The sequence below is a fragment of the Monodon monoceros genome, unplaced genomic scaffold, assembly GCF_005190385.1.
Source record: "Monodon monoceros isolate NGI ecotype Baffin Bay Population unplaced genomic scaffold, NGI_Narwhal_1 Super_Scaffold_10, whole genome shotgun sequence".
NCBI lineage: Eukaryota > Metazoa > Chordata > Mammalia > Artiodactyla > Monodontidae > Monodon > Monodon monoceros.
The window spans coordinates 40,702,539-40,846,717 of record NW_021703766.1 but is presented as its reverse complement, the minus strand read 5'-3'; the positions used below and the strand labels follow the sequence as shown (position 1 = coordinate 40,846,717).

The 144,179-nt window shown below is 45.2% G+C and overlaps 3 protein-coding genes, 1 non-coding gene and 1 pseudogene across 5 annotated transcripts in view; 2 read left to right on the top strand and 3 right to left on the bottom strand.

The window, feature by feature from the left end:
* Nucleotides 1–22,593: 22,593 nt before the first annotated feature.
* Nucleotides 22,594–22,667, bottom strand: TRNAT-AGU. Its single transcript has one exon. It is a non-coding gene; the product is annotated as a tRNA-Thr (tRNA).
* Nucleotides 22,668–24,518: 1,851 nt separating this feature from the next.
* Nucleotides 24,519–62,527, bottom strand: WDR88 (WD repeat domain 88). The gene is made up of 11 exons (XM_029237689.1): nucleotides 61,675–62,527; nucleotides 49,615–49,725; nucleotides 44,938–45,026; nucleotides 43,787–43,850; nucleotides 41,103–41,241; nucleotides 39,640–39,769; nucleotides 32,105–32,292; nucleotides 29,984–30,066; nucleotides 28,766–28,834; nucleotides 26,843–26,935; nucleotides 24,519–24,896 (listed from the first exon to the last, which is right to left on the bottom strand). The coding sequence occupies exons 1-11, from the start codon at nucleotides 61,987–61,989 to the stop codon at nucleotides 24,723–24,725; spliced, it is 1,455 nt and encodes a 484-aa protein (XP_029093522.1). The 5' UTR covers nucleotides 61,990–62,527; the 3' UTR covers nucleotides 24,519–24,722.
* Nucleotides 62,528–62,976: 449 nt separating this feature from the next.
* Nucleotides 62,977–107,440, bottom strand: GPATCH1 (G-patch domain containing 1). 2 transcript variants are annotated; one of them, XM_029213119.1, is made up of 20 exons: nucleotides 107,356–107,440; nucleotides 102,029–102,163; nucleotides 99,618–99,703; nucleotides 97,287–97,447; nucleotides 96,592–96,689; nucleotides 96,008–96,066; nucleotides 95,059–95,301; nucleotides 93,838–93,985; nucleotides 90,494–90,573; nucleotides 87,685–87,889; nucleotides 85,466–85,762; nucleotides 84,313–84,491; nucleotides 83,916–84,043; nucleotides 82,789–82,925; nucleotides 82,287–82,453; nucleotides 75,117–75,330; nucleotides 71,177–71,284; nucleotides 69,105–69,202; nucleotides 67,516–67,664; nucleotides 62,977–63,851 (listed from the first exon to the last, which is right to left on the bottom strand). In XM_029213119.1, the coding sequence occupies exons 1-20, from the start codon at nucleotides 107,426–107,428 to the stop codon at nucleotides 63,821–63,823; spliced, it is 2,796 nt and encodes a 931-aa protein (XP_029068952.1). In that variant the 5' UTR covers nucleotides 107,429–107,440; the 3' UTR covers nucleotides 62,977–63,820. The 2 variants fall into 2 exon arrangements, with proteins under 2 accessions (XP_029068952.1, XP_029068960.1); XM_029213127.1 differs by lacking the exons at nucleotides 62,977–63,851; nucleotides 67,516–67,664 and adding an exon at nucleotides 68,825–68,871.
* An 8,588-nt stretch (nucleotides 107,441–116,028) lies between these two features.
* The window catches only part of RHPN2 (rhophilin Rho GTPase binding protein 2), a 58,505-nt gene continuing 30,354 nt past the window's right edge, over nucleotides 116,029–144,179 (top strand). Inside the window, exons 1-3 of the mRNA XM_029209428.1 lie at nucleotides 116,029–116,141; nucleotides 129,628–129,743; nucleotides 143,973–144,101. Of these exons, the coding sequence (XP_029065261.1) occupies nucleotides 116,073–116,141; nucleotides 129,628–129,743; nucleotides 143,973–144,101 (314 nt within the window). The 5' untranslated portion in view covers nucleotides 116,029–116,072. The remainder of the gene's footprint in view (nucleotides 116,142–129,627; nucleotides 129,744–143,972; nucleotides 144,102–144,179) is intronic.
* On the top strand, nucleotides 125,703–126,687 carry LOC114887663 (annotated as a pseudogene).

The following is a 144,179-nucleotide window of genomic DNA, read 5'->3' as shown; positions in this document are numbered from 1 at the left end:
GGACACTATGTAGAGGATGCCAAGTTGGATGGTAATTATCTTTCTTTTTTTTTTTTCTATTTTGGCCACGCTGCACGGTTTGCAGGATGTCAGTTCCCTGACCAGGAATTGAACCTGGGCCACAGCAATGAAAGCGCCGAATCCTAACCACTAGACCACCATGGAATTCCTGGTAATTGTCTTTCTTGATCTCAAATAGTTAATTTCTTTGAGGATCAAAGGCCAAATATGGCTTTGGCAAGCCAAGCTGGAACAAGGGCTTATGACCACCTGGTCCAGGTTTACTGCAAGTGACTTCCAGGCGGGCAAACTCTTCATTGTCCAGACACCTCCCACTCTGCCATCTGCACCTTCCCTACTGTGCCCAGTTCAGTTCTGGCTGCATCATTTACTGAGTCAATAATTTCTACTCTAATTCCCCGAGGCCAATCCATCACTAAGTCCTGATAGCTCGTCCCCACAATGTATCTCGAATCTACCCACTTCTCTCTACCACCAGGCCACCTCCCTGGTCCCAGCCACCATCTCCTCTCTCTTGGGCCTCCTACGTGGTCCCCTGCCTCCCAATCAACAGCTCACTTTTTTTTTTTTTTTTTTGGCGGTACACGGGCCTCTCACTGTTGTGGCCTCTCCCGCTGCGGAGCACAGGCTCCGGACGCGCAGGCTCAGCGGCCATGACTCACGGGCCCAGCTGCTCCGCGGCACGTGGGATCTTCCCGGACCGGGGCACGAACCCACGTCCCCTGCATCGGCAGGCGGACTCTCAACCACTGCGCCACCAGGGAAGCCCAGCTCACATTTTTAACATGCAAAGTGGACCATGCTCCTTGCAGAAAATGCTCCAGGATGGACTTCAAAGTTTTTAACCTGAGCTTTGTGATCCTGTGGGACTAGCCCTGCCTACCACCTCTCCAAGCCCCCTCTCCACCCAACTCGTTCTGGCCTCAGAACGTTTCTCGAATCTACCCTTCCCAGAGCTAATTTCTACTCTTCTTTCTTGACCAGGAGAACAGTCAAGAAGCAGAGCCAGAGAGCATTTGGTGAGATGTTCTAAGCCTTGTGAGCAGCCCCTCCCGTGTGTGGACGTTCTGACTGACCCCACGTGTCCAGGGCCCCCTTGGAGAGAAGCACTCCAAGCACCTGAGGCCAGCCACTCACTCGAGCCAGTGGTGGAGGGATTGTTCTGTATTCATTTAAGATAAGTCTCTCCCTTCCCTGGTGGCGCAGTGGTTAAGAATCCTCCTGCCAATGCAGGGGACATGGGTTCATTCCCTGGTCCGGGAGGATCCCACACGCTGCGGAACAAGTAAGCCCGTGCACCACAACTACTGAGCCCGCGCTCTAGAGTCCATGCGCCACAACTACTGAGCCTGCGCTCTGGAGCCCGCAAGCCACAACTACTGAGTGCGCGTGCCACAACTACTGAAGCCCGTGTGCCTAGAGCCCGTGCTCCGCAACAAGAGAAGCCACCAAAATGAGAAGCCGGCGCACCACAACGAAGAGTAGCGCCCACTTGCCGCAACTAGAGAAAGCCTGCACGCAGCCATGAAGACCCAGTGCAACCAAAAATAAATAAATAAATACATTTCTTAAAGGTTTAAAAGATAAGTCTCTCCTTGGGCAGAAACCATCCTCGGACACTTTATAAGATCCCTCTGGGACCCAGCAGAGGAGCCTCACAGGACAAGGGCTATTTTGCTCTATGGCTATTTTGCTCTCATATACATTAAAATCTGTGTTTCTCAAATGATGTTTTAAAATGTGAGCCATTTAGGTAGAAACTAACATGAAAGCCTGCAACTGTGGGATTTCTGAACGGCCGTTAATATTGTACAACTTTGAAATAAGATGATGGAAGGACAGGAGAGGAAGCAAGAAAAGAATAGCTTTAGAGAAAGGGAGTTAAGGTTTATTTGCATGAAAAATACTAGAAATATCAAAACCACAATGAGATACCACTTTACATCTATTAAGAGAGCTATTACAAAAAGAAAGAAAGAAAATAACAAGTGTTGGCGAGAACGTGGAGAAGTTAGAACCCTAGTGCGTTGCTGAGGGGAATGTAAAATGGTGCAGCTGCTGTGGGAAACAGTTTAGCAGTTTCTCAAAAGGTTAAATATAGAGCTACCATATGATCTAGCTAGTCCCCTTCTGGGTATATACCCAAAAGAATTGAAAGCAGGAACTCCAGGAGGTGTTTGTACACTCGTGTTCATGGCAGCATTATTCACAGTAACCAACAGGTAGAAACAACATAAGTGCTCATTAATAAATGAATGGATAAACAAAATGTGATAGAGATAGATAGATACAGATATAGATATAATGGAATATTATTCAGCCTTAAACAGGAAGGATGTTCTGATACATGCTTCAACATGGATGAACCTTGAGAACATTATGCTAAGTGAAACAAGCCAGTCACAAAAGGACAAATACTGTGTGATTCCACTTGTATAAGGGACTTAGAGTCGTGAAATTTATAGAGACAGAAAGTAGGAAGGTGGTTGCTGGGGACTGGAGGGAGGAATGAATGGGGAGTCATTGATTAACAGGTACGGAGTTTCAGTTTGGGAAAATGAAAGAGCTCTGGAGATGGATGGTGGTGACGGTTACACACAATGTGAATGTACTTAATGTCACCGAACTACACACTTAAAAATGGTTAAAATGGTAAATTGTGTGTAATGTGTATTTTACCACAATTAAAAAATACTAAAAATAAACTAGCAAAGTTCAGGGTTGTGACACCATTTCCACTGGGCTCTGGGGGGTGAGTGGGCCAGCCTGAGTTGCTGCTTTGGATTTAGTGTGGCTCAATACTGGAACCTCCCAGAACCTTGGTCTGCCAGGGGTGATGGGGGAAGAGCAGGCCTCAGAGCTGAGCACCTCCTCCACCCGGTGCGATGCCCAGGCATCCCAGCCACAGCCCAGTGACGGGCCACATCTGCAGGCACATCTGGTGATGGGCTCAGCACGGCGAAGTGCATCTAGCCATAGACACTCTCCAAGCCATTGCCGGTTCTTCCAACTTTAAGAGAATAATAGAATAATAGCAGTAAAATCATTTCACCTTCAGTACTGAGCAGTAATTTTCAAATTACAGGCCTGGAACAGTGATAGTAAGTATGAAGTATGTCGTAACAGCACCATTCCAAAAAGAAAAAAAAGATTCTACTGCAATAAAAAGGTTAGTGCCAGGTCACCCCCTTACTTTACATAACCCTCTCCACTGTAATTTTGAACAAGGAGTGTGGTTCCAATTTTCAATCAGAAAGCTCCCCTCAGCCTTGCTGAACCCCTCAGAAGTGCCCTGAAACAATAATTGTCTGTATATTGATTTGGGGGAGAATCAATCCAGTTCAGTCCACCTCGCTAAATTGTTAATGGAGCAAAGTACATCGGAACCCCAAGGTGGGTTAACAGATACTGTTTGTTCTTTAACTGTGCTGCTGCCAGAGGATGAGAGCCTGAGTCCAGAGGCACATGTGCAGATCTGGGAAACCCAAGGCAGGAAGGATAGACTAGAAAAGCCATGCAGACAAGCCCTCACATCCCAAAGTGTCTCCTTCGCGGTCAAGGTCAAGAGAGTGGAGGCCAAGCTCACTTCCAGCACACGGGGGAGATGAAATCAGCCCACTGAGGGACTCTGGGTGGCTCCTAGGGAAGCCACACATCCCTGTTAGAGCTCCTAGGACTCCTGGGGGACACATGGGGAGCCTAGTGCAGTACTGCTCACTCGCCAGGGCTCAGAGGACCTGGACAGTGAGCCTTTATTATGGACTTAATGGTTGTATTTAAGTCAACTCATTTTACTTAAGTATTACTGCTTCATTTTCCTTAAGTATTTACTTGAGCTATCTCTATATAACTACAAGCATGACCCAAACAAAACATTGCACATCTTGTTGCCTGCATCCCTGTCTTCTCTGTCTCTGTCTTTCTGTCTATTAATCTCCACCAAGGAGAGTTAGGAAGAAGGCTAGCGCATTCATGACACACTAGCTTCAAAGCAAAGATTTTCTCCTCTATCAGATGAGAAACACTGGAGAAGAACTGAAGGGAGGGCAGCATCCTGGCTTTGTGGTTCAATAGTATTTATGGCAGGATGTGACAGTCGTGATCCAGATCATCCCAGTCCCCTAGAAGTCATCCCACACGTCCCGTATCCCACATCACGCAAGCAGGAAGATGGGCACGATTAAGCACAGAGGCTTTGGAGTCAACCTGCAGAGAATTCAACCTGGCTCCCCACGCGCTCCCCACGGGAGCAGGTTTAACTTCTATGAACCTTGGTTTCCTCGTCTGTAAATAGGACCACAACAGTACCTACTTCACTAGATCACGGTAATAACTCAAAGCACTAATACCCGCAAGGCACTTATAACAGTGCCTGGCACAGAGTAAGCGCTCAGTAAATACTAGCCATTATCCAACTGCACCCCCTTCAGAAAAACTCCTATTCAGTCTTCAGAACCCAGGCCAGCTATACTCTGTCTGCCCTCCCAGAGGAAGATAAAACTCCCTCCCACCTCACTGCTTCTTCTGTACTTCAAACAGCGTTCTGGGGCTGAACACATCATCCTCTTGTCTTATTTACAGTCTTATTTCCATGGCTGTCTGTGTCCTTAAGCTGTCAGCTCCTCCCTAGAGATGTTAAGCTACCTTTTACATCCTCATCATCCAGGGCGGCTCTGCTCACACCTACCTAGTAGGTAATTAGCAGGTGTTTACTGACTTGAGTTGAAGCAGGTGGCATCATGGCTCGGGCTGCCTACAGAAATACTGTTCTTTTATCATGTCTCCAATCTCTCATTCCGTAAGTCCCAACCTGTAGGAAAGGAGTCTATCCAGCATCCCTTGGAATCGGTCATCACCTCCAGAGAATCTTGTCCCAACCCATTATCCACCCCTAACCCAGCCTGAGTTTGGTACACATACCTTCTCTTCAATTTTATACTTTTACTACATAGTATATACCCATGACCAATGTATCATATTGTTTTACTTAAGTGGTTACATATTGCTGTATCCTCTGACAACTTGCTTTTCATCCAGTGTTATGTTTACAAGCTTTATCCACACTGATATGCTTAGACCTAGTTTATTCAACTGGGAGCCAAGGGCTGTCTGATCTTGAAGCCCTAGGAATTGACATCAAGTAGGAGCCATTCCTAGATATTCCTATAGTGTGTGCTACAACTTGCCATGGGCTTCTGAATTGAAAGGTTTTGGTGTGAACAGAAATTTTCAATTCACTTGGGCAAATACCTAGGAGTGGGATTGCTGATTGTATTGTAAATATATTTAACGTATGATTGATTAATGTATGGTTAATGTATGCATAAGAAACCACCAAAGCTCACTCAAAAAGAAATAAATAGTACTATATCTATTTTTTAAATTGAATTTGTAATGGAGACCTTCCAACAAAGAAAGCTTCATGCCCACATAGTTTCATTGGTGAATTCTATCAGACAATTAAGAAAAAAATCATATCAATTCTACACAACCTTTTCAAGAAAATAAAACAGGAGGGAAACTTCCCAAGTCACTGTATGAGGTCAGATTTATCCTGATACCAAAAACAGAAAAAGAATTTACAAGAAAAGAAAACCATGGAGCAATATGCAACACGAACATAGATGCAAAATTCCTCAACAAAATATTAGCAAATTTAATCCAGCAATATATTAAAAGGATACTAAATGGAGTTTATCCCAGGAATACAAGGCTGGTTCAACACTGGAAAATCAGCGTGTGTAATTTGTCAAAAATCCATAGATCTGTACACCACAAAGAGTAAATTTTACTGTATAAAATTATTTAGAGGGCTTCCCTGGTGGCGCAGTGGTTGGGAGTCCGCCTGCTGATGCAGGGGACGCGGGTTCGTGCCCCAGTCCGGGAAGAACCCACATGCCGCGGAGCGGCTGGGCCCATGAGCCATGGCCGCTGAGCCTGCGCGTCCGGAGCCTGTGCTTCGCAACGGGAGAGGCCACAGCGGTGAGAGGCCCGCATACCGCCAAAAAAAAAAAAAAAAAATTATTTAGAAATCACCCAGAATGTCAGGGGAATCCAAGATGAAATTCACACTGTGACAAATTTGTTTACAAATGGATGGTTTAACCACACTGAAACTGGTGAAGAAAAAAGGAGCTAAGACAGTGTATATTGACTAGATACTGTAAGACTAAAGAAAAAAAGAACTGTACATAAACTGTGCTCTGGTTGGCAGATTTGTTTCTCAAACAGATACAAGCTCTGAATTCTGAAACCATTTTACATGTCTAGTAGAGTTGAACAAATAAGTAAATGTATTGGAGATAATGACAGAGACAGGTTTTTCACCGACTGAGAATGAAGTTACCGAAAAAGCAAGGGGGGAATGCAAGAAAGAACACTGTGGGGCTGGGCTGCAGTTAGAAATATCAGTATGAACTCATGTGTTAAAGTATCAATATGTACCCAGACAGACAGAAAATAGATATGTATATATGCATGTTTAGAATTCCCTAGCTCTGTCTGCTGAGAGGGCCTAGAAGCAGTGACACCTCAGTAGCAAGGAGCTCACCCAGCACCCAGAACTTGGTTTCTAAATACTTTTCTCTAATACAAGGAACCAGGGGTCCCTGGGGAAGACTGTCCAGGGCTGGGGCTGAGAATACACAGATGAGCTGGCAGAGCCAGAAAATAACAAAGACAAAAAAAAAGAAAAATACTGCATGGTGTCCTCCCCAAAACCCACAATCTCAGTCCATTTATGAAAAAAATTTAGACAAATCTAAATTGAGGGACATTCCACAAAATACCTGGCCAGTACCTACTGGAAGAGACTAATGAGACAGGAAGACTACATGCCATGTGAGATCCAGGTTGGATCCTGGAACCAAAAATGGACCTTAGTGAAAAACTAGGGAAATCTGAAGTTTAGTTAACAGTGTTGCACCTATATTAATTTCTTTGTTTTGATAAACACACCAAATTATGTAATATGTTAATACTGGGGATCTGAGGAAGGACTCTGTACTATTTTTGCAACTCTTCTGTAAGTCTAAAATTATTTCAAAATAAAATGTCTTTTTTAAACCACAAATGGAAACCACCACACATATTGGAACAGCTAAAATAAGAACATTGGCAATACCAAGTGCTGGTAACGTGGTAGAACTTGAACTTGAGTTCTCATCCATTGCTGATGGGAATGCAAAATGGCATAAGCATTATGGGAAAGAGTGCAGTTTCTGATCTGGTCATAGGTAAGTGAAACATACACTTACCTTTGACCCAGCAATCCCACACATAGGTATTTACCCTAGAAAAGTGAAAACTTAGGTTCACACGAATCTTTATTTGAATATTTATAGCAACTTTATTCATAATGGCCCCAAACTGGAAATAACCCAAATCTCCTTCAACAAGGTAAACAAACTGGTACATCCAGACAATGGAATATCACTCAGCAGAAAACCAGGAACAAACTACTGATACATACAGCAACATGGACCAAAGAAACCAGACTCAAAAGGCTACATACAGTACGATTCCAGTTATATGACTCTCTAACAGGCAAAATTCTAGGAGTGGAGAGTAGATCAGTGGTTTCCAGACGCTGGGATTTGTGGAGGGGTTAACTACAGGGAATATTTTTGGGGTGGTGAGACTTCTTCATCATGATTGTGGTCGTAGTTACACGACTTTATGCATTTGTCAAAATTCAACACTATACACCAAAAATATGTAAATTAGGGCCTTCCCTGGTGGCGCAGTGGTTAAGAGTCCGCCTGCTGATGCAGGGGACACGGGTTCGTGCCCCGGTCCGGGAAGCTCCCACGTGCCGCGGAGCGGCTGGGCCCGTGAGCCATGGCCGCTGAGCCTGTGCGTCCGGAGCCTGTGCTCCGCAACGGGAGAGGCCACAGCAGTGAGAGGCCCGCGTAACGCAAAAAAAAAAAAAAAAGTAAATTATTGTTCAGTTATATGCAAATTATTTAATTAAATATTAAAGTTTAGTTTAGGCTAGTATATAGAAAGTCAGAGCCCTCTTGATGCCTCATTCCAGTCTCCCCCCCACCTTTTCAGAGGTAAACACTGAAATGAATTTCATATCTACCCTTCTGAACCCCCAAAAACAGGTTTTTTACATACCTATATGTGTGTGTACCATAGAAAATATACCACTTGAGTTTGGGTTTGTTTTTTAAGCATCATAAACACTATCACGTTGCGTGCATCTTCTTTCCTCTGGTTTGGTTTGGTTTGATTTGGTTTTGTCCCTTCAGAAGGTCTCTCGAGTCATTCAGGAGGCGATGCTGATGTGTCGCCAGGGTCACAAGGGGACACCGTGGGATTCGCCCACCCAGCCCTCCCTCTTTTCCTCCGGGTGACAGCATCTCCCCCAGGAAAGCCCTGAGGCCCAACTCTGGCTCACAAAGCTTGGCCCAAGATTTCGAAACTGGGGAAACTCTACCCTTGAGCTGGTGGGGCAGCGGGATGTCCGTCTAGAGCTGCTAGCAACAAACTCCCCTCCCATCTGGAATGGAGGCAACCCCAAGGGAATCAGAGCCAAAGGATGGAGAATGAGCAGGTCCTGAAGCATTTTGAAGAGCCTAGGCCACCCAACCAGAAGCCAGCGCCACCCAGGGACTTCCCTGGGTCAGGACCCAACCAAGTTCTCTTTTTCTTCAGTGGAAGGAGCCCTAAGGAGCACGCAGGGACCAGGTGCTGGGCTCCCACCCGACAGGTCGCCTCCCTTCCCGCCAGGGCTTCGGTCCTCTGAGCTGCCACACAGGCTGCCCTCATGCCCTCCGTCCCATGTGCCTTGACACTGTCTCCTTCGACTGGACCCGCCTCCAGAAGACACTGATGAAAATACCAGGAAACAACACCCAGCCAGCAGCACATGCTTGGTTTACACCCACTTTATCTGTCAGAATCCATTGGCCCCTTTGCTACCTACATTTGCATGTTCTGTTCCGTCATGTTGCTTGTTTAGCATTTGGGTGGTGGATGTAGTTTGAAAGAATTATACTATTATTTCTAAATTGTTACCAAAATTATAGACTATAAGATGCAACAATAAACATGGTTGGTTGTGAATATAAAATCCAGCATTCTCTCAAAATTACTGGGAGAAGTTGTACGTGTTTATGTAGATAATAAATTGTTACACACTAATTACAAATTTGTTCATTTTAGAACGTAAAGAAATAATACAGGTCTCATAATTACAGATCTCTTCACTTGTTTACCTCCAATCTCATTTTGAAGTGCTGTGATCTAGAATAAACTCTTAGCTCTATAATGATATTTTACAAACTTAGAAAACGTGGTCTAGAAATCCTTGCTTGATGAATACGTTTATATAATTATATTCTGTTCTATAAGTCATGGTGATTCAAAGAAAATTCTTTACTGTCATGCATTAAAAAGAGCTTTGGGACTCATTGAAAGAGGGAAATCAGAGGTGCACCTCCACCATGAAACTGCTCAGCCTGGCCTTCTCCAGGGCTTGATTCTCATAGGTATGGATTTACTGAGTCACTGGCCTGGCAGCCATCCCAGGATGGCCTCCACCTCTGAGGCCACCCTTAGCTATGTGCCCTTGGGGCTGACCCGAGGAAGCTCTGCTGAGGAATTCATCAGCAGAGTCACTCCCTGGAGCATCAACTGGCTTCCAGAACCCTCTTTAAAGCAAGGTTCCCACGCTCCTGGATGCAACTCAGTCCCAGGTACACACAGGTATGCCAGGTAATCTGATGCACATAGCAGAGGAAGCGCAGCTAGTGGCTGACTTGGTACCGTTTTACTGTTTAAAGTACAAGCAACAAGGTCCTACTGTATAGCACAGGGAACTATATTCAATGTCCTGTAATAAACCATAATGGAAAAGCATATAAAAACAAGAATGCATATACATGTATAATGGAATCGCTTTGCTATACAGCAGAAATTAATACAACATTGTAAATCAACTATACTTCAATTAAAAATAAAATAAAATAAATAAAACAAAATAAATAACTGATTGCAACAGCCTTCTAAGAAGCCACTCTCTGTTCAGAGGGAAGTGATGGAGGATCTCAGGGGCACAGACCGGTGAGGAACAAAAACATCAAGGCTGGAAACCAGTCCACACTAATTCTTATACCTGCCCTTTCCTCCCCAGCTTAATGCCCCTCCAGCCTGAATTAGCCCCCCACCCAGACCTTCCAACCTCATGTTACAGCTCCCAGAGCACAGAGTAAATAAATAATTCTACGCCTAGCAGATACTTCACGTTTGCTGAGTTTAAGTGAAATTTTGATGAGTTTTTGTATTAAAATATAATCTAATTAATTATAAGAAATATAATGCGGTGTGATATGTTTTTTTCTGTTTCTGTATTAGTTACCTATTAAGTTAAATAATAAAATCTTATAATTTGTACAAATACACTCAAGAGTACAGTTTGATTGATAAAAATAACCACATGATTGAGCAGAGCTGGAGTAAGAGAAATTCATGACTGATTTTGTCTCCCCCAGCTGAGAACCCAGCACAGTGGAGACCCAGCCCTGGGCCCTTCCCTGACAGTCAGGCTTCTTCCCCAGAGGCTGTCAGCGGGTTCATCCCCAAGCCTGAGGCCTCCAGATGATCGTTAAATGTGAAACCCTTCCCAGGAAGCAGCTAATGGGGTGTGCACATCTCTGTCCTCCTGGCCCAGATGAACCCCTATCTGGAGCCCCTTAAGCTGGAATTACACAGGAGGTAGAAATAGGGGGTGATAACACAGCCCCCAGATGGAGGCCTGGCCCGCCATGAGGACACAGGCAATAGGAAGGAAGAGTGAAATCTGCATGGAGCTGGTGGGGCAGACTGGGGTAAAGATCCAGATTGCTGCTAACACAACTTTGATTATTTTAATATTTTAATTGAGATTAACTCTCATGCAGTAAAATGCTTACATCTTAAGTGTACAATTAAATGAGTTTTGAGTCTTTCGGGATCAAGTACGAGGTGGGAGAGTTCATTCTTGGTGGTTCCGTACGCCACAGTCAAAGGAGGAATTGGGCCCACAGGGGGCTGGGGAGGTGGCCTGAACCCACCAGCCGACCTAGCCCCCGGGTCCAGATTTAGGGCCCTTGGTGCCCTGACTCAGATCCCTGGATTCAAGTTTGCTCAACACGGGAGCATCCCCTTCTAAGTCAGAAGAAACACCTCTGGGATTAGATTCACGGAAGATTTCAAGCTCTAACCCTGGCCCTTGATTTAACTTGGAGCGACATCCAAATTGTCTCTTCTACCTGTTGTACCCATGAAGAGAAGCAAAAGATTCTCTTTTTCTGAGGCAGCCCAGGAATTCTGGCAGGGACACGCTGACCAGCTCACCAGGGACCAATCCAACATTTATGGTGTGGGTGGGGACACAGTCCCAAATCAGGAGCCCACTTGAGATTATAATCCCCTAGGGGGAAAAGGGCCAAGAATCACAAGGTCCAGTGCCTATTAGAAGGAATGAGAAAGTGCATTTGGAAGCCAGTCAACTATGAAAAGGTCAAGGAAGTTACCCACGAGGAAGAAAAAACCCATTCTCTTTCAGGGACAGCTTGTGGAAGGTTGTTAGAAAATCTACTAACAGAGACCTCTCCACTCCCAAGGGTCAATCCCTGCTGGGACAACACTTTACCAGTCAGTCTGACCCTGATATTAGGCAAAAACTCCAAAAGTTACAATTAGGCCCTCAAACCCCTATGTCACAACTCCTAGAGGTAGCCTTTGGGATATCTAATTATCACAATAAACTGAGGAGGAGGAAAGAACTCAACATGAAAAAAGGCAGGCCAAGGTTCAAGCTAAACTGATAGCCATTGCTGTCAGCCATGCCTTGCAACCTCAGAGCAACCCAAAGGGTGAAAGAAGGTTCAACCATCAGTCTGGAGATGAGACCAACAAGGGGGAATGCTTCAAATGCAAGTCAACTGGCCATTGGGCCCATGAGTACCAGAAGGAGACCCCCGGGCCAAGCCCAGTCTGCAAACAGACCGGTCACTGGAGATGGGAATGCCCGTGGTCCCCAAGGGGAAGGGGGGCTCCTGCTCTTGAGATGGCCATGCTGGAAGACTGAGGCAGCCCAGGGATTCTGGCATCTCCTCCCATGAGATGTCTATCTCCATCGAGGAGCCCCAGTGGTCCTTGATGTAGCAAGTAGGAAGATCAATTTTTTAAATTGATACAGGAGCCATTTACTCTGTCCTGGTTTCTCATGCTGGGCCTCTTTCCTCTAAAAGCTGCACAGTGACGGGTGTCGATGGAAAGCCTCGCACCCGGTACTTTACTGGGCCTCTCACTTGCCAATTTGAGCAGCATTTGATATCACATGGCTTTTTAGTTGGGCCTGAGTGTCCTACCCCACTACTGGGGAGAGATCTTCTGGGCTCTCTCAAGGCCATATTATGGTTAGGAGGCCCCGAGCAGCCCCTTATCTTGACCCCGGCTAAGATAGATCAACAAGAAGAGGAAGGGCCTATTCCCAGCCATATTCTACAAGCAGTAGAATAACTACAGTTTGGGACAAAGGAGTCCCTGGGAGGGCCATAAATGCCCAACCTGCGGAAATTAGCCTTAAGCCAGAAGCCACTTACCCTAACAGGAGACAATATCCCATAAGGTTAGAGGGAAAAAGGGATTACAATCCCTCATAAATAATTAAGACATGGCCTCTTGGTGCCCTGTCAGTCTCAATGCAATACCCCTATTCTGCCAGTTAAGCCAAATGTGTGATACAGGATGGTGCAAGACCTGAGCAGTAAAAGATGTCGTGGTCCCTATTCACCCCCTTGTGGCCAATCCTTATAACGTACTAGCCCAAGTCCCTGAAAATGCTAAATGGTTTGCTGTGCTGGACCTCAGGGCTACCTTCTTTTACATCCCAGTTCATCCCCCCTCACGATATCTGTTTGCCTTCAAGTGGGCTAATTCCCACTCGGGCCAGATGAAAGAATACATACGGACAGTACTACCCCAGGGGTTTTGGGACAACCCACATTTGTTCAACCAGGCCCTAGGAAAGGAACTAAGGGAAATATGCCTAAAAGAAAGGGCTATTCTACAGTGTGTGGATGATACATTATTATGTAGCCCTACCATGGAAGCCTCAGAGGAGAACATCATTGAAGTTCTTAATTTCCTTGGGGCCCAGGGTTACAGGGTCTCCCAGAAAAAGGCACAAATCTCAAAGCAACAAGTTAAATACCTGGGTTACATTATAAACTCTGGAAGAAGACAGCTGTCTCAAGATAGAAAACAAACTATATTAGGTCTTGGTGCCCCAAAGACAAAGAAACATCTCCATACCTTTTTAGACATGGCAGGGTTTTGCAGAATCTAGATCCCAGGATTTGGGCTAGTGGCTAAGCCCCTATATGAAACCACTAAAAGCCCCGATACAGAACCATTACTTTGGACTGGGGAACAGGAAAAGGCTCTTAACAGTATCAAACAAGTCCTCGCTAATGCTCCTGCTCTGGGTCTCCCCGATTTTAAAAAGCCATTCATTTTGTACATGGCTGAAAAGCAGGGGACAGCTCTGGGAATCCTAATACAGAAGCTACGTTATTTTTCCAAACAACTAGATTCTGTGGCCCGAGGTTGGCCTGGCTGCCTTTGGGCAGTAGCTGCCACCACTTTATTAGTGGAAGAACCTAACAAGCTTACCTTTGGACAGTCACTGGAAGTCCGGACACCCTCCCCCCATCAAGTTCCAAGGTATTCTAGAGATCAAAGGCCACCACTGGCTAACTGGGGGCTGCTTTACTAAGCACCAGGCTTTACTTCTTGACTCCCTAGAGGTAACCCTCAAAACTTGCCACACCCAGGAAAGGGAACCCTCTTACACTCTTGGTGGGAATGTAAATTAGCGCAGCCACTATGGAGAACAGTATGGAAATTCCTCAAAAAACTCGAGTTGCCATAGGATCCAGCAATCCCACTCCTGCGTATACCCAGACAAAACTATAATTCAAAAAGATACACGCACTCCTGTGTTCATAGCAGCACTAATTACATTAGCCAAGACATGGAAGCTACCTAAATGTCCATCGACAGATGAATGGATAAAGAAGATGTGGTATATATATATATATATATATACACACACACACCATGGAATGTACTCAACCATTAAAAAGAATGAAATAATGCCATTTGCAGCAACATGGATAGACCTAGAGATACTAAGCAAAGCAAACCAGAAAGAAAAGACAAATACCATATGATATCACTTATATGTGGAATCTAAAATACAACACAAATGAACATATCTGTGAAACAAAACAGACTCTCAGACACAGAGAACAGACTTGCAGTTGCCTGGGGGAGGGAAGGATGGGGAGTTTAGGATTAGCAGATGCAAACTATTACATATAGAATGGATAAACAACAAGGTCCTACTGTACAGCACAGGGAACTATTCAATATCCTGTGATAAACCATAATGAAAAAGAATATATATATATGTGTATAACTGAGTCACTTTGCTGTATAACAGAAATTAAACACAACATTGTGAATCAACTATACTTCAATAAAATTTTTTCAAAGATTGCCACAATAAGTAAATAAATAAATGTTTTGATAAATACATACCCCTACCAAGATAAAGAGCACTGCCATCACCCCAAAAAGTTTTTTTTGGTGCCCCTTCTCAGTCAATCCCTCCACCATATAGGCAACTATTAATCTACTGTCCCTATGATTAATTGGCACTTTCTCAAGTTTTATGTAAATAGAATCATAAATTCTGTACTGTTTTACTCTGCCCAATGTGAGATTTCATACACATGGATGTAAGTATCAGAAGTCCATTCCTTTTGGTTACTCTGTAGAAGTCCATGGCCTGGATATGCCGCAGTTTATCTCCTGTGACAGACAGCTGGGCTGGTCCCAGTTTTTGTTACTGTGCTTAGAGCATCTGTGAACATTTGTGTGCAAGTCTTCTTGTGGATATTGTTTTAATTTCTCCTGCTAAATACTAATTTTTCTTGGATAAATACTTGGATTGTTGATAACCTGGCTTTTCAAATTCTGATAAGATGACATAATTTCTACTGTTCTGCTAACCCCACTGGGCCCTTCCTCTGCCAAAAATTATTTTGTTACTCATATGTATTACAGATATCTCTTTCTGGTTTGTAAGTTATCTTTTTTTTCCCCTTAAGATTAAATTTATCATTCAATATCCCTATTTGCACGACCCAGAATCTGCCCAAAAATCTAACAAAATGTTGAAGGGACTATAAGCAAACTGTAAGAGAGTCAGGCAACAGGGCTGCTTAAAAAAGACACATCCAGGGGTTTCCGTGGTGCTGCAGTGGTTAAGAATCCGCCTGCCAATGCAGGGGACACGGGTTCGAGCCCTGGTCCGGGAAGATCCCACATGTCGCGGAGCAAATAAGCCCGTGCGCCACAACTAGTGAACTTGCGCTCTAAAGCCTGAGAGCCACAACTACTGAAGCCCGCGTGCCACAACTACTGAAGCCCACTCGCCTAGAGCCTGTGCTCTGCAACAAAGAGAAGCCACTGCAATGAGAAGCCTGTGCACCGCAATGAAGAGTAGCCCCGGTTGCCGCAACTAGGGAAAGCCCACGTGCAGCAATGAAGACCCAACGCAGCCAAAAATAAATAAATAAATAAATCTATTTTTTTTTAAAAAAAAGACTGTGAAAAGCCACATCCAAATATCAAGGGCATTCCTACACAGCAGGAGTACAGGAATTTTAAAATAATAGGAAAATTATCCCACTCACCATACCTAGAAATAAACCCAGCAAGAAATAATACAAGACCTAGATTAGGAACAGTGTAAACTGACCAAAGGACTTGAAAGAGGACATAAATAAATGAAAAGTCAAAAGACTCTGTAACAAAGTTCAAAGGCAAATGACAGAATGAGAGATAAATATTGATTGCATCTACAAAAGGCAAGGGATTCTTATCTAATGTAAATTCTGCCTGCAAATCAAATAAGAAAAGCAAACAACACAACCGTAATACTGAGCAAAGGACATGAACAGGCAATTCACAGAAGGAATGCAAATGGCCAATAAACATAGAAGGATGTCCAACTCCACTTGGAAGCACGGGAAATATGGGTTAAAACAACGAGATGGCATTTTAAAAAGCTATTCCTGATATTGGCAGGCTCCAGGGCTGGCAGGTACGGAGGAGTAGGTTTTCTAGAACAGCTGGAAGAGGGGAAAAACGTATGGCCTATCCACACTACCATCAGCAATCCTTTCTCAACTTTGTCTTAGAAAAACTCATGTGCACAAAGAAACCTGTGTGTGAGGCGAGTAACATCCCAGATTTGTCCATGGTGGTGAGATTCAGAAAACCCCATACCACCGCAATGTCCACCAAAAAGGGAGGGGTCCTTTGATTCATGCAACAGCCACAGTCAAGCCAGGAACACAAGAGAATATAAAGAATTTAGGGGCACGCACCTGGAAAGACTTGCAAGATGAATTTGTTGATCATTTATGTTAAAAACACATGTACATGAGATTTATCCCAGGAATGCAAGGTTGGTTTAACATCTGAAAATGAATTAATGTAATATATCATATCAATAGAATAAAAAACAAAAACCACATAATTATCTCGACAGATGCAGAAAAAGCATTTGACAAAATGCAACACCATTTCATGATAAATACACTCAACAAACTAGGAACAGAAGGGAACTTCTTCAGCCTCATAAAAGGCAACTATGAAAAATCCACAGCTAACCTCATACTTAATGGTGAAAGACTGGATGCTTTGCCCCTAAGACAAAAAGACAAGGATGTGTGCTCTCACCACTTCTATTCAATATTGTACTGGAGAGACTTCCCTGGTGGTGCAGTGGTTAAGAATCCGCCTGCCAATGCAGGGGACATGGGTTCTGAGCCCTGGTCTGGGATGATCCCACATGCCACAGAGCAACTAAGCCCTTGCACCACGACTACTGAGCCTGTGCTCTGGAGCCCGCGAGCCACAACTACTGAACGCCATGTACCTAGAGCCCATGCTCCCCAACAAGAGAAGCCACCACAATAAGAAGCCCACGAACCACGACGAAGAGTAGCCCCCACTCGCCGCAACTAGAGAAAGCCCGCATGCAGCAACAAAGACCCCAAGTAGCCAAAAATAAATAAATAAAATAAATAAATTTTTAAAAATTGTACTGGAGGATCTAGCCAAAGCAATTAGGCACAAAAATGAAATAAAAGACATCCAGAATGGAAAAAAGAAGTAAAATTATTCACAGAATACATGATTTGTATATAAAAAGTCCAAAGGAACTCACTAAAAAAGTATTAGAACTAATAAACAAGTTCAGCAAGGTTTCAGGATATAAGATTAAAATACAAAACCAATTGTATTTCTATACATTTGCAATGAACAATATGAAAAAGCAATTAAGAAAACAATTCCATTTACAATAACATCAAAAAGAAGAAAATACTTGGGAATAAATTTAACAGAAGAAGTGCAAAATGTATACTCTGAAAACTAAAAAAAAAAAATTGTTGAAAGAAATTAAAGAAGACCTGAATAAAGGGAAAGACATGACATGTTCATGGATTGGAAGACTTACTATTGTTAAGGTGGCAATACTCCCTGAAATGATCTATGAATCCAAAGTAATCCCTATCAAAATCCCAGCTGGCTTCTTTGCAGAAATTGACAAACATTCTAAAATACATATGTAAATTCAAGGGACCCAGAGTAGCCAAAACTATCTCGAAGAAAAATTAAGTTGGAGGACTCAAACTTCCCAATTTCAAAACTTACTACGAAGCTGCAGTTATCAAAACAGTGTGATACTCACATAAGCACAGGCATATAGATCAATGGAATAGGAATGAGAATCCAGAAATAAGCACTCATATTTATGGTCAATTGATTTTCAATAAATGGTGCTGAGACAACAGAATATCCACGTGCAAAATAATGAAGTTAGACCCTTACTTCACATGATATACAAAATTAACTCAAAATGAATCAGAGACCCAAATGTAAAAGCAAAAAATTTAAAACCTTAGAAAAAAAACATAATTTAAAACTTTATGACCTTGGACTTAGCAATGCAATCTTAGACACCGAAAGCATAAGCAAAAAAGGAAAAAAAACAGATAAATTAGACTTGATCAAAATTACAAATTTTTGAACTTCAAATGACAGTATGAAGAAAGTGAAAACTCACAGAATGGGTCGAAATATTTGTAAATCATATATCTGATAACGGACTTGTATCTAGAGTATGTAAGGAATAATTACAGTGCAATAATAGAAAGACAAATAACCCATTAATCCTTTAATGGGCAAAGGATCTGAATAGACATTTCTCCAAAGAAGATATACAAATGGCCAACAAGCACATGAAAGAATGCTCAACATCATTAGTCATTAGAAAAATGCAAACCAAAATCACAGTGAGATACCACTTCAAACCTACTAGGATGGCTATAAAAAGGTAATAATAAGTGTTGTCAAGGCTGTGGAGAAATTAGAACCCTCATAATTAAGGGATATGGGTTTTTTAGGGGGGATAATTTTATGTGTCAACTTGACTGGGTCACCAGCATGGCTAGATGTTTGATCAAACATGATTCTGGGTGTGTCTGTGAGGGTGTTTCTGGCTGAAATTAACATTCGAATTGGTAGACTGAGTAAAGCCTATTACTGAGTAAGTTAATTACTGGGTAAATACTGAGTAAAGCTTATTACTCCCTAATATGGGTGGGCCTCATCCAATCAGTTGAAGACCTAACATTAAACCCTTATGAAGCAGTTTCTCTATGTGAACTAAGGTCATGAAAATAAGTTATGAAAATAACTCATTTAGTCCTTAGGACAACCAAATGAGGTAATTATTATTATACTTTCCATTTTACATGTGCAGAAACTGAGTCACAGAGAAGATAAGAAATGTGCCCAGAGTTTATCACTGGTAACAAATACACACAGCTAACAGCTAGTACATGGCAAAGCAGCCTGGTTCCAGAGTCTGTGTTAACTGTAACACTATATTGCTTCTCACCTATTTTGGTCTATACATTTCTTATTTGAACTTTCATCAGAAGGATGTATTGGTATGATTTCAAAACTTTATTTAAATCATAATTTTGTCATCTAATCAAGACAATTCACTCAACACTATCAAAGGAGTCATCAATCAGTGAAAACGGTGCTGTCACCACATTCCAATCCACAGTCACCATAATTCAAAGAAGTGGATTCAATGGGTTGAGGGGAATGCTTGCAACCCCTCACACACACCCCAGTACTCTCACTTATTCTGCCTGTCTTAAAACCTTGCAAGGCTCCAAAAGCTTTTGCATTAAAACAGTGGTTCTCAATTGTTTATCTTGAGATCTCTTTGTACTCTTAAAAATTATTTTAAAACAAACAAACAAACAAACAAAAATTATTGAGGATCCCGAATAAGTTTTTGTTTATTTGGAATATCTATCAATATTTGAGATATTAGAAATTAAAACTGAGAAGAATTTAAAATATGTATTAATTCATTTTAACATAACAATAATAAGCCCATTACATGTCAAATAACATTTTTTATGAAACTATTTACAAAATAAAACAAAATTGAGTGAGAAGGATGGCACTGTTTTACAGTTTGCAAATCTCTTCTATGTTGGGTTTAACAGAAAGCAGCTAAATTGTCATATCCACTCCTGCATTTAGTCTGTTGTGATATGTTATTTTGTTTGAAGTGGAAGAAATATGTCCTCATACGCCCTTTCCATAGATGGAAAAGGGAGGAGTATTTTAACAGCCTTTTCCAGAAAATTGTGGATATTCTTTTATACTACACCAAAACTGAGTAAATGGTAGTGTGGAATCTGAAACCGCACCAATGAACCTTTCGTACTGTTACATTAAAATACACTGGTAGACTGTCCTCTTTAAATGGATCATGCATCGGTCATTTGGAAAATATTGGCTCACTGAATTAATTACGCATATCTTCCAAACGTTGACATATCTCATTATACAATGTCAAAAGTATATATTCATTAATATAACCACAAATCTCATCAGAAAGATTTTAAATCTTGGAAAACTGTCAAACTCATGATGGTGTATAAAACCTTTCTAAAATTTTAGTTTTCACTTGGAAATTCAGATGTTATTGTTGGCAACAAATACTGTCAGTTGTTTTCTTTGAAGTGATAGGTTCACTTTATTCATTTTCAAGAAAATGTCTATTAAATACCCAAGTGTGAATAAGCATAGTTTGCCTGCCAGTTATCTTCTCAAGTAGAAATGGTGTTCCACGAAAAACATGGTCTTGTCAGCTGACAATCACACGAGTACTTTTTCTCAGAACAACCACTGTACCTCGGTACTCGGCAGAAGTGCTTTCTGCCTACTGCCCATTTCCTCACACAAAATATTAAAAGTACTTGTGTTAACATTTAATAAAATTAATAATGCTTACTGCTTCATAAGCACATTCTTAAGGGAAATTTTTTTTTTCTGTGAAAGTGTGGTAGTGAAGAATAAATATAATGACAACTAGGGCCCCCTGACGCCACTGCCTTGATTCCTGCTCAGGTGCCAGCGGACTGCTGTAGCACATCAGTGCAAATGTCAACACAGTGATAAAGCGATGTAACAGTATCATTATGAAAATAGATTTGACCGTCTGAAAGAGTCTTAGGGACCCCTAGGGGTCCATGAACCACATTTTGTGAATTGCTGCCTTACAGCATTTGAAAAGACAGGCTAGCTGTCCAAAAAAACCCTCAAAATGCATAATCCAATCAAGAGAATGTGGTCAATTTTTTAAAAGTCATGTGTCCACAAATGCCTATTATATTCCAAGAACCATTAGGTAAATAGACATATGTGGCTCCTCACCTCTCGGGGCTTAATTCTCTTTGAGAAAATGGACAATAGACAAGGTGATTTCAGACCGTGAAAAGGCTGTAAAGGAAATAAGCAGGATGAGGTATTGGACGCTGGCCTGGGGGCGTGGCAGAGACTCCTGGACAGAGCATGGTGAGGGGAGGCCTCCCAAAGAGGTGATACACTTGCTAAAGGCCAGGAGATGACAAAGACCCATTTCTGCAAAAGGTGCAGGAAACAGCATTCCAAGCACAGGGCACAGCAAGCAGGAACAGCATGGCATTTTTAAAGAAAAGAAGGAGGGGTGCACTCAACCCTGGGCCTATTTGTCTTTTCTGGCTTTGCTCACTGCCCAGGAGTGCTCACCCTTGCAACACCTTCAGAGTTAACTGCTGTACGCAAGACTGGTGACCCGCAAATCCTTTTCTCCAGCTGACCCTCCCTAAGACCCAGACTCACACCCACAACCAACATCTCCCCTTAGCCACCTAATAGGTAAATGCTCAAAACTGACCTGGAATACCTCAGGCTAGCAGTAAAGATGAGCCAGAAAAAAAAAAACAAAAAAAAAAACAGCGCCACAGTGACTCAAGCCTTATTACCAATAAACCCATCTCCAATTGGATTAGGAGGATGCTCCCAACAGAAATGCAAAGCTTCAAAGTATCCCTACAGGTTTTCCTGTGCAACGCCAATCAAAAACAACCAAGTTGCAAAGGGCGAGAACTGACCCCCAAAGAAGAGGGAGGAAACACACACACACACACACACACACACACACACAATAAACTCAGACCCGTGGGAGAAGGAGAGAAAGGAGCTGCTTCTGGGGCAGGTGGTCTATTGGGAACACAGGCTGATACCATAACTGCAATTTCTGCAGCTCGTTGGGACTGTCCTGTTGCATCTGACTTGAATTTTGTTTCGTTTGACATGAGAATTCCTGGGTAACTTTTCATTCCAATGCCTCACTGCACCCCCAGAGACTCCGATGCAATTTCTCTGGGTCAGGACCCACAACCGTCTACTTGTGCAGCCCCGGGCCTTAGAGTTCAGCCTCACACCGGGCCCTCTGGAGAAGCCGGCTCTAAATTTGGCACAGGAAGTCCCAAATTTCCAGCTTCCCTCCCTGGAAATTTCATTCTTTCATCAGCCTGAGGGTCACGCTGGCCGGGTTCAATCCTCCGCTCTCCCAGGTGCCCGTGACTTTGGGCCTCACTTGACCTCTGCAAGCCCCAGTCTTCAATCTGGGGAATGATGATCCGGATCGCGTGGCTGGAGAGAGGGGAGTAAGTCAGCAGGCCTATGTGAGAGGTGTCAAGTCCAGTCGGCCGCTTCCGGAATAAATCGACGGAGAAGTGCCCGGGCTCGGCCTCCCAACGCAGCGGCGGCGGAACCTGGGCAGGTTGCTCGCCCTGCGGGGCATCTCTAACCCCAGGAGTGTTCCCACGGCACCCGGGGAGTCCCGCGCCGCCTCCAGGGGACGTCCTCTCTGCTCCGGAGGCCGAGTCAAGGATGCCCCGCAGCTCAAGGAAACGCTAGGGGCTGACTCCGAGGAGGGCCAGCGCCCCACACCGCCGCGGGCAGGGGGGCATTAAATTGGCTTCTTAAGCTGCCCCTCATACCCTCAAAGCGAGGAGGAACTGGGTAGGGGCGCAGAGCAAAACAGGGCGTGGGTAAAATGAGAGCCGGGACGCTCACTTGAGGCACCGCTGGGATTCGAACCCAGGATCTCCTGTTTACTAGACAGGCGCTTTAACCAACTAAGCCACGGCGCCGCCCGCACAGCTACCGCGAGAGTCCGTTCCCCATCACCATTTACTGTATAGGCTGCGTGCACGCGCACAAGTTTTGTCGGCGGCTGACGCATGCGCTGTGTAAGGTCCTCGTCGCAGGCGGCTTAGACCGAAGAGTTGTACTCGGAAGCCGGAAGCTCGGGCAGTGAACAGCGGGCGGGCCGGGCCCGCTAGTCTTCCCAGTGTTGCAGTGTCCGACCCCGGCGTGGAGCCAGGGTGGCCCATCTTTGGGGAATGCTCGCGAAAGATCTGGTCTTCGGCCCTCCAGAACTGACGCAAGCTGTCCGGCGAGGCCGAGCCCCGGTCGGGAGATCCAGGGCCCGCTAGCACGGCCGGGCTGCCGGCTCCCCAGCGTTGGATCAGGGCTCAACCCGGCCGTGGTCCCGCAGTGACCACGTGTCGGACCCATCACACTGGCGCCCTCAGCCTTGGAGGCCGGTTGCCCTCCTCGGCCGCACGCTGACCACCGGGGTCTCCGGCGCCGTCAGCTCTGGGGGCTCATCCGCCCGCTGGTGGAAACCAGACCCACAGCTTCATTTGGGCCTCTTCCGCGGACCCTGAGCACGGGGAGAGTCCGGGGGCACTGAAGAGACCCTGAGCAGGCACTGAACGATCAACAGCTTAAAGGGGCCCAGGCCGCTGGCCTTAGAGCATCAACACCGTACGTGGAAGGTTTCCGCTGCCAGAGGAAGGCAAAGCCCTCCCCACTCAGGCGTCTCACTTGCCCCTCTGGCGCTCCTCACTCAGACACCTAAGCCACTTCATCACAACACTTTTTAGAGTGCCTTCGAGCAGCAACAAAACCAAAACCTGCTAATCCATTGACCCAGCGATTTCTCCAGTGGGAGAGCCTAATCCACAGAAATGTAGGTCTCTGCAAAAGTATGTACACAAGAAGGTTCACTCCAGCATTGTTTGTAATAGCTAAAAACAAGAAGCAACCTACCTGCCCGTCCCTGGGGACAGTGGATGCAGGCCAGACATCCTCCACAGCAGTGAGGAAGAATACATTTATGTATGTCTTCATGTGCCAGAGAAGGGATAAGACTTCTCTTCCAAAAAGAGCCCAATTGCTGGGAGGCTGATGCAGTGGAGTTTTGCCATGTTCATGCATCATTCATGTAAATTAATGCATAAATACTGAACAGCCTGCTGAAGCTGGGCAGTCATCCTGGTTGTGGCTAAGGAGCGTAGCACCAAGCACAGGACCTGCCCAAGCAATGACTACCAGGTTATGGTGCTCATGGGCAGAATTATGGGATGCCAATCAATTAACATTAAATAAATCAGTCCTGCAGCTAAGTTTTTTTAAAAGGACTAAGGGGCATACTAATGATATCTGACGGAAATCCTGTAAGCCATACCAGATGGAAAAGGGAGCCCTTCACGTTTAACTGATACCTTGCTCTTTGTGAAGTAATTGATTACATTGTATGCGTGGAAGCAGGAAGGAGGCTGTACACATGCATGGGCATCCTGGAAAGTAAAGAAACTGGGGCGGAGAGCAAGAAGTATTCTGTGATGGAAATGCCCACCACCCACTTGCCTAACCAGACCTTCCTCTGCTCTGAGCAGTGACCATCTGGGAGCATTAGCCAGGGAGGCACCCACAGTGCCACGGTACAGTCCACTCCACAGATGGAGCTACACAGCTTCCTCTTCATTCAACAATGAAGAGGCTGCGGCTGCTTTACAGGGCAAATCCAGAGACCAGAATGTGTTCCAAAAATGAGACAGGATGGACACCAGGACATAGAATTTAGAAAGAACAAAAATGTTTCTAGAATTCACATGCACACTTGTTTTCCAAAAGAATCTGTATTTATTCTGCATATAAACTAAAGACAGAGGGATCCCCAAGGGGCTGTGGAGCTGAGGAGGCGGCACAGTGGTGGGAGCCCAGCCAGAGCGTGGCCCCTGCCCCAGCCTGACAGGCCCACCCGCTGGGGAGGGGCCCCAGAGAAAGGCCTGTGCGGAGCCCCGAAACCTATATGACAGGTGGCCTGTGCTCGAGTCACCCAAAGGCTCCAGTGGCCATCAGCCATCCTCACCCAGGCTGCACTCCCTTGACAGTGAGACCTCCTCTTCTGATGATGGTGAGGCCTCTGTTGACAAGTCTTTTGCATCGATCCGGCAGAACACACATTTGGTGACTGTTTCAGAAAAGATGTCACTTTCGTAGATGGAGAAAGGCCTGTCACATTCTTCACACTGACATGAAATATTTTAAAAGAGTAGAAAGGAGGTGCTGATCAGAGGAGATCAAGGCCTGCAGTTAGAATTCTCCCCCCTGATCCAACTGCCTTGGGCCAGGCCAAGGCAAGAGCTGCCTCCCCTCTCTGGGGCTCTAAGTGCACAAGGATAGAAATTGCCACTGAGAGGGAATAAGCACAGGCTTCCTGCTCTTTTCCCTCTCAAAAGCTATGCAGGTCCTTCCAGCTCATGTCCCCTGCTGTGGGGTCCCAGGGTGGCGGGGAGGAGTGGAAAGCCACTTGATGGTGCTGAGGATTTGGGGTGGGTGTCTAACCTCACCCTCTGTTCTGTGCAGAGCAAAAGTACAGGGCCGAGGGGCTATCCTAACTCCCCGACATCCTGGGGATGCCTAACTTTTGAGAATCAAGTAGGCAAGACTTCTGAACAAAGCAGGAGTTTTTTTCTAGATGATGAAGGTGCTGAGCATCCTCCTCTATCTTTGAGCCGAAGCACCCAGAGGACAGTGGATACAGTGGCACAGCTCACTTGCAACATTTTCCCACCAACAAGTGAGCAACACCTGGGGGTGGGCTCTCAGGCCATGGGCAGAGGTCTCTCGGGGCTCCCACCAAAGCACGGTCCCCCTGAGACGAGCCGGCAGGCGGCAAGCCCCTGCCCTGGCTCTCCAAGCCCCTGTGCTTTGCCACTCTTGCCCGCTCCAGGGCACCAAAGCCTGCAGGAGAGATGGGGCCAACCCCGCCCAGGGCAGGTCTTCTGGGAAGTGTGGCCTCTGAAGTTTCTCGTATTGAATCAGAGCAAGTCAAATGCAGCGAGCTCATCTTTGCTACAACTTCAGGTAGGTTTCTTTTATTTCTTTTGCAAGAAAGAAATTCAATCCCTTACCTGCCTTATTCTACAGCATCATTTCCCACGACCCAAGCCCAGAACAGCAGGGCTCAGAGGAAGCAGCTCCTGGGTCCCTCCCCAGGTGGCAGGTGGAGGACACAAGCACTGCTCTGTACCCAGTCAGCTTCCAGGGCCTAAGGGCCGACATGGCCACAAAGGCCATGAGGACCAGCTGGCCACAAAGATGGGGTTCCACCTGGGTCCCACCCCTTACCTCCCTGCCCCCCGGTGCCATTCTCCAATTAGCCATCCCCAGAAGCAGTGGCTCCCAGCCAGGCCTTCTGAGTGGAGACAGGCCTAGGGAGCTCCAGGATTCACAAGGGCCCAGCAGGGACTCCTCAGCCTCTTGAGGTGGCAGCCAGGTGCCTGCAATGCGAGGCCCCAGCAGGGACTGGCCTCCACTGCCCAGGGCCAGCCCTGGCTATACCTGGTGAAGCAGAAGATGTACCCGCCATGATCATCCACTAGAGAATTGGGACCTGAGCCCCATCCATGGGAAACGGGGCACTGGGGACCTGGCCGGGGTTCTGCTGCAGGAGCGTAGGAGGCCCACACGGGGTCCAGCTGTGTGCCAGCCTCCCTCCAGGATTCCCTCCAGCCTCATCGCCTCCCACCCACCCTGCTCACTCCAGTCCTCAGCACCAGGCTCACTCCTGCCTCCGGGTCTCCACATGGGCTCTTCCCTTTGCTGGGATGTTCTTTCCCTAAAAGAGCTGCACAGCTCACTCCCTCACTACCTTCAAGTCTTTGAACAAATATCACCTTCTCAATGAGGCGTATCCTGACCACCACCCTTTAGAATGCTGCAACTGCCCGCACTCCCGTTTCCTATGTTATTTTCCTCCAAACTACTGATCATCATGTAACTTACTACATATTTTTCTAATTTCTTTATTCATTGTTTGTCTCCCCTTTTAGAAATGTAAGCTCCCTCAGGGCAAAAATGTCAATCTGTTTGTTCATAGTTTTATCCCCACTTGCCCAGTTTGTTCAAAGAATAAATTTGTAGAGAGAACTAATGAAAGCCTTCTTTTGGCTTCATTTTACCCAATACCAACCTGTTTCAGCTTTAAGCCCCGGGCCTTTTTATACTCGATTACCAAAGGGATTTGGTCAATTTCTTCAATATTCCATAGTCTCATGGTCTTATCCTAAAACAAGTTAAACAGCAAACCAGCAGTTACAAAATGGGTTCGTTAGGCTTGGATGACCCAGGGAGGGGCATGCCATCCAGGTTACGCGTGGACAACTTTGACCTGCAGAGGGACAGTTAGGGTGACCAACTGTCCCAGTTTCTCTAGCACCATCCTAGCCTTAGCACTGGAAGTCCCGCGTCCCCCAAACTGGAAGCAACCAAGATGTCCCTGAATAAGAGAATAAACAAACTGTGGTACATTAATGTGATAGAATATTATTCAGTGATTAAAAAAAAAAAAGAAATGAACTGTTAAGCCACAAAAAGGACATGGAGGAGCCTTAAATACAAATTTCTAAGTGAAAGAAGCCGGTCTGAAAAGGCTACATACTGTATGATTCCAACTATATAATGTTATGGGAAAGGCAAAAATATGGAGACAGTAAAAAGGTCAGTGGTCGCCAGGGGCTCTGGGGAAGAAGGGGAGGGATGCAGCACAAGTGCAGCACAAGGAGTTTTTAGGACAGTGAAATTGTTCTGTATGATACTGTGATGGTGGATACATGACATGCATTTGGCAAAACCCACACAACACAAAGAGTGAAACTTAAACCATGGACTGTAATTAATAATTATATATCAATATTAGTTCATCAATTGTGATGAATATACCACACTTAATGCAAGTGGCAACTGGAGGGTGAGGTTATATATAACCCTCTGTATGATCTGCTCAATTTTTTTTTTTTTTTTTTTTTTTGCGGTACACGGGCCTCTCACTGTTGTGGCCTCACCCATTGCAGAGCACAGGCTCCGGACACGCAGGCTCAGCGGCCATGGCTCACGGGCCCAGCCACTCCACGGCATGTGGGATCTTCCCGGACTGGGGCACGAACGCATGTCCCCTGCATCGGCAGGCAGATCAACCACTGCGCCACCAGGGAAGCCCTAAAATATATTTTTTTTCTTAACCATATTTGCTTAATTATCCTACTATCAGTTACTACTAATCACTGTTATTGATTAGTCCTGTTGTTGTTTTGTTTAAATAATAGCATTTATGTAACAGAAAAGTAAATAAGACATAATTTCAAATAAACACTCATTTTTGATACTTTGTCTTGTATTTTTACTTTTTTCCAGCTTTACTGAGATATAATTGACAATATTTTTCATACTTTTTATGCTAAAGTAACAACACATTGGCATATAATTTTTATTATGTATTATAATATTATGGGGTTTTTTTGGTCAGGTGTGATGGTATCCTGCATTGGCTCTCTAAGAAGTCGATCATGGCAGGCAGAGTCTTGCCCACATTTTTACACACCTAGAAACCCCCAGCCTAGAGAATGAGATGGCTCTAACAAAGGCTGGGGGGCAAGGTGGGGCCCCACTTCTCTGGTGCTCACACATGAAGGACAGCCCTCAGGATATCCTGGGCTGTCTGTTATGTGCCATTGGCACGGGAATCCCAGGATGCAGTGACGAGCGAGGGAAGACCCACCTGGAACCTCGGGGTTGTCTGCTTGCCCACGAGCGGACCCCTTTCCCTCTAAGGCCCCCTGTTGGCTCCATCACTTACCAGTCTGGACAGGCCCTTTCTCCAATGAAGTTCAAATGACAACCGTGCAAAGAAATGCCTGGCAACTTCCCATATGAGCAAAGGACCCACTTTCCACGTTCCCACTTCCTGGATGGTGTCGGCCTGGCCAGGTGTAGCCTTCAGACTGAGCTGCTCGGTCCTTCAGACTGAGGAATTTTACTTGACAATGCACTTCTGCTAACACCAATTCTCACAAATGTGATAGAGATTTTAAGTCACTCAAAGGTTGGCCACTTTTACCTTTGAAGCAGACAGGATCCATTTCTTGTTGTTGCTAATGGCAACATCCATCACCCAGTCATTATGGCCCTGAAGAAAAGTAGAATTTTAAGAGGACCTAGGAAAAAAAACCTTTGAAACAAAAACCAAAAAAAAAAGTCAAGAATCCAACGTTGCTTACTTTTTTTTTTTTTTGTGGTACACAGGCCTCTTACTGCTGTGGCCTCTACCGTTGCGGAGCACAGGCTCCGGACGCGCAGGCTCAGCGGCCATGGCTCACGGGCCCAGCCGCTCCGCGGCATGTGGGATCCTCCTAGACCAGGGCACAAACCCGCGTCCCCTGCATCGGCAGGCGGACTCTCAACCACTGCGCCACCAGGGAAGCCCGAACATTCAGTCTTAAGCCATTCATGTGCTATGATGTAAACTCCCCTTGCCTCTCCAAACCCACAGAGAAGAGAGTCAGATAGAACAGCTTTGGGATACTGAATATTATGGTGATCAAGGGGACACAGTCCACATTTGGGTCACAGGAAATAGAGAAACCAAGAGTCATCAATGCAAGCATTCACAGCCAAAGGCGGCCATGAGATCACAAGATCAAGGAGTATGCAGAAGTCTTGGGGTGGGGGCAGCTGGAACAGAGGCACTGAAGTAGCCAGTCCTGGGACTGCCTAACCTTTGGGTTCTTGTTGTGTTGCACAATCCATCTCCTTACCATACAGCCACTTTAAGTTGAGTCTCCTCTAACCTGCAGCCAAAAGTACTCACCCACCATTGACACCCACCATTCTGAAGCCCCACAGCTTTCTATGCATGCCTCGTGATGGCATTCAACCTTTTGCACAGTAATTTCTGCTGTTCATAGACACTGACCCTCCTCGAAGTTTTTGCATTTGCTGCTCCCTCTTCCTGGAACACCCTTCCCCAAGATCCTCACTCATCCAGTCTTTCTTTGCCATCCAGTTCTCAGCTCAAATGCCACCTTCTCCAAGAGGCCCTCCCACTGTGGATTAGTCCCTGGAGTCTGTTTCTATCATATCACCCTGTTGTGGCTACTCTGTGTCACTCATCACTATTGAGGATTTGTTTGTTGGTTTCTTGCCTGACCTTGCCCACAGAGGTGTTGCTCCATTGCGAACATTTAGGTCTGTCTAACTGTTGTATCCCCAGCACCCAGCACCCAGCATGAAATGAAGAATGAAGCTCAGATCTTCTATCTGATGCTGGCATTGGTACCTTCAAGGAGAGCTTCCGGTAGCCTTCTCCTACATCCCAAATAGCCACAGTCTTGTCGAACCCTCCAGACACAAGCAAAGAGGCTGGAACACAAAATGAAAGAGTCTCAGGGGGTCACCTTCCTCAACCAACTGTTTCCTCCTCCGGTGAGGCCAAAGCAGGCCGCAGATGCATCTGTGAGGTGCCACCGTGGCTCACTCTGAGGACACTCAAACCCCTTCCGGGTGTGACTCAACAACCCCCAATCAATTACAGTTGACGCTCGATATTCATGGTAGTTGCGTTCTACAAAGTCATCACACTCAATGAGTGATGACTGGTCTTAGGGGAAATGCAGGGTTAGGTTCCTGTGAGCCTCTGGTTACAACATTTTCATTAACCCACCAGTACATAACCTTGTTTTCTGTCTGTTTCTGTTTAATGACACCTTAGTTGATACATATTGCTTACTTATTAACATTGATTTCATGGCCATCAGCATTATAACTCATGTCTGAACGAGGCGTATCTAACATGTGTTTTCCCTGTAAGGCACATCACAGGCTTTTTGCAGTTAGGACACTAGACAGCACTTCAGCACTATGCTGGGGGGCCCGTTTAAACAGCAAAATCATCAACAAAGAGCACAAAATGCAAAAAAGTGGGACTAAATAGGTCACAGCAAGGACACCTTATGATAAGAGAACTGAAAGGAGAAGGCGGAGGGTCACCTTGTCCAGCCTCGGCTGGGAGCGTGTGCACATGGCAAGCTTGTTGCCGCTCTGCACGTATCTATGGGTGGCTGCAAAAGTGCCATGAGTATTGATTTTAGGCTTACAAATAAATTTTACCCAGTAGGTAAATTCACAAATACAGAATCCACAAATAGTGATGATTGACTGACTATATGCAACTCTGAAACCTATAATGCCAAGGACAGAAGCTGGTGGGGCACCTCACAGAGGGGTCTGACTTACACAGAGGCTGCTTCTGAAGAGGGAAATGTTTCTCAAGCCAGGCCCTGACTGTGTGCATATTGGCTGGGTACTCCCCTTGACACACAGAGCAAGTCCCACTCCCCACGAGGACCGCGGAGTATAGTCATAACATTTGGCTCCTGGGTGTCGGGAGCAGTCACAGCTCTCACTGGGGCCAGCTGCCCCTGGCTGCTTCATGGCATTGCTCCTGGTCACATCCAGGCCCCTTCATCTGGAAACAGCTCTCCAATGTCCCATGCAGAAACACCCCTCACATATTCTCAGTGCCTCTGGTTCAGAGGGTACCGACTCTGACCTCCAGCTCCAAGGATGGGCAAGTCCCGCAGGCACGGCCAATCAGAGCCTTTCATCCCCTGCTAAAGGGGTTGGTTCAGAGATGGGCATGTATCCCCAGCTGAGCCAATGCGAGTCTTCCCTGGGACTTGTACGGGCACCACCAGAAAGACGTTTTCTCTTTCTCTAGGATTGCCAGTGACCAGAACCTTTGTTGGCCTGGACCACCAGAGGCCATCTTTGCCTCCTTGAGGAGAAAGGTCAATACAAGAGAGAAGCTGAGCTGAAGGATAGAGCGGAAGGGTTGGCTGGACACAGCCCTCCTGAAGGGTGACCAGCTCCTGGATGAAGTGAGAGAGTGGCATGGACATACATACACTACCAAATGTAAAATAGATAGCTAGTGGGAAGCAGCTGCATAGCGCAGGGAGATCAGCTCGGTGCTTTGTGACCACCGAGAGGGGTGGGATAGGGAGGGTGGGAGGGAGATGCAAGAGGGAGGGGATATGGGGATATGTATAGCTGATTCACTTTGTTATACAGTAGGAACGAACACACCATTGTAAAACAATTATACTCCAATAAAGATGTTAAAAAGAAAAAAACAATAAAAAAATAGATTTGAAAAAAATGTTAACAGATTTATCTTGTTGCTTAAGCTATATCAAACTGAGTTTCCATCATTTGCAAACTTGTGCATATGAATCTCCCTCTTGGCTTTTCTGTTCTTGGGGAAAATAAATCCACCCTCACCACTGGCATCATTGGAAATCACCTCTTTATACTAAGGAAAGTCCACATGAACGCAACGTGAGGAACTCTACCCCAGCACTCCCACGGGTGTGGAATCCTTCAACATTTAATTACTCACTGTCTCTGGCAAAGTGGCAGGAGCTCACAGAACCTTCATGACCCTGCATCAGAGTCACACAGGCTCCACGGTTTCGAAACTCCCCTGTGTGGACGTTCCATATTTTTAAGGTTTTATCCCAAGAGCTTGTACACAGGAAATGGCCACTGAAGGTAAAACAGCAGTTTGAGATTGCATTGGTGTGTGCTCTGAAACATATATGGAAGGGTGCACACATTAGTACATCACTCCTGGAGGATCCGAGGACACACTAAAGGGGAGGTGAGTGGAGGGGGCATTGGAGCTGATGCCCTGTGACCCCATTCCTTTTTTTTTTTTTTTGCAGTACGCGGGCCTCTCACTGTCGTGGCCTCTCCCGTTGCGGGGCACAGGCTCTGGACGCACAGGCTCAGCGGCCATGGCTCACGGGCCCAGTCGCTCCGCGGCATCTGGGATCTTCCCGGACCGGGGCACGAACCCGTGTCCCCTGCATCGGCAGGCGGACTCTCAACCACTGCGCCACCAGGGAAGCCCCATTCTCAATTTTTAAATATCTTATTTTTTTACAGAAAAGAACTGTCAGAATTTTGCTTTTCTTTGATTTGTTATGATCTTCAAAGTATTTTCCCTGTGACTGTCATCTCCTGTTACAAAGAGAGTTTTCAAGCAAACTTATAAACATAATTGAGCATCTCTGAGTAGCCTGGATTATAATATCAATTCATCTAAATGAAGAAAAGGTTGAACAAAACTGTTTTCTAGAGCTCAAGTCAGAGTTTTAGACTCTTTTAGTTCTCTGAAGTTCACAAACTGAGTAGGATCAAAGGAGAAGAAATGTCGGCTTCCCAGGGGTATCCAGGCTTAAAATGTCCAAATCCCAGTGCCTGGTGGGGCAAGAACCATCCCAGCATATACTGGAGGTGAATAACAAGCCCTCCTCTGAATCCAGAGACTGTCGCTGAGGTTTAAACCAAGGCTCTCTCTCTTTTCCAGGATGCGGCTCTCATTTCAGATAAACCCCACATAACATAAAAGACCATTTTACTTAGTGCAAAAGTTTGGGGAAAACGTTCTGGACAAGATGGAGTCAATGTACTGCTCCCCTTTCCTCCTGTTAAGTACAGCTAACAGGGGCTTCCCTGGTGGCACAGTGGTTAAGAATCTGCCTGCCAATGCAGGGCACACAGTTTCGAGCCCTGGTCCGGGAAGATCCCACATGCCTCAGAGCAACCCCGCAGAGCAACTCAGCCCGTGTGCCACAACTACTGAGCCCGCGTGCCACAACTACTGACGTCCATGTGCCTAGAGCCTGGCTCGGCAACAAGAGAAGCCACCGCAATGAGAAGCCCATGCACTGCAACAAAGAGTAGCTCCCGCTCTCCGCAACTAGAGAAAGCCCGCGTGCAGCAATGAAGACCCAGTGCAGCCAAAAATAAATAAATAAAATAAATAAATTTATTTTTTTTAAAAAAGTACAGCTAATAACCCTGGGCATTTATAAAGCAAACAGAAGACTGCAAAAGGTGGAGAAGAGAAGGCAGGCCAGCTAAGGATCTTGGGACCCAAGGATGGCATGCTGTTGAGTCCCTGTAGTTTTCTTTTTGTTTCTTATATCCTGGACTGGGTATTGGGAAAGCCTGCAACCCCCAAAACAATAAGGACTGGTTAAAAAGCTCCCAAGAAAAGCCTGTTCTCCCTAGCCAAAGGGATAGCCTAGTAAGACAGAAAACCTTTACACAATGCCTGCCTTACTCCAGTGAAAAATCTTGGGAAAAACTGCAATCCCATCTCCACCCCTGTCAGCAAAGTCTAGAGTCTAGACTGCCACCCTTGCCAGGCTCTAATGAGGTAGCCTGCTAAAACAGAAGATTTAAGTAAGATTTAGAGTCTCGTAATGCAATACTCAAAATGCCCAGGATGAAACTGAAATTCACTCATCATACTAAGAGCTAGGAAAATCTCAACATGAATGGGAAAGAGAGTCAACAGATGCCAATACTGAGAAGACACAGATGTTAGAATTATCTGACAAGGATTTTTAAGCCGCCATCACAAAAATGCTTTGATGGACAATTACAATCGTGCTTGAAATAAACAAAAAGGTTGAAAGCCTCAGCAAAGAAATAGAAGGTATAAAGAATGACCAAATGGAAATTTTAGAACTGAAAATACAATAACAAAAACAACAACAGCAACAAAAACCCTCAATGGAGAAGATAGAGGAAATAATCAGTAAATATGAAGACAGACAATATAAATTAACCAATCCAAAAAATAGACTGAAAAAAACCAGAGCCTCAGAAGCCTGTGAGACTATAAGAAAATACCTAACATTTGGGTAATCAGCATCTCAGAAGAAAAGGAGAAATAACATAGAGCTGAAAAAATAATCAAAGAAATTGTCTAGAATTTTACCAAATTTGGCAAAGGACAGATTCAAAAAGCGGAGTGAAGCCCAAGTAGGATAAACCCAAAGAAATCTATACACAGACACATTGTAATTAAACTTTTGAAAAGTAGAGAAAAAGAAAAAAATCTTGAAAGCAATGAAAGAGAAATGACACCTTACTTATAGGGGAAAAACTATTTGAACGGCAGTGGATTCTTCATCAGAAACCATGGCGGTCAGAAAAAAGTGATATGACAGTTTTCAAATGAGGAAAGAAAAGAACTGTCAGCACAGATTTCTATATCCAGCAAAAAAATATCCTTCAGGATTGAAGGAGGAATCAAGACATTTTCAGATGAAGGAAAACAAAGAGAATTTGTTGCCCTCAGACCTACCCTAAAAGAACAGCTAAAGGAAATTTTTCTAAACAGAAAGAAAATGGTGAAAGAAGGAAACTTGGAATATCAGAAAATAGAACATGGTAAGCAAAAGTATGGGTAAATACAGTAGATTTTCCTTCTCCTCTTGAGTTTTCTAAATTATGTTTGACAACTGATGCAAAAAAATTATAACAAAGTACTTGTGTTTATTCCTTGCAAGCTTCAAAATCAGTTGAGATTATGAATTTTCAAACTTCTCTAGTAAGACCAGCTATATAATTTGCAGGGCCCAGTGCAAGATTAAAATGCAAGGTGCCAGTTTCTCAAAAAGCTTTACATAATATTACCACATGATCCAGAAATTCCTCTTCTAGATATATAGCCAAAAGAATTGAAAGAAGGGAATTGAACAGATATTTGTACACCAGTGTTCATTGAAGCATTATTCACAACAGCTAAAAGACAGAAGCAACTCGTGTTCCTCAACAGATAAATAGAGAAACAAAATGTGGTATATACATGCAATGGAATATTGTTCAGTCATAAAAAGGAATGAAATTCTAATACAGGCTATAACATATATAAACCTTAAAAACATTATGTTAGCCACCATCACCCTGATACCAAAAACAGACAAAGATGTCACAGAGAAAGAAAACTACAGGCCAATATCACTGATGAACATAGATGCAAAAATCCTCAACAAAATACTAGCAAACAGAATCCAACAGCACATTAAAAGGATCATACACTATGATCAAGTGGGGTTTATCCCAGGAATACAAGGATTCTTCAATATACACAAATCAATCAATGTGATACATTACATTAACAAATTGAAGAATAAAAACCATATGATCATCTCAATAGATGCAGAAAAAGCTTTCAACAAAATTCAACACCCATTTATGATGAAAACCCTCCAGAAAGTAGGTTCAAACCCACAGCCAACATCGTCCTCAATGGTGAAAAACTGAAACCATTTCCACCAAGATCAGGAACAAGACAAGGTTGCCCACTCTCACCACTATTATTCAACACTGTTTTGGAAGTTTTAGCCACAGCAATCAGAGAAGAAAAAGAAATAAAAGGAATCCAAATCGGAAAAGAAGAAGTAAAGCTGTCACTGTTTGCAGATGACATGATACTATACATACAGAATCCTAAAGATGCTACCAGAAAACTACTAGAGCTAATCAATGAATTTGGTAGAGTAGCAGGATACAAAATTAATGCACAGAAATCTCTTGCATTCCTATACACTAATGATGAAAAATCTGAAAGTGAAATTAAGAAGACACTCCCATTTACCATTGCAACAAAAAGAATAAAATACCTAGGAATAAGCCTACCTAAGGAGACAAAAGATCTGTATGCAGAAAATTATAAGACACTGATGAAAGAAATTAAAAATGATACAAATATATGGAGAGATATATCATGTTCTTGGATTGGAAGAATCAACATTGTGAAAATGACTATACTACCCAAGCAATCTACAGATTCAATGCAATCCCTATCAAACTACCAATGGCCTTTTTCACGAAACTAGAATAAAAAATTTCACAATTTGTATGGAAACACAAAAGACCCTGAATAGCCAAAGCAATCTTGAGAAAGAAAAATGGAGCTGGAGGAATCAGGCTCCCTGATTTCAGACTATACTACAAAGCTATAGTAATCAAGACAGTATGGTACTGGCACAAAAACAGAAATATAGATCAATGGAACAGGACAGAAAGCCCAGAGATAAACCCAAGCACATATGGTCACCTTATCTTTGATGAAGGAGGCAAGAATACACAATGGAGAAAAGACAGCCTCTTCAATAAATGGTGCTGGGAAAACTGGACAGCTACATGTAAAAGAATGAAATTAGAACACTCCCTAACACCATACACAAAAATACACTCAAAATGGATTAAAGACCTAAATGTAAGGCCAGACACTATCAAACTGTTAGAGGAAAACACAGGCAGAACATTCTATGACATAACTCAGAGCAAGATCCTTTTTGACCCACCTCCTAAAGAAATGGAAATAAAAACAAAAATAAACAAATGGGACCGAATGAAACTTAAAAGCTTTTGCACAGCAAAGGAAACCATAAACAAGGCGAAAAGACAACCCTCAGAATGGGAGAAAATTAGTCGCAAATGAAGCAACTGACGAAGGATTAATCTCCAAAATTTACAAGCAGCTCATGCAGCTCAATATCAAAAAAACAAACAGCCCAATCCAAAAATAGGCAGAAGACCTAAATAGACATTTCTCCAAAGAAGATATACAGATTGCCAACAAATACATGAAAGAATGCTCAACATCATTAATCATTAGAGAAATGCAAATCAAAACTACAATGAGATATCATCTCACATCGGTCTGAATGGCCATCATTAAAACATCTAGAGACAATAAATGCTGGAGAGGTTGTGGAGAAAAGGGAACACTCTTGCACAGTTGGTGGGAATGTAAATTGATACAGCCACTGTGGAAAGCAGTATGGGCGTTCCTTAAAAAAGTACAAATATAACTACAATACAACCGAGCAATCCCACTACTGGGCATAAACCCTGAGAAAACCATAATTCAAAAAGAGTCATGTACCAAAATGTTCATTGCAGCTCTATTTACAATAGCCAGGACATGGAAGCAACCTAAGTGTCCATAATAGACCTAGAGTCTGTCATACAGAGTGAAGTAAGTCAGAAAGAGAAAAACAAATACCGTATGCTAACACATATATATGGAATCTAAAAAAAAAGGGCATGAAAAACCTAGGGGCAAGACGGGAATAAAGACGCAGACCTACTAGAGAATGGACTTGAGGACATAGGGAGGGGGAAGGGTAAGTTGGGACAAAGTGAGAGAGCGGCATGGACATATATACACTACCAAATGTAAAATAGACAGCTAGTGGGAAGCAGCCGCATAGCACAGGGAGATCAGCCCGGAGCTTTGTGATCACCTAGAGGGGTGGGATAGGGAGAGTGGGAGGGAGGGAGACGCAAGAGGGAAGAGATATGGGGATATATGTATATGTATAGCTGATTCACTTTGGTATAAAGCAGAAACTAACACACCATTGTAAAGCAATTATACTCCAATAAAGATGTTAAAAAAAAAAAACAAAACATTATGTTAGATGAAATACGCCAGACACAAAAGGACAAATAATGTATGATTCCATTCATATGAAATTTCTAGTATAAGAAAATTCATAGAGGCAGAAAGTAGAACAGAGGTTACTAGGGGCTAGGGTTGCGGGGAGTGGGGAATTATTATTAATGGGTACCGAGTTTCTGTTTGGGTGATAAAAGGGTTTTGGAAATAGAAAGTGGTGGTGGTTGCACAATATTGTAAATGTAATGTCAGTGAAATAAGTTTAAAATGGTTAAAATTCTATATTTTACCACAATTAAAAAAATAATAATGTAATATCCCCCAAACCACTGAATTGTACACTGGAAATGGGTGAGCTGTATGATGTCTATGAATTATATCTCAATAAAGCTGTTAAGGAAGGCAGCCAGCAGGCAGGAAAGAAGGGGGAAAAATGATGGCTTCTGGGGAAACAATGGTTACGAGACAGGTAAGAGAGAGATTTTTCACTATATATCCTTTTGTACCTTTTAAATTTTGTACTGTGTTGCATGCTTTACATTTTCAAAAAGTAAATTACATATTTTTAAAATAAAAAATTCAAGGTCCCTTGTTCAAAAATGAAGAATTTCAACATATCAACGGCAGAGCATGAAATCAAGTGTGAGACTTTCTGTGTGTGGAGCTCTGTGTAACTTCAGAGGTTCATGCCATGAAGCCAGCCCTGTCCTGTAGCCCTGAGAATCCTTGTCTCTATGTTTTCTTGCTAAAAGCTACATTTCCAGAAAATTCACAAATGTGGGTCAATCCAATATACCAATAGACATTTTCCTTAGCTCCCTTTCCACCCTCCTTGGGGAAACAAAGTGGAGTGGATTGTGACACCCACAGCTGGAGCTGCGGCTGCCTCTGCTGTGTCACCCTCCTCACTGCCACCACGGAGTAGGTCTAAGGAGCAGGGCAGGTGTCCCACGGCCCCTCCCGACCCCGGTGTCCACGGGAGTCACCCTTGGTAACAGAGCCCGTGCTGAGCGCCCACCATGCAGCCTGTGCTAAGGACCTTTGTGTGTTATCTTGTGCAGACCTCACCTGGGCTCAGTTTGCAGGTGAGGAAACTAAAGTCCAAGGTCATGCAGGATGAGAACCTGCACTCTCTTAACCCCGGGCCAGACCCCCAGGGGAAAGCCTGGTCCAGGCCGGCCGGGCTCGTAACTGAGCCGAGCGGGCAGGGTGACAGGGCATATGCACATTCTGGGATCCTGACTCCAAGACCCGCTGGAGAGGGCTGGCCACCCACCTGGTGCCGGTGGCCACAAAGTGACCCTTGCAGGCCCTGGATTATCAGATCTTCTCATTTTACATGGGATGCTGGAAATCCACATTTTGGGGTGGGAGTGGGACACTGCACAATGCTTACCAGTGTTGGCTCACACTGAAATGAATGCATCTGAGGGCCGTCCCAGCCCAGGGACCACAGCTAGTGGTTTCCCCCTGCCTGTCTGTCCCCTTCCCTTTCTCCATCTCCAGCCTCCTCACAGCACCAGCGGACCATAGTTGGAGATGTCCCACATTGACACCAGCTGGGGAGCCAAAGGGGCACAGGCCGAATCCAGGAGGGTGTGAAGGGGGACTCCCACCCACCTCCCCGCTGCAGGATGCTGCCCGGCCTCGCAGGACCTCCTCACTTGGTGATGGTGAGCAGCGTGGCCTGGGATGTCACATCCCAGATCTTGATGCTCCTGTCCAGTGAGACGGAAGCCACCTTCTGGCTGTCTGGGTCAAAGCAGCACGCTGTGACCGACATCCTGTGATGATCTGAGGCACAAGGAAAGTGACTCGTTACCGTGCGTTCCATACTCTGGGACACAGGCTCCAAGGGACGCAGAGGCTCACCCTGCTCCCCTAGACTGACAATATTACAGAGATGCAACTCTGGTTTTCACAAGGGACTCTGCACTCACACAAAGTGCCTGCCGTGAACCAGGCTTTGGAGAAGGAGCACTGCCCCCCGCCCCTGCCGCTGCCCTTGCCGAGAGCCCACGTGGATGCGGAGACACCCTTGAGCTGGCAACGATCTGCAGCATGTGCCACGGCTCCCAGCCAGCAGAAGGAAGCCTGGCCCAGCCCCGAGAGGTCGAGGAAGGGACCTAAAAGTTATGGAGGGAAGCAGGAAAGGAAGAGTGCTCTAGGCAGAAGGAACAGCACGTGCCAAGGTCCGGCGTGGGGACAGAGCATGGAGGGGCGTGGCGTGCAGCTAGAACTCCGAGCGTGAGGAGAGGTAGAGTGTGCGGTGATACATTAAGGAAATATGCAAGCTGTGGGGCAGTGCACCTATCACGGTGCCATGTTGATAAAAATACATTAAATGCATGTGGGAAGTAGTACTGTGTGTGTGCAAACACACACACACACACACGAAGGCCACCCAGCAATGTACTGTTAATAATACGTACCTCCAGGGAAGAGTCCAAAGAGGTACGGCAGCCTTGCACTTTTTACTTTACACACTTACTAATTTTTTTTTTACAATGATTATGTATTTTTTAACTTGAGATAACTGTTAACTCACATGCAGTTGTAAGGAATAATACAGAGATCCCATCACCCAGTTTCCCCCAGTGATAACATCTTGCATAATCATTACATAGGATTACAACTGGGAAATTGACATACGATGATTTTTTTTTCAGGAGATGCCATTCTGTTCTTTTTCTAATTGTCTGAATTTGCTTCTTTCTACATGACAATTAATAATAATAATATTGCAAATCATCAGCATTGTAAAACACGACAATAAATACTTTACGTGCATTATTAATAATCACTGTGGTAATTATTTTTATATTTAAAAATTACAGATCAAAATGTTAAGAAGGCTGGGACTCAATAAAGAATTGGGCTTTAAATGTCCACGTGAGGTTGGAGCAGAGCACTGCTTCATTTATTACAAGCACGAGACTGAACGGAAAATCCTAAAGCAGTCTTAGTTTTAACTGCCTGTGCATTTATCAATCAATGTCCCATCTTTAATGATGTGATTCAGAGCACTGCAGGTTCACCAAACAAAGCAATCGAAAGTCACTGTCTGTCAAGCGACAAGTGGCTGTTACCACAGACAGAATAGAGCAGGGAGCCCACGCAAACTCACCTTTGATGTGGGACACGGTGGTGATGTCTTCCGCGTCTGTTATACATATTCCACGGTCCACATCCAAGCCTGAGACCACGTATTTACCATCGGGGGAAAACTTACAGGAGACTATGAAGGTTTCATGACTGAGCTTCCACTGAAATAGGGCAACAATCCAAAGGTTTTCCCTCTAGCCCAGCATTCCAGCAGGACTTTCTGAAGTGTTCTACATACTGTTCAGTATGCCAGCCACTGGCCACATGTGGCCATGGAGTGCTTGTAATAGGCTGCTGCAGATAAGGAACTGAATTTTTGTTTGTTTAGTTTTCATGAATTAATTTTTAATTAATAAATGTAATTAATGTGTGTCTAGGACAGATGAACAAGGATAGCAAGCACCTAGCAGAGCTGGCAGCAAGGTTCTAGTAATGGCCAACTTTATTCTTTTTTTTTTTTTTTTTTTTGGCTGCACCAAGTGGCTTGTGGGATCTTAGCTTCCCGACCAGGGATCGGACCCGAGTCCTCAGCAGTGAAAGTGCAGAGTCCTAACCACTGGACCGCCAGGGAATGCCCCCTGGCCAACTTTTTTCTTGTTCAGTTTGGTAAGTGTTTATTGAATGTCTGCCCTGTGGACAAGACCCTACAGCCTCAGCCCCTTGGGACGAAGAGCTACTCAACATATTTAGGAAAGGAGGATCTCTCTGTATGTTCTAAATTATGGTATTGCCATTGTGAAGGTTTTTAAATATGCCCACCAATTCTTTGATAGTCCTCCCTCCACAAGCTGGAGCTTAATTACCTGCCCCAAGAGTGTGGGCTCAACTTAGTGACCCATTTCTTTGAATACAATATGGCAGAAGGGATAGTGTATGACTAGGTCATAAAAGAAACCAGGGCTTTCTCCAAAGAAGACATACAGATGGCCAAAAAGCACATGAAAAGATGCTCAATGTCGTTAATTATTAGAGAAATGCAAATCAAAACCAGAATGAGGTATCACCTCACACTGTTCAGAATAGCCATCATCAGAGTAATAACGGAAGGAGAACCCTCCTACACTGTTGGTGGGAACGTAAATTGGTGCAGCCACTGTGGAGAACAGTATGGAGGCTCCTTAAAAAACTAAAAACAGAGTTACCGCATGATCCAGCCATCCCACTCCTGGGCATATATCTGGAAAAGTTGAAAACTCTAATTCAAAAAGATACATGCACCCCAATGTTCATAGCAGAACTATTTACAATAGCCAAGACATGGAAGCAACCTAAAGTCCATTAACAGATGAATGGATAAAGAAGATGTGGTATAAATATACAATGGAATATTACTCAGCCATAAAAAAGAATGAATTATTGCCATTTGCAGCAACACGGTTGGACCTAGAAATTATTGTACTCAGTGAAGTAAGTCAAACAGAGAAAGACCAATATCACATGATACCACTTATACGTGGAATCTAAAAAAATGGACTTATTTAAAAACAAAATAGGGACTTCCTTGGTGGTCCAGTACTCCCAATGCAGGGGGCCCAGGGGGCTGGGGTTCGATCCCTGGTCAGGGAACTAGATCCTACATGTGGCAACTTTGTTGCCACACGCAGCAACGAAGATCCCACACGCCGCAAATAAGACCCGGTGCAGCCAAATAAATAAATTAGAAATAAGCATTTGGGAAAATGCTCAGAGTCAGGAGTAACTGATGCTCCTATATCCGCTAGTATATAATGACACTATGTTGCCAACAGAATATACCTGCCCGTGTTCACATTTAACATGTGTGTAGGAAAAGAGACACCAAGGTGTTAATTGTAATCTCTGGGAGTTGTTTTAAGGTTTCTGTGTTTGTTTTTTTGAACTTGGCTTATCTTATCTTTCGAAAAATTGTTTACAATGAGTATAAATTGATCTTCACACCAGGAAGGAAGATTTTTTTTTTTAAGGAGAGAAAAGAGGAGGAAGGGAGAGGAGAGGTGATGAGAAGCTGCTGGGGGAAGGGCGATGGGGATGGGACAGGAGACCCTGAGGAACCCCTGGAGCAGTGTCAGGGTTGCCTGGGTACCAGGCAGGAGAGAGACGGGGATATCGGGCCAGTTTGGATGGATGGATGGTGGTACCTTCTTAGATGGAGGACAGATTGGGAAGGGCCCAGAAGCCTCGTGCTTTGGCCACGTGCATGGCCTTTGTCCCAAGGCCTCAGCTCTGCCTCTTGCCCCATCAAAAGCAGACATCCCTAGGGGAGGGTCTCTTTTCCCATGCAGTTCCCTCCACCTGGAATGCCACCTCCCACCCCCACCTCCACTTCTTCCCTTCTTCCACATCCTCCCCATCCCTCAAAAGAGAGCCCTCTTCTGCCTGCTTCAGAAAGCTTCCCTTCCCTGAAGCCCACCCTCCATCATTTTGGGTCCCTGAGAAAATTTTCCTTTCCTGAAAGATTGGCTACCCTCCCTTCACACTCCATGCCCAGCTCAAGGCCACTTAAGGCCCCGTCAAGACCCTGTGCTGTGAATTCTGCTGAGCGTACCACGGTGACCTCCATGGGAAGGAAATCCAAAAAGGAGGGGATACATGTATATGTATAACTGACTCATTTTGCTGTACAGTAGAAACCAGCACAACATTGTAAAGCAACTATACTCCCATAAAAGTTAATTTTACAAAAAGACCTTGTGCTGTGATGTCTCCACTAGGGCAAAGCATACGTACCAGCAGCTTGCCTGTTTCAAGGTCCCAAGCCCTCACTGTTTTGTCATAAGATGCTGCAATAATTCTGGAAATAAAATGACAAACATAGGGTCTTAATGACCCAGATTATTATGCCTGTGGTTTCTATGAAAAAAAAATAGGAAATTTTTACAGAAAATTTCTATAGTTTAGGACCAAGATTGCAAATAATAACTGAATCTTCCTAAAGATGTTCCATGAGCGCCCCACCCCGCGGAGGACAGAGGTTCTCAGTGAAAACAGAGAGCCCCTAACACAGAAGGCACCACAGCACCATTCTCTTCCTTAATCCCTCAGTCACACAAATATGTTCTTTTATATCTGGGGCATTAAAGGTATCATTTCTTCTGTCCTGTAATTGTCTTCTTCTAGAAGGAGCTACAACTCACAAGGATCAGTCACTTCTTTCTCTGGTCACTTGTCTATATTTTTACAGGAAAAGACTTTCGTAGCTCATCTCATTCTGAAATGCTTTCTTGTACATTTAGAAAAATAATATAAGTGTACCCTTGTCTTCTTATATTGCATGTTTCTGTGACAATCTCTGTCCTCTATGTAAGATAAATTCCCACGAAACTTAAATTCCCACACTAGTTTTCACTAGCAGACTAATTTTGTAGCTGCTCCTCAGGATAAAAGTGAATCCACTTTAAAGCAAATCCCCTTTTAAAGGCCCTTCTCACATCTGTGTGAGGGGTAAATGCAAGTGCATCCCAGAGGCTGCCTCCCAGCCCCTAGGCTGCCTCCCAGCCCCGACGCTCCCCAGGTGACAGCTTGGGCTTCCCTCTGCTTCCTGCGTCTCAGTTCCCCCTGTGAAATGAGGTCCTGGACTGAATCGCTAGTGAGCCTCGCAGCTGACCCAGTCCACAGGTGTGACTGCAGGAAATAAACTCCGTGAAGAACATTCACACTGGCTTTAGCCACAATAAAATTTGCCTTTTTAGCATTTTAAATTTTCAAAGAGTTATCACATCTACTTGATTCTCACAGCAAAAGATGGGAACCATGAGACCGATATATGGGAGTAAGGTTGGGTATTTGCTTAAGAGACAGTGAACTGACCCGGGCGTGCTGTGTGCTGGCCTACTCTTCCCTCTCACTTTCCTGACCAGAGTAAAATGAGGGCAAGTCACCTTCTGCTGTCAGCCGTGACGCTGCATTCTAAAACAGGAGCTCCGGGCCCCGGCTCAAAATTCCGAACAATAGATCCATCCACGGCATCCTCAGATCAGCGGGAGAGAGGGGGAGAGGGTCAGAGGTCACTGAGGTGTCGGCTGAAGCTATGATTGAGTTCAACATCAGCCCTGGGCTTGTCTGAGAACCTTGAGAACCTGAGAACCTTGTCCTATGACTGTCACCCAGCTCAGAGGGGCAAAAGGACTTCCCCTCCACTCCCAAAGCAGGAAGGACACCCTCGCCGGCAACCCCGGGAAAACTCCCCCTCGATCCCACAGTGGCCGATGGAAAGAGGCGGCTCTGAGGGCAGAGCTGCAAACGGGTAATTTTCTCATTCTCTACCGGCCAAAGAGGCGCCACAAAATCTAGCAAGATCTTTCAAGAACTTTTTACAAGTTCCCACTGTTTGACCCAGCAATTCTATCCTGAGGGGGTCTCCCTTAAGGAAATAATCTGAGTTGTGGCATGCATGAAAGAGGTTTGTCACGTGTTAGAGGGGACAGACGGCAAACACACCGGCAACAGTCTGTGTCCACCTAAAGGGGGCAGTTAAAACAAATTTGAGCACTCCCAACAGTGGGGCGCAAGCAACTCTGATCACACTGAAGGGAGATAACTGCAGGATAGGAGGAGAAGAGAGCAGGGTAATAACTGACAATAGGGTGGGAACAATCGGGGTACCAAAGCGAAGGGTGCGTGCTGCGGCAGAGATAAAATACTTTCAGTAAGAAATGTGTTCACAGCTTTTCAGGATAAGCAGGGGTGGAAAGTCCCCTTGAAACAAATGTTATTAGTAAGACAGCGAATTCATAGAAAGGCCTTGCACTGTTATATGAAATTACGGTGCCCGGTTGGGGGAGCGTTTGGCCTGACCAGGGCAGGCCTGGGACAATTCGTCCTGATATGCAGAGATCACTTTGCATGAAGACCCCAAGCCTGCTGGGAGGCAAAGGACCCTGTGTCAGGGGTCCCCAAGACCACCCCCAGGATTGGTGATTCTCCAGGACTCACAGGACTCTGAATATAGTCGTGCTCACGGCTAAGATTAATTACAGCCAAAGGACGCAAAGCAAAATCAGCAAAGGGAAGGGTACATGGGGTGAGGTCCAGAGGAAACCAGGCACTGCTTGCAAGAGTCTCTCTCTGTGGGTCACACGGGACATGCTTAATTCCTGCAGCAACCAGTTGTAACAACATGTGTGAGGTGCTGTCTACCAGGGAGACGCACCTGAACCTCGGGGCCCAGGTTTTTATCGGGGTCGGGTGACACAGACACTCTGCAGCATGCACCAAAATTCCAGACTCCCAGAAGGAGAGCCGGTGTACAGCATCAACCACGTGGTTTGCACAAACCGTCTGTGAGGCCCCTTTATCACTTAGGGAAAGATTCATATGATTATAGAACACTGTTTACCAGTCAAGTTCCCAGATGCCAGCCAAGGCCAGCCTTGCCAGTGGGCCTTTCCAAGGACAGCAGTCTCAGGCCTACCGTGCGAACTCTTTTCTGCACAGACCCGGTCCCCCAATCCCTGCTCCGTGAAACTTGAAACGGTGGAGTTGTGTTTGGGTGAACCCAGCAGGCCTTAATCAAAGCCCACCGACAGGAAGAGATCCCAGAGAAGAATTCATGGGAGCAGGACACATTCAGGCTGGAGGCCTCGTGGCTTGGGAAGAAAGGGCTGGCTCTGACAGCCTGTGATCCAGCCTCCCTGGCTGGTGTGTTGCTCTAGGACAAACATTGTCCGGGAACTAAGAAGATGATCATCGTGGGGCCTGGGGCTGAGGCCCACGGCGGTCTGTGCAGGGCCCCGGGCCAGTTAAGGGCAGAACTAGAATGGACTGTGCAGGTTCAGCGTTCAATAGTGCTGCCATATGGCCAAGAGGAGGAATAGCAACCACGGACAGATAACTCTCTTGGAAAATGTGCACAGTCATGAATGATTTGGCAGGAGATATTCAATATACGGCAATACAAGCCAGATGTTGTTAGTGAATTCCAAAGACAGTGGAAATGTCTCTGTTTTGTATTGAATGTTTCTTGAAATAAACGGGCCATTGGCTAGGGGTGTGAGAAGACAAATAAAGACAGTTCACCCTTCACCGGGCATTTGGAACCAGGAATTCTTTCTGTGGACTCAGATAATTTAAGGGGGGATGTTGGTTGGACTTTGAATGAATGGGGAGGAAGGGGTTCTAATAAGTGGTTAGAAACATAAAGGAGATGTGACAATATTTGTAGCCCAAGTTTACTGTGATTATATAAACAGTTTTTCTGTATGGTTTCAATTTCATAAATGTGTGTATACATGTGCGAACAGGAAAAAGAAAAGCTACACTCCAACATTTTCATGGTAGTTAACTCAGGGTTCATGGAATGATGTTTTATTTTCTTCTTTGTGTCTTTATGTATTTTGGTGATAAAACCATATTACCTTCATAGTATGAGAAAAACTACCAGTGATTTTTTTTTTTACAATGATTGGAAAGAGATGTACCATATTAGAGAGAGACTGGGCACAGGACTAAGAATACGTTTTTCTCAGCTTCTTCATACATTTATGGTCTTTCTAAATTATTCACAGTGATCTGCAGGTAGGGGAAAGGGACCTTTTTAAAAGATGAAATCAGAAGTTTGGCTTTGGGTGGGTTGAGAGGAAGGACTGGGGATGGGAGAGGATGAGAGTGGAGGAGAGAAGGGAGAGGCAAGGAGACACTTGCCCAAGATACTGTGGCAGAGAAGGTGATGCGCAGGGTAATGGCTTAGTCATCTCCTGAGGGAGGGCTCGTGCCACGAGCTGCCGCTGGGGCAGGGAGAACCACAGGAGGAGCCAAGAGCAGAGAAAAAGATGGGGAAAAGAGAGCCAGGAGGGGGAAAGAGGATCATTGGAGGGGCAGCCAAGGCAGGGAGACCAGAGAACTAGTGATTCTGCAACTAGGGGTGGAGGTGTGAAGGAGGGCAGAGGGACGGAGGGGGCAGCTGGAGAAGGTGGTGGCAGGGGGTGGGGCTGTGAGCAAAGTCAGGTATTGAGGACACTTGGGCAGGCTGAAGTGACGGGGTCCTGGATGGGGTACGGAGTAGGTAGGGAGCCAGGGCAGTGAAGCTGCTGTGGGAGCCAAGGACATCTTGATGGATGGTCCCTAATCTTGGGACAAAAAAAGAAAACAGGCAGATGTCCCCTTACAGAGACAGAAGCCTTCCGGCCAAAACAGACAGAAACCCCTGAGAGTCCTTCCACTGACTCAAAAGGTGAGAAGAACATGAGAAGCATCTGAAGATGACAAAGCAAAATGCACACTTGGAAAGTCACCATTCCCCCCTCCCCCTGGGTGACAACCAGCAGAGACCCCCTCACCCCCAGGCCTTCTCAGTCATCCCAGAGGGTTGGGAAAGGGCTTAGGGTTCCCAGAGGAAGCAGTGGTTTTCCCAACAAGAAGATCATGGGGCTGGGTGGGGGGATGGGGGGTGGCTAAGGGCCACAGAAGAGGAGGGAGTGGATATCTGTCGGGACCTGGTATGGGCCAGGCAGGCCCTGGGGTGGCCCCAGCCCACGGCTGATCCTGTGAGGCCTGGGGAGGTTTAGGGAAGCCTGGGAGGTCATGTAACCACCCAGGGTCAAACAGCTGGTAGGTCACTAATGCGGGGCCTGAACCGCTTGGATAGCCCCAAACGCTCCTGCCCAGTCTGCCTGGCTTGGTACCCGCCAAGACCCAGAAGATGACCCAGAAGATGCTCCTCCAAGGTGATCTGGAGGGTAAGGAGCTATTCTCCACCTAGAACCAGAACCCAGGAACCAGCCTTGACTCACTACGCCCTGTCCCCAGGAACCAGCCTTGACTCACTACGCCCTGTCCCCCTCCTGCCCCTGAAGCCAGATGAGACAGCAAAACTCAGAACTGACTGTCCTCCCCAGTGGGCCCTGCCCCAGCCACACAGTCATCTGTGGCCTGGCCCCTGATGGCCATTGCCATCTCCCAGCCCCGCTCCTTCCTCACCCACTCCTGATTGACCAGCAGTGACCCCAAGCAGGCCCACTAGAGTCTGCTGGCTATGCCCAGAAGACTTTGGAAGAGTTCTTGGTGGCCACCTCTCTGTAACCTCATCTGACCATCACATCCCTGTTCCTCTGCCCCTGCTTCCTGCACCCTGTGGCACTGACCTGTGCTCAGGCCTACCTCTCCCAATCACCCTTCATGGACAGGTCCCAGGTCTGGCCACTTTTCTGTCCTCTTGTGATCCCCTAGGCCTAGCCGTAATACCATCTCTGTGGATGGAACTGAATATTCCAAATGAGAAGGAGGCCCAGAGAGATAACACAGCTCAGAGACCCCCGGTAGGTCTCAGGCACAGCCTCTAACAAAAGATGGTGAGCTCCTGGTCCAGCGGTCTCCATCCCTGCTCCCACTGTTTCTAAATTAACAGGTTGACAGCAGACACACTAACTTCATCTCTCTCTGGTGACTTGAAACTAGGGTGAGCCCTCACTTTGCTGCTTCTTCTTGCACTTTGCTCAGAAAGGTCTCTCCAAATCTTTGGGATCCTTGAATGTCTGGGAACTCAGTACCGGGGAACTCTCCACAAGAGGAGACACAAGCCTATGGGACGTTTTGTTTCCACCTAACACTGGGCCACCTACCCACAGCTTCACGGTGCAGTCATAGGAGCCACTGAGGACCTTTGTGTCATCCACACAGAAGTGACAGGAACTCACAATGTGCTGGTGTCCCCTCATAATTTTAAATGGGATCTGAAAAAAGGATAGACTGAATGAGTTCAGAAGGTTGCAGAATACCAGATCAATAGTTTAAAAATCAATAGTATTCCTATACACTTGCAATGAACAATCCAGAAAAGAAATTAAGAAGAAAATTGCATTTACAAAAGCATCAAAATAGGAATAAATTTAACCAAAAAAGTGTAATACTTATACTCTGAAAATTACAAAACATTGTTAAAATAAATTTTAAAAGACTTAAATAAATGCAAAAGCAACCCATGTTCATGGATTAGCAGACTTACTATTCTGATGAGAATACCCTCCAAAGTGATCTACAGATCCAACACCATCCCATCAAAATCCCAGCAGACTTCTTTTCTAAAACTGACAAGCTGATCCTGGTATCAGAGAGACAGCAGTGAGCGGTCCTGAAGAGAGATCTTAGTTCCCTGCCCAGGAATTGAACCTGGGCAGCTTGGATGAAAATCAGGAATCCTAGTCGCTAGACCACCAGGGGCTAGAGGCTAGAAGCAAAGTTCCCCTGGCCCTTGCCCCATTTGAAAAATGAATTTCTCAAAGGGGCAAAAATTGTAAAAACAGGTCCAAAGTTTATTATTAGAGACCCAGCACAACAAGTGGGAGAGCACACAGAGAAACAGTTTGTTTATTTAAGACAGAAGCAAGGCAGAAATACACAACTGGAGAGAAAGACTGTGGGCGTCCCCCCTAATGAGGAGGAGTGCAGTAAAGAGGCGGTTAAATCATTTATATAGGGGCAGTTCTTCCACATCTTTGTTTACCTTTGGCCAGCTTTCTTAGTTCTTTTCCCACATCTGACTTGTTCTAGGACACTCCCCAACATGCATGCACATCGTTTTGTCAAGATAGATTCCAGCGCAGAGGGTTGTGGAGGCTTGGCGTCACCTGTTATGGGATGGTGGGCCCTCCTTTTTGAACCCCAAGGAGTCTTTCTGCACCTGTGCAGTCAGGGAGTTTTCCTTGACCTCAGGAGTGGTCATCTTATCTCTTTACTCCAGCAGAGCTCAGCTCCTGCCATTAACCTCGTCCTTGCAGTGTCCAGGGAAAACAAAGCTTCGATTGTAATCCACTTGACAAAAACCAGCTGTTCAGCCCAGGGGCCCATCTACCTCCTACCTCAATCCTAAAATTTATACAGAAACTCAAGGGAAGCAGAATAGCCAAAAAAAAATCTTGTAAAGGAACAAAGGTAGAGGTCTCACAATTTCCAACTTCAAAACAATTTTCAAAACATACAAAGAGACAGTAATCAAGACAGTGTAGTACTAGCATAAGGATAGACATATAGATGGATGAAATAGAACTAAGAATCCAGAACTAAGCACTCATACTTTTGGTCACCTGATCTTCAACAAGTGTGCCAAGATAATTAGAAAGGGAAAGAAAAATCTTTTCGACAAACTGTGCTGGGACAAGTGAATATCCACATGCAAAAGAATGAAGTTGGACCCTTACCTCGTACCATATACAAAAATTAACTCAAAATGGATCAAAGACCTAAATGTGAGAGCTAAAATTACAAGCCTCTTAGAAGAAAACATGGGTGTAAACCTTTGTGAATTTGCATTAGTCAGTGGTTTCTTAGATATGACAACAAAAGCACAAGCAGCAACAACAACAACAATGATAAACTGGACATTATCAAAATAAAAAACTTTTGTGCTTCAAAAGACACCATCAAGAAAGTGAAAAACAACCCATACGATGGAAGAACATTTTTGAAAATCATATACCAGGTAAGGGACTTGTATCTAGAATACGTAAAACACACTTAAAACTCAACAATAAAGAAACAAACAATCCAATTGTAAAATAGGCAAATGATTTGAATAGGCGTTTCTCCAAAAAAGATATGTAAATCATCTATAAGCACTTGGAAATGTGCTCAACATCTTAAGCCATTAGGGAAATGTAAATCAAAACCATATTGTGTAAAGAGAGTAAATCCTAAAAGTTCTCATCACAAGGAAAAAAAATATTATCTATTTCTTTCATGTTGTATCTATATGAGATGATGGATGTTCACTAAACCTATTATGGTAATCATTTCATGATGTATGTAAGTCAAAACATTATGTTGTACACCTTAAGCTTATGCAGTGCCGTGTGTCAATTATACCTCGATAAAACTGGGGGAAAAAAGACATTCGATTATAGCACCTAAATATAAAAAACAGAACAAACCAAACAAACAAAGAAACATATTGAGCTACCACTTCATACCTAGTTGAATGTCTGTAATCAAAAAATCAGACAATAGGGCTTCCCTGGTGGCGCAGTGGTTGAGAGTCCGCCTGCTGATGCAGAGGACACGGGTTCATGCCCCGGTCTGGGAAGATCCCACATGCCGCGGAGCGGCTGGGCCCGTGAGCCATGGCCGCTGGGCCTGTGCATCTGGAGGCTGTGCTCCGCAGCGGGAGAGGCCACAACAGTGAGAGGCCCGCGTACCGCAAAAAAAAAAAAAAAAAAAAAGAAAAGGGGCAGAAGACCTAAACAGACATTTCTCCAAAGAAGACATACAGATGGCCAACAGGCACATGAAAAGATGCTCAACATCGCTAACTATTAGAGAAATGCAAATCAAAACTACAATGAGGTGTCACTTCATACCAGTCAGAATGGCCGTCATCAAACAATCTACAAATAATAAGTGCTGGAGAGTGTGTGGAGAAAGGCGAACACTCCTCCAGTGTTGGTGGGAACGTAAATTGGTGCAGCCACTATGGAGAACAGTATGGATGTTCCTCAAAAAACTAAAAATAGAGCTGCCATATGATCCAGCCATCCCACTCCTGGGCATATATCCAGAAAAGATGAAAACTCTAACTCGAACAGATACATGCACCACAGTGTTCATAGCAGCATTATTTACAATAGCCAAGGCATGATATCAACCTAAGTGTCCAGTGACAGATGAATGAATAAAGAAGATGTGGTATAAATATACAATGGAATATTACTCAGCCATAAAAAAGAATGAAATAATGCCATTTCCAGCAAAATGGATGAAGCTAGAGATTATCATACTAAGTGAAGTAAGTCAGACAGAGAAAGACAAATACCATATGGTATCACTTATATGTGGAATGTAAAAAAAAAAAAGATACAAATGAACTTATTTACAAAACAGAAACAGACTCACAGACATAGAAAACGAATTTCTGGTTACCAAAGATGAAAAGGAGGGGAGGGATAAATTAGGAGTTTGGGATTAGCAGATACACATTACTATATATAAAATAAACAGCAAGGACCTATGGTATAGCACAGGGGACTATATTCAACATCTTGTAATAAACTCTAATGGAAAAGAATCTGAAAAAGAATATATACAACATATATTCAGAATATATATACATACTGAGCTACCACTTTGCTCTACTCCAGAAACTAATACAACATTGTAAATCAACCACACCTCAATTTTTTAAAAATTGAAAAGATGAACTGGAAACAATCCAAACATGACCATCCACTGATGAATGAATAAATAAAATGAGGCATATCCACACAATAGAATATTACTAGCCAATAAAAAAGAAATGAAGGACTTCTTCCGATATGGCATGTGAGAAGCTTGGAAGTCACCGCTCCATCGTCACAACAAGGAAAAAGCAGAACAAACTGAAAAATCAACAACTCTTCTTAGATCCATAAGAGAAGTGAGGTCACAAGGCAAATGGCTGCCCGCCAAATTGGAGAGATAGACAGGCAAATACAAAGAATTCCAAGTTACCAGAGCAGAAATCCAGGAGCAGCAACCTCCACGGGCACCAACGGCAGGATAGGGAAACCTGAACTGTCATTGACAAATGGCTGAAGGCTCAGTGTGGACAACTCTGAGAGCTGCGTTACTGGGTTCCCCACACTTCTGTGAGTGTTACCTCCAGGAACAGTCCTAATCCTCACAGTGAGAGCTGGAGAGAAGTCCCCTCGTCCTTCCAGCAGGGAAAGGGAAAAGGAACCATCCTGAAATATGCCACAGCATCCTGTTCTTCTTAAGCTCTGCCCTCAGGAGAAACTAACCAGAGCCGAACCTGCTTGGATTTTCTCGGAGACTAACTGTCCTGGGATAAGGGAAACACCCAGCCCCAGCCCCCTCTAGCCATCCTATTCCACATGAAAGCGAGGGGTGAGGGTTGCAGACTAAACAGTACATGTGAAGTTCACAATACAGAGGCACAGGCTCACTAAAAGACCTAATCATAGGATTGTAGAACGCTTCTCCACACCCCACACCTTGCGACCACATTATTAAAAGCTTATTTATAGCAGTTCCTTTTACCTAGTACATCATGTCTGCCCATCAAAAAAAAAAATTACGAGAAATACTAAGAGGCAGATAACACAGTTTGAAGGGTCAGCACAAATATAACATCAAGACCAGACTCATATGGTACAGATGTTGGAAGCATCAGACCAGGAATTTAAAACAACTGTGATTATATGTTAAGGGCTCTAATGAATAAAGTAGACAGCTATGCAAGAACACGTGGGCAATGTTAGCAGAGAGATGAAAATTCTAAGAAAGAACCAAAAAGAAATGTTACAGATCAGAAACACCATAACAGAAATGAAGAACATCTTGGATGGGCTTATTATTAGACTAAACATGGCTGAGGAAAGAATCTCTGAGCTTGAGGATATCTCAATAGAAGCCTCCAAAACTGAAAAGAAAAAAGACTGGGGGAAAAAAGAAACAGAACAGAATATCCAACAACCGTGGAACAACTACAGAAGGTGTAACATATGCATAACAAGAATACCAGAAGAAGAGAGAGAGGAACAGAAAAAAATATTTGAAGCAATAATGATTGAGAATTTACCCCAAATTAATTTCAAACACTAAACCACAGATCAAGGAAGCTCCGAGAACACCAAACAGGATAAATGAAAAAAAAAAAAAAAATAACTACACCTACGCATATCATTTTAAAGCTACAGAAAATCAAAGATAAAAAATCCTGAAAGAAGCCAGAGGAAAAAACACCTTACCTATAGAGGAGCAAGGATAAGCCTGACATCCAGCTTCTCCTCAGAAACCATGCAAGTAAGAAGAGACTGGGGACTTCCCTGGTGGCACAGTGGTTGAGAGTCTTCCTGCAAATGCAGGGGACACGGGTTCGAGCCCTGGTCTGGGAGGATCCCACATGCCGCAGAGCAACTAGGCCCGTGCGCCACAACGGCTGAGCCTGTGCGCCACAACGGCTGAGCCCACGTGCCACAACTATTGAAGCCTGCGCACCTAAGTCCCGTGCTCCGCAACAGGAGAAGCCACCGCAATGAGAAGCCTGCGCACCGCAACGAAGAGTAGCCCCTGCTCGCTGCACGCAGCAACGGAGACCCAACACAGCCAAAAATAAATAAATAAATATTTTTTTAAAAGAATAGACTGAAATATTTTAAGTATTGAGAGAAAAAAATCACCAACCTAGAAATTTGTATCCTGCAAAATTATCCTTCAAAAGTAAAGGAGAAATAAAGACTTCCTCAGACAAACAAAAACTGAGGAAACTTGTTACCAGTAGATCTGCCTTGAGAGAAATGTTAACAGTTCTTTAGAGAGAAGGAAAATGACATAGGCCAGAAACTCAGATCTTCATAAAGAAAGGAAGAGCATCAAAAAAAGAGAAAAGTGAAGGTAAAAGAAATACTTTAATTGTTCTTATTCTTAATCGATCTAACAGATAATAGTTTGTTCAAAATAATAATAGCAACTACATATATATGTATATATGAAATAAATGACAGCAATGAAAGGATCAAGAGGGAGGAATTAGAAATATTTTGTTACTTTAAGGTACCCACACTACCCATTAAGTGGTATAGGGCTATTGAAAGTAGACTTGAATTAACTATAAATGTAAAGTACAAATGCAAACTCTTGGGCAACCACTTTAAAAAGTAAAAGAGAGGTACATCTGATATGCTAAGAAAGGAGAGAAAATGAAATCACATAAAATACTCAATTAAAACTGCAAAGGGCAGGGACTTCCCTGGAGGTCCAGCAGTTAAGACTCTGTGCTTCCAATGCAGGGGGCATGGGTTCAATCCCTGGTCAGGGAACTAAGATCATGCAAGCCGCGTGGCACGGCCAAAAAAAATTCAAAAAACAAGGGCAACAAATAAAAAACAGTGACAAATATGGTAGTTATTAATCTAACTATATCAACAATTGCTTTGAATGGTCTAAATGCACCAATTAATAGACAGAGACTGTCAGAGTGGATCAAAAAACAAGACCCAACAATATGTTGTCTACAGGAAACCCACTTTAGATATAAAGACACATATAGATTAAAAGTAAATGGATGAAGAAAAATATACCATACTAACACTATCAAAAATTTCAGACAGAGCAGACTTCACAGCAAGAAAATTTATCAGGGCTAGAGGGACATTACATAATGATAAAAAGGTCAATTCTCCAAGAAGATATGGTAATCCTTAATGTGCATGTGCAGAACACCAGAGCATCAAACTATGTGAGGCAAAAACTACTAAACTTGCAAAGAGAAATTGATGAGTCCACTATCATAGTTGGAGATTTCAGCACCTCTCTATGAGAAATGGACAGATCCAACAGGCATAAAACTAGTAAGAATACAGAGGAATTCAACAACATCAATCAACTGGATATAACAGACATTTATGGACTGCTTCATCCAGCAACAGCAGAATACATGTTCTCCTCAAACTCATATGGAATATTCACCAATATAGACCACGTTCTAGGCCATAAAACACACCTTAACAAATTTTAAAGAACAGAAATCATACAATGCCTGCTCTCAGAATACAATGGAATTAAACGAGAACTCAATAACAGAAAGATGGTTGGGATATACCAAAATACATGGAGACTAACACTTCTAAATGACACATGGGCCAAAGAAAAAATCTCAAGAGAAGTTTTAACGTATTTTGGGACTTCCCCGGTGGCACCAGTTGTTAAGAATCCGCCTGCCAATGAAGGGGGCACAGGTTCAAGCCCTGGTCCCGGAAGATCCCACATGCCGTGGAGCAACTAAGCCCGTGTGCCACAACTACTGAGCCTGTGCTCTGCAACTACTGAAGCCCGAGCACCTAGAGCCTGGCTCTGCAACAAGAGAAGCCACGGCAATGAGAGAAGTCCATGCACCACAACGAAGATCCAATGCAGCCAAAAATAAATAAAATTTTAAAAGTTTTAACATATTTTGAACTAGACAAAAATGAAAATACAACTTACCAAACTTTGTGGGATGCAGTGAAAGTAGTGCTTAAAGGGAAATTTATAGCATTGAATGCATACATGAAAAAAGAAGGAAAATCTAAAATCAGTCATATAAACTTCCACCTTAAGAAAACAGAAAAAGAAGAGCAAATTAAATCCAAAAGAAGTAGGAGAAAAAAAATACTAGGAATTGCAGCATAATTCAGTGAAATTGGAAACAGGAAATCAATAGAGAAAATCAATTAATACAAAAGCTGATTCTTTAAAAAGATCAATAAAATTGATAAGCCTCTAGCCAGGCTAAGAAAAAAAGAGAGAGAACACAAATTACTAATATCAGCACAGGGGGTAGGGAGGTGTCCAGGATGTAGGGGTACCGCAAAGAAAAAAAATGTTGCCTGCTCTTCCAGTTCTACAAAGACCAAGCCATTAGCCACTGCAGTGGCCCACAGACAGTGCACCTGAGGGGAATTCAAGACAGAGAAAAACAGGAAGCATTCTGTGCTTTGGATACACCAGCCCCTACATGGTTAAGACGCGTACTTAAGGAACATTTAAATGATGCCAGTTTTTCCATCTTCTTCCCATACACAGAAAAGCACTAAAATCATTAACTTGAGACGGCTGTTCTTTGTGATCAGCAGTAATTTCCCAGCAAAATGTTCATATACCCTGGCTCCTCCCTTACCTCTCTGGAGCCGTCCCTCAGAGCTATCCGAGAGGTTGTCTCCCATGCTACAGTCTGCAGTAAGGTCCAGGAATAAAAGTGGTAACTTTACACTGTGCATTTTTCTTTAAGTTGACAGTGCTGGGAGGAGGGATCTGAGGCTCTGCCGCCAGTATGGGGGGACAAGGTTGGGGTGAGGCGAGTAAAGTCCGAGGTGCAGGGGTGAAGGGAGGCGGGGGTCTAGGGTAGGGGAGCGGTTTCGGGGTTGTGGGGAACACGGGGCTGTGGGAAGGCGGGAGTGAGACGGCCCTTCGGCTCTGGGTAGCTGGGAGAGGTGGGACAGGAACTGGGCCGCCAGCAGACGAGATGCGAGGCGCCAGGTCGGAGCTGGGCCGCCAGGGGGCGCAGGCAAACTGAGCCAGGCGGCGGGCGTGGGGCGGGCCAGGGGGCGGGGCCTGGACTGCAGGCTGCCCGCAGCCCAGGCCGATTGCGGGGCCCAGGACGAGACCCGTGGTCTGCTTCAGGCTCCACCACCAAAAGCCTGCGCCTTGGGGTCGAGACAGCCGACCCTCAGTTCCCTGCTCTGCAGCTGTCTCTGCCTCGAGGCAAAGCTCTCGGGGCTTCGTTCCTTTTCTCATCACAAAAACAGAACTTTGGTATGGGAAAACAGCAAGAGCGGGGAAATCCCTCCACCCCCTTCCGCACCTTTCTGGGCAGAGTACTTTTGGAGTGCATTATGGAGAGGGAGCCCCAGGAGCCACGCAGAGAAGTTCCACACTCTTGTACTCTAAGTACATTGTCCGAGGCCCTAACAAAACTAGCATATAGAAGACAGTCCGATGTTTGTAAAAGCAAAAAATGTGAGCTCTTTTTTAGGTATATGTAGCGTCCCACAAATATGTTCTACAAATCTGCCTGCGCCTCCCTGGCCGGGCCTTGATCGCGGTGCCGCGGTGCAGCAGGAACCGGGGAGCAAAGACCCCAGACCAGGAGTGCGCTTGGCGGGCTCCTGCTCCCAGGGGCCAGGGTGGGAGATGGGGCAGCCACTGCACAGGCGGCACGCGATGCCAGGTTAGGGCCAGAGCCAGGTGAGCGCTGCTTTAGACCGAGGGCAGGGAGAGACATCCGCCCCCTCTGGGGGAGGGGGACAAAACGAGGACACCGGAGGCCGGACAGACGGGCTTGAACGTCAGCAAGTCAGATGGAAGCGGAGAGAGATGAGGTAGAGCCGAAATGGCTTGGAAGGTCATGGTCAGATCTCCTGACTTCCTCTTAAATGTGCCAGGGAGCCAAGGAGAGGTTTTGAGCCAATTATTTTTAAAATTTGTGACACATCCATGTGCGAATGTGCCTTGTTTAAAGGCCAAGAATGAAGAATTATCATTGAGAATGTTCTTTAGCAAACCATCTCAGATTGTTGGATGAAATCATCTGGAACATTATTATTCTTGCATTGTGCACCTTCACTTCAAAAGATAATTTGTTAACATTTTCACTGAGCTAAACAACTGCATTAACCTTGCTGTATAAACACTTCCAAGGTGTACTGTTTTCAGTCACTGCTCCCCTCTGTTTATTCTAAACTGCTTTTTCTTACTCCAGTTCTTAATTCTGACTTTTTTGTTGTTTGCCACAGTATTCCCTTGAGTAACTTTTTCCTCAAAGAGAGGCATCCTTTCTGAGTTTTTGCAGCTCTGAAGAAAATGTTCTTTTGTTGGCTTTGTCAGGGACCAACAGTTTGGCCAGGCAGAGAATACTTTAGGTATACTTTTCTCTATATACTGGGCCTGTCGAATGGCTGCCTCGGCCAGTCCACCACAGAAAAGAATACTTTTATCCCAGAGCTTTATATAACTTCTCAACTTCTGTTAACCTAATGGATCATAAAAACCCCAGGCCAAAAAAAATCTTAAGCCACCTGAATGTGCACGCACCCAAGACTGGTTAAATCCATCAGGGGGCAGCCAGCCAATGGAATACTCGCCACAAAAAAAGAACAAGGAAGCTGTTTCCTTACTAATATGGAGAGACCTCGAGACTTCCCTGCTGGTCCAGTGGGTAAGACTCCGCGCTCCCAACGTAGGGGGCCTGGGTTCAAGTTCAATCCCTGGTCGGGGGAACTAGATCCCGCATGCCTACCACAACTAAGATCCTGCATTGCCGCAACTAAAACCCCGTGCAGCCAAAATAAATATATATATTTTTTAAATATGGAAAGATCTCTAAAATAAATTTTAAAAAAGTTTAAAAACTAGGTGCAGAAGAGGTCTAAGGTATGCTTCCATTTATGTAAAAAAAACGGAGGGGTCAGAATATACATGTATGTGCTGGTATGTGCATAAAATCTCTGTAAGGATGCAGAGGAAACTAGAAACATTTGTTGCCTCCATAGAGGGAAAGAGCGTAGTTGCGGGAGGGGGTGCTAGGGAGACTCTTTTTAAAAATTTATTTTATTGAAGTATAGTTGATTTACAGTGTTAGTTTCTGGTGTACAGCAAAGTGATTCATTTCTATATACAATCCCAAATCCATCCCTCCCCCACCCTCCCTCCCCCTTGGCAACCACATAGAGAACACACTATGTCCGTGGGGAGACACTTAATTGTAAAACACAAAAACAAAAAATGCCCACAAACCTTTTTTATCTATTGAATTTGGATCTTGGGGGTATTCTATGGAGAACAGAAATAAAATACAACTCCTATGCTCTCCTTTAATTTTACTTAAAAATCAGAATAACTGTCACAAATAAAAGCAAGGAAAGCACTGGCACACACTGCTTTCTCTTTAAACAGACTTCCGCATGGAGACCCCAATGCACCCCTGTGGTGGCCTGGCCGAGACAGTCAGCCATTCGACAGGCCCAGTTGTGGACTCAGCTCTGAGGTCCTCTGACAGCTGGAGAAGCCTCCATCTCAGTCTGATCGCAGGCTTTTCCATCTGCATTGGAAAAGGGACAGCCTTGCTCCTATCCTTGCAGTGCAGGCATTCACCACTTGTAGGTTTTATTTCCCTCCAATCTTGCAGTGAACCTGACTATGTCTTTTCTTTTTTTTTTTTTTTTACGGTACGCAGGCCTCTCACTGCTGTGACCTCTCCCGTTGCGGAGCACAGGCTCCGGACGCGCAGGCTCAGCGGCCATGGCTCACGCGCCCAGCCGTTCCGCGGCATGTGGGATCTTCCCGGACCGGGGCACGAACCCGCGTCCCCTGCATCGGCAGGCGGACTCTCAACCACTGCGCCACCAGGGAAGCCTTGACTATGTCTTTCCACATGAGCGCTCCAGTCTTTCTTCGGCCCAGGGACGTTTCACTGTTCCCTTCTGCATTTCTTTCCTCCTCCTGCCCCCTCCCCCCACCCCAATACCTCATACACTTACTGGCTCTTCTGCATCTCCCCTGCCTTCCTCTTCTCTTTTCTCTCATAATTATTGTTCCTTTATATTTTTTCTCTGAGTTCTCAGAGAATCCCATGAGCTTGTTTTCTAATTTTCTGTTCCAGTTCTCTGCTCTGATTTGAAAGCCTCCATGGAGGATCTTCGTTTGGAAATCCTCTTTTTTATCCCCAAGACTTCTCTCTGTTCACAGATTATTTCTTCTTCCCAGCCACCGGCCTTCCTTTCATCAATGCATTGTCTCTCAAATATCATTTAGAATACTAAGTAGTGTTTTGGGGGTTTATTTCTGTATTATTATTCTTCTAAGTTTTCTGTTGCTTCTAGTGCTGTTTCATGGGTGACAGGGCTCCCTCACTGACCCCGGGGCATGCACTTGGGAGTGTCACCATGGGGACATTTGGAAAGCTCAGCCGGAGCCCACGGGGTCTGGGTTGGGTAGGGTTCCCCTCCCCCAGGATGGTTTCCCTGGGCCACCCAGCCTCTCCTCCAGCTGCCCCCGCCCCCGGCAGCCACTCTGCCCCCTAGGTGTGCCTGGGGCAGGGGGCTGGGCCCAGGCCTAGCAAGCCAGGTGGCTCCCTCCCAGGCCCCCTTGCCGGCTCTTGAGCTCTCCGCACCTGTTGGGAACAAGCCACACCCCCTCCCCTTGGGGGCGGTTCTGACCTTGGAGAGGGGTTCCTGGTCGCCCCAGAACGCTGCCTTCTCAGGCATCCAGTGCTTCTTCAGCGGTGGCAAGTCATTGCCCACGGCCAGGGGGTTAAGCGAGGACAGCAGCCGGCCCCGCCGCGCCTCCAAGAGCAAGAGCTTGAAGCGGCCGCAGGCCCTGACCAGGGCTACCCAGGGCAGCTTGCGGGGCCGATGCGCACCGTCGCGGATGTGGAGCGAGGACAGCTGCACGTTACTTCTCCGGAGCGCTGTCTTCCCGTCCTGGTCCAGGGCTTTTGCGGAGCTGGGGGCGCCCGGGGGCTGGGAGGCCATCTCGGAGCCCGGCCTGGCCACGAACGGTGGCGCCACGCGCCCGCGCCCCCACCTTGGGACCCACGCGCCCTTCCGCAGCCCGGAGATCTCGCTGCTTCCGCTCAACGCCCAATACGGTTAGCCACAGAAAAATGGCCAAGCGTGTGAAACCGGCGGCCCCATCCTCGCGGCCTCGCTTAGGGTCTTCCTGGCTCCGCCTCCCAGAATGATCTGTGTCTTCTGCCTTTGTAGGGGCCTCCTGGCCAACCCACTTCACCGTCAACAACAGAGAAACGGTCCATAAATTATAGAATGTGCCCAGGATTAATTAAGATGCAGCTGTTAGGGGTAGGTACACAAAATATAGAAGCACGTGAGGGAAACACCTGTCATAACGCCAATGAAATACCAAAGAACAAAATGTCACCTCTTGGGACTCCCCTGGTGGTGCAGTGGTTTAGAATCCGCCTGCCAAAGCGGGGACACAGGTTCGATCCCTGGTCCTGGAAGATCCCACATGCCACGGAGCAATTAAGCCAGTGCGCCACAACTACTGAGCCTGAGCTCTAGAGCCTGACGAGCCACAACTACTGAAGCCCGTGCACCTAGAGCCCGTGCTCCACAACAAGAGATGCCACCGCAATGAGAAGCCCGCGCACGGCAACGAAGAGTAGCCCCCACTCACCGCAACTAGAGAAAGCCCACGCACAGCAACGAAGACCCAACACAGCCCAAAATAGATTAATTAATTTTTTTTTTTTTTTGCGGTACACGGGCCTCTCACTGTTGTGGCCTCTCCCGCTGCGGAGCACAGGCTCCGGACGCGCAGGCCCAGCCGCCATGGCTCACGGGCCCAGCCGCTCCGCGGCATGCGGGATCTTCCCGGACCGGGGCACGAACCCACGTCCCCTGCATCAGCAGGCGGACTCCCAACCACTGCGCCACCAGGGAAGCCCAGATTAATTAATTTTTAAAAAAACACTTAAAAAAAAAAAAAAAAGTCACGTCTTGTCCGGGGGCAGACTCAATGCTAGAAAATGACTGCATGGAATTATAACAAAAGAGCAAGTGTTGTCAACCCTGGCAGGTAGAAGTAGAAATGATTTTCTTCCTTCTTTCTCCTTTTACAATTGTTCTGATTTTTCTACGATGTTACTCTGATAATAGAAAAAAACCTCTGCACTCTACTTTTTCTAAAGGTCTCATCTGGTCAGATGAGGCAGCCTCAGAGCAGGGACCCAGGGCTGCAGTGCAGAGACCTGGAGCTTGTGTGACCCAGGGTGTGGGCGCACTCTTCCACTCTTGGTCCCAGTGCTTTTCTCAGACACTTTGGTGGCATCTACCCCGAGAGGCTGAGGCCACCTGCCAGGATCCTGGTTCTGTGCTGCCCACTTGGCTCCTGGCCACCAGCACCAACCACATGAGGGAGGAACCACACTCCCCAGGAAAACATGGGAAAGCGACCACCTCCCTCCCACATGGGTCCTTAAGTAAGTCGGACTGTTGTCCTTATCTGAACCTGGCTTTCTTCACAACAAAACCAGAGAAAAGCCTTTGCTTTTCATTTCTTTTTTAAAGTTTCAGGAAATGAAAAATCAAGAAAAAAATAGAAAAATGCCATTTTAATTAAACTGTACAGTCTGAGGTTTTCCTCTGACACTAAAAGAAGTTAAAAATAGAAATTGCAGCAACCTTCCAAGGCAAGGTTTGAAATGTCAAGGTTTAAAAAAAAAATTATTTTACAGCAAAAATTTACATATAAATACAATCTGTACAATCTATTAACTGAGTGACCAATGAACTTCCATTCTGGAGGAGATCTGGTACTGGGACAGGCCAGGGCAGAATTCAATTACTGCCTTCTTAATGGAAGACGCTTCAGCCTAGAAAAGGAAATAAAAGAGAGAGAGGAGGAAAGTTAGATACAAACAGAAAAACCAGACAGTTCAGCAGGGGAGAAGAATGCCAGGCCTCTCCCTGAGCCAAAGTGGCACAAAATACAGAGGATGACCCACACCATGAAAGAAAGTACCGTTTAATCCGCACTCTTAAGATTCTGTTTCCCCCAAGACACACAGAGAGACTCACTCCTCCACATCTCATATTCAGACCCATTTATAAAAGCAAGTTCCAATCCTGGTTGCACACACCTATCTCCTGTATGACCTTTGGAAGGAACTAAAAAAACGAAAAACAAAACCATGTTTGCTCCAAGGCCAAAAGCTCCTGAGCCGTTAGTCTTAAATCTCAGCTTCGTGCACACAAGAATGTTCATGGCGGCTCTACTCATCAAGAAGAGCTGGGTCACAATGACTCCAGATTCGTGCTCTACAGCCCCAAAGTGGAAAACCAAATGCCCCCAACAACGGAACAGATGAATACTCTGTGGTGTATCCCATAAAGGAATACTCTATGGCAATGAGAACGAACCAGCTGCTGCTACAATACAGAGGAATCTCACAAGCCAGATGCAAGAGTTCATAGTACACGGGTCCCTTAAATAAACCTGAAACACAGGCGAGAGTAATCAGCGGTGATAGAAGCCAGAGTGGTTACCTTTGGGGGGCGGGGGTGGGGATGCTAAGTGGGAGGGGCTTCTGGAGCGCTGGTTTATTCCTTGCTCTAGGTATGTTCAGGGAGTGAACATGCAGGGAGCTGGGAACTTACAGTGTGAATGCACTAAAGAGTGCACTTAACTGTACGTTTCCACATCTGTGAAATTCTAGAATGGGCAAAGCTAACTTACAGGGACAGCAGGAAGATCAGTGTCTCCTGGGGAGGGGATGGAGGGGGCAGACTGCAAGTCCATCCGGAACTAGGCTGTGCCGTCACTGAAGGAAAGCAGCAGGGGCCCTTGACAAGAGTGAGACCTCAGCCAGGCGCTGGGGATGCAAGTAAGACCCATGTGGTCGTGACCCTCAAAATGCCCCTTGCAGGAGACAGATGCAGACAGGTAATACACAGAGTGGAGTGAGGCACAAAAGATGGAGGGGGCCCCCTCCAGGCTCCCTGGGGAGAACCCAGGAGGCTTAGGGGTGAGGGGCTATGGAAACTATACCTTTAGCAACCACAAGAGTAATATTTAAATACATTTCACACCTCAGACGCTGCATTCCCTCTATCCCAGTCCCCCGCCTCAGAGATAAGTGCTCTCAGGGGTGTAAGAACCCCTCCAGCCCTTTTCTATGCAAGGATGTACATGCACGTGCATGAGGGGAAATCCAAAGGCCCGTTGACAACAGTACCAGGCATATACACTGTTCTGCAGCTTCTGGTCTCTAAATGGTTGAGTTTTAGACGCAAGTCAGCACACAGCTACCTTCCCACATTTTCTGACTGCTGTGCTTAGCCCACCCCACCACACCCTCCGGATGGGCACTGAGGGGCTTCCACGTGTGCAAGCGCAAATGCCTCCCCGCAGGAATGACTCATCACATGGCCCCAAATGGTCAAGGGTGAAAATATCAGGTGTTGGTGAGGGTCAGTGGGCCTCCCTGGGCCTTGCTTTCCCCGCCTGTGAGAGGAGGGGACACAAGTCACAGCCTTATGTGAGGATTAAACGAGCCCACACCCACGGTGTGCCTCACAGTGCCTGGCCCGTCCCTATCACCAATGGCACGCGCCCTGAGGAAAGGGAAACGTGAATCAACACAGCCGCTTCAGGGGGCTCTGGATTAAACTGAAATGCTCATATCCTCCGTATTGTTTCTGAACCATGAGAAGGTCCTGTCCATTCTAAAGAAATAAATGAAAAAGAACAAGGCAGCGGCACTTGTCTTTCCAGATGGCAAAATATACTATAAGGCCAGAGTAATTAAAAGAGGGCGGATGAAAAAACAGAAAACTGGGGGCTTCCCTGGTGGCGCAGTGCTTGAGAGTCCGCCTGCCGATGCAGGGGACACGGATTCGTGCCCTGGTCCGGGAAGATCCCACATGCCGCGGAGCGGCTGGGCCCGTGAGCCATGGCTGCTGGGCCTGCGCGTCCGGAGCCTGTGCTCCACAACGGGAGAGGCCACAACAGTGAGAGGCCTGCGTACCGCAAGAAAAAAAAAAAAAAGATGGCTAAGAAACCAGAACAGAGAATCCAGGAACCAATCCACATGGGCACAGGCATTTAGAATCTGATCAAGCTACACCTCCCTTAACAGCCCAGAGCACCGGTGGGGCCGAGTGGCCAGGGCTCGTGCCTGCCGTGTCCCCCATCACCCTGGGCCCACAACTGGATTTGCCCTACCTGGTCCCGTGCTGGCCGGGCAGGGCCACCCAGCTGCTCCGGCCCGGGGGCTGGAGGGGAAGGGAAGACAGCGACTTCCAGGCAGGACCATAACAACCTCCAAGACCATCCTCCAACCCGTTGCCCTCGGCTCCTCTGAGGGCCACATTCTAGAGCGGAACAAACTGGGATCCTGAGTAACTTTCTCAATTTAACTTATGCTCCACCGTGCTGTGCCAGTGGGTTGAAAGGGTTTCTTTTCATCGCAGCTCACCTACTCACTCTCACTAATACAACCGGCCATCTATCCGGAGGAAGGTGCGCTGGATGCCTACCCTACTCTGTTCACACACACAAAAGAGGAAGATAAAACAATTCAAATAGGTTAAACCAAAACAAAACTACAAAAGCATGAGAATAGTCTATATATGTATACAAAACCTTATATTTGGGAAGGCCTTAAAAAGACAAAATGTAAAACATACCAACAACAACACAAAAATTCGTAAAACTGAGTGTTCCCAAAACTAAAGTTTCTGTTCAACACAGATTGTTAAAAGTCATATAACAGGTAACACTCTAAAACACAAAGGATTAATATCCAGAATTATTTTTAAATTCCTAAAAATCAGTAAAAACAGTACCTGAAAACCAGTATAAAAATCTAACAGAAAACAGAATATTGTGCAAAGGACAGGAGCACATTATTCACAAAAGAGCCCATGGCAAAGGCTGAGACACACAGGAAAGGCTGCTCAGCCTCATTACTGACTCAGGAAATGCAGTGAAGATGACATGCCATTCTTCACCCATCAGGCTGGCAAACATCTCTGTGCTGTTTGTAACTGATGTAATAACAAGGTGCTTTCATAATTTAAATGGATAGAACCACTTGTGGAAACAATTTGGTGATATTTATTCCTTCTAAATGTTCATTCCCTCTAGATTTATGCTACACAGAGTTATATTATTTATATTAAAAACGTGCAACAAAATGCACGTGTACCTCTGTGTGTGTGTGTGTGTGTGTGTGTGTGTGTGTGTGGCTGTGCAAAAAAGTCTTCAGAGTTACAAAGCAACAGATGACAGAGGTTACTGTGGAGAGAAGAGAGATTTGGGGAATTGGTCACGGGCCACTTCAAGCCTTATCTGTAAGATCTGAATTTTCACAATGATAATATATTTACGTATTACTTATGCAATTAAAAGTTAACTTTTTAAAAACGAGTTAAAGCACAAATTTATCATTTCTGACATTTCCCTCTATGCAAACACAGCAAGGTTTCAACGAGCCTCTGAGGGTTTCTGAAAGCCTACTGTCTCCTGTCACCTACCGTCTCAGCAGCTCCTGGGGTGACAGGTCTGCGGCCCCTTCTTCATCGCTCTGGCTGTCACTGCTGTTCGTACTCTCGGAACTACTACTTTTCTCTGACTTTTTATTCTTTTGCTTGCCTTTGTGTTTGTGCTTCCGGTGTTTCTTTTTCTGAAATAAATAAATAAATCAAGGAGAACAAATGGGTGTTTCCCTTCCTAATCCCACGCACTGGCAGGCTAATGAGGCATTTGGTTGCTGGAGTCATATTCAAAAACAAAAAACTTCACTTGGGGGAGCTTTAGCCTGGTGTGGGACAGACCAGGACACACAACTGGGCACACTCTCCACCGCGCATATGCTCACAGAATTGATCTTCTGGCGACAGACACAGCAGAACCAAGCAGGCACAGGCAGGACCCCATCATGACACTCAGCCCCCATCTCATCCAAGGTGACCCCGTCCCCCCAGCCCCCGCCCGTGAACCTGCCTGCTCCATTTCTTTAGCCATATGTGACAAACCACATATCAGGATGACAAGCTCCCTGGAAAAGCACAAAGAAGAAACTGGTAGAAGGTCAGAGAACAGCACATAAGCCGGTGAGAAACACGTGAGTTTGGTTTTCAAATCTGTCGGCACCAGTTTCTTTCCTTTCACTCCAGGAGAACTTCTCTTACCTTCCATGCCCAAGAATCCTCTTTTCAGGTAGCCAAAAGAGGAACTGTTTCTAATCAATTCTACTACTACCCAGATCACTGTGGGTACCCAGCACTAACTAACATTAACTGAATTAAAAGCCTGTGCCGTAACTCAAAAGAAGACATGGATGTTGAGACAGCAGTGTCAACAGTGTTCTTTAAGTGTCCATCACTTCAAATGGCAAGCTACAGACCCAAATCTCTATTTGTAATGATGACAAAGTAGTTGAGAAATGTTCAAACTAATACCTTCCTTTAATATTGAATGATAATCAATATCAAATGTTTTTATTCATTATCTAAATATTTTATTAAAAACAATTGTTTTATTAAACACAATAATTAACTATTCTATTATTTAATACTCAACCATTACTCTAAGATATTTAATTTATTTTTTTGGCCAAGCAACTTGCAGGATCTTAGTCCCCCGACCAGGGATTGAACCTGGCCCCCACAGTGAAAGCCCCGAGTCCTAACCACTGGACCGCCAGGGAATTCTCAACTCTAAGATATTTAAATGTCCTTTTTTCCTACTTTTTAATGTTCATGAATAAAAAAAAACTTTTAAGTAGAACTGAATAAATTAAGATATTCTGTCTAAAAGAAAAACAGGACTTCCCTGGCGGTCCAGTGGTTAGACTCCGCGCTTCATGGCAGGGGGCACGGGTTCGATCTCTGGTCAGGGAAGATCCCGCATGACGTGCGATGTGGTCAAAGCAAAAGAAAAAAAACAAAGTTTTTCTGAAAATCGAGGGTTTCCATTGACTATCAACATTTCTGTCAAGGTGTAGAGAGACCTGTGGCCTCCATCTTGACTGGCTTCATGGGTCACCCCTGGAGGCTGGTCTAGACGACAGAAGCAGGGGCGTCTGACCCCACACACTGATCCTGGTACACCCAGAAGTTACCTTCTCTTTCTTCCGTCTGTGCTCTTTCTTGGTCTTGTGTTTTTCTTTGTTCTTTTTATGTTTCTCTTTGAGAGGTGCCTCAAGTTTCTGACGAGCATCTGAAACACGAATGTAATAAAGACATTACTTAGAGACTATAGGGGAAGAGAAGGCTAAATGACTGAGTTAGGAGTCTGACGTAGACAGATGTTTACCATTAAGGCAGAACTCCTGCCCTGCCTCACTGATAAACAAGCACATTAGCATATCACGTTGCAGATCTATATTTAGAAACTGCCAGAAACCTCAACCTAAGACCAGAGTGATCCAATGGTGTCTGGCCACAGTCTTATCTGCCAGATGAAGATAAAGTCAGACCAGAATGCCTACCAGCCTTCTGTCATTTAACATCCTCAGGTAAACTCAGAGATAGACCAGAGTCTGAATCTGGCTCTGTCAGCAGGTCTGTGGTCTTTGGCATGTCGCTAAACCTCTCCAAGTCTGTTTTCCTGTCTGAAAAATGGGGAAAATAAGAATCCCTATCCTTTTGGGGACACAGAGGGGATTAGATGGGACCGTGCACATGAATCCCATAGCCCAGAATCTGGCACATAATTGTCCGCCCCTGTGACACCGTCCACCCTTTACAAAAGCACATTTCATGTAAGTTTGTCTTATAAGCAGAAACACTAAAAAATTAGCACCAAAACAAAATAATGTACTTGATCATTAAAAATGAGTAAACATGGCAGAAACAGAGACATAGATGTAGAGAACAAACATATGGACACCAAGGGGGGAAAGTGGCAGGGGTGGTGGTGGTGGTGGTGGGTTGAATTGGGACATTGGGACTGACATGTATACACTAATATGCATTAAATGGATAACTAATATGAACCTGCTGTATAAAAAAATAAATAAAATTAAATTAAAAAAAAAAAAAGACTAAACAAGTTGCATGCACTCCACTTCTCCACCTCCAAATTCTGACCAAAACGTTTTCATAGGTCATTAACTTCCAGGTCATCAAACCAGCAGAAAATTATCTATAGCAGAAACAGTGTAAGTCATTAAATCAACTTTTTTCTACCTAAAGAAAAATTCCGAGGTATTTCAGGAGTACGGTTTATTTCTCAAACCCAGTTAACCAATGCCTGCAATTTTCTAGTCCTACAGTTTGGTCAAATGTTTCCCAGGTTGACCTCCCCAAACTTTTTTTTTTTTTGATGCTGGTTTTTGGAAAATAGCCCATAGACCAAATTAAGTTATCAACTATTACACGGTTATCAAGAACCATCTGGGAAATGGGCATAACTAACTTAGCTTTCAAGTGCCGACACTTATTTTAAACTAAAGATCTGAACAATTACACAAATGAGAAATATATTCACCATAATTTTTCAAAACTTCACACATTTGACTCCTCTCTGCTTTCATCTCTTTGAAGGCTGGGTTAATTAACCAAGCCACTATGCATATGTGGGCACTACAGGAAACTATAAAGTACATAATAGAATTTTATGTCATTTCTATATCTGGGCCCTATTATCAGATGTTTGTTAACTCAGCTTTCAAAGAGATGCCAACCAGTCTAAACATTTTAACATGAGATGTCAGTTTAAGCTGGCACTGAACAGAAGTTGTTAACAGATATTGGGGGAGGAGGATGAGCTGTATTTACTTCTGAAAGGATTAGTTTTATTTTATTTGCTGCATTAGCCAAAGTATAAAGAAGTCTCAGAATATCCTTCTCCCTACAATTCCTATCCCATTTTGTGCCCTAGATTTCTACTTTTTTATCTCTATACGTGACAAAATTTGAGATACTTAGGGCCCTATCTGTTAAAAAGTTAAAAAAAAAAAAATTAAAGGACTCTAAGGCTGAAAAGCAACACCTATCATTTACGCACAAGGTGGAAGCACTGATTTTCCAAACAGGGCTGAGAACGGATAAACTAGAAACAAACATATATATTTGGTCAGCCTCATGCTGGATTACGTTGGCAGACAGAACAATGTGGTTAGAGCTGTCCTATCTTGGGGGAGACTCTGGCCCCAATGCAAACAGATGACATAAGGAGCTCTCGACTCACTGGGGCAGAAGACGGGAGGCAGCTGCGGGCCAAACTCTTCTCTTTCATCTATCTGTATCTTCTGAATCGGGAAGAAAGGTGCGGGCTCCTGGGGTGCTGGCTCACTAGCTGAAAAACACCAGGATATTAATTTTAGATACATGCCAAATATTAATGTGCTTGAGTCTTCAATTAATGTCTGTTTTTACCAGATAGCATGTGCTTTTTGTCAGCACCCCACGTAACTAGCTCACGTCAGGTGCTGAGGACACAGCAGTGAACACACAGGCCCAACCTCTGACCTCCTGGACATTTGAGTTGGGATGTCGGTCACACAAGGGCACTTGCAAGCAGGTGCCCCAGGGGCTGTACCACAGGGGTGGCGAGGGTACTTGTGCCACACACACCACATCACCTGAGACCTAAAAGGTTGAAACACCATCAGGACTTCCCTGGCAGTCCAGTGGTTATGACCCTGCACTTCCAGTGCAGGGGGCATGGGTTCGATCCCTGGTCGGGGAACTAAGATCCCACATGCCACGTGGCATGGCCAAAAAATAAAAACAAAAACAACAATGTGATTAAGCTAGCCAAGAGGACTAAATACAATATCGCAAAAACTGAAATAAATAAATAAAAGGTAGAAACACAACCTCAAGGAAGGGCCATCTCAGGAGAATAAAGATTTACAAATAAACAGGATGTACGGCTTCGCTGGTGGTGCAGTGGTTAAGAATCCGCCTGCCAATGCAGGGGACACAGGTTCAAGCCCTGGTCTGGGAAGATCCCGCATGCCGCGGAGCAACTAAGCCTGTGCGTCACAACTACTGAGCCTGTGCTCTAGAGCCTGCGAGCCACGACTACTGAGCCCACGCACCACAACTAGTGAAGCCCGTGCGCCTAGAACCCGTGCTCAGCAACAAGAGAAGCCACCGCAATGAGAAGCCCGCACACCACAACCAAGAGTAGCCCCCGCTCGTTGCAACTAGAGAAAGCCCGCAGGCAGCAACGAAGACCCAAGGCAGCCAAAAATTAATTAATTAAAAAACAGGATGTAAGACTATGTCCCAGCTCAGAAGGCTTCATTTCACTCAAAATAAATCGTCAGAGGAGAAAAACTGAATATAAACAAATTATCGTGTTCACATTAATAATCTCGTTTTTTAAAAAGAGATGATTAGGTTTTCAGAGAGAAGAGAGAAAGATGGGGAAAGTCCGGAAAAATATGCATCAAAGCATTAATGGTGGTTATCTCTGGGAAGGGGGAATTCCCAGAGACTTAAGCTTTTTACATTTCTTTTCTTTTCTTTTCTTTTGGCTGCGTCAGGTCTAAGTTGTGGCGTGTGGGATCTTCTGTTTTGGCGTGCAGGCCTCTCTCTAGTTGTGGCACAGGCTCCAGAGCACACAGGCTCAGTAGTTGCACCACCTGGGGTCTCTAGTTGTGACGTGCAGGCGCAGTAGTTGAAGCATACAGGCTTAGTTGCCGCGTGGCACGTGGGATCCTAGTTCCCCAACCAGGGATCGAACCTGCATCCCCTACATTAGAAGGCAGATTCTTAACCACTGGACCATCAGGGAAGTCCCTATATTTCTATATTTTTAAACTTTTCAAGTAATATATGACTCTGTAATAAAAAAATAAGTTGTTTTCTTCTCACAAAGAAAAAAATAGGCTGACATTTGCAATCACCTAAGAACAAACAATATTTTATATCTCTATGTAACTTTTTGGTTAAAGGCCCTCAAAAATTAAACCCAAGTCCACCACAGACTGAAAGGGGCAGGCAGAACAATCTAAAACTGAGATGGGAAATTCTGTCCACCCACCCAAACATCTGAAAAGTCTCCCACCCTTGCAAGCACCAGACAGCCTCCTTTCCTATGCCCAAACTCCTGGCTGGGGTAAAGAGAACAAGTAGACAGGCTACTAACCAGGTGTTAGACTCACAGTAACGAGAACAGACACCATCTACCAAGTGCTACTTATGTGCCAGGCAATGCCCATCTGATGGCTGTTCCAGAGCATACAATCTGCCCTACAGAGAGGAAAGCAGGAAGAAACCCTGTATATGTCATCACTAAATGTTTTCCACTAATCCTGGCACCTAATCAGCAACCAGGTTAAAAAAAAAAAAAGAAGCTATTTTTTAAATGAAAATTTTACTATTTTTTAATTCTCCTCAACTAGGATAAGTAGGAAAATCAATATTATCAAACACATCTTTATTTATTTAAAAAAAAATTTTTTTTTGCAGTATGCGGGCCTCTCACTGCCGTGGCCCCTCCCGCTGCGGAGCACAGGCTCCGGACACGCAGGCCCAGCGGCCATGGCTCACAGGCCCAGCCACTCCGTGGCACGCGGGATCCTCCCGGACCAGGGCACGAACCCGCGCCCCCTGCATCGGCAGGCAGACTCTCAACCACTGTGCCACCAGGGAAGCTCCTCAAACACATCTTTACATCCTAAAAATATACCAGAGATTTATACCAGATAGAGAGAAAAAAGAAAAAAAAAAGAACTCTGCTCCACCCCATTTAAAGATACAAAAGATTATAAATCATAGAAATATTTTTTTGGATCTGTCTACTAAGGCAAGGAAACAAAAGCAAAAATAAATAAATAAGGGACCTTCCTGGAGGTCCAGTGGGTAAGACTCTGCACTCCCAATGCAGGGGGCCCGGGTTTGATATCTGGTTGGGGAACTAGATCCCGCATGCATGTTGCAACTAAAAGTTCACATGCCACAACTAAGGAGCCCACATGCTGCAACTACGGAGCCAGGGAGCCGCAACTAAGGAGGCTGCCTGCCGCAACTAAGAGCCGGTGCAACCAAATAAATAAATATATAACTAAATAAATATTTTTAAAAAACCAAAAAACAAATAAGACCTAATTAAACTAAAAAGCTTTTGCACAGCAAAGGAAACCATCAACATAATGAAAAGACAACTGCTGGTATAAATCTTGTGGGGTTTTTTTTTCCATCATCCTGGTTTTGGTATCACCTCACACTTGTCAGAATGGCTACCATCAAACAGACCACAAATAACAAATGTTGGTGAGGATGTAGAGAAAAGAGAACCCTTGTACATTGTTGGTGGGAATGTAAATTGGTGCAGCCACTGTGGAAAATAGTACAGAGGTTCCTCAAAAGACTAAAAATAGAACTATCATGTGATCCAGCAATTCCACTCCTGGGTATATTTCCAGAAAAAAAACGAAAACTCTAAGTCGAAAAGATACATGCACCCTAATGTTCACAGCAGCATTATTTATAATAGCCAAGCTATGGAAGCTCCCTAAGTGTCCATCAACAGACGAATGGATGAAGAAGATATGGTGTATATACACAATGGAATCCTACTCAGCCATAAGAAAGAATGAAATTTTGCCATTTGCAACAAAATGGATGGACCTGGGAGGGTATTATGCTAAGTGAAATAACTCAGGCAAAGAAAGACAAATACTGTATGTTACCACTTACATGTGGAATCTAAAAAATAAAACAACTGAATGAATATAACTAAACAGAAACAGACTCACAGACATAGAAAACATACTCATGGTTACCCGTGGGGAGAGCGAAGGCGGGAGGGGTAAACGAGGGGTAGGGGATTAAGTGATACAAACTATTATGTATAAAATATATAAGATACAAAGATATATCATACAGCACAGGGAATATAGCCAATATTTTATGACAACTTTAAATGGAGTACAATCTACAAAAATTTTGAATCAGTATGTTGTACACCTGAAACTAATATAATATTGTAAATTAACTATAATTAAATACAACTTTTTTTAACTTAAAAAATACAAAAGATTAAAACATCATCAAAAAATCATCAATTGCTGATTATCCTGGTTCCAAATTACACACTAAATGAAGAAAGCAGCTTCTCTAGAAACATCATTGCTTTCTTTTTTAGATCCCAAAGTCTAAAATATTTGACACACCTTGTGCCACAGATGACGTTTCCACCACATCAGCCTCTTGGGAACCTCTGAAGTCGGCTTCCCTGGTACCCTCCTGATCATCCTCACTGTCGCCCTGCTCATCCTCAGAGGATGAAGACTTTTCATCTGAGGAGCTGGCAAAGATGGCTTTGAATAAGTCCATGGATGGGCGGCTACCCTCTCCTTCAGTCTGTGAATCCACACCTTTGTTTACCTGTATTAACAGTGGAATAACAGTCAGAAATGAAGAAGCAAGGGTGAAAGGAGACACGTGTTCAAGAACATGGCACCCGTGCACACACACACAGGCACGCATGCACACATATGCACACATACTTGTGTTTGTGCTCATTTACATGGGTCTCCACACCCATGCACTGCCTAACTAAAGAATGATCACTCACATGGCATCTGATTCAACACCTGTAGATTGTGCTGACTGGTAGAAGCAGCTGAAGCTATACGTGGAAACAGGTCATTAATCAGAATTGCAAAGGACCCAGAAAAAGGCAGTAGGGACTAGCACAGTGCCTCTGTCCTGTTTTCAAAAGTCGTCTATCTGAGCCTTCAGAGGTCCCACATGAAAGGTAGTGAAGACAGTGTACTCGTATAAAAGTGCTGAAGAGAAAACTGGGGGCCTCCACACAATGGGGAGGGCACCGAGAACAAGCCAACAAAATGGTCCTGGAGCTCCCCTCTGCAATTACATGTCACCCTTCCTAAAAGCAACCCAGGTATGGAGAGTCAGGTGAGCCAATAAAGAGGCAGTGACTTGGTATACACTCCATTCTATAAACAAGGAGCAAAGGTATGAAGAAGACATGGCTCCCACGTCCTAACAGCTAATCACCAGACGGACATGGGGTGATCTAACGTGCTAAGTGTGAACAGCAGTGATGAGAGAGCCCAGGACTGGCCTAGATCAGAACCCACTTCAGTCCTTCCATTTTACCACTGAAGAACGTGGGTCAGGGGCGACAAGAGGCTCTGTCAACGACACACGCACGCTACGTGCCCAGGGTGAGTCTGGACTCCACCACCAGCTCTCCTTGCTCTCGGCCTGGGGTCCCTCCCCAGTCCCACACCACCTCCAATTTCTGAAGCAGAGTTACAAATATGCACGTGAGGAAAACCGACACAAGACAGTGGAATTTATGATTTTAAAGTAAACCCTTTTCACAGAAAAAAATTAAGGAAGAAAAGCATACCACTGCCCACTAAAAATAACCAGGACACCTTGGAGTAAGGACTGATTCTAGAGCTGGGGCTGAGAAATAAAAAGATGAGGCCAGAACATCTTACTGTGCCCAGAAAGTGAGGACATGCTCAGAGGGTAAAAGGGACACTTCAACAGGACACAGAAGCCAACTTGAAGGGGCTTCAACTAACCAAACTAGCACAATTGGAGCATTAAAATAAATAATGATAGTACTGAATTATCCCTCTGGATAAAATAGGAAACCGTGGGTCCACAGTGACATAAATAGTTTGATGAAGGACAGGGTATTTATATATTTCAAAGCTCTTAAATGTGTATTAAAGTACAAATTAATAAGAAATGAATAAATAAAAGTACTTAACTACAAAGGGGAAAAGACTGACTTCACAGTGGAGAAGTCTGGCAGACACCACCTTACTCGAATAATCAAAGTGAACATCAGTAACGGGAAAAATCACCATCGTGTTCTACTTGGCAGGACACAGCGAAAACACAGCAGCATCCCTTCTGAGGTGTTCCTGCCAAAAATGCAGAACCAGAATCTAATCCTGAGGAAATGCCTGATAAGCCCAAATTGAGGGGTATTCTACAAAATATTGGCCTGTAATCTTCAAAAGTAACAAGATCACAATTCCGCGCTCCCAATGCCGGGGGCACAGTTTCGATCCCTGGTCAGGGAACTAAGATCCCACATGCCGCACAGCTTGGCCAAAAAAAAAAATTAAATTTCACTTTTAGAATAAATTTTAAAAATAAATTTAAAAGAAAAGTATCAAGATCATGAAAGTCAAGGGAATACTGAGGAACTGTTCCAAACTGAAGGAGACTAAGGAGACATGACAGCTAAATGCAACAAGTGATGCTGAGTTAAATTCTTTTGCTATAAGGGACATTATTAGGACAACTAGTGGAACTTGAATGGGTCTGAGGATTGGACAGTAGTAATGTATCAATGTTAACTTCCTGATTTCGATAGATGTACTGTGCTTATATAAGAGAATGCCCTTCTTTAAAGGAAACACAGGTGTGACAGGGCATCTGGTTGGCAACTTATACCCAAGTGGTTCAGGAAACAAAATTATCTGTACTGTATTTAAACTTTTAAGATTGTTTCAAAATTTTAAAAATTATAGAAAATGTCAGGAGAGAGAGGCTGACAGTAAAACACAGGAAATCATGGCCACAATTCCCTAGAAAAGTCATGGATCATATACCTTTATGGCAAACCACAGATACCAATGTCACATGCATGGACCATAACTGAATGACAGTGTTTGCAGACAGTCTTGGCCTTTAATAATGTCTACATTATTAAATGTACAAGAGTACATGAGATATTCAACTCTCAGATAACTACAGAAGCTGATCTTTTTTGTTTTTATTTTTTTTGGAATATAATAGGAGCTGTACTGAAATTAAATAACAACGCACACCAAACACACATGACTGTATCTGCAAAGCTCCCTCACCACCCCCCACCTTCCACCAGAAGTGTGCACATTCACATTTGTGCTGTCTCAGAAAGCTTTCAGGGAAAGAAACTAAATAACCCAGAAAGGGGAAGAGACCCTCCTAAGGTCACAAGCTAATAAGTGAAAAAGCAAGAACCAAGACATTCCAGCCAAAATTATCTAAATACTATCTCAACACGATTTGAGAAAATCTAGAAGGCTTTCTAATCCAATGACCATATCATACAGCCAGAATCCCTGGGTAGGGTTTTATGCCATTAAAACCCAAATGGAGTGATTCCAAATCCGTGGTGGCATGGGTAGTGGCTGCAGCTGCCAGGCTCTGAAGGAGGGGAACCCTTTCCTCTGACCACAGGAGCTGTGGTCCAAACGGTCTGGAGTGAATCCTATTGCTGTTTTCCCCTTCCTGCCCTCTTGCCACTTGACTCCAGGCAGAAACAGTCACAGGAAGTGCAAGGCAGAGCAGGCAAACTAAAGTCCCAGCTTTCTGACTGGAGGACTTGAAGGGGGAGCCCAGAGTCAGAAAATGTAAGGAATGGGTCTTCCCTGGTGGCGCAGTGGTTAAGAATCCGCCTGCCAATGCAGGGGACTCAGGTTCAATCCCTGGTCTGGGAAGATCCTACATGCCGTGGAGCAACTGGGCCCGCGTACCACAACTACTGAGCCTGCGCTCTAGAGCCCACAAGCCACAACTACTGAAGCCCGCGCGCCTGGAGCCCATGCTCCGCAACAAGAAGCCCACACACCGCAAGAAGAGTGGTCCCTGCTCGCCACAACTAGAGAAAGCCCGCACACAGCAACGAAGACCCAACGCAGCCAAAAATAAATAAATAAAATAAATTTATTAAAAAAAAAAGAAGAAGAAAATGTCAGGAAGATCACGAAGAGGAGGAGCTCAAGAGGGTGATCCTATATAGTGGTTTATGAGCTTCTCGCTCACCTCTCCTGAGCTCATGGATCTGATTCCATGAGCAAATCAAAGCCTCTGATAACAGAACTATGGGATTAACTACCAGCCAGGTCCCAGACCAACCACCAGGAAGAGCACATACAGGAAAGATCTGAAGAGTACTATAAAGGCTTTGAAAACGGAAGGACATTTCAACCCAGATGGGTTGGAACTTGTAGCCTGAACCTAATTAGGTCGATTGTCTGCTAAAGCAAAATAAAAGAACAAAACAAAAAGGCAACACTCTCCTTAGAATTTAAACAAGACCCAGGGTCTCATTACATAATATTCAAAGTATCCAGAGTACAAGCCAAATTTACTTGGTATACAGACAACCAGGGAAATCTCAACTTGCAGAAGATAATCAGCAAACACCAGCCCCAAATGACAAAAACCAAAACGACAAAAATGTTGGAATTACGAGACAGACTTTAAAGCAGCTATTATGACCCTGCTCCAAGAATAAAGACAAATGAAGAAAAGATAAAAAAAAAGGTCTCAGCAAAGAAATAAAAGATATAAATACAATAACCCAAATAAAAAATTCAGGGCTCAATAGCAGAATGGAGATGACAGAGGAAAGACTCAGTGAACTTGAAGACAGATCAATTGAATTTACCTGATTTAAACAACAGAAAGGAAAAAAAAAGAGAGTGAAAAACAGAACAGAGGCTCAAAGACCCATAGGACGAATTCAAAAAGTATTACATTTATGTCATCAGAGTCTCAGGAGAGGCACGAGAGTGTGGTGCAGAAAATATATTTGAATAAAATAATGGCTGAAAATGCCCCAAATTTGGTCAAAGACAAACTTAAAGATTCAAGAAATTCATAAAACCCCAAACAAAATAATCTCAAAGAAATGCACACCCAGATATATCACTACCAAACAGCTAAAAACCAAAGACAAAGTGAAAATCTTGAAAGGAGCCAGAGGAAAAGTCACATCACTACAAGGACAGGAACAACAATGTGAACGACTGTAGGTTTCTCATCAGGAACTACAAGGCCAGAAGGAAGTGGCACAACATTTTTAAAGAGCTAAAAGAAAAGACCTGTTGACCCAGAATTCTACATCCAGCAAAAACATCCTTTAGGAGTGAAGATGGAATACAGGATATTCTCAGATGAAAGAAAATTAAGAGAATTAGTTGTTGAAACTGCTGTAAAAGAAATGCTACAGGAAGTTCCTTAGACAGAAGGAAATGATAAGAGAAGGAAACCTGCGATTTCCCTGGTGGTCCAGTGGTTAAGACTCTACACTTGCACTGCAGGAGGCATGGGTTCAATCCCTGATCGGGGAACTAAGATCCCACATGCTATGCAGCACAACCAAAAAAATCCAAGAATTAAAAAAAATTTTTTTTAAAAGAGGGAAACCTGGAACTTCAGGAACAGAAATGATAAATATCCAAGTAAATCAAATAGACCATTATCTCCTCAGCAGTTCTCTAAAATGTGTATAACAACTGAAAGCAAAAATTTAAATATTGTCTGATGAGGTTTTCATTATATATATACTGTAACATATAAGACCACAACGTAAAGCAGGGAGAGTAAAGGGACGGTAAGGATTGTCTATTCCACTTGAAGTGGTAAAATATCAATCATAAATACATGATGAAAAGGTTAAGTACGTATATTGTAATCCCTAGAGCAACCACTGCAAAAATAGAGTAAAAAAATATATGATAGATAAATTCAAATGGAAAACTAGAAATTATTGAAGTGATGCAAAGGAAGGTAGGAAAGGAGAAAGAGAGAAACAAGAAAGAGTGGGAATAGAAAACAAACAAAACTGCAGACCAAAATCCAAATTACATCAACAAGTTACATTAAATACAAACGGTCAGAACATACGAAAATTAAAACATACAGATTATCAAAATGTATTTAAAAATAAAGCACCTAATGACAATGACATGTTGCTTATTAAAAACCCACTTTAAATATAATCATATAGATTAAAAGGGAAAAGATGGAGAAATACATACTATGCAAATAATCAGGGATAAAGAGTACTATTACATAATGATGAATGGGTCAATTCATCAAAAAAAAATATAACTATCCTAAATGTGTATGCACCTAACAAGAGAGTTTCAAAATACATGAAGCAAGCACTTGGGAATAAAGTTTGATAGTTTCTTATAAAGTTACATCTATATTTAGCTCTTACCCAGTAATCCCACTGTTAGGTATTTACCCTAGGGAAGTGTAAACTTATGTTCATATACAAATTTCCACATGAATATTCACAGCAGCTTTATTTATGATAACCAAAAACTGGAAACAACCATATGTCCTCAAAGAGTGAATGGACCAAGCGGTGGTGTACCCATACAGTGAAATATCATTAAACAATAAAAAGGAAGGAACTACGGATACACACACAGTACTGATGAATCTCAAACGTATGACACTGAGTGAAAGAAGCCAGTTTCAAAAGGCTACATATGTATATCATCTGATTTCATTTATATAACGTTCTGGAAGGAGCAGAACTATTGAGACAGAGGAGAGATCAATGGTTGACCAGGGCTTGGGGTGAGGGGAGGGTATGACTATGAAGGGACAGCATAAGGGAGGTTTTTGGGGTGATGGTATCATTTTGCCTCCTGATTGTGGTAGTGGTTCCATGAATCTACATATGTATAACAACTCACTGTACTGCAGTTTTTTTTTTTTAAGTCAAGTTTAATGTATGTTAATTTAAAAAATAATTTTAATGAGGCTATTAGAAATAAAACCAACTTTTTATTAAGTTCAACTCAACTATTTAGGCAGTAATTTTTTTTTCTTTTTTTCTTTTTTTTTTTTTTTTGCGGTACGCGGGCCTCTCACCGTTGTGGCCTCTCCCATTGCGGAGCACAGGCTCCGGACGCGCAGGCTCAGTGGCCATGGCTCACGGGCCCAGCCGCTCCGCGGCATGTGGGATCCTCCTGGACCGGGGCATGAACCCGCGTCCCCTGCATCGGCAGGCAGACTCTCAACCACTGCGCCACCAGGGAAGCCCTAGGCAGTAATTTTTTAAAAGAATCCAACGGATAATTTCTCTATACTCTCCACAAAAGGGATTACTTGTTACTTGGAAAATCATATTTTCTATACAATACACTGAATTTTGTTTCAGCGGTTGATGCTAAGTGAAAGCCATTCTAGGCAGAGAAGTTTATAACCTCTCCTCAAATGATTAAGGCTATGACCGAAATTGGTGAATTATATAGCAGATGTGGGCAAACTACTGCCCATGGGCCAAATCCAACCCACCGCCTGTTTTTGTAAATAAAGTTGTACTGGAACACAGATGTACTCAATTTTTTTCATATTGCCTGTGGTTTCTTTCACACTCAACAGCAAAGATGAATAGTTGTGATGCCGTATGGCACACAAAGCCTAAAATATTTAATATCTGGCCTTTCACAGCAAAAGTCTGCTGACCACTGCTATCGAATGACAAAAAGCATCACCACAGAGAAAGGCAAAGGCCACAGTCAGCCTGGCAAAGAGAACTTGAGAGCCCCAAATACCTTATTTGAGACTGATTCCATTGTATGCTCTTCCTCTTTGTTTACTAATGGACTGGACTCTTGTTTAGGTGGACCAACTTTTGATCTAGCCAAACTTAAAAATTCACTAATGGAATCTTCTTTCTTTTCTTGTTTAGATGTATCCCATCTGGATGGTTTTCTTGATTCTGAAAGGTAGGACATAGACCTAACATTAGAATTAGCAAGCAAAAGGCAAGCTCTGCATTATGGTTCTTTAATTCATTCAAGAACATCAGTGAGCCTACTATGTATGGTCCAGGCGCTGTGCAAGGTGCTGGGAATGTGGCAGATGCTGAAGCAGAGCTCCAACCCCAAACAGTGTATATCTGGACCACTTTAGCACGAGCTAATGTATTCATATGAACGATTCTTTTAATGGAAGGAGAGTTCATACTACGTGTACCCCTATGACAAGATGACCCTTTACTTCTGTCTTCCCGACTAGGGGTGGAGACCATGGACCTGGGGAAGCCCTACTCACTGTCGGGACCTCGGTGCTGCGGAACTTTCTCACTTGATGCTTGAGTTGCAGGTGAGGAAGCTGTCTCTGGGACTGTCAGAAAGTTGAAGACTGAGTATTTGTCACGTTTCACTCTTGGCAAGCCAACTAAAGTTGAACTGGGGGTTGAAAAGGAAACATATATATAAATAATCTTAATAACAACTGTGAGGATAAAATCCAATTCCTATAAGGCTGTCCATCTCATGTTTTTCACCAGTAGCTCTTCTACTTGGTTGAAAAGGTCCCTTAAGATGTTTTTGCTTCTCAAAGCAATTTTAGAATTTGGAATGTCTGACTTTAGGAGCCATGAGTTTTTTATTATTATAGTAAGAGCTAGAATTTAACTTTTTATTTATTTATTTATTTTTGGCTGCGTTGAGTCTTTGTTGCTGCGCGCGGGCTTTCTCTAGTTGTGGCGAGTGGGGGCTACTCTTCGTTGTGGTGTGCGGGCTTCTCATTGTCGTGGCTTCTCTTGTTGCGGAGCACGGGCTCTAGCCGCATGGGCTTCCGTAGTTGTGGCTCACGGGCTCAGTAGTTGTGGCGCACAGGCTTAGTTGCTCTGTGGTATGTGGGATCTTCCCAGGCCAGGGCTTGAACCCATGTACCCTGCATTGGCAGGCATATTCTTAACCACTGTGCCATCAGGGAAGCCCTAGAATTTAACTTTGACAATGGATTTCCATGAAGGAAAAGTTCCACTGCTAAAAATATACCTCAATTTTCTCACAAAGTCTGTGATTCAACTGTATATTCTTTCTTGTGGTGTTTATAATCAAATAAGAAGGTACTGAACTTGTATAGAGAATCAGAAAACATAAGTTTCATTTCAAATGTAAACTCTCTGTGTGTGATTAAAAAGGTGGCAAATTAGACAGACATTGTTTCTGTAACTTGGTGTATCTGAGTTTCCTATCTTTGCTACCTGGATGTCTGCTTTTTTTTTTTTAGTAACAAATTAATAGAAGTTAAATCTGCAAAGTCTGCAGCTCCAAGCATTTACAAGTAAGTTCATCTAGAAAAAGGAAATTTAAATGAATATGTAGGTGGAGAGTTAGCTTTAATACAGGGGAATAAGTACTGATGTAAGGGAGGTTTATCCAACTTACCTTGGATATGGGTCAGGGACATTAAACCTCTTACACAGAAGCTTATCAGGGTGCCACTCAAATGTGTCTCGGGTAAGCTTCCCGAACAGCTTCATCTTCACAGCCGACTGCTTGTCACTGACGTCATTCTGGGAAAAGACAGTCATCTGTTTCATCAAGTGGCCACAAAACTGACCTGTCTGCTTTTCCATTTACAAGTTTGCAAACAATCTTCCAAAATTTTAGAACGGCTTAGGCTACATTTCTGCTAAAGTACACTGGAAGCTAAAAGCATAAAGCCATTTCTTATTCTACAGTGCCATGTGTATTTTGGTCTTTTCACTGAGGGATTTAACGTTTTTAGCTATACAGTGTTTTAATTTTAAAATTCACCACATAGGGAATGATGGCGACAGACCTCTTGGTCCCGAGGGACTTCCACCTGCTCTGAATCGTCTTCCATCTTGGCGTGAGTGAACCGGGAGGACAAAGTCGAATGGGAAGACACATACAGCAGGGCTGCCTGAGAAAACTCATCCCGCTCACGGCGTCGCTCCCACTCTGTCATACTGGGATCAAGACAACGTTCCAGAGCATCTAGGGTAGAGAACAAGAAACTGCTTCACTCCTAGGAAAAATGGGGAACTTAAAGGAGAACATCTAGTGGGCACCACTGTATCCCTGTAGTTTGCACCAGAGGAAACACATAATCATTATCCTGGCTTTTAAGAGCATGGCGGGAGGTCCTTGGCAGGTAATATTGCTCCCTCCCTCAAAATGATGCTTTTATTGAATTCTGTCTACTGCATATAGCAGAGAAAAACATTTGGGGATTAATGCTTGATTAAATTTTCAAAGCAAGGAACTTGTTACCAGTCCCAGACAGTGAAAATTCATCCCAACTATATTCCTAAGTTTGAGCAGAAAACACTCCTTCCTCTAACTTTTTGTTTTTAATTTAACATGTAAACACTAGGGGTGTGGAATCGTAGTGCGAGTTAAGGCACAGTACACAGAGATCTGCTATTGAAAACCAACCCCTCTAATTTGCTGACAAGCTCTCCCAAGGACTACTGCGTAAAAGAGCAACCTCTTGCCTCAATCTTGCCATATTTACTTCATAGATCATAGAGTGACTTTTTCCCCATGTAATGGTTCAACAGCCAACTCTCTTTGTAAGTTAAATTTTAGACTATGATTTAGAGCTAGATGGTTAGGATCTTAAGATAGAGTGGGAAATGACCTTGTTCTCGTGGCAGGAAATGCAACCCTTACACAGAAGTCAAGCATTTGCAAACAGTAAATGGTCTGTAATTTAGCATTAGCCACTGCCAAGGCACACTCTCTACTTAAACTGCTATCTTTGGGACCCGAGATACAGAGAAACACAGACTGATTGTTCTTGCTTTCTCACGTCAAGAGCCAGGGCCTGAAATCTTTACAGTGTTCACAGCAGGGCAAAGTAAAACACTGCCAGAGCAGGATACCTCAATTCTGAATCTGGGCCTAGGGTCAGAACAGTAAGAACACTACCCCTGGCGACATGTGGGAGGCCCAGGCCTAGCACCCACCTTTCTGACCCTGTTTCACATTTACTAAAAACTCTTCATATCGTTTTTGCTTTTCTGGATCTTTTGCGAAAGGTTTGAAGTTGCTGGCTCTTACGGGGGCTGTGCCACCACTCAATGCCATGTGCCAAGAGCAGTGGCCGACGTCTGGAGAGGAGGGCTGGGGTCTGCTGCTAGAGGCATTCTGGGCCAGACTCCTGGCCTTGAGTTGAGCTGCTTTAAGGTCAGTTGCCTGCTTCATTTCTTTGAGTCTCTCTTTATCTTTTTCGGACAGAAATTCTAACACTGAAGTAGGTGCCCCTAAAAAAGAAACAATAATAGCAAGAGATGAAAAGTATCATAAGACATCTATACTCACATATCTCTCTACATACATTTTCAATATCACAAATTTATGTAATTGGAGGGGAATATTTTACATTTAGTGTTTCATCTGTATTCATACTATCCCTGTGAACTAGACAGTAATAAAATAATGACATACCTATTTTATAGTTGGCAAAAGTGGAGGTTAGTACTTGGATGTTTATAACGCCAGTGAGTGGTCCTAGAATGAGGAACCTGACATCCCAGACTCCGGACCTCCAGTCTGTGGCAACCACCATCTCCATGGTCCTGCCCAGCACAAGCCCTGGCTCAGAGCACAGCTACCCATTGAACACTCACGCGTGTCACAAATGCTCACTGAGCGCCCACTGCCAGGCCTGGGGCTGGGAGAGTAACACAGATAAGGTCTTGCTCTCACTAGTGAGGGAGATGGACATTAAAGAAACCAAGAAGCAACAGCGGAGGACCACCACGAGAGGAGGACTGTGCGGAGAAAAAAACAGGGCGACCTGTGTGAGAGGGCTGGCCATGGGGGCAGAGGGAGAGCTAACTAGCTTAAACAGTGGGCAGGGAAAGCCTGGAAAGGCCCTCTAAAAGGATAATATCTGAGGTAAGTTCTAAGTAAAAAGAAGGAGCCACGAATTCCCTGGCGGTCCGGTGGTCAGGACTCCGCACTTTCACTGCCGAGGACCTAGATTCAATCCCTGGTCGGGGAACTAAGATCCCACAAGCCACACGGCGCAGCCAAAAAAAAAAAAAAAAAAAAAAAAAAAAGCCGAAATGTGAGAGAAAAGAGAGGCAGAGGAAATATGAAGGCCCCGAGGCGGCATCATGGTCGGCAGGTTCAGGGGGCAGGAGGGAGGCTCACGAGGCTGGACCACAGGGGGTTCAGGGAAAGTGGTGTGAGCTGTGGCCTGAAAGGTAGGCAGGGTGGGGCCCACAGGGCCCTGTGGGCAGTCTGGACTTCTCCTTAGTGTGAGCAGTACTGGAGCGCTTTAGCGGGGGCAGGTGGGGAGTGATACATTGGGCTGCTGTTAAAGGGAACAGGCTGCAGAGAAAAGGGAAGGGAACTAAGGAGACCAATGAAGGGCTGCTGCAATGATCCAAGTGAGAGAATATGGGCGCTGAGACCAGGGTGGAAGCAGCGGAAACGAAGAGAAGTGGATGGGGTCCCCTCGCATGTTGAGGGTAGAGCTGAGAGGACTTGCTGAGGGAATGGGTAGGGAGGGGGAGGCAGGGAAGGAAAGGAGCTATGAATTAGGGTTCCCATGCTCTGGGCCAGGCAGTGGGTCACTGGTGGTATCATTTACTGGGAAGGGGAAAGCTGAAGAAAGAGCGACTTTGGGGAAGGAAGCAGGCGACCAAGAGTTCCCTTTTGGTCTGTTGTAGCTGAGGCACCTAGTAGGCTCCCAAACGGCAAGTCCAAGTCCACCTCTCATAGCGGGTCTCTCGGTTCCAGCCCACCAGGGGATTCTCCACATCTATCCATCCTTTCAGACACACTCATTCCTTTTAGGCTTTCAGGAAAAGAGCAACAGTACCCTTTTCCCCTGAGAAGAAAACAATACGTTCCCAGGCTGTGCAGAAAAAGTGAAGGTACACATGGCCCTAGTCTTTGCTTCATTCTTGGGACAATTATCAAAAGTCTGAAAACTGCTGCACTTAAGACTGGGTTTATAATTTTAATGACACAACTCAAACTGATGGTGGGAAAACAACAAGTAAAGGATGTGTACACTGTTAACTACGCCGTTCACAATAAACAATTTTATTCCCACAGTTTGGGAATACAAAATTATGTAAAAAATTTCAGTGGGAAAATGACTTTCCATTTTGATTTGGATAACTCAGATTATTAGAAATGTAATGATTTTAATCTTCTCTGTGGCACGTACCTTGAATAGGCGTTTCTCCTAGCAACTCTCCCCGCTTGGAGGCATTCAGTTGGTGCCTGCTATGTGTCCCTGGGTCATGTATTGGCTTTCCAGCTGACTCTGATAATACCTGAAGTAAGTGGGAGTTCTCTGAGTTTGCAGCCACCACAGGTCTGAAATAATGCACTGGTCGATAGTTTCTTGGCAGTTCAGGTGGTGGATAAATCTTACAAAAACAAAACAAAACAAAACTCAGAACATACAGGCTGCAAGGGGATCATGTTTCATTTAACCAAGAAAACTCATTACCTCTGCGCGTGGTTAACCCCACCCTTTCCCAGGCTAGCACCTGGCAGGGAGGCAGCACTGGAAACAGCCTGCCCAGGTGCCCCGCCAACATCCGTCCTGGATCTGGAGGGTCCCCAGAACCACACTGTTCTCGTGGCCATTTTAAGTATCACCCCGACCACTCTACTCAGAGATGCTAACACGCATGTTCTATATGAGAACAATAACGATAATTATAGTTACTACTACTGGCCCATGTGCAAAACTGGCCCATTGTGAATCAGGAAATTTAGAAAAGTATGATTCACAGCTTAAATAAAAAGAATAACTTTAAATAAGTTACTTTTAAACTCAGAATTCTTGGGACTTCCCTGGTGGTCCAGTGGGTAAGACTCCGTGCTCCCAATGCAGGGGGCCCGGGTTCGATCCCAGGTCGGGGAACTAGATCCCACATGCATGCCGCAACTAAGAGTTCTCATGTCGCAACTAAGAAGCCTGCATGCCGCAACTAAGACCCGGCACAGCCTTAATTAACTACTTAATTAATTAATTTTTAAAAATCACATTAGGTTTAAAAAAAACTTTTTTTTAATAAATAAATTCAGAATTCTTTTTCTGGTTATGTTTCAGTTCCAAATTGGAATTTCTGGCCTTTTTTTTGGTCCAAGGTATTTTTCATTCAAAAGCTGACTGAAGTGAAATTGAAATACATTTGGAAAATTCAGGTATCAATGATGGTAGAACAGATAAGCTAAAAGAAAGTATTAGATATTTTTAAATTATTGCTCTAAATGGTCTCCCTTGCTCTTGGTCTAACAAACACATATTTATGGACCGTCCTATTTAAGCTGTTTTCTAGATTTTTCAGCTACCTGGAATTCTGAGCTCTGTAACCAGTGAAGCACTGAACACTCTCTGGCTGTGGTTCTCAGCCCCAGACGCACACAGCGCTCACTCAAGAGGTTTAACAATGCTGATGCCTGTGTCCCACCCCACAGAAAAGTCGGCTGCAGTCGGAGTTTCCCAAGCTTCCCACGTGGTTGTAAAGTGCAGCCTGGGGTGAGCACCTGGTCCAATGAAAGTCATGAAAGAGTGCTATTATCATTGTTAGGAAACCTCATTTTTTATCATCTTAGCCTGACCACCTTCTCTGAAAAACGTTAACTCCCAAGTCAGCCAGCAAACACTCTCGTGTTACCATGACACAAAAAAACCCACAGGAGCATGGCAGATAGGAGGGGTGTATACACATGACTCTTCTTAATATCCGCCATCGGATTCAAAGCATTTCAATCCCTCTGCTAAATCACTGCTCTGTTTTGCCTCTGGATCCAAAGGCTGGGTTTTTAGCCACATATTAGAAAACCTGTCTCTCTGTGAAAGGCTCAGTGAACACAGCCCTGCTCTGAATCGTTCACACCCAAAGCCCTACGCCAGCGAGGAACCTCCAGTGCCCATATCTCCATTTACACACTCTGCCACGACAGTGGATTTGTCTGTCTGGCACCCTTGATGAGCAGGACCTATTTGGGGGCCAAGACTTATTTAAACAGTTCTATTTACCCTTGAGTCCTAAGCTGAATGAGTACTTAACCATTTTTATGCTCCCTTTTCATACATGTAAAAAACTCACATTCTCCTTTAACATAATATGACATTTCTGGTAAATAAGAGCAGCTGACTATGTGCCCAACACTGTTCTGAACATATTCTGCTCTCTGTTACAACACATTAGGTATCACGACTAAACAAGTCAAAGCTGCTGTAATAACGTATATGGTTTCTCAGGCTGCGCTGCTCCTGGCCTCCCTGCTTCTGGAGAACCACAGTCCAAGCCACAGAGGTACTTAACAAATGTTTGCTGAGTTAAAATCAAAAAGCCCATTAAAGTGTGGAACAATCTAAAACAAGGATGCCAAGGAAGCAAACGGCCAGGCACCCCTCCTGAGCTACCAGCACCCATGCTAACCTGTGAGCACGTGACTCTGTTGGGTGTTCAAGAGCCCCGTGGCCAAAGCTATAAAAACGCTCACAGAAACAGAACTACCTGCAAAGGCATGAGGAGTTCTCCCCAGGACTCGACCCACACGTTCCCAGCTTGTCTTCCCTTCCGCTCGGCGCAGGCAAGGAGCCCAGGGAGCCCTGCCCACAGCAGCTAATGGGCTCATGGCGCCCAGGAGGAGCTGGGACCATGGGCTGACACGGCTCTTTGAAATTTTCTTTAAGTTACACTGCCCCTAGGATTAGATCAATTCCATTCTCCCACCAGCTTCTAATGTAATTCTTCCTTAATGGAAATAACCACTCACTTGAAGTTCGCATTTAAAAGATCGGCAGTTGATGTTTTGAACACGATGTGGCTACTGACTGACATTTCCAATGCAGAATGTGTCTCCCTGGATAATCACTAGTAACCAGACTGTTGCTTGCTGTTAGCAGAATTTATTTATCTTTTCAATTGTTAATAAAATAACTCAGATTACACAGCAGCAAATACTTTAAGTGCTAAATCAGTTAAAAAAAAAAAAAAGAAAAATCTTACTTTCTTAGAAGATAAAGGTTTAGAAGCCAAGGAAAATCCATCCAAAATTTTGCCAACGTAGCGAAGCTCTTTCTCTGATTCTACAAAATGATGTCATTTGATTAATTCCAGAGGCAGAGAAACTTAGAATAAGACAAAAGACCTCAGTTTTTTATCTCCGAGAATATAAACACTACATGTCATAGTTGCAATCAGTAAAAGGGAGGAAAGAATGGCACGTAAAGCCCTCACACCTCTGTTGACTCAGTGACTGGCAGCCCAGACCACACCGCTGAAAAGGCTGTCCAGGTTAACAATGGCACCTCAACATCGTTATTTAGAAAAAGTACGTACGGTCCTATGCTAAGGGGCACCAAAGAATATACTCTGTAGAGTAAAAGATCTCAAGTAAAACCATCAAGAGAACAAGTATGGATAAAAATAACTTTGAAATAGTCATTTCTAAAACTAGGTGAAGAACCATGGGGACATGACCTCCCAATTTCTGTAGCAACCATCCAAGTAAGGCACAAAAGGCAATACAACCAGGTCAGCCTGTAATCTAACTGTGGGACCAATTAAAAGGTGCTTTTGTCTTTTTCTCAACTGAAATTCTAACAAGAGATAAAAGATCAGATCACTAATTCAGGATATGACTAATGCCCTCTAACTTGCAGCCAGGGATGATCTATTGGTTGTGGAGACAACCCCTTTGATTCTCAAGGATTTTCTGCACATAGAGGTTATGTCGAAAATCCATATGCATGAACTGCATTTTCTGTTGCCAAAAGCCCATGCTACATGACCACCAGTACTTAACACAAACTTGGTGTTGAACCCTGAAGCAGGCACGGCTGCCCGCAGGGCAGGTGGCACTGAGGTTTTCAGCCGCTTATAATGCAGCACTGCCCTGTAACTACCCTCCCCACAATCTCATTCTTTGCACTTCAACTGACGTAGAACTTTTGGACCAGCTTCTGGAAGTCCCTAAAATTCTGTAGGGTAATATAGGATTAAATTACATTCTTCGAATTTTGTATTCTTTTAAAACCCAGCAATCTGGGACTTCCCTGGTGGCACAGTGGTTAAGAATCCGCCTGCCAATGCAGGGGACACGGGTTTGATCCCTGGTCTGAGGATCCCACATGCTGCAGAGCAACTAAGCCCGTGCGCCACAACTACTGAAGCCTGCGAGCTCTATGGTCCGCGTGCCACAACTACTGAAGCCCTCACCCCTACAGCCTGTGCTCCGCAACAAGAGAAGCCACTGCAATGGGAAGCCCGCGCACTGCAATGAAGAGTAGCCCCCGCTCACCGCAACTAGAGAAAGCCTGCAGGCAGCAACGAAGACCCAGCGCAGCCAAAACTAAATAAATAAATTTATTTTTTAAAAAACCCCAGCAATTTCACCTTTATGAAGAAATAAACAAATGTCTACAAAGAGAGAGCCATGAGAATACTATAGCCCTACTTATCATGGAAAAAAAAACAAGAACAATTTAAAAATCAGCCGTGGAGACTGACTACGTATAGATCCACTCAGTGAAAAACCGTAAGGTCAAAACTATAGATGTTGTGACCCTAAGGGTAGGAGAGGGAACTGTGGCAGAGAGGCCGTGAGCAGAGGGTGGGGACCTCAGAGGGAGGCACCAACCCAGGCTTGATGTGGGAAGGCTGGGATTAATCAGCCAGGGCAAAGGTGTTATACAAAGGAAAAGCCAAAGATGTGGCTGAGAAGGCAGATTTAAATATGTATATTTATTATAGGTTAGTAATTATTATAAATTAATACATTATATTAATGTTAGTAATATAGTATGTGTGTTAATATGTTGATATAGTTAATGTAATAACATGTTAATATAATCTATAATATTAATTAATATAACGTTAATTTAATATAATATTATATATCTTCTTTTAAGTTATAAAAACAATACACAGTCTTAGTAGAAAAATCTGAAAATATAGGTGAGCAAAAGGAAGAAAATAAAAGTAGCCTAGTTTCCACCCAGAGATAACATCTACTAACGTCTGGGTGCACACCCGCCCAGCACCTCGTGTAAAACCCTGGGTTCTTTTCGTGGCGATGGTGACAGAGGCCGCTCACACTTGCAGAGTGCTTGCTGTGTGCCAGGCACGTTCTAAGCCCTTTACGCACGTTAAATTTCCGTGGGATAGGTAAGCCATTGCCGTGCCCATTGCCCAGGCAAGGACGCTGAGGCATAGAGAGGTTGAAGAGCCTGCCTAAAGTCACAGCTGATAAATGAGGAGAGCCAGGATGGGAGCCCAGGGAATCTCTCTTCACAGTCTGTGCTCACAGCCATTAAGCAAACTAAAGACTGTTTCTCACCCGCTTTTTTCTCTTCTAGAAATGTAAAATTGGCATCATTTTGGGGAGTGATGCTTAGATTATTTAGATGTATTTTATAAGAGTTAGATCAAACTTGATCTGACTATAGCTAAAAACATCTAAATAGATTATTTTATCTGAACTCTCACCTCCTTACTTTAAGTGGTTGTTACAGTAGGTGCCATTTATTCAGTCTTTGAGGCAGGTACTATGCCAAACCTGTGATGCCATTTAATCCTCACAATGACCCCCAGAGTGGATTTTATCCTCACTTTACAAGTGACGCCCAGAGAGGCTACAAGCCTTGCCCATGGTCATGAAGCTGGGTAGTAGAGAGCTGGGATTCGAATCTGGGTCTGATTGAGAACTAAGATTGAAATCCAGGTCTGACTGAATCAAAATCACATGCCATTAATACCTACTGACTCCTTCCTATATCTTTTCTGGAAAGAAAAACTGAAATCCTACTTAGAACCACAGAATCTGAATCACTATAAGACTCTGTTGAAATTCCAGGTGTGTCAAGAGATGTTCATCTCCTAGCTCAACAAGAGCCCCTTAGGAACCAGATAAGTTTAAGTGATGAGATGAGCTGGGCACCAATCTCCATTTTGCAGCAGGCTCTCTGTGTACCTACCACCTGGTCCCCATGCCTGACCTCCTGACCTGCTGCCTCAGTTGACCTCCTTTGGCTACCTGCCCAGTTCCTTGAGCTGGGAGTGCGTCCCTCTGACCCACTGTCAGCTCTGACCTGCAACACGAGCAAGCACGTGTCCACACACTTGCTCCTTCCCTGATTCCAGGCCCCTCCCTCCTCCCCACTTGACTCTGTCTTGACAGTTGGCTTTGGCCTTGAACTGGTCTAAATCCCACTTCCGTCTTACTTCCCACAACAGGACTCTCTTATCCCCACTTGTTCCTCGCTCTGCATCTTTGACCAACAACTCCCTGCTCCACGGAGGCTAATGTCCCAACACTTGGTCTACCATCGGTTGCGGGTCCATGGAATTACCTTTCTGATTTTTATATTGCCTGGGTGCTGTCCAGCCATACAGTCCGTCTCCAGGCTCCTCATCCTTCAAAATGGTATCATACTTGGATAGAGTTTCCGTGGCATAGATATCATCGTCTTCCTCTTCCAGGGCACCTACACCAAAAGCCTTCAAAAGCAGGATTTCACACTGAGCCATTATAGGTGTTAGCATATGCCTGCCTGCACTGAAGGATAAGGCTACTATAAGGATGTGACTGATCAGACCACATTAGCACTTCAAGATCACCAAGAGAGAAGCGAATGGGAGCCCCAGATTAACACAAGTATCCAAGTCTTTTGGAAAACAATGACCAGAAGTGAATGTCATGCCTCCAGCACTGCAGCTGTCCTCCAGACTCAGCAGCAGCCACGGGTCTGGGTCTTAGTGCAGGAAGAGGAGTGGAGAAGACACCCAAGCAGCAGTGCAGGGGGAGAAATGGGGCCTCCAAAAGGAGAAAGGCAGAATGTTCATCTACTGAACAACACGGTCTGGTGCCAGCGCCGGTGACCAGGGTCTGAAGACCGCCGCTACTCTAACGGCTGCTAGAAGAACTCCTAATCTTTGTGGGAAATGGCGAAGAACAAATATCACTTTTTGTTAAAAGGATTGGAAAAAAAAACATGTGAAGGAAAGAAAAGGTACAAATGAAATGACAAAGTAACCATCCTCTGAACTTATTTTAGGAAAGAGACTCTGAATCAATTTGAGAAGACAGGCAATCAGGAAAAGCTCTCCATCTCCTCAAAGGTAAAAAGCAAGTCTTTTTACCAAGGCCCCTTGGTAAAAAGTGAAACTTACACCCAGGTTCTTGACTTAGGGCTTGCAGCACTAGGAAAGAGTTGGAGAGGTAGTACAACTTGGACCTGAACTTGGAAAGGCAGATTGTAATTCAACTATTAAATAAATCAAAGAGGTGAGTGTGGTTTTCTGCTCAGCCCCGCAGGGGTGTGGGAAAGCAGTCTTCACTCCTCACACACAAACTCCACCGGGCACATTAGGTCACAGGGTCTCAGGAACACATATTCAAATTAGGACGGTGTGCTTTACATGTCTTCAGACAAGCTCCTAAGGACAATACAACCACTTTAAGGTCTTCATTTAGTCAACGAATAATGAGTGCTTACTATGGGGCTAATATAATACAGCAAGAATTCTCATTTGTCAATGGTTCCCTGTTTATAAAACAGAAACACTTTTACCTGGCCTGAAATTCCCAATTTTCTTCCTTTATTCACTCCAACATCTCCAAGAAGATTGTTGGCACCCTCGGGTCCACCACTAAAGAGACTAACGTGTTCTCTTGAAGTTCCAAACAGTGCTTGGTGGGGATCCAGGCCCTTGTAAGCCAGTCCATGTACATTATCTTTAGGTGTGAAATCCACAGGTGTGACATCTTTGGGTGCAAAGGTCACATTTTCTGGCAAGTAGTCATCATCTTCATCCTATTTTCAGTGTTTCAAAATGGAATGAAGGTGAGTCACTGCCTGGGGTAAAGCCTGTAAAATACTATTTTCAAATGCAGTGATTAATTCCAAACAGAACAATTATCATACTTTCGTTTCCACTATTACAAATGACTAAATCAAGTCCCTGAACAAATGATACTAACACGAACAACTTCATTTTTTTAAACCTTTTTTTAACTGAAGTATAGTTGATTTACAATGTTGTGTTAATTTCAGGTGCACAGCAAAATGATTCAGTTTTATATATATATTCTTTTTCAGATTCTTTTCCATTGTAGGTTATTTCAAGATATTGAATATAGTTCCCTGTGCTATACAGTAGGTCCTTGTTGTTTACCTATTTTATATATGGTAGTATGTATATGTTAATCTCAAAGTCCCAATTTATCTCTCCCCCTTGGCCCCCACTGCTATCCCCTTTGCTAACCATAAGTTTGTTTTCTAGTTTGTGAGCCTATGTCTGACAAACAACTCCATATTAAGAATCTGAACAGACTTGGGACATCTATGGGGCTGGCATGTTGCTAAATACATCTGACATAATGAGGACATTTTTAGGGTATGGGTATTTCCCTATAATGTGATCTGACTGATTTCTAAAATTTTCCAAACCTAAATTTCACGCTCATAGAGTAACAGGTGCTACTGGGCCAAACTGAAGGTCAATCATCCCATACAATACCTCAGATCCTTCAGAGCCTCCAGGGGGTAATGCGCAGCCATAGATTTTTACTCCAGGATCTATAAAAGAGATTTCAAATGCATTAGTCAGAGGTGACTAAAATTATAGGAACCTGATTCACTGACACTCTTCCGCGGTAGACGGCTGAGCCTGTAAAAGACGCTACAGCTTTAGAGTCGGACACTGACCACTCAGGGATTGTTTTCCACCAGCCCCTGCCCCACCTGCACTCTGGCAATGATGCACATGGTGAGTAACCACTACTGCCCAGAACCACTGAGAACCTGAGAGAAAGTACTGCTGCCTCCAAGAGTTCACAGTCTGGCTGGGGAGACCAAGCGACAGGAACAATAGAAAATAATCACGTTAAGCTATAACACAGTTTTGGCAAAAGTAGGAACAAGAACTTTCATATGCTGCTGGTGGGAAGGTAAACTAGTACAATCCTTCCAGAAAGTTATGGTAAGTTACACACAAAAAAACCTTAAAATACGTGCACACCGCTTGACCCAGCAATCTTACTTCTAGAAACACGTAGTCATCAAAAAGTCTGCTGTAGAGTTAATGACAATCAGTACACGTACCAGATTTCTGTCGGCGTGGTCTTCTCTTTACTCGAGGACCAATTCCTTGTCCTTCTTTCCAACCCATTTTTCTTAGCAATTCAAAACCAACAGATAACCTAGGATATCAAGGCATTGAAAATGAACTTCTTTTTAAAACACTAACGAACAGTAGGAAATAAGCAGCTCATGTACCTGTCATGCCTCAGCCCTTTCCCCCATCCCTATTAGAACTGCATGGCCCTGCTGTTCCCACCACAGCTGACTGGACCTGGGGAAGCTGATCAGATGCCCCCTCTCCCAGGCCTTTGCGATGGGCACATAGATGCCAAGCATGTGGCCTGGGAAACCATGATGGTCTGAGGCTGCCACAACAGGCCACATACCCAGGAGCAGAACAAAGAAGTATGCAGAAAGAGGGCAGAATGAGGAGAGAGCCCTTAAGGCTTGTGAGGCAGGGGGTGGGAGGGAAGTCACCCCAGTTCCTAATAGCTCTCCAGCTGCCATGAGCCCCACTAACACAGCTAGTGCCTGGAGCTCTAGAGCACTCCATGTGGTAACAGCGCAAGGTCCTTTTGGCAAAACCCCCTTTTGTACTCAAGCTAGGCTGAAAGGGCTTCTCCTACTTGCAACCAAACTATCCCTAAGTAAGATCATCACACACATGCAAGGCAGTGATGCCAAGATCAGAAAAGTCAGAATCAAACTCTTCTTACTTTGCTGGTGTTATGAGGTCGTCAAGCAAAGTGGCGCCAGGAATAGGGGCAGTAGCTGCTGCTAACTGCCTGGCCTTTTCTCGTATTCGATCTTTGGCTTTAGAAGCAAAATCATCTGTGGTAACAATCGCTTTAGGTGCTATCCCAAATTCACTAAGATCCTTAAAAAAAAAAAAAAAATCAAACAGAATTACTTACATTATTTGGAAAGTGATTAAACATGATACATTACACAGCTCTATTACTTTAAAAAAAAAAAAGTTAAAACTATGATTGAGTTAGGGATCAGCAGAGCAGCTGATTTACGCCCTGACTTTGCATAAGCTAAGGCCAGTGCCCAAGGACAGGGGCATGACAGTGGCCACTCAGCGAAGCCACAACAGGCACTGCCAAGCTAGGAAAACAGGAAGTAAGTGCTCTGTTCTTTGTTCTTCTTGGACAGTACCTCAAAGGTCAGTGTGAAGGCGGAAAAGGTCTTGGAGGCACAGTCAGCAAGCATTCGGGAGCACCTCTGTGCCAGGCTTAGAGTTAAGTAACATCCGCTCCCTGTCCAGCAGCCACAGACCCTTCCGCTCTCCCCACGGAGCCCTGATGCTGTCCAGGCACTGGCCTGGCTCTGCGCCACCATGCCCTTCAGGAGTGATGTCCCTCGTGGGGGATGTGTTGGGGCAGGGGAGGGTTAGGGAGTGGGGTTCACATCTTGTCTAAGCCAGTCATTCTGATCCCATTTTCCTCACCAGGGACTGCTTTAAGAATGAGCTTGTAGAACAATTCACTGGAGCCGATGTGAGGGAAAATCCACCAAATGGCTTCTCTGCTCTCAAGGAAAGATTCCAAGAAGAAAGTCCTCCTCCCCACTGGATAATGTCATCCCAGATGTGCCACCTGGAACTACTGTGGCCACCTTGCAACAGTGAGGTGAGGTCATGGAAGGACAAGCTGACGTGCAGAAGCTACCTGAGAGCCTGGGGCCTTGCTGACATCTGGACTTCTTGTTCCATGAGATATGTTTCCTCATAGATTCTGCTAGTCAAACAGGAAGGGGACCACCCCTTGCCACTTACCTGCAGCCTAAAACATGCTCAGGTAAGTATTTTACTTAATCTTTATCACAAATGAACCCATGACTAGGTTTTTTAAGGTAAGAGAGGCTTAATTTTACCAGAAAATGTAGCCCAGGCTGCAGGCCAGTAGCACCACTTTAGAAACCCCACACCGTTTACCCGTAAGAAGCGGCGGTCATGGTCACTTTAATGAGGTGCCCAGATACCTGCACAGGGCTTCCTTTCACTCCTTTCTCTAGTCTAGTCACTCACTCCTCCTTAAACTGCAGTGCACGTAAGAGTCACTGTGACTTAGAGAATGAACTTATGATTACCAAGGGGGAAGGGGAGGGGGAAGGATAGATTGAGAGTTTGGGATTGACGTGTACACACTGCTATATTTAAAAGAGATAACCAACAAGGACCTACTGTATAGCACAGGGAACGCTACCTAATATTCTGTAGTAACCTAAATAGGAAAAGAACTTGAAAAAGAATAGATACACATATATGTATAACTGAATCACTTTGTTGTACACCTGAAACTAACACAACACAACATTGTTAATCAACTATACTCCAATATAAAATTTAAAAAAAGTTTTAATTATGCTGGAATATTCTTTTTAAAAAAAGAGTCACCATGGAAGGCTGTGGACTCAGCTTGACAGACACTGCACTTTTGGGGCAGTTGGGGCTTTTTCAAGTAAATTTGCCCGTATATGACCTTCCCCTTACACTCTTTTTTTTTGGCTGTGTTGGGTCTTCGTTGCTGTGCGCAGGCTTTCTCTAGTTGTGGTGAACGGGGGCTACTCTTCGTTGCAGTATGCGGGCTTCTCATTGCGGTGGCTTCTCTTGTTGCAGAGCATGGGCTCTAGGCGCACAGGCTTCAGTAGTTGTGGCACATGGGCTCAGCCGTTGCGACTCACGGGCTCTAGAGCATAGGCTCAGTAGTGGTGGCACACGGACTTAGTTGCTCTGCAGCATGTGGGATCTTCCTGGACCAGGGCTCGAACCTGTGTCCCCTGCATTGGCAGGGGGATTCTTAACCACTGCGCCACCCTTACACTCTTGACTTTAGAAATTGGCACCAGCCAGTTAAGGCACTATGCCAATGAACAAGAATTCACTGATGTACAGGGCACTATGGAGTCCAAATACCAAAATGATAGTCTTACAAACAAAGAGGAAATCGTACACTGAACTTTGTGGGGAGAGAGAAGGTGCTACAGCAACCAATCACCCACATCCCACCGGCTAGCTGGCAGCTAAAGTTCTGCACACCCACCTCTTCATCCATAAAATCTTCGGGACCAAAAACAGATTTGTCTGCTCTGTTCTGTCGTGAAGACACAAAGGAAGAGGGTGTCCATCCTTGAAAGAAAAGCGTTTAGAACATTACAATCCCAGATGGTATTTTGGTTTATAACTAAATAATTAAGTAACACATGCGGACCTGAAACCTCCAATAACTACAAACTCTTAGCTACTTCTCATCTCACTGCTCACATAGACACAATTAGTCCACACAAACTTCTTATTAACCCCCAAACGCCCTGTTGTCAGAACTTAGTGGATACAGTAGGGTTTCCCCATAAGAATTTGCAACCAAGAGAAATAAAACGATACATTGAAAGTTAAACTGTGAAAGGAACACAAGCAGATCTCAGCAAAAAGATGCAAGGTCACCTTATAAGGCAGGACCACTCTGAGACCACCAGGACAGCAATATACACCAACATACTAACATATCAAAGAAACAGTATGTCAGGGTGCATTAGTCAGCCATGAAAGGATTCAACCTGGCTAGTCTAAGGGCAGGCGATGACCATACTAGGCCCCCAATTCCATCAAATACCTGAGTCCTATAACTAACACTCTTGTTCCCCACCCACGGTAACCAAGCATGTGCTGTGGAGAAAATGCCCCAGAGGTCAAATGTATCTGTAACCCTCTAAGATACACTTTTTTAGTTTTCTCTAAGAGTGGCACACCTCCTTCTGACTTCCAACCAGAGTCTTGGGGAGCTGAGGAGTATGGGGCAGACCTATTCTTGGTAGGTGGGTAGAGCAGCCTTGTAGGCCAACTTGGGAGAAACCCCAGGACAGTGAAGACCAGCTCTTCCAGGCGATACCCTGGCCCAGCACTTTCCTCCACTTTGGATATCTATGGTCTTTGCCCTGTATCTGCACAGGACCTGAATCTGTCACTCTTAATGGTAAAGAGATATTCCAGTGTGTTAACATATCACAGTCTACTTGTGATGACTAATCATTTGAGCTGGTCTTACTTTTCAATTATAATATACAGCACAGCCATAATTATAACAACCAGCAATGTATTCGTGTACTTCTTTCTTCACAAACTCTACTGCCATTTTTAACATTTTAATAAGTGCGCTACTTTAATAGTGCCTTAGTTACCTTACTTTGCTTTTCTTAATAATAAGGCTGAATATTCCACGTAGCATTTCTATCTCCTCTGGAGTAAACTGTTCAAATACTCTGATCATTTGCTCATTGAACTGATCTTTATACATTCTGGATAGTGAACTTTAACCATCTTATTTACCCCAATTATTTTTCTTACATGCCTTCCCCCACCCCTTTCTTGTATTGTTTTTCATCTTTATTTTACTACCGTCATTTTTTCTTAGATTTATTTATTATTTTTATTTATTTATTTTTGGCTGCATTGGGTGTTAGTTTCCGCATGTGGGATCTTTCGTTGTGGCGCGTGGGCTTCTCTCTAGTTGTGGCGCATGGACTCCAGGGCATGTGGGCTCTGTAGTTGTGGTATGCGGCCTTAGTTGCCCCACGGCATGTGGGATCTTAGCTTCCTGACCAGGGATCGAACCCGCGTCCCCCTGCATTGTAAGGCGGATTCTTTACCACTGGACCACTAGAGAAGTCCCTACTATCATTGTTATGTATGAGTTACTTTTAAAAATATATACGAAAGATCTGGCTCATCTTGCTCTTAATAACTGCTATGTGAGTTAATCAGTCTTCTTCATTCGTATTTGATGTACATAAGCCATTTTCTTCCAGTTTCTGTGTTAAAATGTTTTTTAAAAACATACATTACTTTTTTTTTTTTTGCTGTGCTGTGCAGCATGCGGGATCTTAGTTCCTCGGCCAGGGATTGAACCCGTGCCCCCTGCAGTGGAAGCCTGCCAGGGAATTCCCAACATATATTATTTTAAACAATACAGAATTTATTATACTGCATAATGTGAAAAATTTGACTGACTTTTCTCCAGGTGGAGAACATGTACTGACAAGTGATGCTGTGGAAACCAGTGTTGGGACCTGCAGGGTCCTCAGCCACAAAACAGCTGGGACACCTGCCCTCCTTAGGCCCTGAGTGAATCTGTGTGAGAGCACTGAGTGTGTGGCAAGATACAGTATAACACAGAAGTCCTTATTATCATTTAATCATTTGGTTATGACTTATCTATTTTTTTTCTTTAAAGTCAAAGAAAACTCTCTCACCTTCAAGTTATAATCAGTGAACAACACATAAGTTGTCTCTGGAAACATTGCAAACATTCAAAGAACACAAAAGACTACAGTGTATGTACTAAAATGTTTTTTAAAGTTTTTCTAAAAGGGAGAGGTGAGGGAGAGGAGCAAAATTCCTACGGTATTTCAATCATTTGCTTTAGCGATATAGTAGCTACAAGTAGGAAAATCCTACCTTCTTTTGAACCAACGGTGTTGAAGTAACCAGCAGAGAAACCTCCACTGAAGGCTCCATGAAATCGTTTATACCTTCCTTTTTCGTCTCTGACAGTCTGATCCTGAAGAGGAATTGGTTTCTTTGGTCTCTCGCCTGAAAAAATAATATTTTGAATGGGACAGAAGGTGATGGTGGGTTAGAGAGGATTTAAGGAAAAGAACATTTCTTTAACATAATGCATTGTTCACTTCTTGTAACTTCAAATATAACAAGTTTAATTAAGTTGCTATTCCTAGACCTTAGTAGCTGACGTAGTTTAGAAAACAGTATCTCTTGTTTATATTAGAAATGTTTTAGCAAAAATGGCCTGCTTTTCCCACTAAATTCCATTATGAAAACTGAATTATTGGGCGAAGGGTTCAGAGATGGAGGTGAAATCTGCTGGCAGTAAAGTAGGCAAGCTGCTGGGGTGGCACATGGTGTGCAGAGGTTTACGGCAAGGGACACACTTCTATATCTCTTCTAGAAACTCACAGCATCCCCGACTCCAGAATTTTTCCATTGGCATTGCCCATCTTCCCCAAATCTTGAGTTTCCTTATTTCTGGGACTCTCCTGATGTCATAATTACTGTTCTTTAAGCTTATTCCTTTACTTACTTGGCTGAAAAGGGCTGGGGTGCTAAATAACACCAGTGAAAAGGAACTTAGAATTTCCTAAAAATTTCCTTAGGTTTCAAGTTTCATGACACAAATTACTGCCTAATTTTATCAGTTCTAATTAAAACTTCTGAATCTATTTAAAACAAAAAGTAACCATCAAGTTATTTTCAAACATTCACTACTGAAAGCAAGTTAGACAGTAGTTAAGCGCTTGGGGTTGAGAGTCACGGCACTCTGGATTTTAAAGCTAAGCCCACCTTTACTAGCACTTTGGTCACCTTTACTAGGGACTATGGTCCTCTTAGCCTCTCTGTGCCTCAATTTCCTCATCTGTAAAATGGAACATTAATAGTAATATCTATTTTATAGAGTTGTTATGCAAATTGGATCAGATAATGCCTGTAAAGTGCTTAACAAAAAGAGGGACCCACAATAAACATATTTAAAGTACTAGCTGCTCTTTTTTTAATTTTATTTATGTATTTTTTTAATTTTTTTTTTTGGCTGCATAGGGTCTTAGTTGCAGCACACGAGGATCGTCGTTGCGGCATGTGGGGTCTTTTGTTGAGGCACATAGGCTTCTCTCTAGTTGTGGCGTGTGGGTTTTCTCTTCTCTAGTTGTGGCACAGGGCTCCAGGGTGCGTGGACTCTGTAGTTTGCGGCACACGGGCTCTCTCGTTGAGGCGCACGAGCTCAGTAGCTGTGGCGCTCGGGCTTAGTTGTCCCGCGGCATGTGGGATCTTAGTTCCCTGACCAGGGATTGAACCTGCGTTCCCTGAATTGTAAGGCGGATTCTTTACCACTGGGCCACCAGGGAAGTCCCCTAGCTGCTATTGCTGTTATAGTAATAGTAGTACATACAGTAGGTAAGATGTATCCTAAAGCCCATGTATACCTGTTACTTCAATAATTAAGCCAGTTACTACTTCTGGATAGTGCAACAAAAAGTAAAGAAATGTCTAGCCTCATAGTCCTAAATTCTTACTTGTAGCTTTCGGAGGCTTTAGGTCATTTCTAGAATATAACCCACAGCAGGGTAATTAAGAGGGTTCTGAAGAAGGGAGATCCAGGTTCAAATCCCTCTACCCTCCTACTTGCTAGCTGTGTGATTATAGGCAAGTTTTTTGTCTCTCTAAGCCTCAGTCTCCACAACTATAAAATTAGGATAATAACCGAAGTCACCTTGTAGGATGGTGCCGAGGATTAAAAACCAGGAGAACTGAGCACAGTCCCTGGCCATAGCAAAGCTTGGTTAATATCACTACAATTTCATTTCATTCTAAAGAAGTGAATTACAACTCAGGTCCCACAGTCCAAGACTTTCACCATTTCTTAGAAAATACAGTACACATGCTCCTTTACTGCACGTGCACCTGGCACAATTCCTGGCTAAGGTGGAGTTCCTCAACCTCAGCACTATTGACAGTTTGTACTGGATAATTCTTAGTTGTCTTGTACAGTGGTTGGTAGCATCCCTAGCCTGTCACACTAGATGCCAGTAACGCCCCCATCCTGAAAAAGCATGACAACCAAAAATGTCTCCAGACATTGCCCAATGTCCCCTGGGGGGGGCAAGTTCATCCCTCGTTGAGAACCACTGGGTTAAGGGGAGAGATGACAGGTCCTGCCAATGTGAGGTTCTGTGCTTGCTCTGTTCTCCAGGTACTCCTGAGCTGAAAGGGGAGATAAGATCTGCAGACAACTAGGTAGAACCAGACAGCAGATGACGAGGGCCAAGCAGTGTGGGTGACCAGGTCCCACAGGGCTCCTGAGGAGGAGGCCCCGCCTCTAACCACAGCACAGGAAAACTCCAGGGAGGAAGTGGCATTTTAGCCAGGCCCTATTATAATTATTGTTACTAACAGTATTATCCCATTTATCATACCCTGATAAGGAGGCTCTGATTAAGTAAGTGCTCTAAGGTCCACAGCTAATAAGCACAAAGCTGAAATCAGATCTCAACTCTGCCTCCAAGTCAGGGACACAACCCATTCTGTCCTTTACTTGCTCCCCACCAGAAGTTTACTGAGGGCCTTTCCATGGAAGCAGCCCTGTTCTAGACGCTGGGTGTGGAAAACTGTGGAAAACTGAATACAACTCCGTCCCTGTTCCCAGGGCACTCCAAGCCCAGCAGAGACCTGCATGTATAGGAACTGTTCTGACAATGTTCAAGGTCCACAACATCAGAGTCACCCAGAGGCGTAAGCATCTGACAGCTGCACATAGGGACACAATTCCCCACAGAGGCATTAATTCCATCAGTAAACAGTAAACAGGTGGTGGAAAAGGGGAAGGTCAGATGTTTGAGAAAGTAGTCTAGTCTGACTGGAGGACAGGGAATGCACGGAAGATGGAACCAAAAGGGCAGATAGCGCAGTGGTCCTGGAACACAGTGCTGCAGGGTCTGTGGTATGTCCTGTGGGTGACTGGGAGCCACAGATAGTTTTAAGTGGGAGAGTCACAACATCAAGGAAGAAGAAAATGGTCCTAAATTAATCTGAGTGCAGGATGAGCAGGCGATGAGGAGAACTCTACAGCCAAGTGAATGTATCTAAGGGAAGATTAGATAAGCACTGAGGCACCTTCCTTCCAGGCCAGAGGGCCTATGTGTCTATGAGTCTGTGGGTAACAGATCAGCCACTCTCTTACCCAATAAAACTTTCTGTCAGGGCCAGCAACTTTAATTAAGTAATGGAGTCCCTCCTCTACCAATGTTTGTCTAACCTGTCACTAGAACTTCAAAGTAGGAGGTAAAAGTGATTATTGGTCTAGTATGTTATATTGTAAAATGTAGTCAGAGTGTGTTTTAACTTCAAAGTGCTTAGGAAACAGTGGATCAATCCTCAAAAACTCCTAGTACTGAGAAGTTAAAGGATAATTTTAGGCTGGGGGGGGGCTGGAAAAAAAGTCCGTTCTACTTCAAGAGCCTGGCTAGACCATTAGGCTTCATCACGGATTTTGTACACCATCAAAACAGGAAGAATTAGAAAAATATAGGTCAAATAGTTGATGACTTACAATATGTCACTTCACAAGGAAACAACTGTGAGACCAGAAATAGAGGAATGACACAAACTCCTGCTTGGCAGGGCTGTAATAACCTCCACCCATGCATGTTTAACCCTGTCCTCTTCCTGCATACCTAAATTCTAACCAGTTTTCAAGGGGTCCCATCCTGCCTTCTCAGGTTTCCCTGTTAGCTTGTATAGGTTATTTCCTCTCTACATCACATACTTTAGCACTTGTGAACCTCATACTTTTGTTCTCAACTAGATTTGAAACCCCTCAAATTAAGAATCTTTGTCAACCACTTCCTTGAGACTATGGGATGATGTGTTTGCTAATAAAGCTAATGTGAGCTTAGATTGTAGTAAAGAAACACACTCTAAAATGAAGGACATACTAATAACGGCCCCAGTCTACCCACACTCTGGTCCCATGCTTGAAGAAAGCTCCGACAAATTAGGGTTGAGGGGACTTGAAGCTTAATTTATTAGAAAACTGAGTGTGGTACAGAGATGTCTTAGAGGAAATGCAAGGGGTGTCTTTAAACACGTAAGAAGCTTTCAGGAGACTAGCATTTCTCTGTCTTCTGTAAGCAGACAGTAGGAACAGGGCCAGCATCTGGCAGAAGTTTCTAATGATTAGAACTGTTTGTAGAGCATAAGAGGGTAATCAGTGGCAACGTCTCAGAAGGACAACCAACCTGACACGATGTGGTCAGGGTAGGAAAAACGGAGAGTCTGCAAATAACTCCTAGCCCACCAAACTTCCTTTGTCTTTCCCACAGGGCTAGCACTGCCATCAGACCTTACTAGCCATCCAATACATACTTTACGAAACAAATCAAGTCATTAAGTGGATCAGATCAGAAACACAGGGGTGAATCTTGCTTCATCTTGCACTCACCCCCACATTCCACCAGCGAGTAGGGTCAGCTCTGCTTTCAAAGCACATCTCAACTCACCACTACTTAACCACCGCCACTATCATCGCCTGGCCTCTTTTTGCTCATCTCCCTGCTTCACTCCTGCCCACCTCCAACCCGCCTACCCTCAAAATCGAGGACAGAATAATCTGAAAAATATACATCCCTCCTTTGTGTAACCCCCTCCCCCATGACTCTTCTACACTTAGTATTAAAATCCAAACTCCCTGACCATACCAACTAAGACTCAACCCCCGCCTCCCTCTCTGCCATCATCTTCTACCAGCCTCCCCCTGGTGCTGTCTGCTCCACCCACATCAGTCCTGCCTGTCCCTCAATTTGCCAAACTGGCTCCGACTTCAGAGCCTTTGCACTTGCTGTTCGCTTCGCCTGAAATGCTCTCCCCCCAAATCTTCGTACGGTTGCTTCCTTTCTCTGTTTCAAGGCTGAGCTCAAACGTCCTCTCCTAGGAAAAACATTGCCTGACCACCGCTCTTCCCCTATCCCCGCTCTCACACGAGCCTGTTTATCATCCTTCTTCTTCCCATCCCTCCGGGCCTCCCATCCGTCCCTGCAAAACGTGAGCACCCCGCAAACACAGTGCACGCCTCTCTGGTCGCTGTTCCCAGAGCCCGTAGCAGGCGAGCCTTTCCCCCGGTGCCAGACAAGGTCTGGCACAGGGTTGTGCGTTTTTGCCCCGAATCCTGGACCCCCGGCCTGTTTTCCACAGGCCCCGGCGACGCATCTAGCCCGCACCTTCTTCCAGCAGCTCCAGGCCCGTCCCATAGCTGACCAAATCCTCGTCGCTGTCTCTATCCAGCGCCGCCATCCTGCTCCCTTCCGGGCCTCGCCCCCTCGCTACGGAGGCCTCAATGGGCAAAATGCCTTCCGCGCTTTAATCTCCGCGAACCGCAGTGAAGTTCTAAGCGCAGGTGGCGGAAAGTGCTCACCCCGCCCGGCAAGCCTCTCTCGGATCTGCGCCGGGTGGTTCTCAAACCCGTCCTGTGGGAGGCGGACCTCGGCAGGCGTTGTCTCGGAGGCTTTGGCTGCCACGACATCCCATCCTAGCTCCACCATGTGCCGGTCAGGAGGAGGCGCCTGGGAGAAGGTGGAAGGCACTCCGCTGTCGAGCTGCAGGGGTGGTTCTCCGCGAAGTCTGCCCACCCCACACCCCTCCCCAACCCGGTCCGTGCCCTTCCCCCACTTCCCCTGCCGGCAGACCCTGCTCCCCTCAGTCCTACCCCTGCCATCTGCGGGAACTTGCCTGTACTCCCAGATAGACACACGCACTCTGTGTATATCACCCTTAGGTTGATAAGTGGAGTCCCCTTCCAGACCTCTGAAAGGATTCAGACAGGGGAACCCTGATGCCCACGGTGACGGTAGCTTGGGACAACACTTGGTCAAGGAAGAAGAGATTAAAAGAAAAGGAGAAGGGAAGGGGGGGCCGTGGTGGGAACAGAGGAAAACAGGAATAAAGAGAAAAATTAAAAAGGAAAGAAATTTGAAAAGAGAACGAAGAAAAGGAGAAAGAAAATGCAAGCGGACAAGCAAAAGGCTGCTGTGAGGTGGGGTGAGGGACGCTGAGGGCTCCCTTACTGAAGCCAAAGAAACAAACATCTGTCCAATAGGGTGCTGTTATCCCACCGCAAACCTCCTTCTTACAGAAGAGAGAAACAAAGCCCGGGTCTGCAAAATGAGCGTCAAAAGTCTGTGTGAGTGAGAATCACTAGCATTTTGCTAGAATGTCCCTCCTACCCGTCCCCCAGGCCTCCTGAATCAGAATCTCTGGGATTGGGATTGTTTCTTGAGCACTCCAAGCACACTCTGGACTCAAAGCCTTTGCATTCACTGTTCCCGCTGCTTGGAATACTACAAGCATGATTCATTGCCTCACTTGCTTCAGGTCTCTGCTCAAAGGTTACCTACTCAGCGGAAACTTTTCTGACCCTATTTTAAAAACCAACCCCTATCACCCCCTACCCTACTATATATTTTCCACAACATTTGTCACCTTACATAATTTGATTTACCTATTTATATGTCTATCGTCTTTCTCTCCCAATGGAATGGAATGTAAGCTCCCCTTGGAATGTAAGCTCCAAGAAGACAGATTTGACCCAGTTTTTCTTTCTTCCTTTGCTGTATCCTCAGAGCTTGGAACAGTGCTTGGAAGGTAGTAAGTGCTCAATAAATAATTTGAAGAAAAGAATGAAGAACTAATTAAATAAGTCATGGTACATGACTTTAACAAAAACAATTATTTTAGGGACTTCCCTGGTGGTCCAGTGGTAAAGAATCCATCCGCCTTCCAATGCAGGGGACGCGGGTTCGATCCCTGGTCGGGGAACTAAGATCCCACATGCCCTGGGGCAGCTACTGAGCCCGCGAACCACAACTGGAGAGAGAGAAAACCCCATGCCACAACTAGAGAGAAGCCTGGGCACTGCAACGAAAGATCCCACATGCCTCAGTGAAGATCCCACGTGCCACGACTAAGACCCAATGCAGCCAAAAATAAATAAATCTTAAAAAACAAAAAGACTCTGAGGTCCCAATGCAGGGGGCACAGATTCGATCCCTGGTCGAGGAACTAAGATCCCTGCATGCCACACAGCAAGGCCCAAAAAAATTATTTTAAAAACACAACCTCAAAATTTTTGGCAAGTTTCTGGTCAAAAAGTGGAGTCCATGTCCCCTCCCTTGAATCTAAGCTCCATGAATCCTTGACCAAGAGAATTCAGTAAAAGTGACAATATAACATTTCCCACACCCAAGCTTGAAGAAACTGGTAGCAGGAATTCCCTGGTGTTCCAGTGGTTAGGACTCGGCTCTTTCACTGTAGGGGCCGGGATTCGATCCCTGGTCAGGGAACTAAGACCCCACAAGCCACCGGCATGGCCAAAAAAAAAAAAAAGAAAAGAAAAGAAAAAAAGAAACTGGTAACTTCAACTTTCTGTTTCTTGGGATGCTGGACCTTGGAACCCCACTTCCATTCTGTGAGGAAGCCCAGGCCATGAGGAGACGCTATGTGTAGGTATTCCAGCCTATGACCCAGCTGAGGTTCCAGTTAACAATCAGTATCAATCACCAGACACGTGAGCAAGGAAGATTCAAAATGACTCCAGTTCCAGCAGCCATCTGACTACAGCTGCATGAGAGACCACAAGCAAGAACCTTTTAGCTGAGTACAGCTACCTCTGGAACCATGAGAGGTAATAATAAAATGATTGTTCTTGTTTGGAGCCATTAAGATTTGCAGTAATTTGTTAACAGCAATAGTAACTGGAACAACCTATATGATAGAATACTGTAAAGCATTTTAAAATGCTGGTGCGGTATATCTCCAGCATATGCTGTTAAATGAGCAAAACAGGGGGTGAGACGGAGTACACAGGATGCTGCCATTTATATTAAAAGAAAACATAGGGCTTCCCTGGTGGCACAGTGGTTGAGAGTCCGCCTGCCTATGCAGGGGACGCGGGTTTGTGCCCCGGTCCGGGAAGATCCCACATGCCGCGGAGCGGCTGGGCCCGTGAGCCATGGCCGCTGAGCCTGCGCGTCCGGAGCCTGTGCTATGCAGCGGGAGAGGCCACAACAGTGAGAGGCCCGCGTACCGCAAAAAAAAAAAGAAAACATATTACATCCACAATGTGGGGACACAATACACCCACAAATATGCTATATCTCCAGTGAACTCCCCAAAGAATCTGGTAATAGTGGTTGCCACTGATCAAAGGAAATCACAGCAGGAGGGATACATGTATACAGCATTGTACCCCTTGAATTTTGTTTTGAGCTACATCCATAGTATTCTTTCCAAAACATTTTTATATCAGTGTCTTAGTTTTCATTTTAAAGGTTTTTGTATGTATTAGCCCCTTTCCTGCCTTGAGAAATTTAATGTACCAAAGAGAAAGTGTCTTTGTTTGTTGAAGCCCTGCAGGGTCCCAGCATCACCCTTTGATCATCGTGTGAATAAATGTAGATATTGAAAGTAAAGAAGGTTGGGGACTAATCCATACAGCCAGACAAATCATGAAGGTCCGTGATTTTATTTCTGAATTACTCCAAATAATTTTCTTACAGCTTATAGCTTCTAAAGAGGCAAGCAAAACCCAATAAATTTATTATTGAGAGTTTACTTAATTAGATTTCTGACAATCACTGCATTTAGTAAAACAGTAATGGGGCTTCCCTGGTGGTCCAGTGGGTAAGACTCTGCACTCCCAGTGGGGGCAGGGGTGGGGGCCCGGGTTTGAACCTTGGTCGAGGAACCAGATCCTGCATGCATGCCACAACTATGAGTCCGCATGCCACAACTAAGAGTCCACATGCAGCAACTAAGAGCCGCATGCTGCCACGAAGATCCCACGTGCTGCAACGAAGACCTGGCACAGCCAAAATAAATAAATAAATATTAAAAAATAATAATAATAAAAACAGTAATTACCAACCTTTCTGACTCCAGATCTTCAGAAGGAACGACTGGCTGCTTCATCTGCAGCCCTGGTCACTAATTACCCAATACTCCTGATTCTTGGCAGCAGAAACCCCTGAACAATGGGTTTTTGTGTGTGTGTGTTTTTTACATCTTTATTGGAGTATAATTGCTTTACACTGGTGTGTTAGTTTCTGCTGTATAACAAAGTGAATCAGCTATACATATACATACATCCCCATATCCCCTCCCTCTTGTGTCTCCCTCCCACCCTCCCTATCCCACCCCTCTAAGTGGACACAAAGCATGGAGCTGATCTCCCTGTGCTATGCGGCTGCTTCCCACTAGCTATCTATTTTACATTTAATAGTGTATATATGTCCCTGCCACTCTCTCAACAATGTGTTTTTATGCAAAACTGTAGAAGCTTAAACACCACATACCCTTCCTTTCTTATTCAGACAGGCGAGAAAGCACAAATCTCAGGAAACTGCCCAATAGGAAGATGGGCTGAATCATCTGGGTAGGGAGTAATTTGTTCCTATGGTCCACACATCAGTGCTGGCAGTGGGATGGTCACTCATGACATGCAAAGAAACCTGCTCTATATGCTTGGGAATCAGTGTCACTCATTTTTTTTCTGTTGAGTTTTCTTACTGAAATACAATATATGCACACAGTTCTGTGCATTTTCACAAAGTGAACACATCCGTGTAACAATAAGCAGGTCAAGAAATAGAAAATTTCCAGAACCCAGAAGCAATAATCCCAGAATAGACTAATTTTGTCTGTTTTGTACTTTATGTAAAATGGAATCATACAGTATTTTTTCTGGCTTCTTTGGCTCAATAATATTTTTGTGAGCAAAATATTTTGCTCACAGCATATTTGTTGCTTGTAATAGTAATGTGTTCGTTTTCATTATGTGAATATGCCACAATTTCTTATCCATTCTACAGTTGATGGGCATTTGAGTAGTTTCCAGTTAGGGGCTATTTTGAAAAGTGCAGCTGTGAACATTCTTGTACATGTTTTATGGAGAACAGATGTTTGCATTTCTGTTGGATATCTACCTAGTTTGGAATTGCTGGATCATAAGTTATGCATATGTCCCTCTTCAGTAGAAAATGCCAGTTTTCCAAAGTGGTAGTACCAATCTACACTCCCACAAGCAATGTATGAGATTCTGGTTGCTTGACGTTCTCACCAATACTTGGTATTTTTTGCCATTCTGTCACTCATTTATTTATTTATTTATTATAGATTTATTTATCTATTTATTTTGGCTGCATTGGGTCTTCATTGCTGCGTGCGGGCTTTCTCTAGTTGCGGCTAGTGGGGGCTACTCTTCGTTGCAGTGCACGGGCTTCTCATTGTGGTGGCTTCTCTTGTTGCGGAGCACGGGCTCTAGGCACGCGGGCTTCAGTAGTTGTGGTGCGTGGGCTCAGTAGTTGTGGCTCGCGGGCTCTAGAGTGCAGGCTCAGTAGTTGTGGTGCATGGGCTTAGTTACTCCGCGGCATGTGGGATCTTCCTGGACCAGCGCTTGAAACCATGTCCTGTGCATTGACAGGTGGATTCTTAACCACTGCACCACCAGGGAAGTCCCACTCATTTATTTTTAATCCATAATCACTTCTTCCAAATATGACAAAATATCTTTCCTTTTAAATCTCAAGGAACAGTGTAGAGTAGCATAGTGCATGGTGTTGCATCAGGCAATCTAACTTAGCAGACTGGTGACCTCTGAGCCTCAGCTTCTTCCTCTTTAAAATGGGGATGAAAAAGTATCCACTTCATAGGGTTGTGGATCAACTGAGATCATGTATGCAAAATGCAAAGCACAGCTCCTGTCATAAAGTATGCAATAAATGACTGCTATGCATTTAAGACCATATTTCAGAGCTGGGGAAACTGAGGTCACAAGGGGTAGAAGGATCTGGCCAAGGTGACTTAGTGGCAGAGCTTGCCAAATCTAGTGTGGTTTTCTCAAGTCAGCGCTCCATGGCACCATATGGCTTCAATTTCTAAGACTTTTTTTTCATAAAAATTGCAAAATTGGGTCTATAATTTACAATGAATTTCACCCACTTAAGGGTTAACTTGTGATTTCTGCTTTTAATTTGGCAAATTTCATCAGATTCTCCAAGACAGGATGTACATCAGGCTGCCCCTAGAGAAGCCAGTGCTCCTTTTTTCAACAAGCAAGTCTTAGGAGGTGTGACTTACATTTTACTTAAAGAAACTGAGTACCTGGACAGTCAACTGCTGGCCCCAGCCAGATGGTAAAACAGGGACTTCACAAAATAGTTATTTGCAGTTGAGATTTTAAACCTTTGCCTATCTCAGAAAGTCCCACCCCGACTCTTTTGTTAGGAGCACGGGGGCTCACTGGCAGTTCTTGTGACACACACCACCAACTGGGTTGACAAATAGGAGGTTAGATGTTACTCTCCTGCTGGGTCAGCTGCAGCAGCTCTCATTTCCTGATCACAGCAGGATCAGAGATACGGGCTCAGGCCTGTGAGCCCCCTGCAAGGAGCCATGAGAATGTCTAGAGATGTCTGGTCCTGCACAGCCTCAAGGAGTCACAGATGGTTCACAGGGCCAGGAGATGCCTGTTGGGACGCACAGAGAAGTGCTTCTTTTCCTCTGAAGCTAGTATCAGGGTGGGGGCTGGTGTGTCCTTAACAGCAGGCTTCCTTTTCTTGCTCTTCTTCCTTTTTAATAAAAGAAGCAACTCAAGAAGGCAAAGGTGTTGGGCTAGATTAAATAACAGATTTTGGTTTTCACTATATTCACTTTTATGTGTATGTCCGCATAGGTCAAAGTAGCACTGGTTTTCTGCTTATTGTTATGACATAGTTGTGTTTTAAAATAAAGTGTTAAAGTGAGTAATTTTATTTTATTTTTATTTATTTATTTCTGAAAACTAGTCAGGTCTGATTAGGATTTTCAGTTCTAATAAAATTGTGGGTCATTGCACTAGATATAGTATTTATTATACAAACTATATTTCTTTAACCATTGTATGACAGAAGTGTGTGTTTTAAAGTGAGTAATTTTAAGGAAGACTATTAAGTCCATAATAGTACGAGTGATATGTATATGTGACAAATTGTAAAGGCGATTGGAACTTTAAGGTAGTAGAAGGAGATGACAAAAATCTGAGAGTGGTAGGGAATGACTGAAGTCAGCAGCCCTGAACTAAACACGGATCTCAGCCACTAATGGCTAGCGTGCCCTTAACCACTTCACTCCTCTGAGCCTCGATCTTCTCACCTGTTAAATGGAGATTATTCATTTCTCTTATTTGCAGAAGGTTCGTGAAACATAATACCTACAAACTTTCTGGCTAGAATAGAGGTTCTATTATTGATAACTTTATTATTAGTAGTAGCAGCAGTAGTATAGAGTGACCCGCCACCCCAGGATCCCCAAAACGGAAGCGGTTGTTTTCAAGTCCCAGCTGGGGGTGAGGAGTGTACATTTCCAGGGCCATGAATTAATTCTAGGGTGACCGACAATGCTGAAATTAGCTTGATACTCATTTCTGACCCTAAGAGAGAAGGGAAGTTTCTGCATTTGCCACAGGTTCCCAAACACCTGTCCCAGCTGCTTAAGATTCTTCAGGTTCTTTCTTAGTATTAAAACAGTCCTTTCAGAGAACGCCTTTTCTTGTGCTGCGTCTTGGAGCCGGCAGTGATGATGAGTTTCTTTTTTTTTTTTTTTTAAACATTTACTTGGCTGCTGCTACCATTTATTTTAAACTCTTGAACATCCCCCTGATGCACATACTTTTTTCTTTTTCTTTTTTTTTAAGAAGAAAAGGAAACGCTTGGCTTGTTTTGAAAGCAGATTGTATTGTGCTCTACCTGTGGCACCTACGCGACGGCCAAATGTAGCAGTAACTGCGCAAAGGTGTCCCTTAGTTGGGAGAGGGGGTAGAAACTGCAGGACGCTGGCCAGGAGGGGCGTGGCCGCTGGGGGGCTTCCGGCTCCGGCAGCCCAGTCCTGGCACCCTGTCTGCTAGTTCTACCCGCGCAGTCCACCGATCAGGGGAGCTGGGAGACAGAGCGGTGCGACCCCTGTCTCCAGGAGTCCCCCTTTCGCTCCTAAGCTATTCGCGTCCCTACCAAGCAGCTAAGCGCTTATACACCACTTTGGTTGTAATACCTTGAACCAGGTCAAGAGAGGGTGATCCGGACCCATTTTGCAGTTGAGAAATCTGAGGTTCGAAGTGGTGGTTAAGAAACGTGCTCAAGGATACTCGTCGAGTCTCTTGGGCACGAAACCCTTTCTGGGGATCCTTCCTTGGGTGGACCCCTCTCCCCTCGCCATCTGTGACCTCCCAGTGGATCCGCCTGGTTTCTGCAGAGCGGGTTGGGGGACAGGGGGTTGATCGCTGTGCCAACAGGTTTGAGTCACCCGCCAAGGCCCTCGGTGGCGCCGCCAACTCTCCCTCAGCGTCCCGGACTCTGCCCCGGGATCCCTTTTGGCGGGAAGCTGTTCCTGACTGCTCGGCCCAGGGCCCAGCGCTCCCGCCACGCCCTCGACGTGGCATCGGGTATGGTCACTGTCCCCTCGTCGTGCGCGCAGGAGCCGTAGCTTCACCCACTCGCTGCATTTATCCCCAAGGTTCCAGACGAGGAGCTGGATCCCCAACCCGGGCCTCGCTGCGGCAGCGGAGACCCCCGGCCCGCCCCTGCGCTCCCGGAATGAGGCTGCAACCACTCCCAGATTAAGCCCCTGAGGCTGGGAGAGAGCGAGCGAAGAGCCGAGGGGATCTTTGCGCTCCCCTCCGCCAGCCTTGCCTGCGGCAAGGCTGCGCTCGGCCAATCCGGAGCCGGGGCGGGACCGGGGGCGTGGTCTCGGCGGGCCTGGCTTGGTCTCCAGGGCTCCCGGCCGGACCTCAGGCGGAGCTAGAGGGGCGGTCACTCAGGCGGGGCGGGGCGGGGCGGAGGCGGGGCCAGGCGCCCTCTCTGGCCAGCGCGCAGATGAGCTTCAGTCTGTTCTGCGCTCCCGCGCTGCCAGCATGACCGATACTCTGCCGTCCGCGGCCCCCCAGCCGCTGGAGAAGGAGGACGACGGCTACTTTCGGAAGGTGGGCGGCTTCGGGCGGGCTGGGATTCTGCGAGCTCCAGACTTCTTTCCCCCCAGGCTGTGGAGGGGGCTGCGGGGCGCGCGGCCGGGGTCGACCAGGCCTGGAGGGGGAGGGGGCGCACTGGCCGGGGGCGCGCCCGGCGGAGGGTCGGAGTGGAGGGGTGCGGCGGCGGTGCACCCGGCGGCCGAGAGCAGGTGACTTACGGGGCTGGGGAGTGGTGTCTGGGCCTCCCCGCGCAGGTGCCAGCGGAGGACAGGACCAGGAGCGGTGCTCGGGGTCGCCCCCGTCGGCCGTCCCGCGGCCCTGGGGAAGGGACCGGTTCCCAGTGCGCTGGCGCCCTCGGCGTTGCGGCGCGTGGGGACCCGAGCCCAGCTTCCACCCGAGCGCTTGGCCGGGGCGCGTGGAAATAGGAGCCCCTCAGAAGGGATGGCGTTCCCCTTTTGCCTCCAGAATGCTTCCAGTGTTTGCCTCTTCGACTTTTTCGCCCCCATCTCTGCCCCTAGTTGCCCAGGAGGGCGTACGCGCTGCAGACGTGAGGGCAGCGGTTTCGCCCCCTCACCACTTTTCGCTAAAGCGGATTTATCCGATTGTTGGGTAGACCTGCGGGAGGTACGGGCTCCGCGGGAGCTTGGTACATACCGTGGCCTCCCGCCCTGAAGGTTCGCAGCTCAGCCCGTCAAAAGTGGCTCCAGTCCACGGAGCGGGGTCACTGGGATGTCCGTAGGTTGCAAGGCCTGGGCTACAAAGATGCTTTTGAGCCCGGAGGCACGGGGACACCTTCCATCCTTCTTCCTTGTTCCTATGAGTCTAAAAATAGCCTTTGGCTCTTGGCCATGTTTGACTAGGTGGGTTGAGAAATTGTTTTTTTATAACTTCTATGACCGAAGGCAGAGGACGAAATTATAAACAGGGCAGTGAAACTGTTTCCCACAGAACAGTCAATTCTCAATTGTTCCACACCTAATGATCCAGCCAGTGAATGCTCTTGGCGTCTTCCTCCTTCTCCCATGACGCTGCCTTTGGGCTTTTGCTTTCTGGTGAGGAGCAGTGGCCCTAGAGGATGGGCAGGAGGAGAATCTGGAAACAGGTGAGGACAGAGTTGGAAAAATTCTTCTTGGTTAAAAAAAAAAGGAGTAGTTTTAAGGTGTATTTAAGTTAAAAGATGTCATCATGGAATTATAGGATTATAACTTCTAATTTTGTGTGGCACTGGGGACAGAGCATCACAGGCCATGGAATTGCAGAAGGAGGCCAGGCCTGGGAATCCCTAGATCTCAGCCTAGGGCCTCAAATCCTGACTGCCTCCCCCACAAAATTGCAGTGTAGACTCCAGCAAGTTGCTGCATCTTTCTGGGACTTCATTTCCTCCCCAAATTGTCCTCTGAACAGGTGGAGGTCTGGACCTATAGCAGCATCTGGGGGAAACAACAGAGGAAGGGGCAGAAGAGGTGGTGAACACGTGCCAGGGTTATGTTCCCTTGTCTTCCAGAACAGGTTTTCCAGGGGAGGATGTACATAGGACTGAGTGGAAGGCAAGGGAGCTGTGAAAGGATGCAAAGCTGAGTGTTTTTCAGGTGCGGTTTCTCCGGTGGTAGATAAAGAGAATCATGGGTGCGAAATAAGATGAATCACTGGTTTGCAATTAGAAACATCTCTTTGGAAAGCGAGACCTTGTAATGATCATTGTGCTACGTCATAGTAGTCCAAAGAGTGTTCCTAGTACAAGGTTAATAAAAGGTGTCAACGTGGAACTTTGCCTGCTGTGTGACCTGAGCCAGTTTGTCCTAAAACCAATGCTCCTTGAATGAGAGGTAGATGTCATACAGGTGAAGGAGGGGAGGTTGAACACTTCAGGTAGAGGGAACAGCATGGGTGAAGGTACAGGATTGTGAGCGTTTGTGAGTGAACCCTTGGGGGTGTGGAGGTGTAAGTGGGAACTAAGCTGTTCGGGAGTCATGCCTCCTGGATGCATGGGAAGGGAACCTGGAGATCTATCAAAGTGCTTCATGCAGGACCAGACGTGTGAGATTTGTGTCACAGAAAGACCACTTGGAAAGCTGAGTGATCAGTAGGTGAGCGATGGGGGAGAGGCAATGGTGGAGCCAGGCAGGGAGGAGGAGTGTGGAAGGTTAATCCTCATATTGTCTCTGTCCTACTCCGATACGATCTACTGATGACTTTTCAGTCAGTTATGTAAAGCACTAGGTAAACACAGCCTCACCACCCATCCTTTCCAACAGCTTGCACCCCTAACTCAAACCAAGGGTCCAGACTGGAGGCAGGGATCCCAGTGGGGAGGGTGCAGTGATGAGGGCCTGAGCAAAGGCAGTCAACAGGGATGGGAAGAACTAATGGACCAAATATGGTGGGGAAGTGCTGCTAATGGGAGTCCAAAATGTCTGCCCTTTGGTGTCTGGGGGGATGGTCAGGCGCCTCACTGAGGCGGGGCAACCAGGAGGCCGAGGTAGAGGTGGTGGGCTTGAGGCCCCTAAGCGACATCTGAATGGTGGTCCCAGTGGGGAGCCCACTCCATGAACCCGGCAGCCACGAGAGCACCCTGGCTGGAGATGCAGCTTTGGGGGACACCAGTGTGGGAGGCAGTGGGATAGTGTGAAAAAGGACCCAAGGCAGAAGAGAATAATGCCTCCATTTAAGGGACAGGCAGAGAGATGGTAAACAAGCCCAGAGGGTGACAGTATCAAGGCAGCTGAGAGAAGAGATCTTTTTAGTGGAGAGATGAGGTTGACAAGTCAGAAGAGCCCTGGAAAATACTGGGTTTAGTCCTTTAGGGGGTTGTTGGTAAATGAGTAGGTGGAGAATTGGGGGCAAAAGTCAGTGTGGTGAGGACTTTCCAGGCGATCCAGTGGTTAAGACTTCACCTTCCAATGCAGGGGGTGCGGATTCGATCCGTGATCGGGGAGCTAAGATCCCACATGCCTCGCGGCTGAAAAACCAAAAAACATAAAACAGAAGCAATATTGTAACAAATTCAATAAAATATTAAGTCTTTAAAAATGGTCCACATCAAAGAAAAATCTTTCAAGTCAGTGTGGTGGAGTACAGGTGGAAGAAGGGCAGAGAAAATAGTTGCTGGGGGGGATGGGGGTAGAGGAGAGAGAAGAAGGCAGGTTTGTTTAGAATGAGGAGGTTCCTATTGCCTGCTGGTCTTGGGCCCTGAACGTGTGAGACGGTCTTTGGCAGAGAGGGCCCCCTGGCAAATCAGGGTCTTCTTGGGGTTGTGCAGGACATGGCTGTACAGAGCCCGAGGACAAGGACTCAGTTTGGCCACAGGTCAGACATGGACACCAGTACAGACCCTGGCCTCCTGGGTGAGCAGCTTGGGGCAGGGGGCTCTCTGAATTTAAAACAAACAAAAGGGCTCCCCTGGTGGCGCGGTGGTTGAGAGTCCGCCTGCCGATGCAGGGGACACGGGTTCGTGCCCCGGTCCTGGAAGATCCCACATGGCCGCGGAGCGGCTGGGCCCGTGAGCCATGGATGCTGAGCCTGTGCGTCCGGAGCCTGTGCTCCGCAGCGGGATAGGCCACAGTACTGAGAGGCCCGTGTAGAGCAAAAAAAAAAAAAAAAAACAAAAAATACAGAATCTTTCTGGTCTATCACAATATGTTTCTCTCTTCTCTGGCTTCTCACTTTTTGTTTTCTTTCTTGACACTAATATGTTTAAATAGAGGTACAGTTCTATAAGAATAATTAAATACTAAATTATTTTCTTAAAAGAATGACCAGTGGAAATGGAGTTTCTTTTTCCCAAACAGATTTTTATGCTTATCCTAATGAAAGTCTTGGAAGAATGTGTGTTTGGGCCTATAGTTAATGCAGAGCAATACACATTTCCAAGACACTACATCCTGAGAGCTGGTCCCATCTCCAGGGCTCTCTGGGGGCTATAGTCCTGAAACCCACAGGAAAACCTATTCTTGGCCAAGAGAAAGCTAGCTAGAAAAAAACTAGAGAAAGGCTCTTGAAAGGGCCTAAATGAAAGACCTTAGCAGTAAGGGGAAGAAGACCTTCAGTACAAAGTGCAGCATTGTGGGACCTTATCTCTGCCTCGCCGTCCTCTGGGAGCACTAATGGCCCGAAATGAATTTAGCTCCATTGTTTTTACCCAAGAGCTGGAGGAGAAGTTGTTTCTTGTTCACAGAAGCCTCCAGGCTGGACAGGGCCCCAAGGTTCACTGTGTCCTGGTTCGTGGTCCCTGTTTACTCTGGATTTCCTCAAGGCTCCAGCAGAGAAGGAAGGAAGAGAATTTTTTTTAACCCAGAGGCTCCTCTTAGGTCCTCCTCTGCACCATTCATCTTAGTGGGGTGTAATTTCACGTTAGACACACGTGTGCATCTTATATAAGCACATGTGGAGGGACATGCTGGACTGAATCTGAGGAGCACAGGGTGAGTCATGGGGGCTCATCCAGTCCATCTTTTTTTTTTTGAGAATCTATTTTTGGCTACGTTGGATCTTCGTTGCGGCACACGGGCTTCTCGTTGTGGTGGCTTCTCTTTTATTTTATTTTTTATTTATTTTTTTTACGGTATGTGGGCCTCCCACTGTTGTGGCCTCTCCCGTTGCGGAGCACAGGCTCCGGACGCGTAGGCCCAGTGGCCACGGCTCATGGGCCCAGCCGCTCCGTGGCATGCGGAATCCTCCCGGATCGGGGCACGAACCCGCGTCCCCTGCATCGGCAGGCAGACTCCCAACCACTGCGCCACCAGGGAAGCCCGTGGTGTCTTCTCCTGTTGCGGAGCACGGACTCTAGGTGCACGGGCTTCAGTAGTTGTGGCTCTCAGGCTCAGCAGTTGTGGCTCGTGGGCTCTAGAGCACAGGCGCAGTAGTTGTGGCGCACAGGCTTAGTTGTTCCGTGGCATGTGGGTGGGATCTTCCCGGAGCAGGGCTCGAACCCGTGTCCCCTGCATTGGCAGGCGGATTCTTAAGCACTGCGCCACCAGGGAAGTCCCTGCCCCCATTTTTATTGGGTAGTGATGATGTTTCTCCAGGTGGGGGCGGGGGAGGGAGGAGGAAGGGTGTAAAAGTTTGTGCTGCTGCCTCTTCCCCACCCGCTACCCCACCATGGTCAGAGCCAGACCCTACAGGCCAGGCTGGATCCAGGCTGATCATGGCCTTGGTGAGGGTCTGTCCAGCTGCACTGGTGCACACCAGCAGCCCAGAGGGCGTGGTGGACAAACTCCTCCTCACATTGCGGGATCCTGGCCAGGAGGGGGTCCCCTGGCAGGAACAGAATTTTCAGGTGACTCAGAGGAGAGTCAGCATGATGAGCTGTAACACTGTAAATGTCCCTTGCTTCCTGGGGCTATTTGGACGGATTCCAAGACACCACCTGATGATACAGGGCATTGGCTTTAGCCTGATGACCACTTCCTCCTTTGGCTCAGGTACTAGAGTCTTGTGACACAAAGGCTGTATTGGAAGTGGCCACAGAGGAAAGCGGAACCGCAGGTGCAGCTCAGCCAGACTGAGTGTCTGGCAGAGCTGGCAGCAAGGGGTGCCAGCTGGGGGCAAGGTCTCCTGCCCGTAGCGCCAGAAACAGGGAGAGATGCAGGTCCTTCTGGCCTTGCTAGTCAGACCCACGGAGTTCACTAGGGCCATATGCCTTAGAAAATCCTGTTTCGATTGGATTCTAAGAGGAGAAAAAGGCAGGTGATCCAAAACTACAACTTCAGAAGTAGTTTCTTTTTCTCCAATATTATTGTATTATAAAAGTAACATAAATTGTTGTCCAAAAGGGTAACAACAGAAGTGTACAAAATCACACACACATACCATCTCCCCCCCACCAAGGACTGCACACTAGTGGTGAGTACATCCTACCAGTTTAAATAAACAGGTCATCAGTTGGGTCTGAAAATACATTTGTCTCTTAGAAATTTTGGTGATTGTAAATCTTTGTAGAGTGGCACGCACTTTGTACACACACTGTAGGTGTCTGTAAAGATTTGTAGAAGTGACTGAAGGGAGTCTGTTCATAATGTGGCCCCCTACCCCCATGTGAATGGATGGGGACGCCAGAGGGAGGCACCTGGCAGAGATCCTGGAAGGGGAGGAGACCTCTTTACAAGTGCCAAATTCATGTTTTAATTTTTACGGACACAGAAAAGGTAGATTCTGTTCATCCAAACTGCCCTGAGTCTCCAGCATGGTGAAAAGTTAAATTAGATGTATTTTTGTGTATTGCAGGGTATTGCATGCTATTTCTATGCTTTCTGGTTGACAGCTTCTGGCTAACTCATAAACAAACAATTCTGTTTTCCAGAGCTCGGTGGTTGAGTGAGGGGTTGCATGACTAGGAAGGAAGGCAGAGAAAATATCTTTGTGCTGGAGAGGCAGCAAAAAGTACCCCACTCTTCCATGCCTTGCGTGAGGGTCATGAGCCAGGGGACCCTGCGTGGTCACCCTCACTCAGTCTTACTCCTGACCTAGAGACTTCAAGTTCACACTGTGCCCTCAATTTGCTGGAGACACAGCTACATGTGTGGGCTTTAACTTTGGCTGCGCAGAAGAAAGGCCCTCACTGGTTCTTGGGGTGGAGGAGAGCCAAGCGCCAGGCACTGCCTAGAGCAGGGCCCCCCCCACCCCCTGCTGGGGAGGAAAGACTGCTCCCTACCCTGTGTCTGCCTTCCCAGTGGCCTGGCCTGTCTGCCTTTTCACTGTCAGTCTCTGCATGTTGTAGGTCAAGTAGCCTTTCCTTTCTTCCAAATCCACTGACTCCGGTATTTGCCTAGGTGCTGCTCTTAAATACTTGTTTCCCAGCTGAACAACTTAACTATACCCTAAAGGCATGTGCATGTATATTAACAAATAGTTTTCACTCTGGGTGAACTTACTCTACTTAAGACTTTCTTAGTTGTGGTTACCAGAAGATCGAATCCCCAATGGTTTAGGCAGATAAACAAGGCAGATAAACACACCGTGGTACATTCCTACAATGGAATTCTACTCAGCAATTAAAAGGAGCAAACCACTGATAAGTACAACAACATGGATGAATCTCAAAGCATACTACTGAGCAAAATAAGCCAGACACAAAAGCGTACATGCCCTATGATTCCATTTATATGACATTCTAGAACAGGCAAAAGTCTACGGTGATAGAAATCAGAGTCTTGGTTGCCTTGGGGGGTAATGAGAATGGTCTATATTCTGATTGGAATAGTGGTTACATAGGTATACACATTTGTCCAAACTCGTTGAACTATGTACTTAAAAAGCTATGTATTTCATTATGTGTAAATTATACCTCAATTTTTAAAGAATGGCTCAGGCAAGAAAGGGAATGCATTTGGCTCCTGTAACTGAGAAGCCCAGAGGAATGGCTTCAGGCCTGCCTTGATCTAGGGCTCAAATGCTGCCACCAAAACTCAGTTTCTCAGCTCTGCTCCCCCTAGGTTGGCTTCATTTGGGGGAGACACTCCCCCCACAGTGGTAACGTGGCTGCAGCTGCCCAGTCTCACATTCTCCTAGGTTCAAGGCTGATGGGGAAAAATGAAGACCCCTCCTGATGGGCTCTGTTGTCCTATGTCAGGTGCTCACCCTGAATCAAACCCAGGGCTGGGGTCTTTGGTTTTACAACTAGCCAAGCATGAATCAGATGTCCTTCCCCTTGGAAAGGAGGTGTGGGAGCATGGATTTACAACCCCTGACCGCTATGGGCTGCGAGGTGGGAGAGTGGGACGTGGGTCACTGTGGCCAAAAGATATGCACTGAGCTGGGCAGCCCTCAGCCAGGAAGCACGTAAGGGGTGTCCGGGGGTTGGTGGGCGAGCTGTCCCCGCATTCCCACACATTCCTGCTGCTCAGGCTCATCTCAGAGTGGCAGGAAGGACGTGGGCTTAAGTCCTCCTCCCACCCTTACTGCCTCTAGCATCTTGAGTAGCTCACTTACCCTCCAAGCCTCAGAACTGTGGGGTCCGAGATGCCATACCAGAGTCCACGTGGGCTGACTGACAACGTGGGAGATCCCACTAAGCTAGTGAGGAAGCTGAGCTTTACTCAGTACTTGCTATTCTTGGGTGTTGGCAGTCGGACCATCCTTCCACGTATTGAGACTGACGCCAATGCCCGAACCTTAGGCTCGTCAGGTAACTGACAGACTCTGTGTAGTGGACAGACTCTCAACTTCACTGTAAGACTTGTGGACAGTGACCCTAGAGGCAAGGACAGTTCATTTTCATTTGTTCCCCCTAATCCCTCCCCACTTCCCAGGCCAGGCAGGCGTGACAGGTGCTGCCTCGGTCCTAGGCACAAACCCTCAGTTCAGTTTGGAGCAGCTCTACATCCTGTTGTGAACCAATTAAGAACTAAGATATGGTTGAGGACTGTGGGTCCCCACTAGCAGAGAACCCCTGGCAGGGGCCAGTGGACAGCTAGCAGCCTCTGGTGATGCCAGGGGGTCTTTTGGACAGTCTCGCCCAGATTCACCTCTCAGGGCTCTGGGAAGTTTCCAAACAGCCCTGCGGGCGTTTCTGGTGTTTCCAACAGGTCTGGCATTCCTACCTGTCAGTAAGAAGTAATGTAGTTTGCGGTCCAATTACTCAGTCAAATCTAATCCTAAGCATTCCTATGTCTTATCTGGAAACTTGACCCTATATCTGTGGGCTGGTTAGGGTGTAGTGATTCCAGGCCAGCCAGAAGTTGGGTGAAGTATGGGAGCAGGAAAAAGTTCTTATCCGTGAGCTGGAATGGCTGCGTAATCTTAGCTCTGGGAATGTATGTAAAGGAATTAGTTATTAAGGCTTCTCTGTAAAATAGAACACAGCCTTGGTGAGCCATGTAATTTTAAGTCAGATTGAGCCATGCCTTCATAGTAATTTTAGGACGTGGAAAGGAAAGAGACCGGCAATTATTTTAGCCCTTTACTTTTAAGTTATCTTAATATTAAAGACATTTTAATCTTAGATCTGAAAAGAGAGAATTAGTTTTCTGATTTTTATTTTAAATCAGGGATCATTTAATGGTTTGAAAGATGTTAATTTTAAGACTATTCCAGCTCAGATTCTGAATATCTGTGTAATTTGAATTTGGGCGGCTGCATGGGGGACAGGTGGGTGGCCACCTGCTGGGATAGGAGAGTGAAAAATCTTTGTGGAAGGAGAGATGTAACTTATTTCTGACCCTCTAGTCTAAAGGCCACTGATATGGGAATGCCTGAGAAGGTTGGGGCAGCAGAGAACCCATTTCTTCTTCCTTGAGGTCAAGGCCATGGATGTGGCTTGGGCAGAGGTGTGGGAGGCTAGGTATGTGTGGAGCTGTGATGGCAGTGACCAAGGCAGTGACGCAGAGAGAAAGGGCAGTCCCCTCACCAAATACTGTCCACCAGCCACTCCCAGGGTGTGATTACAAGCCCGCCAGGGCGGAACCGAAAGATAAGCTTCAGAAAGGAATGGAGCGTTCCCTCAGATCCCTGGGCTTCTACCTGCTGGGGTGGGAAAAACACTATTAGGCTAAAAGGAAATTTTTTGAATCACTTTGCTGTACACCTGAAACTAACACAATATTGTAAATCAATTCTACTTTAATTAAAAACAAAAAAAAAAGCTTTTCCACCTGCTCCCCCTTCCCCGCCGAGCGCCGCTCCGGCTGCACCACGCTCCCTCTGAGCTCCGGGCTCTTACTAAGCTAGTGCCACCGATGTCTCCCTCCATCATGATCATCTACCGGGACCTCATCAGCCATGATGAAATGTTCTCCGACATCCACAAGATCCGGGAGGTCGCGGACGGGCTGTGTCTGGAGGTGGAGGGGAATATGGGCAGTAGGACAGAGGGTAACATTGATGACTGCCTCCGCTGAAGGCCCCGAGGGCGAAGGTACCGACTGCACAGTAATCACTGGTGTGGTTATTGTCATGAACCATCACTTGCAGGAAACCAGCTTCACAAAAGAAGCCTACAAGAAGTACTTCAAAGATTACATTAAGGGCTTCCCTGGTGGCGCAGTGGTTGGGAGACCGCCTGCCGATGTAGGGGACGCGGGTTCGTGCCCCGGTCTGGGAAGATCCCACATGCCGCAGAGCGGCTGGGTCCGTGAGCCATGGCCGCTGGGCCTGCGCATCCGGAGCCTGTGCTCTGCAGCGGGAGAGGCCACAGCAGTGAGAAGCCCGCGCACTGCAAAAAAAAAAAGATTACATGAAGTTAATCAAAGGGAAGCTTCAAGAACAGAGACCAGAAAGGGGGAAAACCTTTTATGACAGGAACTGCAGAACAAATCAAGCACATCCTTGCTAATTTCAAAAACGATCAGTTCTTTATTGGTGAAAACATGAATCCAGATAGCATGGCTGCTCTGCTGGACTACCGTGAGGATGGTGTGACCCCATATATGATTTTCTTTTAAGGATGGTCTAGAAATGGAAAAATGTCAACAAATTTGGCTGTTTGGATCTATCGCCTGCTCGTCATAACTAGCCGGCTGCTGCTTTCCATCCACACAACACCAGGACTTAGACAAATGGGACTGATGTCATCTTGAGCTCTTCGTTTCGATGTTGATTTGTTTGGAGCGGAGGCATTGTTTCTGAGAAAAAAAAATGTCATGTAGGTTGTCTAAAAATAAAATGCGTTTAAACTCAATTGAGAGAATGCCTCTTAGTTTAATATGTAATATCTAAATCCATCCTGTGTAGCCTTCCTGGAGAAGCTACAACCTGGTTGTAGACTACTACTAGAAAGCATAAGGCCATCTTCAGATAACTTCCACAGTGAAAACCACTTCCGGGACTTGGAATATAAACAAGAATCAACAGTGATTCAGTTGAAGTAAAGGGAAAGACCATGCTCATAGCAGTGCCAACATTTGAAGCGGATTTCTTACACATTTCATCACCTACAAATGGAAGTAGTTAACTCTGGAAGAAATTACCAAAAGAATAAAAAGAGACTAACACAGTTGCAAGAAAAAAAAAAAAAGGATGGGAATTCCCTGGCGGTCCAGTGGTTATAGGACTTGGCGCTTTCGCTGTGGTGGCCCAGGTTCAGTCCCTGGTGGGGAATAAGCTCCCGCAAGCTGCACAGCTAAAAAAAAAAAAAAAAAAAAGAAACTCTTTTTCTGATTTTAAACTTTTCACAATGAAACACTGATTGTAATCTAAATACCCCAGGAAATAATGGATAGAGAACACAGACAATTCACTGAAAAAGCAATTCAAGTGATCAATAATATATGAAAAACAATATTTATCTTCACTAATAATCCTTGCAAATTGGGAGCATGGGATACCTGTTTTTTGCATATCAATTTGGCAAAGATTGAAAATAATACTTTAAACTCAACAGTAAAAAATAACCCAGTTTAAAAATGGGCAAGGAGGGGACTTCCCTGGTGGCGCAGTGGTTGAGAGTCTGCCTGCCGATGCAGGGGACACGGGTTCGCGCCCCGGTCCGGGAAGATCCCACATGCCACGGAACGGCTGGGCCCGTGAGCCATGGCCGCTGAGCCTGCGTGTCTGGAGCCTGTGATCCACAGCGGGAGAGGCCACGACAGTGAGAGGCCCGCGTACCACAAAGAGAAAAAAAAAAGGGCAAGGAGGGAATTCCCTGGCGGTCCAGTGGTTAAGACTCTGCGCTTCCACTTCAGGGGCGAGGGTTCGATCCCTGATTGGGGAACTAAGATCTCGCATGCCCTGTGATGTGGCAAAAAAAAAAAAAAAAAAGTTGGGCAAGGAATCTGAATTGATCTTTCTCCAAAGATACATAAATGGCCAATAAGCACAAGAAAAGATGTTTAACATCATTAACCATAAGGGAAATGCAAATCAAAACCACAGTGAGATAGCACACATCCTAGGTTGGCTCTAATAAAGACAGTAACAAGTATTGATGAGGATAGGGGTAAATTGGAACCCTCATCTGGTGTTGGTGGGAATGTAAAATATTTTAGCCGCTTTGGGAAATTTGACCTCAAATGGTTAAACATAGAACTAACCATATGACACAGTAGTTCCATTCCTAGATCTATAGCCAAGAGAAGAAAGGAAAACATACATCCACATAAAAACTTACACACAAATAAGCAGCCCTATTCATAAGAGCCAAAAAGTGAAAGCACCCTCAAATGTCCATCAACTGATGAATGGATAAATGAATGTTCATATTGATTGGAGTGTTAGGGACAAAAAGGAGTGAAGTACTGATATGTTCTACACCACGGAGGAACCTTGAAAACGTTATGCTGAGTGAAAGGAGCCCATCATGAAAGACTGTATTCTGTATCATTCCACTTAAGTGAAATGTCCAGAATAAGCAAGTCTATACAGACAGAAATTATCAATAGACTCATGGTTGCCTAATGCTATCAGGGAGAAGGGACAGGAAATAGTACCTTTCTTTGCTGGAGGATAATTGGGCTGGTGCTTAGGGGGAGGAGGGGGCTTAAAGAGGTTAGACGCCCTGTAACTCAGTCCTAGAAATATATCTTAAAGGAAAGACTTGAGGTTTACAAAGATTCGTGTTTACAAATATGCACCAAATAATTATAGATAATAGCAGATACTTGGAAACAATCTGTCTGACCATAAGGAAATGGTAAATCCTAAAAAAAGGCAACATTATGCAATTATTAAAATCATGGTTTTGAGGAGCACTTCGTAACAGGAAATTTTCATGATAGAGTATTAAGTGAGAAAACATGATAGCCTATGTGTGCCACTGTGCAGAAAAGGGTTAACATGGCAGACCTGAGGCTGCTTTCCTTAAGAAGACCTGCTTGCAAGGTTGGCCCCTGCCTGGTCTCTGGGAGCTTGGCTCTTGGAGTGTTCCTTTCATCCCCTAAGTGATGAAGTTGGCTCGCTGTGTCTAAACTAATGGCGAAAACCATGTGGTTTGCAATGAACACCTGCTTTCCTTTCGGCAGCCCGGAATTTTGGTATGTGCTAGGCAGAAGGTGCCTTTGTGATCAGCCCCTAATAAAAACTGTGAATTTGATTTTCTAATGGGCCAACCTGGGCAGTGACACTGCATGCATGTTGCTGCATTTTTGTTGCTGGGGGAAGAATGTGCTTTGTGTGACCCGTCATAGGACAGAGGCAGCATAAGGAAGCCTGCACGTGGATTCCTCCAGACTCTACCTCTTCTTCCCTATGATCCAGCTATGTATCTTTACTAAACTGCTGTCATAAATCTTAGCTGTTGAGTGCAACTGTGTGCTGAGTCCTGTGAAGCTCCAGACATGGGGCTGGTCTGGGGAACTCCCTACTCAGCCACTAATGTGGAAAGTAACAATATGCATATATTGTAAAATAGGTGGGCAGGAAAGAAACCAATCACAGTGGCTGTTTTGGAGTTGTGTTATTAGGACTGACTTTTTTTATATTTTTCGTATTTTATATATTTTCCATGTTGGAAAATATATTACTTTTACTTTCAGAAAAAATGAGTTTTTAAAACATTTTCTGTTGTATTAGACGTTTGTCATCATTTTTAGAGTGGCTGACCTCTGAAGGGGCGTCTCTTGTTTTCCCTCAGGGTTGCAATCCCCTCGCACAGACTGGCCGGAGTAAACTGCAGAATCAGAGGGCTGCCTTGAACCAGCAGATCCTGAAAGCCATGCGGATGAGAACGGGAGCGGAGAACCTTCTGAAGTAGGTGTCTGCTGGCTCTACCACCTTGGCTGGGAGCCCGGACTCTCCTGAGGCCTGTCCATCTATTTCCTAAACTCCCAGGCCCGCCCAGCTTCCTCTCTCAGCTCTTGGTTTTAGCTTTGAGTTTCCTCCTCATTTCTGGCACCTGGAGCGGGCCCTGTCTCGCCTGGAGCTTGGTTGTGTCAAAGAGAAGTATTTTACACAGCCTGTCTGTGTGTTTGGGATAGAAGGGCGATGGGGGAAGTCCAATGATCTGATTCCTGTTTGTTTTCCCTGCTTTCTTTGGGACCTGTTTTCTCTACTGCGTAGCACTATGCCTGATCTAGAATCACTGCTTGCTAAATATTTGTTGAATGTCTAGAGAAAGAAAAGGCAACACAACATTGTAAATCAACTATACTTAGGTTAAAAACATGAGATTTGAAAAAATAAAAAGGGGAAAAAAAAAAAGAAAGAAAGAAAAGGAAGGCAGAAAGGAGGGAATAGGAGCCTTTCAATTGCCAGTGTCCATCTTTAATGAGAGGGGCCCAGTACAGCTCTGGGCTCTTGGGGCACTCATTATTATTCTCTGATGGTAACATAGTTACTTATCAATCATAGAACTCACAGAGGCCTTACCTGTAGGCAGCTCTAAGCCCTCCCCACACCCTTCAATGCAATGCAAAATGATGTGGCAGCTTCCTCTTGTTTACAAAGAGTTCAGACTTCTTCAGAGCTCTAGGGGTGACTCTTGCCAGCCCCACGCTGCCTTCTGCACTGGGTATGGAGGCAGGCAGTATGTCTGCTGCCCGGCTAAGTGAGACAGATGCTTCCTGGAGCCTCAGAAAGACATGTGGAGTGTTTGCTGGGACCTGGAACCTGGAAACCTGGCGGGATATGGATAATGGGTGTTCCCAGTAGGTTTGCTTCACTGTTGAAGACCTTAGGGAGCCCTGAGGCTGATTGGAGGCTGTTGGGAAAAACAAATACACCAAACCAGGTGGATTGGTAAAAGAGCCACAAGACTCTGGTGGTCACATACATGTACGAATAGTGTGATCTGCTGTTCCATATGGGCCGCTCACCCGAGCACTCAGTAAAGACAAGAGGAGGGTTTCTCACCATGAACTAGGAGTAAATTCATGTCTGAATCGGTCTGTATTTGTTCGTTAGGAAAGATCTCTGAGGTATGAAATGGGGGAAAAGAGAGATGCAGGACAGCATGCCCTGCGTATGTGTTTAAAAAATACGTGCATATGCTTTTGTGTATGCAAAGACTTTTTCCAAAAGGGGCGAAGAAAAAGCTGTTAGTAGAGTGGGCTCTTGGGAGTAAGACCAGGGTTGGGTGGGTAGACGTGACTTGTCACTTTATCCTTTCAGTGTTTGAATGTTCTTTTAACAAAGTGCGTGGATTACTTTCATGCATTTTTATTGTGAAATACTGCAAAGGCCTAGAAGAATAATATAAGCAACGCACTGCCCCTGGGTCAGGAACAACAGTGCTGTGCCTGTGTTGGTTTTGTTGCTCATGGACTAGCAGAGGATGCAAGTCCTGGGGTGGCCAAGTGTCTGGGAACCTCTTCTCCAGCTACTTCTGTAACAGGGTGGAAGGGAGGCTGTTCCTGGAGCAGACTGGGGAAAATACGGTAACATTCCACCTTTTGAAACGACTGACCATGTCCCTGTCCCCAGAGAAGTCTGGACATGGGAGTTGTCAGGTATGCTGCACAGCGGGCCTCAGCGGCCAGTGCAGCTCGAGAGAGGCCCCCAATTTTGTTTGTTTGTGGGTTTTCTTTTTTTGGCTGCAGTGGGTTTTTGTTGCTGCGTGCGGGCTTTCTCTAGTTGTGGCGAGCGGGGCTACTCTTTGTTGCGGTGCGTGGGCTTCTCATTGCGGTGGCTTCTCTCATTGTGGAGCACGGACTTTATGCGTGTGGGCTTTAGTAGTTGCAGCACGTGGGCTCAGTAGTTGCAGCGGGCGGTCTCTAGGGTGCGTGGGCTTCGGTAGTTGTGGTGCATGGGCTCAGTAGTTACGACTTGTGGGCGCTAGAGTGCAGGCCCAGTAGTTGTGGCACATGGGCTTAGTTGCTCCGTGGCATGTAAGATCCTCCTGGACCAGGGATCAAACCCGTGTCCCCTGCACTGGCAGGCGGATTCTTAAGCACTGCGCCACCAAGGAAGTCCAAACCCCCGATTTGGGGAAGTCCTGCCGTGTGCTGAGCTTGCTGTGCTGAGGACGCTGCAGGTGTGGTCCCCCTGGTGTGTTTTGTGGCCTTGGCTTTTGGTTGACACCTTGCCAGGCCAGCTGTGTGGCCGAGGGGGCAGGTGGGCAGCTCTGACCCTGTGCCTGTCCATTCACGCAACAAATGGATTTACTGAACACCTACTAAGTGGCAGGCCGTGTCTGAGTTGTGAGGGGATAAGGCCGCAAGCAATTCAGATGAGGCCCTGCTTTCCTGATGCTTAATCTCTTGTAGGGGAAACCGAAACACACAAGCAAACAAATCCACTCACGTCAGGAGGTGATGTTTTCTAGGGCACCGATGAAAGGGAAATGTGATAGAGGCTGACGCAGTGTGATGCGGCCTTGGAGACGGAGGGTGGTCAGGGAGGCCCCCTCTGGCCAGGGCACTTGGCGTTGCTAAGGTGGGGCCTAGGGCGGTTTTGTCTGTCTTGCTCTGTTAATGACACCAGCAAACAGCCTCTCTGAGGCTCATTGTCTGGTCAGCAGTTGAGCTGGCGGGGTGGGGGTGGAGTGAGGTTGTTAATGATTCTTGCAGTGACCTAAAAGCTCAAAGTGCCCCTCTCTGGGGAATGTTGTCAGAGGAAACCCTAAAGGTATTTATTAATCTGACTTAACCAGCACCAACGGTTTTCCGAAAACAAATAGGGCGTGTAGCCGAGCCCAGCTCTGGCCCGTGAGTGTTTCTGGGTGGCCGATTAGGTGATTGTCCCTGCCAGCAAAGGGTAGTTTCAGTCATAAACCGGGCCCTGCCATCCTGTCTGTCTGTTTTCAGGTTCCTAAATGTCCTACCGTTGCTCCCTGATAAAGGCAGAGCAGTTGGAATGTTTGGGGGAGTGGGCATTTGGGAAAATGTCCCCCCAAATGCAGGAACGTGAGGATCCCAGTCCTTACCTGCATTGGTCAGGGAGTTTTGAGTCTGGGCGGGTGCTCTGAGGGGCCTGGTTTTCTACCCCTTCAAGGCCTTCTTCTCCGATCCATATCGGCCAAGAGTCCATGAGCTTCCTGGAGTCTGATTAGGAAGATATCAGATATTTTCAATGTGCTTTTTTAGGCTAAGGAAGGATAATATTCTCTTTTCCTAACTCCCTTCCCTCCCTTGAGAAAAGCTGGGGTAGAAACGTGATGATGTTTCTGAAAAACAGATGGCCTCTGTGAAATTTAAAGCAAGTTGCCACATAGTTCAATTTTAACTAACTGGTTCTTTGAATAAGCGTGGGTCATTTAATATCTTTGGGCTTCAGGTTCCCTTCTCGGGGCCAGGTGCGCATGGAAAAGAGTGAAGGGGGCTGGGACTGGTGCTGTGATGCGTTAGGGAGTGGCGGGGACTGCAGTAAAGAGCAGAGCATATGCTCTCTGGAGGGGGCAGCTACAGTGTGGCCCATGGGGGGGCAGGGCCAGGGTTGCCAGATCTTCAGTTTTGCTTTGTTTTGTCTTTTTCAGGAGAAGAGAGAGATGTGACTTTTGTCCCCTTTTTTATCTTCTGATAGTTGAATTTTAAAATATCGGCAACTAATTCAAGGGGGAAGAAATAACATCCTGAGAATCGAGTGAGCAAGTCCCATGGACCTCCAGTTTGCGATTTCTGGACCAGAGGGTCGTGAAGTTCTGGGACAGGGGTGCCCTGGGGTGATTTGGGCTGTATGAGAGTGACTTGAGGTTAATGACTGCCCACACTGTCAGTTCTGAGAGGGGCTGGTGTCTGGGCAGTGGGGTGTACGAGCCAAAACCTTGGGGGCCTGCACCAACTCTGAGGCCTGCCTTTCTACACTGAGGGATGGGCTGGAAGCAGGTGTCCTGCCAGACCGGCTGATCTGCTGCCTTAGCCAGGTGGCCGCATGAGGGCACTGGGCAATACTTGCTCTAGCTTTCCTGAATCCCTGGCAGAGCAGGGTTTGGGGTCAGACAGATTAAGGCCGAACTGTTCCAGTAAGGTCTGTGAAGCTGGTACAAGCCTGTGTTGCCTGTCAACAAGCCTGTTCCTGGAGGGACAATTTTACTAAAAGACTTGGGAGAAAAATTACACTAAAATAAATGGAGATTCATGGGTCAGAACGCAAATTCATGTACATCTTTAAGACAAAACATGGGGATGTTAGAGAAATTTTGGACTCGGGGCAAAGAAACCATACATCCCATGGGGTGTCTATGGTGGAAAAGGTCTCAGAGGCTCTAACTTGAGGGACATGCCTGGATGTTGTCAGTGGCCTCAGGAAATCATAGACTGTGGCCTTCTTTTTCCTGTTCACATATGGTGGCTTGATCACTCAGAGTAAGTTGGACACCTTTTCATTCTTTTTTTCTTTTTTTTAAAGTTTTTTTAAAAAATAAATTTATTTATTTACTTTTGGCTGCGTTGGGTCTTCGTTGCTGCACACGGGCTTTCTCTAGTTGCAGCAAGCAGGGGCTTCTTGTTGCAGAGCACGGGCTCTAGGCGTGTGGGCTTCAGTAGTTGTGGCACGCAGGCTCAGTAGTTGTGGCTCACGGGCTCTAGAGCGCAGGCTCAGCAGTTGTGGCGCATGGGCTTAGTTGCTCCACGGCATGTGGGATCTTCCCAGACCAGGGCTCGAACCTGTGTCCCCTGCGTTGGCAGGCAGGATTCTTAACCACTGCACCACCAGGGAAGTCCCACCTTTCCATTCTTGACTTTTGCAGTATGTGTATGCTCTTTAGGAAAAACCCAAGGGAGACGGCCTCTCCTTGGTGGTCCAGGCCGGAAGGAGGCCGTGGAGAACATGGGCAGGGAGACCCTGGGCAGGAAAGGGCTGAAACACCCTACTGCCTCATCCTGGTCGGTCTCAGGGCCTCTTTTGGCTGTAACATCAGTTATCAGACCACAGGGGTTTCAGAGTAGAACCACACCCAAGTGAAAGCTGAGAAAACCCATGTTCTTCCAAAAAGGCCCCTAGAAGGGATTCATTTTCACCCAGAAAGGCAGCCGAGGTGCAGAGCACCAGTACTGAGGAGCCCGAGGTTCTGGTCTTCATCCCTGATTTGGGCCAGCTCTTCCCCCAGCTGGGGCACAGGGGAACTGGGCACACCCACCATGTTGAACCGGTGGCACCTCATTCGAGAAGCCCCCCTCCACCAGCGAATCCGTGAAAAATCATGACCTGTACTAGGAACAGCACGCGTTCTAGGGTTCCTTTCTCAATCAGCGTTGCACCCTAAGGTCAGCATTGTGGAAACCCACCCTGAGAGCCCCACCTGGCTACCAACTTTTCCCGGAGTGATGCATGACTCACATGAACAGGTCCATGTCCAAAGAGCAGGTCATTGATTTGTTGCAAATCCTAAATCTCAAATTGTTGCCAAGTCTAGAATAAGTAGCAGATCCATATATAGAGGTGGGAAAATCAAGAGTTGGCATATTTGGAGGTTCTCCAGATGTTTGGGTGGGGGTCTTAGGGCCTCAATTGTCATATTTAAGCTGGACCCATTCTGTTGCTGAGAACCAGTCACACCCCCCATACCCCAAACCCCCAGCCCCATCCCCGACGCACACACCATTGCTTCTAGAGAGTGGTCTTTACTCTGCCCTTTTTTCTTTCATCAGCTGAAATTGAAAGCCTCCACCGGGTGGAAAGGACAATGTCAGGTTCCAAGAGAAACAGTAGGAAAAGGTCTTGTCCCTCCAGGAGTTATGATTGTTTGTCTTGCCTCACTCTAACGTGTATTTGAGGCACCCTGGCACACTCGTACAGCATGTAAGGTTAAAACAGGAGCGAGTGAGGACATGGGGCAGGAGGAAGAAGATTAAAAGAGATTTAGCTGGAAGTAAGGCTAGTACACGCTACAAGCTCTTATATCCTCTGTTAGATGGGGGCCATGTTTGTCTCCGAGTTTTCCGGCAAGCAGTAAGAAGGGAATGTGACCTGGAACACATTTCATACCCATTAGCTGGAAGCAGACCATTTGCTAAGAAGAAGTTGTTCCCAATACCGAGGGCTGGGAGGATTTCCTCCCTTGTACCCTCGTAGACTTTATCAGCTAGTGAATCAGTCATGTTCTCAATAACACCTCTGTAGCTCAGGTTTTACAAGGGGCAGATTGTGAACCACGGTGCGTAATGAAATCAATTCAGTGAGTTGCTGTGGTATAATAAAAAATAAATATTTGGTCTTTGTGCCTGGTTCCTGGCACAGTGCACCTAAAACCCTTGGAACCTCCTGCATGTCTTTTGTATGCTAATGCGATGACACCTGATGGGGGTAGGGGGCCTTCAGGAGGGGGAGCTATTTGCCAGAATAGACCAAGCCTGTTTAGAGGGTTGGAACTTTCAGCCTCACCCCTGGACTTCTGGGAAGGAGAGAGGGGCTGGAGATTGAGTTCAGTCACCAGTAGCCAATGACTTCATCAATTATGCCCCGATAATGAAGTAATGAAACCTCCATTAAACCCCTAAGTGATGGGGAACTTCCAGGTTGGAGAACACATCGAGGGGCAGGGAAGGAGGTCTTCCTGCAGAGGGGGTGGTGGCTCCTCTCCCTCCTCGGCCTGTGGATCTCTTCCATCTGGCTGTTCCTGAGCTGTATCCTTTAAAAATAAACCCCAATAAATGGAAGTAAAATGTTTTCCTGAGTTTTGTGGGTCATTCTACTGAATTTTTTTTAAACATCTTTACTGGAGTATAATTGCTTTACAGTGGTGTGTTAGCTTCTGCTTTATAACACAGTGAATCAGTTATACATATACGTATGTTCCCCTATCTCTTCCCTCTTGCGTCTCCCTCCCTCCTACCCTCCCTATCCCACCCCTCTAGGTGCTCACAAACCACCTAGCTGATCTCCCTGTGCTATGCGGCTGCTTCCCACTAGCTATCTATCTGTTTTACGTTTGGTAGTGTATATATGTCCATGCCACTCTCTCACTTTGTCACAGCTTACCCTTCCCCCTCCCCATATCCTCAAGTCCATGCTCTAGTAGGTCTGTGTCTTTATTCCCGTCTTACCCCTAGGTTCTTCATGACATTTTTTTTTCCTCTTAGATTCCATATATATATGTTAGCATACGGTATTTGTTTTTCTCCTTCTGACTTACTTCACTCTGTAGGACAGACTCTAGGTCTATCCACCTCACTACAAATAACTCAATTTCGTTTCTTTTTATGGCTGAGTAATATTCCATTGTATATATGTGCCACATCTTCTTTATCCATTCATCTGTCGATGGACACTTAGGTTGCTTCCATGTCCTGGCTATTGTAAATAGAGCTGCAATGAACATTGTGGTACATGAATCCTTTTGAATTATGGTTTTCTCAGGGTATATGCCCAGTAGTGGGATTGCTGGATCATATGGTAGTTCTATTTGTAGTTTTTTAAGGAACCTCCATACTGTTCTCCATAGTGGCTGTACCAATTCACATTCCCACCAGCAGTGCAAGAGTGTTCCCTTTTCTCCACACCCTCTCCAGCATTTATTGTTTCTAGAGTTTTTGATGATGGCCATTCTGACTGTTGTGAGATGATACCTCATTGTAGTTTTGATTTGCATTTCTCTAATGATTAATGATGTTGAGCATTCTTTCATGTGTTTGTTGGCAGTCTGTATATCTTCTTTGGAGAAATGTCTATTTAGGTCTTCTGCCCATGTTTGGATTGGGTTGTTTGTGTTTTTGTTATTGAGCTGCATGAGCTGCTTGTAAATTTTGGAGATTAATCCTTTGTCAGTTGCTTCATTTGCAAATATTTTCTCCCATTCTGAGGGTTGTCTTTTGGTCTTGTTTATGGTTTCCTATGCTGTGCAAAAGCTTTGAAGTTTCATTCGGTCCCATTTGTTTATTTTTGGTTTTATTTCCATTTCTCTAGGAGGTGGGTCAAAAAGAATCTTGCTGTGATTTATGTCATAGAGCGTTCTGCCTGTGTTTTCCTCTAAGAGTTTGATAATGTCTGGCCTTACATTTAGGTCTTTAATCCATTTTGAGTGTATTTTTGTGTATGGTGTTAGGGACTGTTCTAATTTCATACTTTTACATGTACCTGTCCAGTTTTTCTAGTGAATTATTGAAACTGAGAAGGGGGTTGTGGGAACCTCTGATTTGTAGCTGGTTGGTCAGAAGTTCAGGTGCCCTACCCCTGCCCCCACCTGCTTGCAACTGACCCCCGAAGTGGGAGCAGCCTTGTGACACTGAGCCCTTAACCTGTGGGGTCTCTTCTAACTCTGGGAGTTGGTGTCAGAATTGAATTGAATTGTTGGGCACCCAGTTGGTGTCAGAGAATCAGAAATGGAGAGTTTCAAACATTATTGTTTTTAAAAAAGAAGTTATTAGAGTTCGAACAGAGTATGTTGGAGAGCATCACATGTATGGCAGAGTATGGTTTTGTGAGGCTTGTTTTTGGGGGCGGGAGGTGTATGTATGTACTGTGCTGTGATATAAATGCATTTCTTATTGGTGATCGTGCCCTTCTCCAAAAAAAACTCCCAAACCAATGACATTCACCAACTGAGCTTCCAATATCTCCTTGCCTGGCTGGGGAGTCCAGACGTGCATGTGTGAAAACTTACTGGGCAGTGAGAGGGCAAGTGCCATCCTATCTGCAGCCAGGTCACAGCTGCTCTTTCTGAGGGGGCATAAGCTTGTTGGTTGGTCATGGAGAACGAGCTGAAGCAAGGGAGGGGGAGAGAGGGAGAGAGAGAGAGAGAAGGGTATATATATGCACCACGGAGAGAAACTGATGGGCCCAAATATGTGCAAGGCAGGGGAAGCCCCAGGGGAGAGGGCCAACTGCAGGGGAAGTGGTTTAGCGCTTTGCTCTCTGGAGGGAAGGTGGACAGGTGGTGAGCAAAGCTGGCCAATGACAGGTAGATGGATTTTCATCAGCTGAGGAGGAGAAGGTAGTCAGGTACTGTCTCTCTGGCTGGCTGGAGCTCTTGGCTGGTGACCCATTTCACGGATGAGGACAGTTCTGGTACCTGGCCTGAGCCATGGCTGAGGACTTGCCAGAATGGTTCAAGGAAATGTGCTCAGCAAGACCTGGCTTAGAACTGGGTTTTTATTGTGGTTTATTTTTAAAGGATACAGCTCAGGAACAGCCAGGTGGAAGAGATCCACAGGCCGAGGAGGGAGAGGAGCCACCATCCCCTCTGCAGGCAGGCCTCCTTCTCTGCCCCTCAATGTGTTCTCCAACCTGGAAGTTCCCCATCACTTAGGGGTTTAATGGAGGTTTCATTACTTCATTACCAGGGCACAATTGATTAAGTTATTGGCTACTGGTGATTGAACTCAATCTCCAGCTAGCACCTGTAAGGTCTTCGAGTAGGTGGCAGAACCCCTGCTTTGAGAATTTGGGTAAAGTTTGTTTCTCCATCCTGCTTAACACTATTCCGTTCTATGGATATAGCACATTTTGCTTATCCATTTGCCAGTTAGATATCTGGATTCTTTCTACTTTGGGGGCTATTAGGAATAATGCTACTATAAACATTCACACTCATGTCTTGGTTTGGACATATGTTTTCATTTTTTTCGTATAGATTCCTAGGAGTGCAATTACTTGGTTGTATGCTAAGTTTATGTTTTAACATTTTTTGAAACTACCCAGCTGTTTTCCCAAGTGGCTATGTCATTTACATTCAGCAGTGCATGAGGGTTCTAGTTTCTCTATACATCCTCACTGACACTTGTTATTGTTTGTCTGTTTTATCATAGCCAATCTAGTAGTTGTGTATTGGAATCTTATTATGGTTTTAACACGCATTTCCCTGTTGACTAAAGACTTTGAGCATCTTTTCATGTGCGCTTATTAGCCATTCATAGAACTTCTTTAGTAAAATGTTTATTCAAATCTTTTGCCCATTTTATGAATTCAGTAAAGTTGCAGGATACAAAATCAATATACAGAAATCAGTTGCATTTCTATACACTAATAATAAACTATCAGAAAGATAAATTAAGAAAACAATCCCAACACTCCTACAGCGTTGGTGGGTCTGTAAGTTGGTACAGCCACTATGGAAAACAGTATTGAGATTCCTCAAAAAATTAAGAATAGAATTGCCACACGACCTATGTACTCCACTTCTGGATATTTATCTGAAGAACACAAAAACACTAATTTGAAAAGATATATGTATCCCTATGTTCATTGCAGCATTATTTACAATAGCCAAGATATGGAAACAACCTAAGTGTCCATCAATGGATGAATGGATGAAAGAAAATGTGATACACACACACACAAACACATACACCATGGAATATTACTTAGCCATAAAAAAGAATGAAATCTTGCCATTTGCAGCAACATGAATGGACCTTGAGGGCATTATGCTAAGTGAAGTAAGTCAGACAAAGACAAATACTATGTGATCTCACTTATATGTGGAATCTAAAACAAAACAAACAAAAACTCCTAGGGACTTACCTGGTGGTCCAGTGGCTGAGACTCCATGCTCCCAATTCAGGGGGCCCAGGTTCAATCCCTGGTCAGGGAACTGGATCCCACATGCCACAACTAGGAGTTTGCATGCCGCAACTAAAGATCCTGCGTGCCGCAATTAAGAGATCCCGCATGCCGCAACTGAGACCTGGCACAGCCAGATAAATAAATAAATAAATATTTTAAAAAATAATAAAAAACCAAACCAAACAAAAACCCCCAAGCTCATAGATACAGAGAACAGATGGGTGGTTGCCAGAGGTGGGGGCTGCAGGGGAGATGAAATGGGTGAATGTGGTCAAAAGGTACAAATTTCCAGTTATAAAATAAGTCATGGGAATGTGATGTACAGCATGGTGACTATGGTTAATAATACTGTATTGTATGTTTGAAAGTTGCTAAGAGAGTAGATCTTAAAAGTTCTCATCACAAGAAAAAAATTCTGTAACTAAGTATGGTAACAGGTGGCAAATAGACTTATTGTGGTGATCATTTTGAAAATATACAAATATAGAATTATTATGTTGTGTACCTGAAACTAATATAATGTTGTATGTCAATTATAATCAACTAAAAAAAATATTTTGCCCATTAAAAGAAATTGAGTGGTCTTTTTGTTATTTAATTAACAGAACTCTTTATATATTCTGGATACAGATTCTTTATCAGATATATAATTTGCAAATATTTTCTCCCAGTCTGTCTTTTTTCATTGTTTTTTTTAGATGGTATCTTCTGAAGCACAGAAGTTTTTAAATTTGATGAGTCCAGTTAATCAATTTCTTTTTTTTCTTTATGTGCAGTTTATTTTTATTTCTTTTCTTTTTTTTTTGGCTGCGTTGGGTCTTCGTTGCTGTGCACAGGGTTTCTCTAGTTGCGGCGAGTGGGGGCTACTCTTTGTTGCGGTGCACTGGTTTCTCATTGTGGTGGCTTCTCTTGTTGCGGAGCATGGGCTCTAGGCACGCAGGCTTCAGTAGTTGCAGCAAGCGGGCTCAGTAGTAGCGGCACGCAGGCCCTAGAGTGCACAGGCTTCAGTAGTTGCAGCACGTGGGCTCAGTAGTTGTGGCATGTGGGCTCTAGGGCACGCGGGCTTCAGTAGTTGTGGCACACGGGCTCAGTAGTTGTGGCTTGCGGGCTCTAGAGCACAGGCTCAGTAGTTGTGACCCACGGACTTAGCTGCTCCACAGCATGTGGGATCTTCCCGGAGCAGAGATTGAACCTGTGTCCCCTGCATTGGCAAGTGGATTCTTAACCACTGCGCCACCAGGGAAGTCCTCAGTTGCTTCTTTTATGGATTGTGCTTTTGGTGTGTAGCTAAGAATACTTTGTCAAACTCAAGGTCATGAAGATTTTCTTCTAGAAGTTTTGGAGTTTTTGCTTTTTTGCTGAGGTCTCTGATCATTTTGACTTAATATTTGGTTTGGTGTAAAATTTAGGTTGAGATTTATTTTTTGCCTATTGTGCAGAAAAGAGTTATCATAGCCGGCCTGAGACAGCTATCCTTAGAAAGCCCTGCTTGCAAGGTTGGTGTTTGGCTGGTATCTGGAAACTTAGATTTCAGGAGAGTTCCCACCATTCCCAGAACTGATAAGAGGAGCTCACTAAACTATTTGCGCAATGTGGTTTATATTGAATACCCGCTTTCCTTCTAGGAGTCTTGAATTTTGGAACATGCTAGGCAGAGGTGTCTTCCTGACCAGCCCCCAGTAAAAACCCCGATGAGCTTCCTTGGAAGATAGCATTTTCACATGCGTTGTCACAACTGTTTGCTGAAGGAATTACGCATGTCCTGTGTTACTCCTTTGGGAGAGAGGACGCTTAGCGCCTGTGCCTGGTTTCCTTCAGACTTCACCCCATGCACCTTTCCCTTAGCTGATTTTGCTTTGTGTCCTTTTCCTGTAATAAATCAGAGCAATGCGTACAACTATATCCTGAGTCCTGCAAGTCCTTCTAGTAAATCGCTGAACCTGGCGGTGGTCTTGGGGACACTGACATGCCTAGGGATGTCCAATTGCTTCAGCATCATTTGTCAGAAAGACTTTTTTCCCCCTTGAATTTTCTTGTCACCTTTGTCAAAAGCAATTCACCATAAATGTAAGGATGTATTTCTGGATTCTGTTCAGTTCCATTGCCGTTCCTTATGCCAATACCACATCTTGATTACTGAGACTTTATAGTAGGTTTTAAAATCAGATAGCATAAATCCTCTAACTTTGTTCTTTTTCAAACTTCTTTGGGCCTTCTAAGCCCTTTGCATTTCCATATAAATTTTAGGCTCAGTTTGTCTATTTCTACTAAAAAGCTTACTAGCGTTTTGATTGGAATTGCTTTGAATTGATAGATCAATTGGAGAGAATTGACCTCTTGACAATAGTGAGTCTTCCAATCCAAAAACATGGAATGTCTCTCCATTAAATATCACAGCAGTGTTTTGAAGTTTTCAGTGTACAAGTCTTGTGCTTCTTTTCTTAATTTTATTCCTAGGTATTTTAATCTTTCTGATACTATTTCGAGTGAAATTTTCTTAATTTCATTTCAAGATTGCTCATTGCTAGTATATAGAAAAAAAGTGATTTGTATATTTTGAATTGTATCCTGTGACCTAACTAAATTTATTAGTTCCAGTATTTGTTTTGTGGATGCCTGGGGATTTTATACATGCAAGATTATGACAGCTGTGAATAAAGACAGTTTTACTTCTTCCTTTCAATCCAGATGCCTATCATTTCTTTCTTTATTTTATTGCTGCTGGCTTGAACCTCCAGTATGGTGTTGATTAGAAGTGGCATAAATGGACATCTTTGCCTTGTTCCTGATCATAAGGGGGAAAGCATCAATCTTTCACCATTAAGTATGATGTTAGCTGTGGGTTTTTGTAGATGCCCTTTATCAAGTTTTGTAAATTATCTTTTATTCCTAGCTTGTTATGGATTTTTATCATAAATCTGTGTTGGACTTTATCACATGCTCTTTTTCCTGCATCTGTTGAGATGACAATTTATTTTTTATCCCTTATTCTGTTGATATAGTGTGTTACATTAATTGATTTTCGGATATTAAGCCAACCTTGCATTCCTGGGATAAATCCCACTTGGTCGTGATGTATAATCCTTTGTATATGTTGCTAGATTCAGGTTGCTAATATTTTATGGAGGATCTTTGCATATGTATTCATGAAGGATATTGATTGGTTATTTTGTTTTCTTGTGGCGTCTTCCTCTGGTTTTGGATCAGGGTGATATTGGCCTCATAGGATGAACTGGGGAGTGTTACCTCCTCCTCTATTTCTCATCCATTTCCTTTTAGGGGGAAAATTTATGGTCTCTTATGGGTGACTAGGAGCAACTCCCTTTTCTCTTCTCAAGGCTAATTCTTACAGAGTGGTCTTAGCATTCATGTCAGGCAGCTCAGTGTCATTGGCTATATCCTAGGTCCATTTATTGGCAGGTGTGGCTCAAAATGGGGCAGGTGCCCAGCATCCCTGAGACACCTTATCTGATCACATCTGGCTCGTCCGTCTGCAGGCAGACCCTCAGAGCTTCCCTATGGGGACAAGGGTTGGGGTATCTGCTCACCCGGCAGCTGGGATGCTTGGCTGAGGATGCTTCTCTCCCCGCTCTCTTTTAACAGAGCAGCCACGAACCAAAAGGTACGGGAGCAGGTGCGCCTGGAACTGAGCTTCTTGAACTCAGACCTGCAAATGCTGAAGGAAGAGCTGGAGGGGCTCAACATCTCGGTGGGAGTCTATCAGAGCACAGAGTAAGTGGGGGCAACACTTCTTTTGGATACTTTCTGAGCCTGGGAACATGCCTACATCAGGGATGGTGCACAGATAGG

Coding starts and splice junctions, on each gene's coding strand:
- WDR88 (XM_029237689.1), bottom strand. CDS start 61,989: ATGGCCTCCCAGCCCCCGGGCGCCCCCAGCTCCGCAAAAGCCCTGGAC. Junction 43,851..44,937: donor GTCACGGCTGACAGCAGAAG/GTGACTTGCCCT, acceptor TTTTATTTCCAG/AATTATTGCAGCATCTTATG. Junction 26,936..28,765: donor GGATCCTGTCTGCTTCAAAG/GTAAAAGTGGCC, acceptor AACTTGTTTTAG/GATAAGACCATGAGACTATG.
- GPATCH1 (XM_029213119.1), bottom strand. CDS start 107,428: ATGGCGGCGCTGGATAGAGACAGCGACGAGGATTTGGTCAGCTATGGG. Junction 99,704..102,028: donor CACCGTTGGTTCAAAAGAAG/GTAGGATTTTCC, acceptor TTTTCTTTCAAG/GATGGACACCCTCTTCCTTT. Junction 96,067..96,591: donor ACCACGCCGACAGAAATCTG/GTACGTGTACTG, acceptor TCTCTTTTATAG/ATCCTGGAGTAAAAATCTAT.